We start from the raw sequence: 140,194 nt of genomic DNA on the forward strand, positions 1-140,194 counted from the left end.
GCTTAAGGAACAGCTGTGTGCAATTGCTCAGAGTACAGCAGATTGTGTCCTTTTTTTGACTCAGTGGCTGGGGAAGGCAGAAATGTTAGCAGTGGCCAAGAGCACTTCTGGCTGGGGGGCTACAAGACCCATCATATAGCAAACACCTGGTTTCTCTGCCCTGCATCCCCTCAGTCACACACAAAACAGATAAGTACTGCCTTTGATCCCTAACTCTGATAGGTACAACCGTGCTGCCCCTCTTGCAAGAAGGTCCCTCGCTCCTGAAGTTAATGTGATGTGCCCTGGTACCTCCAGTCCCAGCAGACAAAGGCTTCTCCTCAGAGTCTTAGACCCTGTAATTAACCCTTGGCCTGTCAGACCAAAAGGAGCTGGGACACATTGACCTTTGGAACCTGTTGGAAAGTTCAATTAACTTCAAGGGCCTTTTCTGGGAGCTTTAGTTGAGGAAACAAAGAGCTCAGAGAAGTGCTGGAACACTGTCATCAAATTGTTCTGAACATCTCTATTTTTAGAAGGGTGAAGGAGAGAAGGAGCTGAAGACAATGCCTCAGAGCCCCAGCGCATGGGATGGCAGCAGTAGTCATGGGCCTCTCTCAACCCCAAGCCTGAGCCAGAGGAAGAAAGGGGGTGGTGATGATGGTGGTGGTAGCAACTTTCTTTCCCTTTTTTTTTTTAATTTTATTTTTTTTAAGAGATGAAGTTCCATTTTCACCACCCCACCCCCATGGTCAGAAAATGAGACCCACAGATAGAGCTGAAGATAATGGCAGGTTGCCATGGAAATGTGCATTTAGTCTCACTGTTTCCATGGCAACTGAAAGACATACCATTCTGTTCCTCTGAAGGATGCCAAAGGTAAATGAGCACTGATTAAAACAGGGGCACAAACTTGGGCTCTAATCAACCACAAAGACTAGGGCCATAAACTCTTATTGCTCAAGCAGGAAATATTAAGAGCCACACAAGTGCTGGGAAGGCCAGAGGCAGGAAGCACTGTGCACAAACTGCTCCCCACAGGGTGAGGAATCACAGCCTTGGAGTAATAGCCCATCTCACTGTCATGAACAGCTTCAGCTGCCTCACCACGGTGTTTCTGTCCATGGCTGGATGCTAAGCGCACCCCAAGTCCATGATCTACTGAGCTCTTTCCTGGGCAGGTATCTGCACAGATCAAAGCCAGTTGCAGCCTAATCCTGGAAACCATGCAGAGCAACATATTTCTCAGAACCCAGCAAGATTCAAACTGCACTATTAATCCTATAGCTAGCCCCTAACAGCGTTTGGTTCAAGAATTCATCCTCTTTAAAAAAGGCAATAAAAAGATTACCCAAATGAAAGAGTTTGATACAATACAGGTGGCTGCAGTTTATTCTCACCAATCCTTGAATTATGGTTCTTTTTCCAGGCTGGCTGACAGTTGTGTCAAACACACTGTTACACAAGGTTATCCCCTTTCTCTGCTGCTAGTCTCCCCAGCAGCTACAGCCCATTCCAGAGAAGCATGGCGAACACTGGGCAAGAGCTTCAGCTGGTATACGTGAAAACAGGCAAAGAGAACAAAGCATCAAAATGGTGCACATCCAATCACACCCTCTGTCAATGAATCCAACTGCTGTGTTTTCTAGTGGAGATAGCGTGCAGTCTGGTCCTCAAGCATGTTATAGCGCTCACCCTGCAAATACAGCACGCTTGCTCTGATTTCAGTGAACTCCACTGGCCAGCCCCAGCTAATGGTATGAATAGTGGGGTTTATATCACTGTTTTTTTACTTCCAACTGCCGGTGCACGTTTGAAACACTTGCAAGGCTGAAGACAATCTTGATACAAAAGCATTTGCCTTCACAGTGTAGGACACAGATGAGTGAAGCCTTCTTTCATGTACTTCTGCCTTCCTATTATTGCCTCCTCCACCGTTCAGCGATTCCTCCCCCAAGTGCTGGATTCAGGCAAATCCTAAGGGAGCAGGAAATTACACTACTGTGTGGGGGAAGCAGAAGCCCCAGTGGGTGTCATCTGGGGGGTACTGGCTCCTCACCCCTTAGCTGTCTTCCTGACTCACCCAACAGCCATGTACAGGCTGAACTTAAGTGAAATTTCAATTAAAATTTGAGGGTGAGAGGGCCAGTTGTTCCCCCAACATCCACCCTAGGTGCTGGCCCTTGGTCTTATAGGAACCACTCATCCCCAAGTGAGTCTTTGTAGCAAGTAATACCACACAGAAGCTCACCAAGGTGAGCACAGCATTCTCATGCATATCCCTAAACCACGAGAACAGGGACATGACAAAAAGTTGCCATTTCTCTACCACTGCCTGGCTTGAAGCCTGGAAGAGGGACCCACAGTTAATAGGCAATGGTAGATACCTAATTTGAAGAACAGTGCCAGAGTCACAGGCTGAGGATGCACTGGTTGTCTACTAACAAGTCCCTGCAGGGCTCCAAACCTGCAACAAAGTGAAGATTTCTATTCCATCCTCTTCTACCCGCCTGTCAGTGACACTGATGATTGTGCCCTTTTCCCTTGAAGCTTCATGTTAACGTAGCTTTCCATAAATATCTTTCTTGATCATTCATTCCTTGTCAGGTGGGTGAACTGAGAGAATCCTCCTTCTTCATGTGGGAGCAGAGAAAGATTTTCCACTGCAGTTTCTCATTTGCCGTGAAGCGAAGGCGGCACCTCCAGCTCCGTACTTCTTTTTTCTCCACAGTTCAGCACAAGGGCTCCCACCTATCCCCATACTACAGACCCCTCACAACCCAGACAGAGCCAAATCCCCTGTCTAATCCTTTGCACCCTTCTCTTGGCACTACTGCTCTTGCCCCACAGCCTACAGTGTGATGCCATCTTTGCCTCTAAGGCTATTCAGTGTATAAACCTTAACAGTTGGGTTGGTTTTTTTTTTTCCCTTCCATAGGAGTCACAATCTTTTCTGCCTACACAGCCAAAATCTACCAAGGTCACCTTCACATCCCTCTGCTAACATGACCCCCTTTGCTGACTTCCTAACATGGACAGAAGTTCTCAGTTTCTGATGTACTGACAGACTTCAAGAGTCAGGAGGACTCTGGAGGTGACAAAGCGCCCTTTGCACCCATTCCCTACTGGAAGACTAGTGGCTTTGGCCAGCAGATTATAGCTGAGCCCAGGAAGCAGGACTAGGAGGCCAAGAGCAATGTGTAGTACAGCTGGAACCTCTCCAGCTCCTAGCAGTTTCTCTGATCTAGAGACCACACTGCTGCAATACCACATGAACTCAGCTCCAGCCTGCCTCCAAACCAGGCAGCTGCAAAGAAACTTTTGCTCTTGCCTAGGTCCTGCAGGGAGCAGATCCAAGCTCACCCCAGATAGAAGTTGAAATGCCTATATACGCCCAGCGCAGCAACTGCCAAGGAGTAAGGGGTCCACCTAGTGCAGTTAGAGCAGTACTGCCAGAACCACAGGCAGAGCAAGTCACACATGCAAGCTTCCCCATCAGCCCAGCCACGCTGCCGGTGACACTGGTGACCAGAAGCCTCATCCTCTGTATAGTCCCTGGGAGGAAGAGGCCGATTCTCTGAAAGGGGTGGCACTCCACATGGACAGCACTTGCTTGATATACTTCATCACTGTAGAGTGAGTGAAGGCAGGTGGAACCCAGCTAGGTCAGACAGACAGAGCATATTTACATTTATTAAGAACAGTAATCCAAGATGAAGGCTGTATGCTTACAGGGGCTGACGACAGGCTTTAGTTTAGGGAAAAAAGCCTTGGTAGCTGCTGGTTTGCTACCTCCCCAGAACTAGTGCTGCACTTTTTATTTCCCATAAAAGATCCTAAAAGAGACTTGACCAAAGTCAGACTGTGTGAAATGGATCAAGAACAGATGTGTACTTCCTGGTTCAGAAAGCAATGCCTCCTGCCAACTATCATTGCTCACTTATCCCAGCCGAAAGAAATTGAGGTTATTTAATGTCTTCCATCCACACAAGCTTTTAGGTCTTACACTTTTCAAAGTCAGCTCTGGCTGACATCACATTCGAGACCTGGGAGTGTAAGGGTAGGTCCAAAACATCCTGCAGGGGTTTAGACAAGTCTTTTAATCATATCCTTTTAGTCTCTTTTACAAAATGGGACAGTACAACATCCATTTCCCTCTGATAGAAACATAACTAGGTAGAACTTGGAAATGGAAAGGGCTAAACCAAAAGAGCTACTGCTCCAAATTCCGTCCATATTCCCCACATGACAAAGTCAGAGCAGATCACGTATGAACTCCTGTAATATCTGCAGATGAAACAAACTAGCTGGCTATCAAGTCTCTGAGCACTAGAAATCTATGTATGCACTACTGATTAGTTTAGAAAGGCATTTTGAAAACTTAACAACAAAAATGCCTGTGGCACAGAGTCTTAAAAGCTCATGGTTTGCCGTAAGCAGTTTCCTTGAGACGAAAGTCATACAGTGCTCCCACACTCACATGAAAGACTCGAGTCTTAGACAATTTGGTTATGATCAGATAAAACACAAGAGCTGGAACAAAAATAGCTTCCCCATCTCTCCTTTCACCCAGAAGCAGATGAATCACTTTGATTTAAAAGACATCTAGTGGCAGATAAAAAACTACAGAAAACAACTAATCAAAAGGATGTTATTCTGGAAACTTCTAGATTTCCCACTCCATGGGAGTTTCAGAGAGAAAAGGAGCTATCTCATTCTTTCATCAAACCAGGCACAAGTTAGAGATTAAGCAGTGAAGCAAGTTATGGAAAAGATTCCCAGACAACCAAGTCAAAAGGACTTGAGGACCCTTAAGTAGTACTCCAGATCCGCCTCTGCCTGCGTCACCTGAACTTCCCTTCCTGCTGGCAAGGGAAGGCAGCAGACACACTATGAAACCCGAGAGTTTGTATGACCTAAAATTCCAAGTCAGGTTTAGGAATAGCCTAAAATAGCACTGGGGGATGGAAGGCTATGTTTTTTTTATATCTAGACAGGCTTTTTCTTTTTTTAAAAATAAAAAAAACCTATTAATTCTTCCTACCTCAACTTTTAGCTTCACTTACTCTGAACAAGTAAAAACTTTCATCCCAGGGACTGACAGCAAAACTACTGTAGGTTCCTGGGACTGAGAGAAGCCTGCTGGGTAAGAGAACAGCAAAGTACCTGGAAAAGCCCACTGTGAGCTGGGGAGCGGAGAGCCAGCAACACTGGGAGGTGTACAGGAGAGATACTCCAAGTCCCATTCAGCTGGAAGACAAGGGATATGCAACAGTAGCCTGAAAGAATCCAGATTCCACCCACATGGGACTGCACATGCAGTATCAATTCATCTCAAAGACTTTTTTTTTTGTGTAAGAATTTTCAGTAAACACACACACACATATATACAGCCATCTCTTGCAGAAACAAGCAGTTAAGTGATTCCACATTCAGAACAGGGTAGGCAAGTCAGCACCACCTGGCTGGTGGTTCACGAGGTGCTGAAGATGCTCCCATGCGCATGCTCATGGCTACTTCATGTTTCTGAAGAGAAGGCCAACAAGTCTTGGAGATAGGCTCAGTGCAGACACACACACAGCTAGAGTCATGTGTAACAGCTGTGTTACAGGGTAAGGGAGATGAGAAAAGATCAAGCAAAACCACTCTGAAGACTGCCAGGAAGTGCCTGAAGACAGTGTCCATCCAGGGGAAGTCCAGTCAGAATCTGACAGAGAAGGAAGTCCCACATGAGCAACCCTTCTCTGCCTGGGGGTTGCTCACCACCTGGAAAGAGCTGCGAATCAGCTCCTGGCTGAAGTCCACCATGGAACCTTTCACGAAGGCCAGGCTGTCCACATCCACGACAACACGGGCACCACCTTGTTCAAACACCCTGCAGAAAAGCAGCATATTTAACCATTATCTGTGCTGCAGACCTGACAGAGAAGCACAGCCTGAGCACCGTCCTTCTCACAGGCTTCTTCCCTTCAATATAAGATACTATCTTGTCACACATCCCCTTCTTGTCACCTTTGCAAAGAGCACCTGACCACCACTAACTACACCCCTTTGCCCTTGCCTGTCATCTGGATTGATAACTGTGTCCAATGAAAACTTGTACTGGAATCCAGAGCAGCCACCTCCTTCCACCTGCAGCCTGAGAAACTCCGCACCTTCTGTGATCTCCAGCAGCCTCTGCAAAGAGGAAGAGGATTAAAAGACCCGCTGAACAAACTGGTCTCCTCTATATGCCCAGGGCAGGCCAGGCATTTTGGAAATCCCTCCCAGTGGCACCCGAGCTGCCTCCCCGGGTCCCTACCTTCACGCAGCTCTCGCTGAGGAAGACCTGCCCCTCGCTGGGGTCGCTCTCCGTCGGGCCCGGCTGGGAGAAGGACGATGCCCACCGCAGCGGGCGGCCAACTGCACGGGCAGGACCCGGCGGGGGCCTCGGCAGCGCTCGTCCTCGATACAGCGGAGCGGGACACCAGCTGCCTCGGGGAGAGGGGAGAAAATGGGGACCCTCAGAGGAGTCCCCGCCGCGAGCAGCCGGCCCGACCCCGCGCTGGGCGGCGCGCCCGGCCTCCACCCCCTCCACCCCCTGCCGCACAGCGCAGACACTTAGTGCTCCCCAAGGGGACCGAGCAGGGCCACTGCGGAGTGGTACCTCGTCCAGCCGCCCAACGCCAACCTCCACCAGCGGCTCAACACCCCCGGCGCCGCCATACTGCCCCCCTGAACCCCGCCCCCGCCCGCCCATTGGCTGGCCGCCGCCGCCGCTTCCGGCGAGGGCCGCCATGGCGCCCGCCGAGGCGGAAGTGCTGAGCCTGGAGGTTGCTAGGCAACGCGCTGCCCGCCCCACCGGGCCGGCGGCGGTGGTGGTGGCCTCTCCACCGTGCGGGCCGACCCGACCCGGCCAGGCGGCGCGATGCGTCCCCAGAGGCATCGTCCCCCCGCGGGCAGAGCTTGGCTGCTGGCTCCGTAAAGCCACCAAAGCCACTGTATCTTTGCACAAAGGCACGAAACCACCGTTCATCCTTGGGGGCGTTTGCTATCGCAAGTAGCGATGCTCACAGAGATAAATAAACAGCAATAAAACGATAAAGAGTAATAAATAACGCAGCGCTCTCCAGCAGAGCATGTTTGTCCTGGAATTAGCTGTGAGGGTTGTTTTATCCTGAGCAGAACCCAGAGACCCCGCGAGGGATCAGGGTGCTGTCGCGGGGGGGTGTTAGGCAAGCCAGGGAGCAAACACAGGGCCGTGCTGAAGGGTTTTTAGGGTTCTCTCTGATCCTGCCTTTTCTGGTTTGCTCTCCTTTATCAGGTGAGGGCTCAGCTCAGAAATCCCTGCAGAGGCCGGTTTTCCTTCAGGTGGGTGTTTATGGCCCTGGTGCCGTGGATGTGTGCTCAGCCTCCCTCACACCCCACCAGCCCCCCCCACACCCCCACCGTCCCTCCCCTCTACTCCTCGCTTCCCTCCTGCTGGAGCGGCCCCACGGCACCGGGCAGGCCCGGTAGCCTCCCCTATAGCTGCCTGAGGCAGGTTTCCCTTGGTGGTTTCACCTCCTCCAGATCATCTGACATGACAGCGATCTGGCCGGTCACTCACAGATGGCACCTGCAGTTAAGAAAGTCTTTATCTCTTTCTTCCTCATGTGCTTCTGGGGGAGGAATCCTGTTCCTCACCCCCGGCCAGGCCTGTGGAGAGTCACACAGTGGTATGGTGGAGAAAAACCAGTCATCCCAGCAGGAGGGGGTGATTTAACGTCAGGGGATCTCGGGACCCTGTGACGGTTTGCTTTCTCACCACCTCGTTCCAAGCAAGGCGATGCTTTTGCAACCACGTGCTTATGCTTATTTGTCCCACCCTGAGCATGTAAATAAAGACTGGTTTGGGCTGTTTACTTTTCCTTGCTCTTGGGTTAACTCTAACAATGTTAGGATAAAGCCAGGAAAGTATCACAGGCAGCGTCCCAGGGGGACTGATATTAATGCAGGTACCTGCAATGGTTGATGAATCCTCATCAGGCATACTGGAACATTTAATGTTTTAAAAAAATATATTGGGGTGTTTCTCCAGTTATTATCAATGTGGCATCCCAAAAGCAGATGACTTTGAAGTAGCAAATCAAGAACTCCTGGGACAAAAGGCAGGGGATCATGCCTGCTTTCCATATCGCACTAGCTTTCCTTCTTTCTCCTGCAGGGTGTATTACACTGATCCCACTGCATTTCCCCATGTTGTGACAGCATTCACTGTGAACACCTTTTGGAGAATGGATATAGCCCCCCAAATTAGACATTCTTACTTTCTAATTGCCTTCATTTTTACCAGTGTTAAGTGTCAAAAGTATGACAAGTACCTTCAAGGCACTTTGGGATGTTGCTCAGATGGTTACTGCAGTCTGAAAGAACGAGAAAGAGGCCATCTGGCCTCACTCAGAGTTAATTTAATCTAATTAATAATCCACTAGGCTGAGGAGTAACTCAGGTGCTGGGGGCAAATTTTTGAGGGGCTAGGAGAGGTGGGTGTAACTAAGAACAGCTACTTCTTTGCACTTTTTTCTTAGCATGGGCTGTTTTTTCCTCCTGCTAGCTATGTGGTATGCAGGTGTTTTTCTCTCACTTAGAATTACAGTCTAGGTTTTCTTCTTTCCTTCTGAGGTTGTGATTTTGTTGGTCATCTTGTTCCCAACAGCTTGATGTAATCTGTGTTTTGGTTTTGCCTTATTCTAGTCTGTGGGTTTGGGGAGTTCCTTTAGCTCTCTAAGCACACTGTGTTATAGAGATTTGTCTGTGAGTTCAATTATCTAGACATTTTGCTCTATTCTCCTCTGCAATGTGTATGCTTAAATCATCTTGTATCTGTTTTGGTGGAAAACTGAACTTGTTTCAGTGCTTCAGAAACTGGTGATAATAAAACCTCTGGTGTGGTATTGAACATCAGAGTAGCTTGTGATGCATTTCAATGTGAATTCTGATCTGTAGCAAAAGGAGCATGTTCTGGCTGAAAGAACAGTAAAATTGATTAGTCTCTGTATGTGGATTTTCTTGAGAACCTGACTTCTGTATTCACTGCTGCTGTAGTGCCTGTAGGTGGATATGTTTACTGAGCTGCAAGTACAGTGCTGTTGTTAGAGAGATTTGGATTCACTAGGTGTAGCTAGCTTATAAAATGGAACCTCAGACTTTTTTCTCATGTAATAGAGTTGGTTGGATTACAGAAATTAAAAACTTGAGTATCAGTCTTGCTGGAAAGAATTTATCTGTTAGCTTTCTTAGCCTTTTCTCCTGGTGTTTCTATACCTTAGCACAAGCTTCTTGTGATGTTGGTAATCTGCAAGGAGCCCTGTCTGCAAAATAATGAAACCAGCCTACAGTTGAATTGAGTCTTTCACAGAATCACAGTATCGTCTGGGTTGGAAAAGACCTTGAAGATCATCTAGTCCAACCATTCTGAAGTACTTTGGTGTAATGTTGGGCTCCAAGGCGACCTGGAGGCCCACATCTTGTATCCAATCTCAAAAGGGGCATGTGCCTAAAAGCAAGGTCTGTTTGGCCTATCATGCTTATGCTGCCCTGGGGAATCTGCACTTTAATGCTGTCACTGCAAAACTGGCATGATGGTAATGTGTGATACCAGCTAAAAACCTTGGGCAGAAGGTTTTTGCTTGTTTCCTGTGTAAGGGCCTTGGCTGTAGTTTTACAAACTTATTAGGCTTTTTATTAATCCAGTTCGGGGGGGGGGGGGGGGGGAATACACATGTGTTAATTCTGATCCTAGATTCAATGATTTTTTAATTCAAAGCCTTTGAAATATGTGTAGACTTCAATGTATGTAGTCACTGCCGCTATGTAAGAGCGTCTGTGAAGCAGATACCTGGTGAGCCATTTCACGGGGAGGCATCCAGATTTAATGCATTGTGGAATCTTCTCCCAAGCATGACGCTGCTTATCCTGTGAATGTGTGATGGCAGTTTATGGTGTTGCTCTGACCTGACCGCACTTCTGTTCCCAGCAGTCAGATAGGCGGCTTTGTTTACCATCTGCAGGACTTGAAGGATGGGGAGAAGGAAAGCCTTTCTGAGGGCACAAGTTCCCATGCACAACGAAAATACCGAGTTGGTTATGAAGTGTGCTGGAGGGGCTTAAATATATGGCTTAATCTCAGCAGGGTCTTCTGGTTTTGTTTTTTTGGTAGGGCTGCTATAAGCACCCTAATCTGCTTGCTTGAGGCCTCTGCAAACCGCATGCTTATTCAGAATCTTAAAAATAAAAAAAGCCCTGCTCCCCTTTCAGAAGGAAGGGATCCCTCTTCTGAAGAACAAGTCCCACTCCATCCTGCTAAGGCCTCTGGGGTTGCTGGTGTGTCACCCTTCATGGGGAGCCTGAGCAGAGCGTGGGGGTTTCACCTCTGAGTCACTTGGCAGGGCAGCTGAAGCTGAGCAGGCAGACACCTCCCTGGGACAGAGCTCTGAAGGGGGAAAGCTGCGTCAGCTCTGCCGCCTTCCTACCAAATAAGCGCTCACGTGCCTTTCTATTGTGTTCCTGACATGGCCCCACTAAGGGTAACACTTGCTACCATGTGAAACTGGTGAAAAGCTGTAAACTTTAGCGTGGGTCAAACACTTTCTGAAGCGTCTTAATCATCCTCTCGTTTGCCTCGGCATCCAGAGCGCAAAGCTGGGAGTCTCTGGCATTTCACAAGTTTGTGAAGCAGGACTAAATGTACGTGCTCCGTGAAGGGCAGCAACCATGCTGATTGCTTAGCAAATGTAACTCTCGGCACTCGGGTTACACAGACAGCTTTCGACATGCCGAACATGGGGTATGGAATAAGTAATGAACAAGGCCACGGGCTGGCCTACTACACTAGCTTCTTGATTTTTATTTCTATTCCCCTTTCCGTAGAGGCAGCGGACGAGCTTCTCAGCCCACTGTCCGTGACCGTGTCCTCCAGCAGCCGCCCTTTAGCGCTGAACGCACCGTTACAGGCCAGGAGCGCGGGTTTCCGCGCTCTGTCTGTCCAAGCGCCAGTTCCAGCACAGCCCCCCCCGGCCTGTCCTCTCCTGTCCCGGCCGTGAATCCGCTGCCCTCTTCCAGGCTGCAGCCTGGCCCTCGGCCACCGCACCGCGGCCGGCAGGTTAGCGCGGTCCGGCGGCCCCTGGCTCCAGGGATCCCCCCGGGGGTGCGTGGCGGCCCCCGCCCCGGGGAGGGGGCAGCCCCCGGCCGAGCCCCCGCCCCCGGCCCGGCCCCGCGGGCGGGGCCGCCGCGCTCATGTGACGCCGCGGGGGAGCTGCGGCCGCCGTTCGTGCTCTCGCTGCCGTCATGGCGCCGTCCCCGCTCGCCCTGCTCCTGGCACTGGGCGCCGCCGCTACCGCCCTGGCCGAGCCCCTCCGCTTTGTCGACTGTGGTGAGTGGCCCCGTCCGGCCTCGGGGCGGCGGGAGGCAGCGGTCGGGGAAGGGTCTGCGGAGGGGGGTCGGTAGGCGGAAAGGCCCGGTAAGCCCGGCTCTTCCTTGCAGGTTCCAAAGACGGCAGCATCCAAGAGGTGAACGTGAGCCCCTGCCCCACGCAGCCCTGCCTGCTCCATAAGGGGACATCCTACAGCATCAACGTCACCTTCGACAGCAGTAAGTATCGCTTCCCTAGCTGGGGTGCCAGGGGGGTGGGCAGGGGGGAAGCTATCCCCTCTGTCCCCCACTGCTTGGAGAGAAGTGGGGAAGGGTGGCTGGAGAGCCGTCCGGGTGGGAAGAAGTGGCCGGGGAGGAAGAGCGTCCCTTAGTTGTGGTCTTGCAGCTTCCAGCATATGTTGAAGGGAAGGGTGTGATGAAGAGATGTGTTCCCTGCTCTGGTGCTGTGCTTACACTTCTCCGTGTTCTGCAGAGATCGAGAGCCAGGGCAGCAAAGCGAGGGTGTATGGCGAGATGCTGCATGTGGACATACCCTTTCCAATTCCTGAGCCTGATGGATGCAAGTCTGGGATCCAGTGCCCCATTCAGAAGGGCCATTCCTACAGCTACCTGAATAAACTCCCTGTGAAGAGCGAGTACCCAAGTGTAAGTAAGCAGGCAGCTGGTCTGCTCCTCAGAGCTACTGTCCTTCCTGGGACAGTGCCACCACCTGCCTTTCAGGAAGGGCATCTTGTCCTGGGGTAATGGGGAAGAGGTTAGAAGACTCCTCAGACTATCTGGTAGCACTTCTGTTGTGAAAATGGCTCTGTCTCAAGTTCCCACTTTGGGACAGACCCAGCAGAAGCAGCAGCCTGGCTCCAGCTGCTGAGAAGTGGCTTCAGCTGCCCAAGTCTCCTCCTGTACTACGCCTCCCTGCAGAGCCTGCTGTGTTCAGCCAAATGCTCTCAAGTTGGGGGTGCTCGGTCCCAGGCTGTAGTTCAGCTGGGAGGCTGCAGGGTGTTTCCACTCTCTGCTTACTCAGAGAGTGGGGATCTAAGTGTGGTGTGTGGAGGTCTCCTGTGTCATGCAACAGAACCCTGCTTTCATGTAAGATACTCCAGGAGTCACTGCATGAGCATGGCCCACCTACTGCAGTGAGGGCAGTGCCCCAGCTCTGTCCTCTTTGCACAGAGCTCCCAGGACCTCCTTAATCCACACAAGTGATAACTTCCCTCCCCGTGACCTTGCCTTAGGGTTTCCTGAAGACTCTCGTTTCCCTCTGCTCTTCTCTCTCTTTCAGATTAAATTGATTGTGAAGTGGGAGCTGGTGGATGACCAGGACCAGATGTTGTTTTGCTGGAAGATACCAGTGCAAATCACCAGCTGAGGAGCCCTGTCATTAGTAGGGCTTGGGGAGGGGAAAAACAGGAGACAACACAGGCCAAATTCTTTTATATAATAAGCGTTTCTTACTGCTTCCTTCAGAGCTCTGCAGCCTCTGAGCAGCCAGTGCTGTGTTCCTGCAAGCATGGGCAGAGGGTTCTTAGCCCGTGTGGAGCTCCCTGGGGTGTTCTCACAGCGGCTCAAGTGAGAGCAGCATTCTCCAGCTACTCTGCAGAGGTGATTTAGTTGTTTGAAATGGAGCTGTCTGTCCTCACAAATGACTTTCTCTGTGATGAACCTGGCTAGTGTCTGAGCTGCTACCTGGTAATCCTTCAGTGCCTCTTCTAGAATGCCAGCTGCATCCACCCTCCTGTGCTTCTCCTGCTCTTGTTGCAACCGGGATGCTCCTGGGACCTGTGTTTGCCACCCATGCAGCTGGAGGAGAGGAGAGGAGGTTTTCCCTGAGCTGGCAGCCTGCTGTGTCGTGGGCCCCTGTTTGAGGTGGCAGGACTGCAGCTGGGAAAGCTTCCTTTTTGTGGATGCAAAGCCAAGTGGCGTTCGATGTCTCTGCAGGGATGATTCTTTTTCTAACCAATGGTTTGCACTACTACTAACTCAGAGCTGCTAGGAGCTCCTGAACCTCTTTTTATAACTTTCCTTTTAATAAAGGCTAGACAAAATCTGCTTGTGTTGTCTTCTGTGAGTGGAAAGGAGCAGGAGGAAAACTGGAGTGGCTGGGCATCTTCTGGTTGGGATGGTCTTACTTCTCTGCTGAAGGCATGGATGGAGGTGGTATGCTGGTCTGAGTGTGTGTGACCTGTGAGCAGCCAGGCATCTCTGCTGCTGGCTGCCAGGCTGTCCAGCTGGCAATGTCTGGCTGTTCTGCCTTGCTGGTCCTGGGCTGGCCTGAAATGGTGCAGAGGCTCCCTGAGGAGGTGGGGTAGAACACGGCCTTGCTTGCTGAAGCATGGGTAAAGGCTTTTCTAGTGAGGGCTCTGGGGCTGGAAAAGCAGCTGCAAGACCTGCCCAAGGGCTCTTGCCAACTGCAGAAACCTACGTGCTCTCACACTTCAACTGCACCCCCCTTGTGTGTGAACAAGGCAGGGTGTAAGCAGCCACGGCTGCTGTGGGGGCTGGAGTTGGCTCCTATGGCTGGCCCTGGGCTGGGGAGATAAGCAAATATTTGGCCTGGCAAGGGTCTCTGCTCAGGAGCAGGAGGTGGCTGGGTGCCAGTGTGAGAGGGGTAAGAATTGACTTACGAGATGGGGGGGGGGGGGGCTTGCCAGGCTGGACCCACAGGGAGCCTGTGGCTCTGGTACCCCTTGGCAGAGGCAAGACAAGCACAGTTCTGACCAACCCCAGTGTCTTGAGCCGCAGGGGCCCAAAATAAATGTTTTATTTAACAACATGAGAGAAGTTTCCAGCAGACTTGGTTAAAAAAAAAATCACCAACAACTTTACAGAAAGGAAGCTGGACCTACCCCTGCTCCCCCTGCCCAGCCAGTAGAGGGCTAAGGGATGCACCTGGGCTGGCTGCAGGGAGAGCTGGCCCTGGGGCCCCTCCGGCCTCTCCCCCACACCCCAAGGTTAGGCAGCAGCTTTAGAAAGCTGGGGTTGACCCTCCCCTCAAAGCTCTGGCCTGGGGGCTGGATGCTTCATGAGGAGTGGGGACAGCACCCGCAGTGTGGGTGAGGCTTGTCACTAGGTCAGTGCAGCAGTGGCAGGGAGATGAACCCCCTTTCTTGGCAGGGCAAGGTGGGGAGGCTGGGGCTGTGTAGCAGGGGAAGGCACCCCGTGAGCCTCCATGGTGCAAGGCAATGTGATGGGTGCTGGGGGCCAGGGTGGGCTCTGCTGCAGAAGGAGCAGGGGCTGGCAGGGCAGAGGGGGGTGCAGAGGCTTGGAGCTCAGCCCTGGCCTGTGGAGAGAGGTGGCGGGGAAGTTGTGCACTTCGGAGGGGAAGGAGCAAAGAGCCCAAAGCACCCGCAGCCCCAGGGGGCCCTTTCTCCATGCTCCCAGGTCCCGGGTGCCAGAGCCACGTGCTGGAGGGGAGCACCCTCACCCCTACTCCCCTAGAGCTACGCTGCCGCTGGGCTCTGGGCTGTCTGGGGCACACAGCGGTGGGGCCGAGCCAGGGCCACGTAGCCTGGCGAGCAGTGGCAGCGATAGGAGCCCTCCGTGTTCTCGCAAGTGCCACCCCGGCACAGGGGCTCAGGGCCGTCCACCTCCTCACACTCGTTGATGTCTGCAAGGAGGAGAAGGATGAGGGTGAGCCAGTGGCGCAGTAAGCGGTCCCAGCCTGCAGCCAACATCTCTTGTGCCCCTGCCATCCCCCAGCCCTCCCCCACAGGTGCCCCATGCCCCCCACAAGCACCTCCAGGATGCCCACTGTGACCCCACCAGCCTCCCACACTGCTCAGCACATCTGCAGAGCACCCTCAGACCCCAAGGGTGACATCCCCAGCATTTAGCATTCCCCAGCACAGGAGGGAGCCCTGCTCCCCCCAGCAATGCATACAAGATAGGGCCCCCGCCACGCTCTGGTCACACCTTGGATTAGCAGCTTCCTGTTAATAAATTGTGCTAGCATAAGATCTGTGAGAAAGGTCGCCTCCAGCCTTGGAAAATGTCCTTTCCTGATCTGACAAGGCTGAGAAGGCAGATGATGGTGGCCCTGAGAGGCCGATTATCATCTCCAGGACCAGAACACAGAGGGATCTCATGCTGTGCAAACAAGGGCTTGTTTTATTAACCTGCAAACTGTGCCAAAGGGCTCACTTGGACAGCTTGCTGCTGGGCTAGAGCTTGCACATGAGCCCTACAGCTGCTGCCCCACTGTAACAGGTCTGCTCTGCTAAATGTACTTCCCTGGATGCCCTGCTTGAGCTACCCCAACTTGTGGTGGGGTCACCAGCTGGGCAGAGCATCCCTGTGCACCCCAGAGACCTTGTTTGTACCCACAGGACCTCCCAAATCCTCACCTGCCAAGGCAGGTCCAAGCCCTCTGACCACGAACTCCAGCCTCACCCCCCACAGATCAGCTGGAAGCAGGTGTGGGGAGCAGCTGATGGGTTCAGCCAGCCACCCAAGGGAGAGTGAAGGCCCCAGCAGTGACTGATGGACCCCAGAAGGACTGAATTGCTCAGTCACTCCAGGGACCTGGGGTTATTCCTAGTACGGGTGGAGGGGGCCATCTGGCAAAGAAAGGGAAGTGCAATCCCAGGGAGGGAGGCTGGAAGCAAAACAGGAGGAAGCACTGCAGTCACATGGAGAGGAGAAATGTGAGATGAGAGAGCTTGAGGAACAAGGCAGCGTTCGTATGCAGCCAAAGCAATGGTTGACCGGACACTGCGGACTCGGGCTAAACCTCAGGACGAGAACATCACCGTGGTCAGGATGGGCTTGCTCAGAAGCCCAAGGACGAGATGTTAGGCAGCACGTCAAGGGAGATGTGCTGCACAACCTGGGAAGCGGCTGGCAGGCAGCCTTGCTGGGGGCTCCAGGGAAAGATAAAAGGGGGAAGAGCAGGCAGGCTGGTCTGGCCTTGGACCACCAGATTGAGAGGAGAGCCCAGAGGCACCCGAAAGCCAGAAGCAGTAGAGTAGTGCTAGCAGTGTGCACCAAGCCCTGGAACCTGCCCACTCAGGCAGGGGTGGGGGCAGGCAGCCCAATTTGCAGGATGAGGGCAGGCTACCCCCACAGGGAGGCGAGAAGGGAAGCACTGCAGCAGCTGCAGGAGTACTCTAAAGGCCTGAAGTCAGCAAGGTAAAAACACGGGGATGACTAAGCACAAAGCAGGAGAAGTGAAGGGAAAAAAACTGAGACAGGCTCCAGTGTAAAATGAGTGCGAGTTAGTCCAGGACATGAAAGACAACAGGCTAAGGCTCCATAAATATGTTAGCAGGAAATAATGGGGAATGTCGGTCTGGTCCTTATCGGTGGAGAAAACAAAAGCCAGCCAAGCTGACTGAAGCAGCTAATGTGGGATTTGTTCCAGCCATCATAAAAATGCTCGTGGTGACCAGACAGGGTGCAGACCGTGTTTGAAGTGTTTAAATGAGGGTGCAGGAGCACAGGGAGGGAAAGGCTATGCTGTGATGGAGAGGTTCGACAATCATAAAGATAAAGCATTTACATCCATATTGCTAAAGGCTTGCTGCAATTCATCTTCACATGCTTAATGCTCCTGCAGTCCTGGAAAAGTTGGAAGTTCTCTCTGAGAGGGACAAGGTCTCAGAGACCCAAGGAAGAGTAAATCTGGTAACTATCTTGAAAAACAGAAGGGAGAATCCAGAATTACAGACTGCTCACCCCCATTCCCTTAAGTAGACCAGGTTTGTGAGTGATTAGGTCATAACCCTCCAAAGGATATCATCAGGGTCATTAAATAGCTGGTGCAGATCTGTTAAGGCCTGATTACATTAAGCCAATCTGGTTCCCTTTGCTGACCTGATAACTGGTCTGTCAGATAAGGGAGAAGCAGTGGATATGATGTGCCTTGGCCACAGTGAGGATTTCAACACACTCTCACATGACATACTCAAACAAACTGAGAAAATACAGTCTAGATGAAACTGTGGCAATTGCACAATGGTCTGCAAAGCTGCACTCCAAAGATAATTAGCAATACCTGGCTGTTACAATAAAAGCCATTTAAAACATAGTCTGCAGGGGTCTGTCCAGACCCCTGCTCCAGCCAAATGTTGTCATTAAGGTGGATGAAGGAAGAATCCCCATGCTTATAAAATGTATGTGTGTGATGCCACACTGCAAGCACTTTGCGGGATTCAGACTCATTCTCATCAAGCAGAGAAGCGGTCCAAAATCAACCAGACAAAATTCACTGAAGGCAAATGCAAAGCACTATGGCCAAGGAAAAGCAAACAGAGCACACAAATGCAGAAGGGGGAATAACAGCTCAGGCAGCCGTTCTGCCTGGCAGCATTTGGGGAGGCAGACACCATGGGTTCTGTATGAAGAAGCTGCACCATCATGTCGTGCAATAAGGGTGCTGGGAGAGGGTGAATGCCATGCCTAAGGAAAAAGAGGGTCTTCATCTGCTCTGTTCAGTGCCTGCAGTCTCAGCTGGCTTGGGGAGCTACACTGCTAAAAGGATGGAGACATGACATAGGGTTGTAGAGGAAATGCAGAGAGAAGCTTTAGAGATTGTGTCTCATAGGGCAGGGTAAGTGAGGAATTTCACCAGGGCAGTGGTGAATGTAGAGGAAATTTATCAGGGCTAGGCTAACAGTGGCTGGTGATGTACCAGAGTGTTATGTGAAGAAGGGAGTGATCAGCTGCTCCCCATGATGCCCAGAGGTGCCCTGATCCAGGTGCCAGCAGAAAGTGGCCAGCTGAACCTCCAGGAAGGTCCTCCCAGTTCCATGGGAAGGAAGCACCAGGGAGAGCAGGGGCTCCTCCGGCAGCTCTCCCGGCCAGCACCGCCAGAGAGCGGCAGCCGCCAAGGGACGCGGGGGCCAGGCTGCCCGCACAGCCCCAGCTGCAGCGCCGAGCAGCCCGGCTGGCCCCGGCAGGCACTCACCCACGCAGGCCATGCGGGTCATGTCCAGCTGGAAGCCGTCAAAGCAGTCGCAGGTGTAGCCCTCCCGGACACGCACACAGCGCCCGTTCTCACAGCCGTTGAGGATCCCACACTCCTCAGCCTGCAGCCCTTCAAAACCCTCGTAGAGGCCTGGAGGGTGGCAAAGTGGTGTCAGAGCAGGGTGACCCTCCACCCAGCCACGGAGGGGACATTGGGCACAAGGCAAGACGGTGCTGGTGGGGCCAGGACCGACTCAGAGCAGGCAGGTGCCAAGACTGCTCCAAGCTTGGAGCGCCCTGGCTGGGGTGGGACCTGCCAGGCAGTCCCCGTAGACACAGGCCGGGTGAGAAGGCACCTCTCTGTGTCTCCCAGTACTCACCAGTTTGGCTGGGCAGGTAGCGGGGTGGGGACCGCCCTGGGCCATGGTGGAGAGGGCTGCCACGGAACTCACTGTTGGGTTCCCTCCGAGGGAAACCAGCATCGGGGTTTCCATACTCAGACTCCAGGTAGTTGTAGTAGGGGCCCATATCAGGGCTGGGAAGGCCATAGTGGGGGTCTTCCAAGCCTGGTGCGTACTCATACCTAGGTCTTTCTCGGAGCTCAGCCCCTCTCTCACTGTCTTCGCTGGCCCCATTACACAGGAAAGCAAAATCAGCTGCAAGTGGTAAGAGAAAAGGAAGGGTCAGCAGCCTGGCTCAGGAGAGGACAGAGTCTGCTATGGCTGGAGAAGGTGCATCCACACCAGGTCAGCAGTCAGGCCTGTGTTCAATGGGCTCCAAAGCTGCAGCTCTGTAGTTTGCTGACAAGATCCTGTCTTTGAGAAGACCAGCTCCTGTCTGGGGCCAGCAAGTCCTTGAGCAGCAAGAACCCCAATTCCCAGTGTGCTCTCATCCTGGGCTGCCACTGCCTCACCTCTCCTAAGCCAAGCAGGTGCAGTGGAATGCACAGAGCAACTCTCCCCTCACCTCAAACACCTTGAACTCATTGCAAACCAGTTTCAGGTACATCTTACCCACCAGTGCAGCTCAACCCTGGTGAAGTGGGGGGTTTCACCCACTCCTTGGGCTGGCTTTGGCAACAAGAGGAGCCCTTGCTGCAGTCGTATGTGACCGACCCTGCACGACATGCCGGCAGCAGCCCAGCCCATCCCCACCTCGGCCGGGGGATGCTTGCCCATGCTGTCCCACTCACCGGAGGACCTGTGCGGGCAGAGTGCACAGTTCTGGCCCCAGGCTTCACCGAGCCGGCAGCAGCACTCGGTGTACGTAGTCTGCTCGCCATGCAGCAGGTCTTGGCAGATGTAGTCGGCAACGGTCTGCCAGCAGACGTCCAGGTGGATTTCGTACTCCTCCAAGGCATCTATGAGTGACACAAGCAAAGGATGCCATGAAAATCATCCAGAAGAGTGCCACCCCACCTTGTCCTGAGAGGGACAACCGTGTGCCCCAGCTCCTGCCCCCACCGCCCTGGCTGCACACTGTGCTGGTGCTGGCACACCTCAGCCTGGCACCAAGCCCCCACCCGCTGCGCCCTCCTGGGAGACCCAGCCGTGGGGTGAGATGTGCGGGGCAAGGGTGTGCTGCAGCGGGGACTCGGGCTCACCTGCCCTGCTGGAGAGGTTCACACACCGGTTACCGGTTGCATCCAGCACAAGAGGAAGGCTGCAGAAGCAGTGGTAGGATCCGTCTGTGTTCAGACACTCGCCGTTGATGCAGTACACTTCGTTCTGACACTCATCCTGGTCTGCCCACGCACAAGGACAGAGCAACATTTCAGGCTGGCAGACATGAGTAATGTGACCCTTTCCCTGCCCAAGTGGGGACCTTGGGGGCTCTTGCCACCTCCTCTCTTGTTCCCCAGGGGGGTTTCAGGAAGCCTGTCACCCAGACCTGGCCCTGTAGCGTGGGCAGCAGGGACAACGCTGGGTGCAGCAGCACAGCTGTCCCTCCGTGTGCAGTGGGGTGCCCGCTGCTCCTTGAGGCCATCTTACCAACACACTCAAGCCTGCTGGAGTCATAGAAGTAGCCTGTACGGCAGAAGCACTTGTAGCCTGGCACCGTGTTCAAACACTGTCCATTGCGGCAGAACTCGGATCCAAATATCTCACACTCATCCATGTCTGAGAGAGGGATGGAGGGAGGGAGAAAGTGTCTCAGGGAGAAGAGCCATGGAAGCAAGGAGGATTGGATGCTGTACCTGCAGAAAGCTGGCACAGCACCTTGGCCTGGATCAATGGCAGGTCCCCGAGAGTGCCCCCCACCTCTCCCGCTGGCCCCATGCCTGGGAGCAGAGGGGAATGCACCCACAGGCAGAGTAGGAGGAGGGATGATGGGGAACAGGATACTTTCACAAATAGAAAATTCATGTGCATTTCTGAAAGGTCAAGAACACAACCCCCTGGAGGTGAAGTGCCAAAGATTGAGTCAGCTGGCCACTGGGAGATCTGATCAGTAACTGGAAGGGTTATGTCTTACTGAAACGTATCCCTGGTTTGAAATGGGCATGGGAGATTTGCACCAAGAAAGAATCACTGCCAGCAGTGAGGCAGGACTGGAGGAAGGGGCACTTCCAGCTCGGTGATACAGGCAGTCTGGGATTTCTCTGGATGGAGGAAGGCAGCAGCATGATGTTAGCATCCCCCACTATAATCCCCAGGAGATATTTCTGTGGATGCATCTCCATGCAGGGTTTTGCACAGCACCCTCCCTCTTTCCCCTGGAAGAAATGAGAGAAAATGGTGATAGTACCTGTGAAAGAGACTTTTCCTGAGAGTGGATCTTCCTGGGGAACATAGCCCTTCCCGAGAGGGCAGATCTCTTGGTACTCCACTGGCCAGGAGGCAGATGCCAAAGGAAGATTGGAGGAAAAGGAACAGCTTGTTAGCATAACCAATGTGGAGCTGGCGGGCAGAGCACTGGCCTTGCCTAGTGTGGTGAGGCCACAGTCCTACCTGTGCCCAGGATGGGGCAGGGGTAAGTCTCACAGTTGTCACCCCAGGCTGCCCCCACAGTACAGCAGCACTCCTCCTTGGTGATGTTCTTGGCCAGGACGCTGTCACACAGGCGAACGTCGCTGATGTGGTAGTAGCACTGCTTGCGCTCTGCGCTGTCAGAGAGGTGGGCCGCGTGTGTCTCAGGGCCCTCTAGAAGACAGCAGAGCAGGGACAGGATGGGGTCCTTGGTGCCCCAACGCAGCATCCCACACCTAGGAGGTCCCAGAGCACACCCATCACCAGCAGCGTGGCCTTTCCAGGTCCCCACTTTCAGGCTCCTCAGCTCTCCCCAGACAAAAGCTTGCCCGTGCCTGTGTGGGCTTGTACAGCCCTGTCAGCCCCTCAGCTTTACCTCACCCCAGCCAGAGCTACCACGCTCCTGGCTCTAGTTGCCACCCATGCTTCTGTCCTAGCTGCCTACTCACCCATGGCTGCTCGGGGCTGGCACTGCCCTGCCTCTGTGTTGTACTCCTCATGGTCACTGGGGCAGAGGCACAGGAAGGATCCCTCCACGTTCTCGCAAAGTGCGGTCCCGCACACGGCAACCATCAGCTCACACTCATTCACATCTGCAAAGCAAGGGGCAGCGGTGGGCAGCGGGAGCCCTGACTCTGCATGGGCAGCCTGTGCGTGGTCTGCAGCATGGGGTCACCCTTCAGCAGGGAGATGGAAGATGCTAGGGAAGAAAGTTCTGTTCACACTGTGGCTCAACATAAGTCTGGCAAGAGCTTCCTGCCCTGCTCTTAGCAGATTCAGGGAACCTGAACTCTAGCTTGCGGTGTGTCACTGGATCACAGAATCATCCAGGTTTGAAGGGACCGCTGGAGGTGTCTAGTCTAACTCTCTGCTCAAAGCAGGGTCAGTTATGGGATCCCACCAGGCTGTACAGGGCTTTGTCTTGTTGTGTCTTTAAAATCTCCAAGGATGGCAACTGCACAGTCATCTTGGGCATTTGTTCCACTGCCTGCCTGTCTTCATTGTGAAAACCTTTTTCCTTATATTACACCCTGACTGTTCTCTCCAGGCATGCATTAAAGTAGCTCTCTAGCACCTTCAGTGCCTCCAGCCCCCAAGCACCTCTTTCTACCTGCACGGAGAAGGGCTCCATGTTCACTGGGAATGGCTCGCTTTTTCATGGAGCCCCGGTCCTTTGCAGTCCCAAGGATCTGCTGTGCTAAGGGGAGGGTTTTTGCCCCATCAGCCGCCCACTCCATGTCTGGGATTCTCCCTGCGCAGATGCAGTCCCTGTCTATGCTCTGGGAGCCGTCACACAGCAGGGACACCAGCCTGGCATCTGCTGATGGCTCTCCCTCACTGACTGGCAGAGTGACCATGGGAGACTCACCAATGCAGTAGTGCCCGGAGGGTGAGCTCTCATAGCCACGGTCACAGAGGCAGCGGAAGGAGCCGTCTGAGTTCTCACAGAAGCCGTGGCTCCCGCACAGCGTCTCGTTGGCACATTCATCTATGTCTGCAGGAGAGTGTAGAGCAGGAGTTGCCTCAGACCCCACCTCTCTCAATGAACACCCCCTGTCCAGGCCCTTCTGCTCTGTCCCCAAGACCTGGGGATGCAGCAGGCATTCCCTTGATGTGAGGGACTGGGTCTGGCTGCCCCACTCACTCCCCTGCTACGACTGTGTGTGTTAGAAGCTTCCTGCAACATCCAGAGCGGCAAAGAGGCCACATGGATAGAGTGACAGGAGAAGGGTGGGAATGGGAAATGCATGGGAAGTGTGGGAGGTGGCTGGCAGGGCCACTGAGGGTAGCACAGGTCCCTGCAGAGGCCTAAAGGGACACAGAGCCTACAGGCTCACATCAGCAGGAGATACAAGGGTGCAACTGAAGTGTGTGGGGCAAGTGCAGAAAGATCTAGGATGATACCTTCCTGCTCTGTTCTTCTTGACCTAGTCCTTCTCCAACTGCTATAGTGCCAGGGAGTAGTCTCTGCCTTGCCCCAGCCTGCTGGGGTTGGACAGTTACAACTGGGTCCTTTGCCTACAGAGGGAGGTTTACAGCCCTGCTGGCTGCATCCCACTCCCCTCCTACTGCTGCACAGGAGAGATTTCCTTGGAGCAGCTAGAGCAGATGTGTGCCCACAGCCCACTGCTCCCAGGGCCAGGAACAGCTCCACATGCTAAGTCTGAGTCCTGGTGCAGCCCAGAGCCCAGCGGCTGGCAGCAGCTCCTCCTTGCTGCAGCCTTCTCTGAGCTGGGGGGAGCCTCAAAAACTGCAGAAACCCCTTTGCTCTTTCCTTTTTGCTGGAGCCTGAACTCCAAACTCAGACTCCCCAGCCTAGCACACAGTTGTACCAGCAGCCTTTCCCCTCACCTGGCCCTGCCAGGCAGGTGACTGGCACAGGCAGCAGCCCCAGCAAGCACAGCAAGCCCCCACAAGCACAGGGAGCTGCGGTCCAACCCTAAGCTTGGAATGGCTGTAACCTGCCCAGGACTCTCCCCAAGCGGAAAGCAGCACAATGTGGTGTCTGTTCCAGATGCCAGGAAGAGAGAAGTCTAGACACAAGCAGGCAGTTCAGCCAAGAAAACAAACTCTCAGTATTATCTGCCTCTCCACCAACCATACATTTCCTCCTCCTCCTCCTTCTCCCCCACGGCCCTGGCAGAGATGTCCCACAGCCACCCTGTCCCTGCCAGAAGTGGGGATGGGAACACCCGGGGCTGTACTCACCAATGCAGTCACCCAAGGGGGTCCAGTGGAAGCCAGGCTGGCAGCCCATGATACACCGGTAGGAGCCCAGGCTGTTCTGGCACCGCCACGTGCCGCAGATGGCATCCCCATATTCTTTACACTCATCCACATCTGCAGAGAGGAGGGCAAGGGGATGAGGATGGTCAGATGGGGACCCTGCTTGCTCACTGCAGCACCTGGGTCAAGTTCAGTTGGCCAGAGGCCCTGAGCCATTGCTAGTCCTCCTTACAAGTCGCCAGCAACTTTGGGTGCTGGGAGGAGAACTGCCCTCCCCCCCTGCACTGGCTGCATCCATCCCCCCAAATCCCAGGGGGCTGATCCTCCCAACAATGAGCTCTCACCCACGCAGTCATCAGTCTCCTGGGAGTGTTTGAACCCATTTTCACACAGACACCTGTAGGAACCTTCTGTATTCAGGCACTGGCCTTGTGAGCACCGGGACTTGTCTGCACATTCATCCACATCTGCAAAAACAGGCCAAAATCATCAACCTGGATCTCACAGCTGGGGAGGGAGCAGAGGGCAGGACCTGAGGTATGTGCCTGCCATCCTCCAGCTCACCTTGGCAGCTGGGTCCACCAGCCACGTTTGAGAAGCCAGGAGCACAAATGCAGAAGTAGGATCCGTGACTGTTGAGACACTCGCCATTGGGGCTGCAGATCTCACTGTTTAGGCACTCGTTCACATCTGCAAAGGGAGCAGAGTCAGGGCCACACACCTGAGGGACATCCTTCACCAAAGCCACATGGATTTCCTCTCCCCAGCCTCTTACAGGGAGCCCTCACAGGGCTGCTGGCCCCTGGTTTTCTCGCCATGGAGACAGAGATCTCTCTCCATGGTAATCCTGCATTTGGCTACAACCTTATGGATGTGCCATGCATGGTGGCATCACCTGCCTTGGCACTGGCATCCTCCCTGCTGAGAAAGAACGGGGATCCATAGGGAGGCTGTATGTCCTGGACCCAGAAGGCTGCAGGGATAGGGTTCATACCTTGGCACACAGTGCTGTTGATGAGCTCAAAGCCAGCCTGGCAGCGGCACTCATAGGAGCCCGGGGTGTTCCTGCACTCTCCCCCCAGGCACTGAACAGCAGGGTGCTCACACTCATCCATATCTGCCAAGCAGAAAGGCACAGCACAGAGTGAGGCCCCAGCTCTTGCTGCCACTGGAGAAGATCCCCACCCAGAGAAGCCATCACCCAGCTGTTGGCCTGCAAGGTGGGTTTAAGCCGCCCTACCAGACCGTCCCATCACAGTGAGATGAGAGGAGAGTTAATCCCTGTTACTGGGGTGTGAGGAGTCAGATCAGACCCTTCACTCCTCTCCATCATAGGAACCTGGATAAATTGGATCCCAGCACCAAGTCAGTGGTGCCCAGTGACAGGACCAGAGGCAATGGACACAAACTGAAACACCAGAGGTCCCATCTGAACATCAGGAAACACTTTTTTGCTGTGAGGATTACTGAGCACTGGCACAGGTTGCCTGAAGGGGTTGTGGAGTCTCCCTCCTTGGAAATATTCAAAAGCCACCTGGACATGGTCCTGGACAATCAGCTCTAGGTGGCCCTGCTTGAGCAGGGGGGTTGGACAAGATGATCTCCAGAGGTCCCTTCCAGCTTCAGCCACTTGGTGATTCTGTGAGCACAGGGATACTGCTAACCCCAGTGCACACCTCCAGCAGAGCTCTGCACTGGGTACAGCAACCACCAAGAGGCCAGTGCAGAGCCACAGTTGCTGACGAACCCTCTCTTCAGCCAACTGCCCAAGAGCAAACATCAGGAAAGCAACCCAGCAGCAGCCATACCTTCTGTGGCTCTGCTCTCCTACCTGCCAGACTTGTCTACAATGTCCTTTCCCTAGTAAAGCTGGCCAGGGGTCTACATCAGTTCTGACTGAGCTGCAAAGCTCCACACAAACCCTCTTCCACCCAACAACCCCAGGCCTTGCCCAGAGCCTGCTGGCACTCTGAGGATTTTGCTCACAGCAGAGGAGAGAGGGGTACCTTCCCTCTAACAGAAGACTGAGAGATGCCAGCAGACTGCTGTTGCCCCCAGGCCCATGAGGTAGGGGGAAGCACTGAAGGATGCTGCTAATCAGAAGGATGGGCTGGTGTGCAGCAGCAGAAGACATGCTCTACTCTTCTCCCCTGTCAGGAGCTAAAGCCCTCAGACTGGCAGCTCCTAAAGGCATGGCAGGGACCTTCTCTTCCCCTTCGAAGAGCACTGGGCAGCCACAGGCATAAACAAGCATCACTCCCTACTGCCTCAAGTCATTCCCAGCTGTTCAGTCTCATAGGGTTGCAAGTAGCAATATTCTTGAATCCTTCTGGAGGTGAACCATAGCCTAGTTTATTTATCACAAAACTATCATAAAACCCTTATCATTTTTCAAATATGAAACCTAGATCCACAGACAAGGCCACCAGCCAAGGCAGGGAAGAACGTGCCATCCTGCCATCAGGTCATTGTGACCCAAACAGTATCAAACCCTGATAAGGTGCCCTCGTGACATGGCTGGGGCAAGGTGGCTGAGAAGGGGCTCACGTGGAGTTTTGGGAAAGGGGGAGGGCAGATGGAAGGGATCAAACCATGAACCCAAAAATCAGATGGAAAATAAACTCATTTCACACTGGCTTTTTCATACACCAAAACAGAGGAGAATAGAGGGAGGAAAGCCTCCCTCTCCTCCCCCATTGGAGGCCCCCATGAAGGGGGGGGTGTCTTCTGAGAGTCACATCAAAGGCAAGATTTTCTGTTTGCCAGCTATGTGCAGGCTGCAGAGCTCTGCAGTGCTCCAGAGAGAAATTCACAGCACATGGCCAATCTTTAAACAAATACCTTTGCCAGCTCTGCCTTCTCCCTTCCCTTGCCCCAAACAGGGAATTTGCATCAAGCCATCTCAAGCCCAGACATTCCCTGGGGGCAGCCACCAGGGAGGAAGTTTCCCTGCCTGTGCTGGGGCAGTCAGGCTGTAAGGCTGGGATGGAATGCTCTCATGTCTTAGCAATGCAACCAACATAGATCGACGCTAGTATTAACCCTCTGCCATGCATACCAGGGACAGCAGAGCCCTTGAACTAAGCCTTCCCTTTTAAACGTCCATGTTACATTAGGGGCTGGGCAAAAGTGATGAAACCTGGGCGCCCACAGTCTCTCCACTGGCTGTGGACCCAAGGTTTCTCCCTCTGTTGAGAATGTACATTTTGGTCACGTGCTCCCAGGCATACAGTTCTGAATTGAACAACTGTATGTGGTTCTCTGCCCATGTTTCCAGGCCTCCTGTACTCTTCTGGCCTTTGTCAGCATCCCCCAGGTCATCATTAGTCCAAGAGTCTCATCAATGAGTCCTTCCCCCCCATCCCTTTCCTGCGTGAGGAAGATCACTTTCCTGCTGCTCTAGGTGACATCTGCTTGCAGCCCTTCACACTCTCTGCTGATCAGACAGCTAAAGAGTTGGAGAGAGATCTTGAGGCTAAAGAAGCCCTCAGGCACCACTTATAACCCAGCTATGGCAATGTCTCTTCCCTCATTCCCTCCAGCACCTGCTCTTCTGTCCCTGGGAAAGGGATACCTTCACATGTGCTGCCATCTCTGGAAACAGTGTAGCCAGCGTCACAAGCCATGCAGGAGTAGGAGCCCTCCGTGTTGAGGCAGAGTCCAGAGGGACAGGGAGCCTGGGCTGTGCACTCATTGATGTCTGCATAAGCACACGAGAGAGAGCGGGATGAGTGGGAAGGATGTGATATAACTATGACCAGGGGCAGATGTGTTGAGAGAACCAGACAACGTGTTGGCCAGGACTCAGGTAGAGCCAAGTGCTCAGGAAGAGCCTAGGGAAACCTCTGGACTGGGTGCATGAGACTTCAGAGGGTCTGGACCCACGGCACCCTGGTACCTTGGCAGCTCTTCCCATCTGGTGCCACCTCATAGCCCCGGTAGCAGGAACAGCGGAAGGAGCCATCCAGGTTGACACACCGTCCGTGAGCACAAGTCCCCTCCACAAGGCACTCGTCCACATCTGCATGACACAACAGAGGACAATATTGCATGGGAGGGTGCTCAGAGCTGTCCCCACCACCCAAGCCATGAGGGTGCTGTGCCCTGGCCACACAGGCTGGCTGCCTATGGAAAAAGGGTGATGCCTGTGCCCCTGCTCCTTTTGAGGCTTGCAGGGAGAATTTCCACAGGGGGGCGAAGGTGCTGCCCAGAGACGAGCTCCTCACCAATACATCTCCCGTTTCTGGGCCGGTAGCCATCCCCACAGCTGACACACTTGTAGGATCCCAGGGTATTGACACACTTCCCGCTGCGGCAAGGGCTGGGTTCCACACACTCGTTGACATCTGCCAAGAAACACACTCCCTTCAGGCTCCCAAAGGCAAACAGCGTAGCCTTCTCCAGGATGTCCTGCTGGATCCTCAGAGTCCCCCTCGGGGGGACAGTGATGTCCAAGAGGAGATAAAACAAGATTGCAAGGCTTGGGCAACACTTCTTATAGTCCCACTTATCACTCAGGATCCTACACCCATACCTGAGGGCTGACATAATCCAGCAATGAAACTCACTGCCACAGGATGTTGCCAAGGTCGGGAATGTGCATGGGCAGAGAAAGGGATCAGAGAACATCTGTGCAGGGCTGTTTCATCAGGGACTTTCATAACTATGATTAGGATGTAGCCTCCAGCTGAGGAAGTCCTTAAGGCAAGTGCTTTCTGGAGGCTGTGTGGGGAGGAGCAGCATTCTGTGCATGGCCTGTTGCCCGTACGGCCTCCTAAAATAGTCTCCCACTCTCTGTTGGAGATGAGCTACCGAGAAAGGGGGATCTTTGATCAGGCACATCATATGTTCACAAAGTCAAATGCTCTGAAGGGCCCAGGTCATGCCATGTGAGTGGGATGCTGTGGGGACAGGTGGCCTGAGTCTCTGCAGCCTGCTCTCCCTGCAGTCCACTTGCCAGCACAAGGGTCTGGTGACAGAGTCAAGGTGGCATGAAAATGGATGAGCATCTCCTCCCAGAATGGGAAGCTGGCATGGGGGATCTCCCTGGGGAGGTAGAAGAGGATCATGGAAGAAGTCCCCTCCCTCTGCCCAGGAAAGCTTGTCCCTCCTGCAGGCAGTCTCCCTGGGGAGGGCACAGGGCAGACAAACATTGTGGGGTCCTTTCTCCCTTCCAGGAGGAGACACGAAGCGGTGAGGAAAGAAGGTGTTCAGTCCTGCACAGGGTGGGTTGGAGGCACAAGGGAACAGGGAGCAGCAAGCTTCACCTTCACACTGTCCTCTGGGGCCCATGGCAAAGCCCTCCTTGCACTCGCAGAGGTAGGAGCCAGGAGTGTTGATGCATCGCTGTCCTCGGCAGGTAGAGGGCTGCTCACATTCATCTTGATCTGGCAACAGACAGGGAGACAGCCTGAAGTCTTCTCCCTCCAGCTTGGAGAAAGCTGGGTGCAGGCAATGACCTGCTGCACCTGCAGCAGGCTCTGCCCAGGGGACCGGTGCCGGGGCTCTCCTCCATCCCCATCTGTCCTAGCACCCCTCTTGCCATGAGGCAGTGATCAGGGCTGGCATCACAGGTGCCTGCCCAGACCATCATGAGCAAAGTCCGGTCCCTGACCGAGCAGGAGAGGGTGATCCCTGTGGATCAGGCTGTCTGTGGGCAGGACTGTGGGGAGGGAGGGTGTGCAAGTGTGCATGTGTGTGTGCAGGTGTGTGCAGGTGTGTGGGCACATGCATGAGACCGTGTGAGGGCAGGAGACTGGGGAGATCCTGGGGAGGTGGCAGCCCTGTGCCAGGAGAACACCACTTACCCTCACAGCTCTGCTTGCCCTCCGAGACAGCCAGGGTGTACCCAGAGTAGCAGAGGCACAAATAGGAGCCCACGCTGTTGATGCAGTGACCTTTTGCAGCACAAGGATCTTTCAGGCACTCATCTTCATCTGTGCTCAGGCAAGGAAGGAAGACAGGCAGTCACCACCCGCAGCTGCCTGCCAGTCCCCTGCCAGCCCTGCAGTGCGGCGGGTGGGCAGGGGCTCAGCAGAGTTGCCAGAAAACCTTCCTCCAGGAGCCTGAAGGACCAAACGGTCTGTCATAGCCCAGCAGGCAGAGGAGGTGCCAACCTACCGATGCAGCGCAGGCGGCTGGGGTCCAATGTGTAGCCGGGGTGGCACAAGCAGCTGTATCCCTCTGGGGTGAGCACACAAGCGCCAGCTCCGCAGGAGAGAGGTGAAGAGGCACAGCTGCCAATCCCTGGGAGGAGAGAGCACAGGACTGCAGGCAGCACTGAAAGGGTGCATGGAGTCCAGTGTCTGCCTTGTGCCCCCAGCACCATACCCGCACACTGGGAGGCTGCTTTTTCCCTTCTTAGAGAGTGATACTGAGCCTGCTCCTCCACATCTTCAGGCAGCCTGAACCCGTAGAGCTGCAGAGAGGACACGGCACAACCCACCACCTCCTCTGGCCCAACCCCAGCTGGGATGGGGTCCCCTGACCTGCTCACCTGTGCCCCAGCCCCACAAAAAGGTGGTGAGGAAACCTGCCAGCCCCATGCCTTGGAGGAGGGCTGGAAACAGAGCCTGGCACTTGTCAGTGGGCTCCTTTGGGGGTGACAGCAGGGCTCCCCACCCTGACCACACAGCCCTGCTAAGTGGGGTGAAGGCAGCAGTGGCGGGGCAGGGGGGCATGGCACACCCCTGGGCACTGAGCCATCCGGGAGGGGGCCAGCCCAACCCCAAACAAAAGTCTATTGAAGGAAGACACATTCCTCAGCAAGGTGCCTCCGCCAGGCCTGCTCCCCAAGGTGCTCCAGCCCCCGGCGGAGGGCAGGGGCTGCGCTCCAAGACACTTAAGCAACCCTGGAACAACAGCGCCCTTGTTTCCGGTGCAGTAAACAAGCCGCCCCAGGAGCCACATGCCTCCCCTTGCGCTCCCCCTTCCCGATGAGTCAGCTCACACCACGGGGGGAACAGGGCCAAAGCCACTGGCGCGGGCGCGTGATCCCCTTCACCCGGCAGCCACTGCTGCACCGGGCAAGTGAGCTGCAGGCGGGGAAGGATGCAGAAAGCCAAACAGTTTGCTCCCTGTATGGGATTGCTCTCGTGCCTTCCCATGGCCAGGCAGCTTTCCCTGGCTGGTAGCAGACCAAAGTGGTAGGGAAGGGACTTTTCTTTGGGAAGTCAAGGGGGGCATGTGGGAAGACAAGCAGGCTAGGGAAGGGAGAGAGCCCCTGGGCATAATTTCCCCATAGTGCCAGGCAGTGAGAGGAGAGAAATCTCTGAGAGTGATGGACACGCACCCAAGCCCTGTGCTGGCATCTGTGTTGGAGCAACAGCATCCCAGGTGGTGGTGGGGCCAGGCTGGGGAGGACTGTGCCAGGACTCCTTTTCCTCTGCTGCGGAAGAAGAAGAGATGTGAGGTCCAGCCACCGATCCCAGGCAGAGGTGCCCACCCAAGGTTTACCCATGCTGGGTGTCCCTGCATCCACAGCCCCGAGAGAGCCCTTGGGAAGGGGCCACAGGGTGGCTGCAGCAACCCTATCAACTTGTTCTTTAACACAGCCTCCTCCACCTTGCTGGAGATCCACCACCTCCTTGCATCTCTACAGCCTCACATCAGCCACCCCGGTATGGTGGGGGTCCCCTGAGCCGCCCCACAGCCAGCCCAGCCAGGAGCCTGTCCTGTCCAGCGCTGGGGGCTGCTGTGCAGAGGAGGCAGCTCCCAGCATCCCCGCTCTCCTCCCTCCTCGCTGCCCCGTCCTCTTCCTCACAACTGCCCTGCCCTCCTGCCAGCCAGGCACTCACCTCTGTGTGTGGGGAGCTCTGCGGTGGCATCAGCAGTGCCCTGAGGGACAGAAACATAGGACTGCCTCTATCCATGAGCATGTAGCTGGGATGCAGCATTCCTAAGACATTTTCCCACCCACCTCCTGGCTCCTCTTGCTCCCCAAGACACTGTCCTGGGAGGAGAAGCTGACATGGATGGATGCAGCTGGCAGGGCCTCTCTGTCCTGAGCATATCGTCCTGAGCAAAGCACAGCTCCTGGCCATGCCCAGGGGGCTGCCCACAGAGAAGCCATGCCAGCACGCCGTGCAGGTGAGACCCAGGGCACTGGTATCGGGCATCCGGACACGGTAAATACTGACACTGTCACCGGTAGCTCTGAAAGGCTGAGGACAGCCACTTCTTTGACCTGCCTCAAGAATGCTACCTACTAGAAGGGTGCTTGGTGCTAGACGCTCTTTCTCAGCATCCCCTCCTGGCAAACCCATGGCTGAAAAGGAGATGTTGGAGCACAACCTGAGTCTGCTCCGAAGACCTTTGTGCAATGGATGAAGAAAACAGGTGGCTGAGAAACATAAGACCCAGACTAGCTCTGCTTCAAATTTGGAAGCTTTGGTTCAAATTTCTTCCCTGTCTTGAGATTTCTCATGTGTCCTTGAGCAAGACACTTCACATCTATAAAGCAGTGATGATGGCAGCGCTGTCCCCTCTCTCAGAGGGGCTGCAAGTACATTCTGCGGGCTGGGCTACTATAGCAAGGGGACACAGAGATGCTCATGAGAGATACAGCCCAAACTCTATTCACAGCAGGGGTCAAGAGACACACATTTTTCAAGTGAGACTCATAATAAAGAAACCCAACCCCAGGAGAGTCGGGCAGAGAATCAGTCCCCAGGCTGCTCCCATCAGAAAGGGTGAATTCACACAGCAGTGTGGAAGACCACCACCCCAGCTGCTCCAGTGGAGTTTCTGCTGCACCCACACCAGCATGTGGAGACCTGCCTATGAGCTGGGCTTGAACATGACACTGGGCTCTGTGCTGCCCTTCAGTCCTACAGTCAGGCCAGGCTGACAGCAGGGAGTGAGTGCCCACACCTCAGTCAGCTCTGGCCTCAGCCTGGGCTGCTACGCCAGCCCCAGCAAATGCCAGCTGGAGTCAATGCTGACCATGAACTAGTGCATCAGAGCCCTCAGCTCCTGTTGATTTGAGCTAATGGCCTCTTTCTTAGCAAGGGCTGAGCGGGCACATGGCACAGTGCCTTCAGCCATGACAACTCACTCAGGGTGATAGGGTTTGCAGTTCGTATGCTGTTCCCTCTGGCAGCAGCTACTTGCTCTCTTTAGTGCTCTCCCTGACCACATTTCACACCTCCCTGTCATCTACTTGTTATACAAATTGATTTACAAATATTTGCTGCCACAGATGCACCCAGAGGTAGCAAGACAAACCTTACTCACCTGAACAGCAGGAGAAACTTCACCTGGAAAGTGAAATAATGCATGGTGAATAGAGACAAAGCAGGCAGGCATCCTCCTCAAACCCTGGCTGCCCTAACTTCACTCCAGCTCTAAGACACTGCCACTCAGTTCCTCACACTTCTCCACAAGAGCTTGTTCTCAAAGCCAACACACCCGGACTTCTCTCCTGGCACTGTGCAGACCCCAGGAGCTTCCTCTCCAGCAGGTGCTGGCACAAGGAATTGGTCATACTTCCCTCCAGCTGGGCTGGACAAAAGTCCAGGGAGTGCCAGGGCTGCCACGCAGACCTGAGGTCCCAGCGGAGGCAGCCTGGCCAGCCAGCACCAGCTGCAAAGATGTGGTCGCAGGAGCCTGAAACACTCAACCTCCTCTCCAAAGGCTTGAAGATGTGGTGTCTCATGCCCCAGGAACATTACTAGGGCTGAAGAACACCTTGCATATTCATACAGATGTAGAAAACCCTTATCAGCTATAAGTCCATTCATGGAGGCATGGCAGGACCTGGGAATTTGCCCACCCTTGCTAGGGGCCCAGATGGCGCAACTTTAAACAGTAGACACCACACTACCCTCTCCTGCTGAGGTGCCAGGGTGGGGGAATGCCTCCAGTGCGCTCCCACGGAGGCTGTCCTGCAGTTGCTGTCTCCTCGCTGCCCAGTCCAACGTCCAGTTGCTGCTCTCTCCTTGCTCTTCCAAGCTGAGGGGCAGCTCTTCTGCCTCTGCCTTCCTCATTGACAGGCGGATATCAGAGCTGGAGTAGGTGTAGCCATGTCCTGCTGGGCAAATCTCCTTGAAGGCTTCTGCAAGGGAAAATCAAATCAAAGCTTTAGAGGACAGAGGTTGGAAGGAAGAGGCTGGTGCAGGGATCACCTGGCTTACTGCACCCAGATGTGATGGTGGGACAAGTGGAAGAAAGAAGTGAAGACGGACAGGCATGTATGTGAATGCAGGTAGCAGTTTCTCCTATCCTATAATTTTCTGGAGATTTCTAAGGGTTAAATCCTTATAGATTTAACATCTGGGCTGCAGTGGGTGGATGCCTTGCACAGAAGGGCAGGGTGGGTTTCTAACAGACTCTGGCTGGTACTCCCAGACACTAAAAGCTAAATCCCTCCACTGGGTCAGTACTGCTAGGAAGGGATCATGCCATAGGAAGGTCCAGCCTGAGCAAGGGAGCAGATAAAAGTGAACCCCTGGTACCTTCACACTGAGTGCTTTGCACATCTCTCAAGATGCTCTGCACAAATCACCTGAAGACTTTTTCCAGCCCTGAGAATTTTGGTGCTTTCCCTTCCACCCTACCCCATGCTGAGATATGCCAAACTCATCCTCACCTGACTTTCATCCCAGCAGAAGACGTACAAGAGACAAAAGGGCTGTCAAGCAAAGACAGACACAGGCATGGCTGTGCTCTCCCTCCGGTACAGAGTGGTTTCCCATCAGGGACTTCTGTGTCTCCCTAGTATTATCCAGGTCTGCTTTCTGGGCTGCTGTACCCATCTCATAGGCCAGCATTTGCACGTCTCACCTGAGCCAGGCACAGGGCACTCCTCGCAGTTCTTCCCCCAGCCCTTGCCGACGCGGCTGCAGCAGCAGATCTGCTGGGTGATGCGGTGGGAGAGGGGGAAGGAGCATACGCCTCCAGCTGCTGAGCGGTAACACAGTCCCTGCTCCATCGACACCGCTTTGTCCGCTGAAACACAGTGGAAGGGTCAGTGCCAGAGGTCAAGCTCTACACTCTCCAAAGAGAGAATGGGGGACACTCAGTCTCTCCCCTTCGGGCCTTTCTCTGCCCGTGACTCCCAGCATTTCCTAAGGGCTGTCCCAGAACACCCACCGGCTTTCAGCCATCGGGCCATCCCCCCAGCAGCACCAGCCCCAAGGAAATCCAGCTCCTGTGGGAGCGCTGTGTCCTCTGCTGCCGCACCGCAGGCACATCCCCTCCAGGCTCCACAGGGGCCATGCGATGTCCATGGAGAAGAACAGTGCATGAAGGGGACCCGAGGCATGGGGACCCATCCTGCACACAAGTGCAGGACAGTGTAACTCAACCGCACTTGCAAGAGACACAAAGCATGCTGCAGCCTCCACTCAGTTGTGGGGTCCTGCTCAGGCCCCTTCCCAAGCTGAGGGGTTCCCTGGAGCACTTACAGATGCAATGGCTACGGGATGGGTCCAGCATGGTGCCAGGCTTGCAGGTGCAGCGGAAGCTGCCGCGGGTGTTCACACACTCGGCATCTTTGCACAGGCCCTTCATCAAGCACTCATTGATATCTGTGGATAGGAGAGAGCCTGGTGAGATGTGAGAAAGCTGAGGGTGAATTGAACCCCTTACCTAGTGTCTCCCATTCAGGTGCTGTGGACCAAGGGGTTCTCAGTCAGGCTGGCGTCCGAGGCAGCCTCTGCACCGAGCAGCATGGTGAGGACCAACGTGGAGACAGCAGTCCCACATCTGCGGCACAGAGCTTGCTCGCTGCAGCTGCAGGGATGGTTCATGAGTGACTGCTCTGCTTTGTGGTCCCCGTGAAAAACAGATGTGTCCCCTACAGTGAGCCACTCCAGTAGGGTAACTCTTATGGTCATCACGCTTGTTGCTTGCAAGTCTGGACTGGTGAGTCCTGTCGTTTCACCTGATCCCTGGTCCTGCTCATATGGACCCATCATCCACAGAGAATCCTTGCTGAGAAACTCTGCCAGCATGCAGGGAGGGCAGTGACTGATCCCCTCCAGAGGCAGAGAGATGGTGGGACAGGCTGTGGTTCACTGCTGTAGTGTCTTCTATGATCAGGTTGCGCAAGCGGGAAGGCGCCAAGCTTGAGTCCTGCTTCAAGCTCTTCCTCTGCCCCTGCCTCAGCACGCATCAAATGCAGTCTTTGGGAAGGGAGCTGGGCTTATCCTAGGGAAACACTGACAGGCTCACCCATTTGGCCTGCAGTAAAGCCTTTCCTACAGCACCACATAGGAATGTATGAGCTAAGCTGGAGAAGTCAGGGATTGGTAAAAGGTGCATAAGGGGGAGCTGAAGACAGCTTTCATGGTGGAGAGTGAGGAGGAAGCCCTCCTCATGGACTGATGTAGCTTTATATCTTCACAAAAGCGCTTGTCCCAGAAAAGTCAGCATGCTGATGAAATGTGCTGTGTCAGGAGGCACAAGCAGTGCAGGAAGAGCTGGATGTGAGCACAGAGCGGCAGGAGTGGAATGAACCTCAGCACCACCCTGGGACAAATCACAGGAACATATACTACAAGCTAATAGGTGGGAGCAGGCAGTGAGAGGGACCTGGGCACACTTGCTGCTCACAGGACAGCTGCAAGCTGCCAAGACCAAGATATGTCAACGTGATGCTAGGCAGCATCATGCCAAACACTTTCCAAAGACAGAGGGGAGTCCCAATGCCAGTGTACAAGGTCCTGGTGAGACTTCAGGTGCTCTGAGAACATCCAGTGGTCCTCTAGAGACTGTCTCAATGTGGAAGGGGTGCAGAGACGGGCTGCGAGGACACTTGGAAGAATGGAGATAGTGGAAGAACCTGACTGAGAGCAGCCAGGCTCAGGAACAGTTTTCCCAGCACTACCTTATTCCTCAGAGCTGAAGCATCACTGCTTGGTGGAAATGGGGGTGTCACACAGCTGGCTATGACAGCAGCAGTTCAGATGTAATGACCTGAGAGGTCCTCCCCGGTCCTGTGCTCTTAAACTCCCCCGTTCACCCCACTGGCTGTCCCATACATGGTTGAGACACACAGTGGCCATCAAGACCAGGCCATGATGTTCAGTCAATTGGAGATACAAACGCTTACAGGGATGTGCAGCATGCCAGGGAAGAGTAGGATTTCGCTGCACAATGTAATGGTTTCCTGCTCTGTACCAAGCACAGGCCAGAGTTTATGAGACCAACCAGTGGCCAGACCCCAAACGTGCTGGGAACCCTACTCAGAGAAGAGGCTTGGTCTCTCCGGAGGAGCCTCGGGGCTCATCCCTGTCACTCTCCGGCACAGTCAGAGCACTGTGTCATTCCAACACACCAACTGGATGAAGTGTTTGGCCTCCACATAAGCAAAGGGATTGAAGGAATTAGAGTAATGAGAGCACAAAACAAACAAGCACCAAGGGCTGAGCTTTACGAGCTTAATTTAAAACAGGGCCTCATCCGGGCCTCAGTCCAACCCCCTCTATTCCACTGGCAGCAGAGGACCCACCCGCACTGGAAATCCCCACAGGGAACAGAAGCAGGCAGGCGCGCTCGGGGCCATGCACTCCTACCCCCTGCAGCATGTCAGGGATGGGGCTAGCCCACAAGAATAGGCCTCAGGGACCACAAACCAATATCCTTATGCTGTCTCAGCTGCTTCTTTCCAACCCACACAAGCTTGCTGGTGCTCCTCAGAAACAGCCACGCTGGGTCAGGCAGCTTGTGGTGGAAAGGTACAGGCTGGTTTATCCTGGTGGTTGGTGAGCAGAAAGGACCCGAGTCGGCAACAGACACCAAGCATATATGGACACCATGGATATACAGACACCAAGGTGCCAGTGTGTGTCCTGTGCAGTGACTGCTGCACACACACACACCTCCCTACCACCAAGCCTCCAAGACAATCTTTGCCTCATGTCTAGCAACCACATTATCCCTTTCAGTGCAATTCTTCCTCATGGTCCAGCAGCACCAAGAGGTTCCCTGGCTGGGTCTGCCAGGCCCTCTCAACTCAAGACTCACTGCAGCCTTGTTCCTGCTCAATGGGATGCAGCAAGGAAAGGAAATGAGATCTTGCAGAGATGAGCCATTTGTTCATCTGCTGGAATGCACCAGAGACAACCCTTTCTGTCTATACAGAACAGACGAAAGTGGGCTTCTGCTGGGGCCCTCCTCCAGTCACTCATCTGTTTTGACAACAGCCTGCAAAGCCAGAGCTCAGCTCCTTCCCAGGTCAGCTTCTCTCCTACAGCCAATGGTCTCAGGAACCACCAGCCCTCACCCAGCCCCTTGGTAACCCTGCTCCCTGGGCCAGCAAGAGAAGGCCCCATGTAGTCTCTCCCACAGTCTATCAGCCAAATTGCTCACTCTGGACCCTCAAGTGAGGTGCTGGGCTTCCTGATACATGTCCCACTGCAACAGCAGAGATGGGAAAAGCACCTCAAGGCAACAAGAGTGTCTGCAGAACAGTACTTCTCTGGCCCAGCTTACGAAGGAGCACACAGAGGCAGAAATCTCTGGTTCAGGGTTTTTGATGTGCAAAACATCTTCCTAGCCAACTCCACATTGCCATCTCCCTCTGCTCCTCTGAAACTCTCCCTGCTCCAGAGGGAATGCAAATCCAGAGCAGGCGCTGCAGGTCTCTGCTCACTGACATGAGTCCCTCCAGCTGCTCTGCTCCTCTGACTCCTACTCAGTGTCTCCTGGTAGCTCCTCATACCCATAGCACTGTCTGTGGCCACATAAGGGATGAGATCTGAGCACCAAAGAGAATAGAAGCCCTTGCGTTGTTGAAAGTTTTCCCCCAGGACAATGTGGGGAGGCTGAATCATTAATTAAGTAAGCATGGTGGAAAGTCCCAGCTAAAAGAGATGAGTCATTTGATTGCCAGCCCTGGGTTTGCATGGCCAGGGCCCAGGCTCCCTGCTGCATCTTCGAGAAGACACCTCTCAGCTTATCATGAATCATGAGAAGGGAACCATAAAATTCAGAGCACGGAAAAACACAAGCAACTGTGGGTCCAAGAGATGCCAAATAAACATGAACTGGAGAGAAAAGAGGAGAGATGGCGCCTTCCTCATATGGAGCTGAGGGACCGCGGGAGTGAGAAATGGATAGACCCCAGCAGCGTGGGGTAGGCAGGACAGCCTGGCAGCAGGGACAAGTGACACGCTCAGAACAGAAGGATTTGCTTCTATGGCACTCTCCTACTTGTAAATGAACAACTGAACAAGCTGGCAACCTTCCCATATGTTTTCAGGCAACACAATTTCTGTTGCTTCAGACTATGGGAGAAGTGTTTTTACACTCACACTTAGCAGAGCAGCAACATAGGTCCTTGCTGGGCCAGTAGGACTTAACAGGTGTGTTCTCTTGTGCTGGCCCAACTATGCACTGACCATGCGTACCAGCTGAGTCATGTAGTCCAGTGTTACCCAGTTTTCTTTCATTCTTGATGAAAGCACAGAGATTTTTATAAGTCACAGTCTTTGCAGATCTGTACCAGGGAGTTAGATAATTGTATTTTACTTGTGTAGGTAATTACAACTCTGACAGTGGATGTGGGAAGGAGAGAGACATATGAAAGCAGCATCCTTACCTTGGCAGTGACTTCGGTTCAGCATCTTGTATCCCTGGGGACACTCCACCTGCCCATTCTCAATCACAGGGTGTGCTGGGAAGAAAACAAACAGTGTGGGACATCAGCAGTAAAGCCAGCTGCCAGTGTCCTACCTTCTCTCTGTCCTCCTTGCAGAGGGGAAAGAATCCCTAGGTCCGCCTTGGATGGGCCTCTGGTGACTCCCAGGGCAGAGGAAAAGGAGGGAACAGCCACATTTCCCAAGCAGCGTCTTCTGCTGCTTGGCAGGTGCCAACCTGGTGACCCAGAGGTGCTGCCTGTGCTTCATATGTACCACTGTGTCACCTCAACTCCTCCCAGGCCAGCTTGGATAGCCAGGTGGCACATGACAAGGGAAATGAGAGTGAAAGGAATAACAGAGTCCTTGACAAGATGATGAAATAACAGCCCAGGGCCTGTTTATTACATTTTCCCCTTTTACTGCATGCGACTTCCTGCCCCGATCACTCTCATCAAAGAAAATTTCAAATTGCTGCTTAAAATGGTTTTGTGGGTTTCAAAATGGCCTATAACCTGCACAATTAAATCTCTCCAAATATTTTAAGGGCAAGTAAAATACGGCCCATAAATTCCAAGGAGGTCAAATTTAGGCACCGTATTTTGGAACAAGGGAAAGGGAATCCAGGAGGTGACGGGTTGGGAAGTGAGTAAGCACAGGGTGGGGTAGGAAGAAGGATGCGTTGGTTAAGGATGGGATTTTCCTAGGGTGGGGTTTCTTTTTAATTTTCTGGACTGTATGCTTGGAAACAAGAAGTGCTTGTAACAGCTAAGTGACTGTCCAGCCGTATTCCCACCACTTGAATTCCTCCTGCCTGGCATCAGTAGCTTACACCCTGGTGTCATATGTGGAAAGCCCTCCACGGCAATAGCCATATCAAGGATCTGGCAGATTTCTAACACATTGCAGCTTTTGAGAACTAGGGACAAATTGACCATTGTTGTGGCAGGAGATGGTCGGAAAGAGCCTGCAAAGGTTAAGAACACACACAAACAACATGCTGGGAGCAGAGAACAGGTGTGTTCTTAACTCTGTACTGGACACTTTGACCCTACAATGCAGTTTAAAACCATTCTAGGACACTTCTTGAGTCAGGATATTCCTAGGATAAAGGTGCTTGGGAAATAAAAGATGGGAGAACAAGTCATTCAGTAGCATGTATGAGGAAGGGGAATAGAAAGCCTGGTTTCCCCAGGTATATTAAATGAAGCTACAAGGTTTTTTGGGTGCAGAGAGATCCTCAGGGGCTGGACGAATGACTAAGACAAAAATCTATTCACCACCTTCAACAGGTCAGTCACGAATTGCAAGCAGGAAGTGCTTACAAATCCCTCTCTGTTAGGGGTGAGGGGGTTGCTAGTGATACGGGGAATCAATGGATACATTTCCAATCTTCTGGGAAGGGAAAAACAAACTCTGGCTCATGGACTCCAGGCTCAGCACCCCAGTGGGACTCCAGTTCCTCCTACACCGCAGCCTGTGGGCTTGGGGCTGCTGTCAGGCATTAACTGTGCTTGGAAGCATCTGTCAGCCTCAGCATGATGTGATAACAGATGCTCAAATGAAGCAGCATCGTTATGTGCGAGCCCTCCAACGGGGAGCCAAGCATGCCGGAGATCAAACAGCGATGACATGTGTCAGAGCCCCACTCCCTCTGAAAAGCCTTTTCAGGGAAACAGATCCTCCAGCATCCCTCTGCCAGATGCTGCTGGGGAGAGGGCAAGGCAGAAAATACCAGTGACGGGGAGTGAGCATGCAGGTCTTGTGCCACCTCAGCAGTTGTATGACTCCAGTCTGCAGAAGCCTGTAGTTCATTACTGCAGCAAATCACTTGTGAGGCTGCAGACAAACATCTTAATTTTGCAAAGAAACCTGTGTTCCCTGGAAAGAATAACTGTAATGTAATGTGAGCAGATCTCTCTGTACCAAGGGGAACCAAGACAGTTTCTGAAGTACTGGATGGAGGCTGCTCTCTTTCTGCCAGGACCTGGCCACAAGGGAAGACAACATGTGTCTGCAGGAGGATGTAAGCTATTAATTCCCAGCTTTGTACTTGGTTACTCGAGCAGAGGACCATTTCCTTCCATGAGCTCTGATGTTGCCAAACTACAGCAGAGATGGCCAAAAACCCCTGAAAAACCAGCCTCGGACACCTGAATTTCCTTCAAAGGCAATCAGCATCCACCCCTCTCCCATGCAGCTGGTAGCAGTGGGAGACTGGCTTTGGAGGCTACTCTGGAACCCAGCAAAGGGAAAAAGCTGATCTGATGATCAGAGAGGGCAGAAATCTGTCAGCATCCACAGCTGGAGGGGTCCCAGCCTCCTGTGTCTGTCTGTCTGTCTGTCTACACTCTCTCCAGGAAAGGGGTTCTCCCAGAGCCTGAGGCTGGAGATGGAGCAGCTGAGCTGCATCTGTCAGGCAGAGGGATTTCAGGCTTGCTGAGGGCAGGAGCTCTGACTCCTGAATCAAGGGTGTGATTTCAGAGCCTCACCTCCTCAGCCTCGTGGGCACTGTGCCAAAGCAATGTGCTCACCAGGTACCTGTACACCAGGACTCCCTCTCGGCTCTCGTCATTGCTCCCTCCAGCCCTGCTTCATCCCACTGCCTGGCGCTGCTTTCTGCAAGCTCTGCAGGCACCAGGCATCTCCAGAGGGGCCAGGCTCACACAAGGGAGCATACATGCAATAAGCTCACAGACCCAAAAAGGAGGTGAGTGCAAAGCAGCCAACAGCCCAGGACTCCCACCGGCACCTTTGTCCCCAGCTAGAATAATACTCGAGCAGAGTAGGATAAGAAGGGAAATGAACGCATGGAAATCAGGCAGAGGGATTTTGCAGCCTAGCAAGGTGATCTTTAAGCAGCTAGGCTAGTTTCCCATCACTTCCCAGGAGAAGAAGCTTTATCCAAGGGCCTTGGCTCCCCAAACACTGTCTGAAGATGGGATGAAGAAGCTCAGGCTGATGGTGAAGTGGAAAGAAACCACTTCTAGTGGTGGTAGCCACAAGGGCCTGAGTGAGATGAGGTTTGTAGGGTGAGATAATACATTGCATTAGGCCAGCTGATATCACTCTGTTAAAAGGGGAAGAGGCAAGCCTGAGGTCAGATGAGAAGTGAGGAAATACTTGGCTGCTGAAAGCTAGCCCATTTCTTTCAACTCTTTCCATTTATCATACAAAAGGCATTATCTCTCTGAGAAACCTTGCCTTGCTGAACTCCTTTGCCACCTTCAGGACTCACAGACATTTCTGGAGACCCTGGATCAGCTCCACAGAAGAACCCCTGCCCTGGATGGGCCCCAGGCATCTCCCCATGCCCACAGTAGGCACAGAGCATGCAGTCGGGGCGGGTGGCTGTGGTGCCTCTGCTTGCCCTGGGTCTTCCAGCATGTGGGAGATGAAGAGAGCCAGAGTGCATGGTCTTGTGGCATCTGGAGTGTTGGAGGTGGTGGACCCAGTCAAATCTCAGCCTGGTTTAGTGTGAAGCAGAGAAGATCAGCCTCCACTGCAGAGAGGACCTCAGCTGCTGAACTCATTGGCAGGAGAGCAGAGCAGCTCAGACCCCACAGCAGCCTCCAGAGAGACGATGTGTTGGAGATGCCAGACCAAGAAGTAGGCAGGGCTGTGGCTGTGGGGATAAGCTGAGTTCCCAGGCAGAATGGACAAGAGGGAAAGGACACAAATCCTTCAGTCCAGATCTGTCATGACTGCTCTTCTCTACTCTGGGTGGTCTGTGGTAGGCAGGCTCCAGCAAGACTTTCTATAATGCCTCAACAAAGGCTACAGTAAGCAGGGATGGGGAGGGCATGCACCAGTGTTGATGTGCGATACAAAACTAAGCCCTCTGCTCTACTCATGGTCAATAAAGATCTTTAAGGTGAAAAAGATGCTTGAATGAAAAAGACTCTGGTAATTACTGTTGGCCTTTGAAGTTGTTTCAACAGAGAGAACCTCATTCTGCTCCCACAGTGGCTTCCAGCTGGGACAAGATACCTCCATACCTAAAAAACCCCACTATTGCAACACTGTGCTGCTGTGTGCCAAGACCATGATGCTGCATATGAATGATGGGCAAAGCAAGCACTCTGCAGAACACAGCAGTCCTGAAAATGCTGCACTTCCCCAGGTTAAGAATTGCTCTCTGTGGTACTGCCACAACCTTGCAGAGGTTTCAGCTTCTTTCCCCACATGCAGGCCTTCTTTACTGTCCTGGACAGACTCCCTGTGGCACATGGTGTAGCAGTGGCAGAACCAGCCCCCTCTGTAGCCTCCTTCCCATATTTTCAGGGTTTTTTTCCTGTATACTCCCCAATCTAACTGCAACATGAGCAGACCAGGGGGTTGATTTTCAAGGGGCTTCCTATGGCTGTTTCAATGCCTGCAGGCACAGCACAGAGTAGAGCGTGGCTTGCGGAGCTGCTCGGCGTTTCTGATGACGACGGCTTCATGGGTGAGCTGCCACCCCTCTCACAGTGGGAGGTCTGTTTGGGGAGTGCTGCGGACGCCAAGCCAGACATTACAAGATCCAACTTTCCAGTGAAATTCAGACTTTTCTCTAGGACAAAAAACTTGAAAAAACATGGGGAGTGGGAATAAAAACAAAACAATAGCCTTCAAAGACTTGTTTCTTAATGCAGTTAAAACCCATAGGCAGGAGGAGAAAAAGCAGCCCAGGAACATCTGCAGGGAGCACAAGCAGTGGGTGCGCAGCCCAGCCTACGCTCTGGCTGACTGCAGCCTGAAATAAGAGACAGAGGGCACTGAAAAAACCAGGACCTGTAAGACACAGGTTTACTGCTGCACCCAGGAAGTCCCTCAAACAAACAGCAAGGTGAGACTTGTAGCTCCTGGGCAGTACCATACACAGTATAGGTTTCTCCTGGAGCACTGCTGGTCGCAAAGGTGTGTGGTCTCAGGGACAGGAAGGAGGTGGAAGAGGAGGGCTATGACCCCCTCTGGGCAGAACTCTCTACTACCAGTCTCCTTTATCCGCATGTGCCTGAGGGGGGCCAAGGCTTCAGGGAAACCGGTGTTCAAACCCACACCCATCCTGAGGTCTGTGTCAACATGCAACTTGGGTCTTGTTCGTTTTAGTTTCCACAGACCATCACTTGACCTTGTTCCAGCATGTTCTTCTCCAGAGATCACTGTATACCCCAAAACAGAATATGGTCTGGCAGGTAAGCAGGAGTAGCTTGCCCAGCAGTGTGCCTACTACCAGCTCCACATTCTGAGCTTACCAGGGGACAGGACATTGCTTCAGAGCAGCTTCCTCACCAGCACTGCTCAAATACCCTGTCGGTCCTTGGGCTTCCTCCCAGCTGCATCCAAGAATCTGTGCTTCAGCTGCTTCCTCAGCCTCCAATTCCCTTTTCCCACTATCAGTCTTCTCCAGGTTTTACCTTCCAGCTCCCATATGCTCCTACCTCTCTGTTCTAGCCTCTCAATGTGTGCTCCACTGCCTCCTCCAAGTACTAAAAATGCAGGAGGGTCATTGGATGTCTCCATCTGATTTATCCTATCTTGCAGGGCAGCACATTTCATCCAGTCATCTCCAGCTGGAGCTGAAGGACCACAGCTGCACGACAGCATGCAGGTGTCCTGCCACTCTCCAGGGCCCTGTGTCTGGCTCATGTCTTTCTTTCATGGGCCAGGTGAAAGCCTGTGACCCAACAGCACACAGAGCAAGCTCTTGGCTCTCCCCCTTATCCCAGGGCTGACTCTGACATATCCTGGGGGTCCCATCTTCAGCTCTCACTTACATGAGCAACAGCAAACTCCCAGCAACTTCTACTATAGCCTGCTTGAATCCCCATCACTGTGTCCACTTCTCTGAAGGGGCCTAATAATATACACCAACCCAGGAGCAAACCAGACAGCCAAAAGCCTGAGCAGAGCCTAAGGAAACCTCTGAGACTAATGTAACCACCCCTACCTTAATTCTGAACTCAGCTTTTAACATGGTCTCCTTAGGAGGCAGACAAAGCATTGAAGTGCCTTGGCTTTTCTGATGCTGGGCAAAACACAAAAAATAGCAAGTATTGGTCATGGCAGGTTCACTCAGTCAGTTGCCTGCCTCCAATTCTTCTTCTTCTCTGATGTCTTTCCGCACACAAACACGTACCAAACATGAAAGCTGCAGTCGAGGGAGACATCCGGACGTATCCAGACTCTACTAACAATCAGTGTCTCGGGCAGACAGTCAATCCAAACAAGTTCTCCATTTGTCTAGCTCTTGCCTGGCTGCATTTCTGTACATTTGTAAGTGTTTACACTGAACTAGCTTCTGCCATTTCTGTCTCTGGTTGCTGGAATTAAATTCCCAGAGCTGTCAAGTCTGCTCTCGTGCACGCGTCCCTGGGACACACAAGTGCAAGGAGAAGTTCTCTCCGAAGACCACAGTGCCAAGAAGAAAGTTGGAAACATCCACGGGACATGTTATCACTGTGCACGAGACACCAGGTCACTGAACTACAGCCCAGTGATTTTGAGTGAGCACAACGTTGGCCAGCAAGGCCAGGAGACAGAAGGAATGTGAGTGTGGGATGTGGTCTACAAGCAGGAACGATGCAGAGCGATGCCTTCGCACTGGACAGGCATGGACCTGGGAGCCTTGGCAGAGGAGGCACAGAGCAATGAGAGGTCACAGTGCTTGGTGGCTCCATTAGAGCAGTAAGATCATGGAGAAAGGTCTGCTTCTCTGGCTCCATCCTCAGGTGAGATCTCTCATATGTGAAGAAAAGCATGCCAGCCACCTGGGCTTCTCACTCCAGAACAGCCAGGGTCTCTTAGGCTGCCTCCATTGAGTCACCTTACAGCTCCCTTCACTTGAACTGTGTGGCCTCCTGCATGTGGGGCTGGTTATAGGACAGTCAAAGGTAGCCAAAGGAGGAAGATACTTGCACATAATTAAAGAGGATGAAAACAGCCCCTTCAACTAGCCCGAATTCCTTGTGGCAGAGGAAGAAGGAAAACCCACGGGGATCATTTTTCTTATCTCCATGGAATTAATCTGAAAAAAAGCCAGACAAGCATCTGTCCACTCAATGAAGACCAGAAGTGACAACCTCCCTTGAGTTTCAGCTGCTGCTGGGATACAGGGCACGTGCTGAGCTGGCAGCTAGGAGGCATTTTGTAAGTGCATGTGCTCTACTGGCTGGCTGACTGCAAGGAGCACATGGAGGTATTTCGTGCCTGTTTTCATGTCTTGGAAGCCTGTGATTAGAGACACATTTTGAAGCCTGAAGATTTAAGTCCAGCAGAGCAAATCACTGCTGCAGCTCTGTCCGCTGAGCGATACCCAGCATCCTGGCACAGAGAAAGAGAAAGGAGGTGCAGAGTTTTTGCAGCCATCTGCATCCTAACCAAAGTGTTAAGTGGTCCCCCTGCTTCCTAATGGGGGGATCTGGGGGGATCACAGAGAGACAGGGTGAGAAATGGGGAGACTGCTGTGGGATAGGGAGGAGAAAGCCCTGACTGGGGATGCAAAGGACTGGCACAAAGAGGAGGGGGTTGAGGCTTGTGGGGGGCATTTCCTTCTTTGTGCTGAACCTGGAGACCCTATGGTCACCCCCATACCGCATGTGCCCAGAGCTCCCTTGGGGCTGGCACATAGAGGAGGGCAGGCAAGCAGCAGCATGGCCTCGGCCACAGCAGAGCCATGCCGAGTGGGAGGATGACAGCAGTCAGAGCTCCCCAGATCTGCACTGGGTTCCAGCATGCTGACAACCTTGTCTGTGATTGCGAGGAATTTGGCTCCAGCCAGCCCTACCCCTGGCTAAGGAGAAACCAAATTGAAGGAAGACAACGAGACACAAACAGCTCTTGGGAGCATGCGTGCAAGCCAAGCGGGACATTCTGTGGGCAGAGCTAGAAGGCACCAACACCACACTTGCTTGCACAAAACCTGCCACCTTGGACACCTCCACTCTCCTCAGGGATCAGCCTCCTGGAGCATGGAATCTGTTTACTTTAGTCCTTCAATCCAGTGAAGGCATGTGAATGAGCAGCCAGGCAGTGATGAGAGGGGGCAGGCAGGCAGGCAGGGGAGATGTGAGCAGCTCCCTGCCTGCATTGCATTGGACGTGCACCTTGCCCTGCACCAGACCTGGTCAGCACCGGCTGCTGGAGCCACTGTGCCTGTGGGGCTGCCTTCCCCCCAGCCAGGAGTCCTTCAGCATGGCCTCTCCACCACCACACGGGATGGGGCCACAGCACGAGGGGCCGTGCCCATCATGGAGCACCCCGAGCGAAGCAGCAGAGGAATCCCCATCTCTCACTGGATCAGTCCATCCGGCTCCCAAGCACAGCAGAAATGGAGCTGGACGTCCGTGCCCCTGGAACGGACCCCGGGTGCACTCCTGCCAATTGTTTGATGTAGTGTTATTTCCAGAGCCCCTGCCAAGCCCGTGTCGGGCCCAGAGCAAGCCCGTAACTCTATAGGGCCGAGTCTGCAGCCTCCTCCACTGATCTAGGACTACACCTCCTAAAACCACGGCTGTTCTTTTCCCATTTCTTCCTCTGATTGAGGCTAGCACAGCAGGAACTGCCAGCCACACCGGGATTTTGCAGGGGCGGTTTAAGGAGAAAGTGCTGAGCCTGGGGCCAGCACCCAAACCAGTGTGCTGCTCCCTGGTCTGCGGGCTGGGGCAGCAGCTGGCATGGCTCTGCACCCTGCCTCGGACATGCTGCCCATCCCCAAGTGCCTTGGGCAAAGGAAAGCAACACAGCAGGGGACCTGTGGCTCTGCTCCGTGCCTCCTTGGCTGCATGAGACAGCCTGATCATTTTTGTTTGCCAAGGGTGCAGGTTGTCCGTCGTGCCGTCTGGGCAGCCGCAATACTCACCTGGCCGGGGAGGGCAGGCCAGGCACCGGTCCGTACCCCAGAAGAGCCCCACGCTGCCGCAGCAGTCCTCCAGCTTGGTCAGCCCTGGCAGGGGGTTGGTGCACTGCAGAGAGAGGACCAGAGGATCAGGCACCTGTGGGACAGGGAGGGGACACACACCCATCCACTGCGGCTGCCTGGTGTGGCAGTGGCAGAGCCAGCATGAGGGACAATGGTTTGGGGTCAGAGGTTGGCACGGCCCTCCCGGCACAGCTCCCCACCAGGACACAGTAGGACTAGGGATGCGGTTTAAGACAGTAAACAGTTGTGTAGACAGAAAAACATGAGACTCCCTTGACTGCACCCCTCAGAGGGGAAGGGGACACCAAAGAGAACAGGAGATGAACCAGAGATGATATCACCCAGCAAAGCCCTGGGATCAGCCCGTGCCTGGCTGATTAGCCAGCGAAATGGGTGCACCACTCCAGCCCAGCGGGGAGCTTGCGGTCAGGCACTTTCCTCTGCTTAATGAGTCTCTCCTTCCCCCCCCCTCGCCCCACCGGCAAGGCCCTCTGGATTACAGGCTTCCCCATTAGAGCGGAGCCGCCACGGCCCACAGGCCGGAGCTGGCCCCCATCCAGGCGCGCATGGCCGCCTGCCCAGCACACTCGCATACCGATCGGCTCGGCTGCAGCCGAGTGGGGAGAGGCAAGCACTCCTCGCCAGGCTCCTTGCCCTCTCCCGGGCACGGCATCACCCCAGCCGAGTGGGTGAGGTGCAAGCACAAGGGTACCCCCTGCCACCCCCTTGCCCCACCCAGAGGATTTCCCGCAGCCTCTCTGGGCATCCATGAGCATCTCCATGCATCATCATCTGCTCCCAGGGTCAGAAAGCTGTTGCTTCCCCACAGAGGAGCCAGGCTTTTCCAACCCCATGGTCTGATCTCATTTATTTTTGCCCTAGGAATGGCTGAGAATGTACCCCACTAGAAATCACTTGGATGGGAGTGACTGAAGGACAGGATGGGAACTAGAAGCAGTGCCCCATAAAGGGCTGGGGAGCAGTGAGGTGTGGGCTGAGTCCCTGGCTGCCCAGCCGGGGGGTCTTGCTGAGCGCGAGTTGCTCTGGGGGGGCTCACAGGTGCTCCTGTGGGTGCCAAAAACCTCCAATGCTTTTCCAGTGACGCAAGAGAAACATACGGGGAAAGACAAAATAAGAAATTACAGTGACTGTGGGACAGGGGTGAGAAAGCCCCTCACGTGCATTTGCTTCCCAAGCCCCGACTGAGCTGCCCAGGAAGGCGTCGTTCCATGGAAATCAGACTTTCATTTATCGTCTGAGAGGGAAAGGAATTTTCCTATGTTTTATACGTTTCCTACAATAATCGCAGAGCGTGGCTGTAAATGTTGCTATAAATAGGGCACCCTTTTTAAACGAGACTGTATGTGAAAGCCATCAAGTCTGGGCTGTGCTGCCCCAGGGCACAGCCTGGTCAGAGCAAGGCAGTGAGGTCTCCCTGTTGGGCCAAAGTGAGGAATTTTCTTCCCAAGTACTAACACAGTGCTGCCTCTGCCCACAGCACCTGGGTGATGCCCACGCTGATGCTGAACAGGTTTACACAATGAAAGGCCACCCTCTCTGCCCCATAAGCCAACATACCCATACCCTAGAGCAAGAAACATATCTACACATGCTCCAATGCTTGACCCCTTACCTGCCCATGGAGAGCCTCCCGAAAGCACCTCCCCAGCAGCCCCACGGCTCTCTGTTGCTGCTGGCTGCTCTCTGTGGCAATGCTGTTACCGTTCCCGTGGGCATAGGTGTACCAGGGCACAGCGGCCAGCTGAGGCACCAGGACCGCTTCCACGCTGTTCTCCTCCGACACCTCTGCATCACCCCGCACCCTGGCCACCTGGTGAATCTGCACGGTGGCTTCTGGAGGGTGGTTGATGTGGACATTCACCAGGGAAGGGTTTAGGGAAGCTAGAAGATGAGTTTATACCACAGTTGTGAAAATCTGGCAACAATTTGACACCTGAAGAGCATCTTGTCATCAACAAAGTCACAAGGGAGGAGAGGTAGATTGACCCCACCAGAAAATCTAGAGGAAGATTGCATCTAAGAGAAAATACTTCTCTGACCCACAACCAGCACAAACCTACCAAAAAGTTTCCCCAGCAACCTGAGCCCTTCAGAAACTACGGGATCCACTTTTATAACAACCTGGCTTGAAAAGGCAAGCATAGGGAGGTTAGTGGCCTCCTCAGGCCTGTTAATGAAGATCTGAGGAGCACCCAAGCAGGAGGAAAATGCAGGGTCTGGAGCCATCAGCCACGCTCACCAAGCTGGTTGGACAAGGGCAGGGTGTAGGTGGAGTGCTTCATGGAGCTGCCGGCCAGGCTCTTTGGGGCTCTCCCTCCTTGCTTCTTTTCCAGAGAGGGAGCTGGAAGGTGGCAAAACTTCCCCGTGGAGTTGGAGGGACACCAGCACTCGTCCCGACCCACACAGCGCCCTCCATTCAGGCAGGGGATCTGGCAGAAGTCTGCAAAGCAAAGAGATGTGTGCTTAGCAGAGAAACTGAGACACTGCCTCTAGCCAAGGGGTGTCTGGGGAAGGACAGGCAGTTGGATCTGGGCCAGCAATAGCCCCATGGAGCCCAAGACCCAGGACTAGCACCAAGCTGGGGACAGCACTTGCAGCCTGGAGGCAGCACCATCTTCTCCAAGCTCTGCTCAGGACTGGAGTCATGGGTTGAAGATGATGAGCCCTCCCTTGGGCTCTGGGGCCATGGCCAGCCTGGGACACCCATGCCCTGCAGGGAAGCCCCCCAGGGCCAAGGTGGTGCCACTGGCACAGCAGGATCCCTTGGAGTGGGGCAGGAGCTATGGCAGCTGCATGCAGCCGAGTCAGCACAATTGCTTCTCTTCTGCATTGCCCCCTCCCCATTTGGCACGGTCTTTACTCTCAGCCCAGAAGGGAACTCAGTGGGATGGGAGAGGCAGAAGGAGAGAACGGGCAGAGAGCCACATCCTCAGAGCCTGCCTCCCGGCCAGCCTTGGCCCTGCCAACAGCTCAAGCAGGAGAAGTGTGGAGTGGGACAAAAGAATCAGGAGCAATTCATCTGCACAGGCTCAGAAAAAGCATCCACAGATGAAACAGAAGTCACATATTTTCTGGCCTTATCAGCTGCTTGGAGTAACCCAGAGCATCTCTCAGTGTAAGCAACACTTGGGCAAGGCATGGGATTCCCTGACAGATCATCCTGACTCATCTCAGTGTGAGATAAGATGATGCTGCTGCACATCCCTGGATGACTTGTCAGGTTTATCCCAGGGGATGAGCTCCCACCCTGCTCCAAGTTAATCTGCTCAAGCCCAGCAACCAGTTTTGCGGGGAGGAGACACATCTTTGGACTGGGATCTAGGCAGAAATTCCCATGAACCCTGTATCAGTTGGTGTCCACAACAGCCAGACTTTGCACTCTCTCAGTGTTAGAGAAATTTGAGAGTCACAGAGGCTTTCAGAGGACGAGTCCCACCAGGTCCTGAGGGCTGCTTCCACCAACTGGCTCCAAGAGGATGTGCCCAACCCACAGCTGGGTATCCCAGTGACCTGATGAGCAATTCCAGCAGCTCTGAAAGGCGAGCAGAGGTTTCAGCAGCCCCATTTATAGGAACAGCTTGCAACCTGCAGCCAGCTCTCCTGGCTGCCACGTGAGTGAAAGGAGAGAACAGGAGGAAATTAGGTGATGAAAGTCAGCCCCAAGACTGGATGCCAATGAAAGCAGTGAGCTGGCTCTGAGAAGGAGGGGGTGGCGAGGCTTGGCTGCACGCCTGACTCAAACACACGCGTCCCCTCTACCTGGGGTGGGATGGAAACAGAAGTTGCTTGCCCAGGAAAGAGAGCAATGAGGCAAGTTCTGTCCTCCTTCCCCAGAGACAGTGACGGAGTAAGCCCCAAAGACCCCAGGAGACATCTTCCAAGGCACTGAGAGAGGTCATCTCCTCCCATCCCTATAGCAGCCCAAGGCTTCAGCCTGTAGAGGCAGGAAAGGCAGAAGGAGGAGAGTGGGGATCAGGCAAGAAGGTGGGCTGGGGGCCTCAGGGTGCTCACAGATGCGGAAGCCAGACTTGGGGTCGTGGTCGTGTCCCCCTTGGCTATAGAGAGTGGTGGTGTCTCCTTTCTCGCAGCTGTTGTAGCAGCGTCCGCTCTGGCACGTCTGTTTGCAGATGGTGGGTGTGAAGACAATTTTTATCTTCCTAATCTTCTCTGTCAGGTTGGCCCCTATGAAAGAAAAGGATAGTGCTAAATGGAAACAGCATCTCCGGGCCAGGGGCCAGTAATTTGCCGCCAAAGCATTCCCAGAGCAAGGAGGGGTCTGTGGCCCTCCCTGGGGCAGTGTCTCTCCATGCTCACTTCAGCCTGTCCTCTGCTCCAACATCATTAAGGGTTTGTCAACACATGAAAAATGGTGAGCAGTATGCTCTGCCTGCCCAGTTAGAGTGGCATAACTGCCTGTGAAGTGACATACATGCACTAACTCCAGTATAAAGGGTATTCTTCTCCTTTAGACAATATTCCTTCTCCAGCCATGTCAGTAGCCAGGAGACTGGCTGCCCTTAAACCACTGGAAGGCTTCCCACACAAACACTGGTATCCATCAAAGAGATCATCAGAAAACCGGTGTCTCCCTACACAAGTGCCTCCTGACCTCCTGCAGTTACCTGAAGTCCCCTCCTGGTCCTTCACCATTCTCACATTAGATACAGGGAGAAATCGCACTCAGAGCTCTTAGGGTCTTGTGGAAAATGGATAACAGGCAGAACTATTGTTTAACCATGAACCAGCTGGCTCAAAACCAGAGCCCTCCATCCCTGCCCACCAAGACAGTCATTTCTGTGGGTGCCCCCCCTTGCTGTGCTCAACCCCACCTCTCCTCATTTCAATCCCCACTTTCAGATCACAGATTCAATCAGGTTCATGTGCCTACTCATAAGGGCTGAGATGCCACATTGTGCCTCCTTGGGGAATCACGGCTTCAGGGAGAGCCAAGCTGCAGAAGACAATTTGCATCTGTCCTAGCTGCGGAGGCGCTGAGGCTCAGCAACTGCACGTCCTAGCAGCCTGGATCCTTGCTCCTGTCAGAAGGCACCAAGGGGGCAGCCAAAGGGAAGAACTAGTCGCTGGTTGCACAATCTGACCTCAAGGGCTGCTCAGACCGAGGAGAAAGCTGGGAGACACCGTTCCTACAGACTGAGGCAATCCGCCTTCAGGGCAGCATGCTGGGGTGATGTTCAGTACCTCTGGGAGGCATCTGTCACATCCCACTGGCTTCTCTCCTCTGCTGTCAGCACTTTGCTCCCCTAATCTGTCCTCCTTCACTAGGGTCTCTTCTTTGCCAAGCCCAGCAATGCCCATGCTGACCTTCTCTTTCAATCCCACCCAGTAGTACAGTCCGGGGAGTCCAGGGTTTCTTGGGGATCCCCAGTCACACCATTGCCCTTCCCCATGATACCCTAAAAGAGTGGCAGCCCTGGAAGCCTTACCCCTTGCAGACAAGGTGTGCTCCTGGGAAACTGCATGTGGCCCAGAGCTGCTCTGCTCATGTCCATTCCCATTGGGGAGTGCATTAGAGGTGAGATGGCCATTGCTGGCTGGGTAGCGCCGGACAGTCCGTGATGGCCCTGTGTGCTGGGAGGAGACAGGAGAGCCAATTCTGCTCTGAGTCCTGTGGAAGAGAAAAAATGAACCAATACTCCTCACGAGTAACTGTGCTGACCCACAGTGCCTGTCCACCAGGATACCTTGCGGCAACCTTCACTGCTGAGCTGCCTGAGCCACCACCCAGACACAGAGCTCTGCCTACCTGAGCAGAGTCCCACTCCTCACCTGCTTTCAGTCATTATGATGGCACCATTTCACTCTAAGGACCATGCCCTATGCCTTGAGCCTGGAAGGGCATAGTACTCACCAAGATACCCTCCCCATACCATCACAGCAGGCTGCCCCACCACAGGGACACCCCAGCTGAATTTAAGAACTTCTGCCTGCCCATCATACTCAAGGGCTGCTTTTTGCCCCATCACATCTCTCCCCCAGCAAACACAAGCAGCTCCAAATACACTTGTTCTTATGGTGGGAGCTTTCCCAGCACCTGCCTTCCCAGCGCCAAATGAGCACTGAAAAACCAGTGAGACAGTCAGAAGAGAAGCCAGACCAAGCAAATAAACAAAACTTTGCCCGTGAGAGTCTCAAACAAGAGATAATGACCGAGAACTCAAGCTTGTAAGTGCAGTTACCACTTTCTGCAGTAACTGTATTTATGGCTTTTGGTGTTTTCTAGGGACTAAGCATGAAGAAGCCATCCAGCTCACAAGATCACACTTACATTCTTTTATAAAGCCATATAGACTGCTAGTCAGAGCTCTTTGCATTAAACCAGGAAATCAGCACATCTTGCTCTACTGCACTTGCTCCCATTCCCTTTTACTGACTGACGGCACTAAACCTGCAAGAGTGTTTACCAGCAAATGTCTCCCTCACTCTCACCTGCACCACCTGTGAGGACACCAGGGGCCAAAACAGGTTGGCTGCCCATATGCCCCTTGAGTTTCTTTGAAAGTTCCTGCCTTGGGTTCCTCTGCAACCAAACTTAAGCATTGACAGATCTTCTGCATACCCTATCCAACACCTCCATCTCTGACTGAATGGCTGGGGCAGAGAGGCTAGCTCTGTCCCACCAAAGTGCCCAAATAGGTCCATCCCATTTTATGGTTTTTACCATCTTCCCTGTCACAGTTGGCACAGGGGAGGTGTTACAGTGTCTACACAGAACACAGATTTCTAAACCCAACAGGACTGAATGATCCAACGAGAGTTGGCTGACAGCAGTTCTGGCTCACTGACATTCCTGGCTTGGATAGCTTGGAATAATGGTAAGAGTTGGGGAGATGGAAAGGGAGCTAATGCTGTGCTGGTATTCAAACAGGTCAAGCGCAATACACAAGGTAGTAACTGTCAGCCAAAAAGCCTGAAATCAGCCCTGAACAACAGAATGGAAAAGATGACGCACAGGTCAATTAATTGGGAACTAAAGGAAAGGAATATAGAAGTGTGGTGAAGTCAATGGGGTCTATGGAGAAAGACTCTTGTCAAAGGAGTCCATTTTCATAATTTGATAGAATTACATACATGCACACCAAGAGGCTGAGAGCCCAAGTTATTCTGATAAAAAAATAAACAGGGCAGTACGATGTCAATCAGACACATGTGAAATGAATAACAAACTGGCTGTGTGACAGAACACAAGAAGCAGTTGTCACTGGAGAGGGAATTAGATGGGTTCCAGGGTGATCAGTACGAGGCCTGGCACGATTCAAGGATTTCATCTGGAAATAAATATTTTTATTTTGAAATAAACATATGATCGACATTGATAATGTGTGCTGCTGACACAAAAATTTGCAATGTGGTGTATCGTGATGAGAACAGAGCAATCACACAGAACAGTTTGGATCACTGCGGAGGGCAAATCCATCCAAGCAATATGGGATTTTAATAGAGCCAAATGCAGAATTACACTTCTAGGAAGAAGGAATGCAGGCAGCAGCTGCAGATAGAAGGAGATGATCCTGTAAAACAGCAATTCTGAAAAGATTTCAGGGGTAATGACAAGCAATTAAAGATGAACTGTCAGTTCAATGCCCTGACATCAGGGCAGTGAAACACTGCAGGAACAAGGAGGTATTTTTGCCTCCCTACACATCCTCATCACAGCAGGGTGTATATATGCTAAAATATCACATCTAGCTCTGATGTGAAGCATGTCACATCTTCTAAGGGATGTTGAAAAACTGGAGAGGATATGGGAAAAACATGAAAAAAGTAATTTGAGGGCTAGCGAAAATGCCTTTCTGTAAGAAACCTAAAGTATTCAATCTCTTCAATTTAGCAAAAAGAAGATGAAGAGGTGCTCTGATTATAGGGCATAGGTTTCTCCACAGGAACAAAACGCCAGGTGTAAAGAGCCTTGTAATCTAACAAAGAAAGGCAAACCATGAAACAACAACATCTGCAAACCAAAGCCAAATTATTCTCTACTAGAAATCACGCCCACATACAGCAGCATAGCTGTTTTCCTTCTGCAAAAAATACCCCTGTAGTGGATTTCCCAACTCCCAATACCATTGCGTCAGGAGAGGAAAGTGTGCTGCTGGGAAATGAGATATCACTGGAACAGTGCAAATATAACTGAATAAAGATGCATAATCTGTGCTGTCCTGGAGGCAATTTTAGCTTATCTATTATCTATTGATCACTTCTGGCCTTGAGCAGTAGGAATCCAAGAATGGATGGTTTTATCCCAGAGACAGAAGTCCCTGGTCCAGATACTCATTACCTAATTGCTTTTAGTGCAGGAAAACCTTGAAAATGAGGGCTGAGCTGCTGGGAGGAGGCATGAACAGGAGTCCCAAGAAGAAGCAGCACAGGTAACCCGTGCTGCTGGGCAGACACCCAGCTTTGCAGGCTGAAGGTTTTTGCAGTGTTTGGAGTGGAGTCTGGCTACAGGTCACTCAGGGATGGAGACAAAGCAAGTCTGATAAAAATATTTGTTGTCTTGTTAAAATCAAGATCTAAACTGAGATAAGGACAGCAAACAGTGTTTGTTTTTCAGTAATCATCAAGGCTAACCAGAATAACTGCAGATAAGTGAACTTTATTTCAGTCCTACCTCAGTCCCTAGCAGCCTTTTTCAGAAAGCTCTCCTGAGATTCTGCAGAGTACCACCTACCCCTGACAGCCATAAGAGCCAGGCATGACCTGCCCACACATTTATGAGCCTCTAATTCAGCCCTGCTGCCAGTGAAGGAACTTCTGGTGCTTACTTATCTACTGCTTTGTTACCTGGTGTGCTACTGCTGGTTTTGTTAGTGTCAAAGGAAAAGCCGTATGGAGCTCTAGGGAGGCTAGGTGAGAGCTACTAAGCCCTGGAAGATCAGGCACATTTATCCTCTGATCTTTGGTGAAAGACCCCAAGCATAGTCCTATGGGTGAACGTGGCTGGGGTTCCAAGGTCTTGCACTGCATAGATGGAAGCACCCCAAGGAAAAGAAGAGAGAGTTCCCCAGCCCAGCAGCACTCACTGTCCTAGTGCTGGTCACTTGAGGGCAGCTTCAGCCCTGAGTTCTGAAGACTCACTGGGTGAAGGTGACTGGTGGAGTAAGACAGGGAAACATCAGCTCTAGTGCTTGAAAATACTCACATCATATCTATCCTTGAGGAAGGGAGCATGCTACATGCAAGTAGCAGGGCTTGGCTGGGTGCTGCTCTTTGCCTGCCTGAAGGAATTCCACCCCTTGGCTTTAGGGACAACTCATGTCATTCCCAGGATCATCATATTTTGTAAAAATATAAAAAAACCAAAACCTAACATGTGAGGGGCTTTAAATAAAACCATCACTAGCATTTCAGTTACAAAGAAAAGTGGATTATATGTGCTTACTGCAAGGGGCAGTGCCAACTTCACAAAGGAAAACGGAGGAGAAACATTACTCCATGGCTTGCAACACTTGAGGAAAAGCCATCCTACTGAGATCCTGTTGGCAAAGCATTCCAGTGTGTGTCACAGTGCAGGGAGGCAGATTTGCTTTGAATTAATTTGTTTATTTGGTTCTATTCTAGGCAGATGAGCTCTGGGATTTGTGGACTGAGTTGAGTAACACCATCCTACCCCAGGCCACAGAAATCAATGGCAAAAGGCATCTTTCCATCTCAGTTTGTCAGTCCCAATCCATCCCCAAGTCACGCCAAACAGCTGGCTCATAGTCAGGGAACACAAAACAGAGCTTTTCCCCTCCAAACCTTCAGAGTCAGTCTACACTGGGCAGATGGGGACTGACTTGCTTGAAGGGTCTCAGGAAATGAACCTGAGCTCACCACATCAGTACAGACCTGGCCAGAAGGCATTAGCAACCCCTAACCATTTGGTGGATCTTAATATATGGCTGGAGCTTGTCCAGTTCCCAGGGATCTGCATTGCCACAAGTTTTCTAGCTGGTGTGGCTGTCCTAGGGGTAAGAGCAAGGATGGAAAACAAATGGGGCGGCTCCAAATCAGCAGAGTGGGGAACTTGTGTTACCACTCTCCATGCCTCCACCTGCTCAGGGAAGAGGCACTGAAGAGGCAGAGGAGGTTGACACCTCAAGCACTATGTTCCAGGATACTTTAAGTCCCAGGGCTTCACATTCATTCAGTCTTACAGCCTCCCTCAGCATGGTATTACTCACTTCCACTCTTCCAGCCAGGCACATGGCCAGCACAGATCTCTGCAAAGAGGCAGTGGTCTCTTTCTTTATAGGCGACCGCCTGCCAAGCAGCTGGTTTCCCTGCTCTTCATCCGTCAGAGCTGCTGACAGCTTTCTCCATGTCAGGCACAGCCTGTGGGGCAGAAACAGCATGCAGACTCCTAGGACACCTCTCCTTCTGGGCTGTCCTGGGGTGCCCGCCTCTGTGGTGTCTGGCTAACAGCACCAGCAGTCCAGGGGAAAACACAGGTCAAGGAGGGAAGGTAGATGGAGCAGTGTTCTCCTTCCAGGAGCATGGATGTGTGTGCTCCTGCTGATCTCTGCCAGCCAGATGGCTGAGAGGCCTCAGTCACTGGCATGTGGAAAGTTTCACTCCTATAGATATTAGGTGCTAATTAAAGTGTAAAGAGATTGGGGATGGGAGAGAGCTGTGCAGACAGACTGACCCACATCTTCAGCAGTTCAAAACTACCCACCATGCACTTGTAGCTGCCCTCTTCTGAGATGCAGGTCAAGGACCTGGGCTCCCATTAAGCCCCCAAGGACACATGCGAGAAGTCAGGGGAACTGAGGGAGACCTGACCCCTTACGTTCTAGTGCTACACATCCCTGCAGGATCCAAATGACACCTGTATGACATCCAGCAAGGGAGCTGCACACCTGCCACTGCACCTTTGTCTGTGTATAAACGCTTTATTTTAAATAGGTTTTATTACCAGTTACACTCTGCTCTATATTTACTTTAGAGACAGGAGCCTAGAGAAGGTACAAAAATCTTGTATTCCCCGAATACAATGGCTCTCCTGCCTAGTCTCAGATGAACCTGCAAGGTGCCTGTTCCCTGCCCAGAGGAGGTGAGTGGTATCTCTCACCCTGCTGAGGACAGCAAGTAGAAGACTGAGCTGGCAGGCTCCCAGCAACCACACAGATGAACATGAGGACTGCTGTTTTCTGAATCAACCACGGGGTTTTTTTAAAGCCTACAATTTCAAGACTAAGTACACAGAATCACAATAACCAAGTCTAAATCACCAAGACCACGGGGTCCAGAAAACAATACTGTTTTTCTAACCCACTATATCTAGAAATAATTTTTCAAATCTCTGATCACTTTTGATGATCATGGTTCTCTGGGTAAGCAAAAGCCACAGGGAATCCAGGTGGGCATACAGCTATGGCTTCTCTTAGTGACCCAAGGCCAGGCATTTTCCCTGGGACTGGAGGCAAAGGTGGCAAACTCTTCAAAGCACTTCCCTCTCCCCAGCAGCAACACCTCAGTCTTTCCTGGATTTAGCTTCTATCAGCCACTCTGCATCCAACTGTTGACTTTGGCCAGATAGCTAGCGAGCTAGGAAATGGTGTTTTTGTGTTTGCATAGAAGAGCCAAGTGCCACAGGAGTATTTCTGGTTTTTCATCCAACCTGCCTCGCCCTCTTCCCAGCCAAAGCCTGACTGACCATAGCAGGGTGGATGGCCCGAGGCATTGTGGAAAGCGTGAACCCTGGACAGTGCAGTCAGTGGAGAGGGGTGCTAACCCCAGACAAGGCAAGGGCTGGTCAGATGAAAATTGGAAAGTCACTCTTCCAGCTGGAAACAAATCTGCACCCTGCTGAGCATCAGGGAGAGAGGATAGAGACCATAGAGGGAAACAACAGAGTGGGACAGCACTGGCCAAAACAAAGATGAAAATAAGTGGCCCTCAGTGAAAGAACCGTCTTCCTAGGCTCCAGAAACCCCCATCCCAGGGCCTGAGCTCGACAAGCTCCATCTCTCCAAATATAACCAGCCTGCTGTCTCCAGCCACCCAGAGAGGGCCCACGGGGCTGGCAGCAGGGTCCCACGGAGGGGAGCCACTGCAGCACTGGTAAGTCTGCCCCAGCTCCTCCAGTCCGCAGCCTGCGCTCGCAGCTCCAAGGCGAGAGGGCTCAGCCAGGACGGGGGCTGAGTCATGCTCAGCCCCTGATAACCTGCCAGGACAACAGGCGGGTTCTCCCCTGGTTTTTAAATGCCGAACAATATACTCGGTGTCTGTCTTGTCCGTTTGCCTGTCCCTTTGGCTAGATGCCCTCTCCGCTTGGGGCCACAGGGACCAAAATCAGTGATTCACTTCCCCCTTTGTAATGCTCAGCAGTTGCTGATTTTCCACTAAAGCATTGCAGAAGAATGGGCAGCCTCAACACCAGCGTCTGTGTCTACAGGGGAAGAGAGAAGCAGCCAGCCTTGGAAAGCAGCAAATTGACCGCAGACCAGAAACTTCCCCTTTCTTGGACTCCGAACAGGTTCCTCAGCAGGCAGACGAGATTCATGGCTCAGTCTGCAGGCCCCAGAGCACAGGAGAGGCATTGCTTAGAGAGCACTCAAGTTTATTATCAATTAGCTCACAAACATGTTGACAAGGAAGACAGCTCTGTTAGGACTCAGGGAGGAAGGGGGAAACCACACCATACAAGGCACCTGACTTCAAGCCCACCCACATTACGTCCATAAATCCTGGCTCAGTTTATTATCCCTATGAGCAGCAGAGTTAGCTCTGAAACCTGCCCACTTCAGGCTTCCCACTGTCCCTCCTGTGGCTGCCTTCAGCCCTGGTACTCCCTGTGCAAGTGAGGAAGACACCTAAGTTCAAAGACCTCAGCTTCCCAAGGTTTGGTGGAAGGCAAGGGAAGTTCTCCTCCCCAGGAGAAGCAGCCACCAGCCTCCCCCAGGCAGGAGACCTTCCCGGCTGAGGACCTGCGTAGCATGAAGGCCACAGGAACGACCATCCAGGTGCCTTTGTGTCCAATTCAGTCACCTGCAGCCAGATCTCATGCCAGATGGGACTCCAGATACAGGCCCGGACCGTCATGTGGACATCAAGGCGAGTGGCGACCCTACTGCTTACCACAACAGTTCTCAGCTGCCAAGGTGTCCCCTCACATGTTCACCTGACACCTCGTAGTGCCACAGGCACAGCTCACACAGTCAGGTCATAAGGCAAGCAGGAAGGGAGTCATCCAAATTCTCCCTACCCTGCAAGACCTTGAGAGCCCCTGTGGGCCTTGCCCTGGGCACAAAGAGCACTGCCAAAGTGGGGCTGCAAGGGCAAGGGCTGTGCCAAGCTCCCTGCCCCACATGCACAGTCAATGTCACTGGTATGTGCCCAGGAGCCACATCAGTCCAGCACTCAGATGCCACCACTATCCCTCACTCACCCCCCTATCAAGGGGCTGTCACAGAGCCCACCCACATGGTTCTCACTTTGGGCTCTCTCCTGTGCCACCTTGCAGTGGTAACTCCAGCTCCCTACTCTGACCGACATATGTGCCAGTGGCTGGCTGAGGTTTCTCTGGATCTCTCACTATAAACCACAGCAACAAATGTGCAACCGTGGGACAGTAAAGTCACCAGGTGTCTGCCCCATGCCACCAAGCTCAGTCCCTCCACCACTACCATGACACCCCTGACATCTTCCTTCCTCTGGCCCCCAAAGCAGTGCCAGTGCTGTAGGGTCACCGGAGCTGGCTTCCAGCCTGCAGTGTAGTGCATGAGAACAAAGAGGGAGAAGGAGATGGACTGTGAACTCTATTTTTATCTGCTCAGGAGTTGCCAGACACTGTATAAGTGAACCTCTCTAAGCACATAGACAGCTAACAGGTTCTTTTGAACCAGTCTCTGGGGGTCTAATTTGCTCCTTAGTCAAAGTGGCTGCGCACACGTCTCTGCACAGCTCTCTGCTAACATTAAATGCCCTTCCATTGCCACACGTGCCGCACATGCCACCCACCCCTCTGCAAGTGCTCTTCTTTGCTCTCATATATTAGGGAGTGAGCAACTGACTCCCTGGAAGAAGTCCAGCTCTCCAAGCATGGGAACAGCACCTGCCTGGCCCAGCAAGGCTGCAGAAACATGCCCTGAGCAAGGGCATGGCACCAGGCTGTCACCAGAAGCAGATTGTGCCCCTTGGGGGATCCATCAGACCTTAGTGCTGACCCACAAAATGGCCAGAACCGTGATTTCCAGATGTCAAGTGTGATGAGGAGCTGTTTGCAATCTGCCTGTCTCCGGAGCCTAAGTGCAGGTCAATGCCTCCTAGAAAAATCAAAATGCAGCCTGCAACCACTCTGAGCTTCAAATGGAGCCAGCAGAGGAACCAAGCCAGGTTACTCGATTACAGATGCCACATCTGGGCCAAACCTTGCACACTCCATAGACTAAAACAGGGATTTAGAGGGAGAGGGAGGCCAGGCGAGCTACCACCCCTCTGGCAGAACTGCCCAGGCTGGCCTGTGGCATGTGTGGTGAGTGGCAGGCGAGACAGGCGGCTGTGCAGCCCTCCTCTCCCCAGCTCAGCAGCACGCTCCATCAGGCTGAAGCAGTGAAAGAGCTGCTCCAGTTGGCTCCCCTGCCTACATGCAGGGGCTGGCATTCAGCAGCACGATCAATGGCATGGCACTACTGCCAAATGCAGTCACAAAGCCACTCTCACACCTTGGTGAGAAGAGAGCCATTCAGAAGTGTCCTAATGGCTGCCATCACATGAAGATCTCCATCAGTGTCACCATCTTACTGCAGACATCACCCCATGGCCACAGCTTTTGCACCATTACAAGCACCATTACAAAACCAGGCATAAGATGTTGGCACAGTTGGAGCGCTGTGTTGTCCACTGTGCAACGTGACCATCCCACAAAGGGTTCAGCCACCACCACCAGCCATGGCAATGCTGCCCCTCTCCTACCTGCTGTGCTCCCCAGTACAGTGAGGAACAGGGTTCTGCCTGGCAGGGGAAGGACCTGTATTTAGGGCAGAGGCACGCAAGAGGAGAGGAAAACATATCAACCTGCCCTTGTGCCCACAAGCACACTGAGATCTCCAGCCCACAGGGCCCCCTGTGTCCACAAGTCACAACAACTGCTAGCTGAGGACCTGGTCCCCATCTAATGAAACCTGCTGCAGAGGCGTCAGTCAGAAAAGTTCACCACCAGCTGTGGGGAGGTCACTTGTCTCCCCCGTACAGCAGGGAGAAAACAAGCAGTCTTGAGTTTCATTTCCATCTTGTTGACTAGCAACACTCACCCCCTTCACCAGGCTGCCAACTTCAAAGCCCTGAAAAAACACTTTAGCCTATTCATCCTCACTCCCACATGCACCCCGGGGAGTGGGGGGAGCCAGCTGCCTGCCCCCAGCTTTACACGGGACATAGAGAGGGCAGGCAAAGCCTCTCTCATCCCAGGCATGTGAGTTGGGTGAAGAGCTTGAGGCTGCACAGACATACACACAGAGGGCGTGAGAGCAACAGGGTGGAGAGATGTGTGTAGTCCTCTCATCTGGAGAAGAGGAGGCTTTTCATCTACAGCAGGAGATGCTGGGAGGTCTCCCACTCACCCTGGGAACACTGTAGATCTAAGACATATTTTAAGCTAAAATAATGGTTGAACACCCAGCAGGACACCCTGGCCTTTGGGTCTATTAGCTCGATGTAGTTAGGTCTCCTCACATCTCTCCATCCCCAGCCACACATAGGATTCCCTCACCTGCAGCACTCAAGCCATGGGAGCTATGTTGGGATGTGACACTTTGCTGCCCACTCTTGAAGTCTCAGCCCTGCCAGGGACTGGAGAACGAGTATCCCAATGATTTTTATTCTGTACAGTACTTCACTGGCTCCATCTCTCCAGTTGCTCACTAGCCAGAAGACTAGAACCTGGCTAGGGACCAGGAGCAGTCCCAACCATGTATGCATGATGCCTTGTGGCAAAGCCAGTGCTTCCAGGGGTACCATGACCATGAATCTGCTCCCACACCTCTCCCACGTGGCCTTCAGTATCCACACCAAGGACCAGCAGGGAGGAGCAGGTTTCATGGCAACCCTGGTGGGAAGGGATCCGGAGCAGGCAGAAAGACTGCGCCTGCCTTGGCAGCGCCTGGGCTCCAGCTCATAAGCAGTACAGCTCCAAAGTGATGGAGAAGGCAGAGCTCCAGTGTCATTATCAACCTGTCATTACATCTCTGGAAGAGTTTGGCACTTTGCTGTTGTAGAAAGCCTCGTAGCTGAAAAATTAGCATGGCCATCCTGCCAAGGCTACAGGCAACCTAATACACCCTGTCTGCCCCCTCCAGATAGCCTCAGCCTCCAAGTATGCTCCCCATCCTCCAAGGCCAGTGTTTGGCTCAGTTTTGCAGATGTGGGTCTGTTAACCATTCCCCTCAGCTCCCTCCCTCCCTCCCTCCCTCCCTCCTTTTGTAGTTCTCAGAATTCCTTCCAATTTGTCAAAATCTTTTCTGGCAATAAAGAATACCTTGACTCAGTGTAGGACCCTGGGGTGCACAGGAAAAAAACCCATGCGACTCGGGTCTTTTGCCTCCAAAGTCCTAAGCACTGCTGGTCTCTCATATGCAGCCACACCACATTACTCTTTGCTGCCTAATTTGCTGTTCACTCCTATTCTGCAAAATCTCAGCCTCTCCTTCTTCCAGATTTCTTTCTCCCATGGAGAATTTTTTCCCTTCAGTTGTAACAGATAATATTTTTCCAGCCTGAATCTCTTCTTAATTCCTGCCTATATGTTCAGTTTCTGCATGTTCCTGAAGAGACTCTCCACGGAAGTGTGTGCAGAGAGCTGGGTACCAATCCCATCCAGCACCAAGTACTCAGGGCAACATTTCTTGGTATGTTTCTGAAGAAAGCAGAGGAGAATGTGCATATTTTATACGGAGCTTCTACATCTCCATTTCAACTGCTCCTTGTACCAAATCAGCTCCAATTCATCCCTCGTGTCCTGCCAGCACTTGGTGATTTATGGAAAACACTTGAAACCACAGAGAACAGCTTTGATTTTGCTTAAGTACCAGCTTAAACCAAATAAGGTAGCATACGGTCAGGTATGAGAAACTGCAGTGTAATCCATATGCACAAGGGAGCTGAAAGCAAGCTGGATGACAATCCTAATTCAGGCATTAGGGAAAAACTCTCCAGCATTTGATCATGTGGCCTTAGTGCTCTTCTAACATCTTTTTTTATACAACTGCTATATAAATTGTATTGTCATAAATGTCCCAAATGATATATGTATAGTATATAAAATAGGCTATAAATTGGATTTTCTGTACTACCTCACCTACCACATGTACAATGCATTTGCCCTGCACCCTGCTCTCCCGCATGTAGTCTCAGACTAAGCTGACAGTAGCAGCATTTTTCTTTCAGTTAGAAGGAAAAATGCATTTGAATGTTTTCTTCCAAAGCCTAGAGGCTGAATTAAGCTATAGGAATGGCTCCTAAGGAGGTGCAGAAGAACAAGGCCTAATGTAAAGACCATATTTGGAGTTTAAAAGGAGCCTGAAAAGCCAGTTATCCTCCTGCTGCTCTGAAGCGTATGCAACCCCTAGAAAGTAAATACATAAAACACATAAACCAGAATGGTGCTGACAGCTTTAAAACACTAGAAAGTAGAGCAACTGTATCTGGTGCCAGGCTAGAGAAGGTATATCAGGTAATTTAAAAATAGAAGTATTTTTATATAAGAAAAATGACATTTATGCTCCTCTTGGGTACCTTGAGTTTTTCCTTTAGGCTTCCCAGTCAGCTTGCCAAGGGTTGAAACTATGTCAAAGCAGGAGAGGGGTCGAGATTTGGAGCTTATGGAGATCTCATTGCCTTGAGTGGAATCTCCTTTCACATATTCTCACACAGACTGGCACTGGCTTTTTAGTTTCAATTTTTTAACAAGGTCTCAGATATCTACTCAAAGTTGGCTCTGGATCTAGGAATGTAAATGTTTGGCCACCTTGTGAAAACTATATTGCCAAATGGAAGCACCTTAGAAAGCTGCAATTAGGGCTTATCTGTATTGGGAAAATATGCCATTCAAGTAACGAGCACAAGGACGCAGAAGTGGCAGAAGGCAAGGCTGGCACCAGTGTTTTACCTCAGGAATTCAATGTCATGCACTATGGATCTCCTGGTCTGGTCCCATCCCAAGCAAAGTAGAAAAACTGCCACAGCCCATGCCATGGGAATGCGCTTATACTTTATTTTCTCTACTATTTGGGTATTAACAAATTGTAACCCTCATACATGTAAAGTGAGTGAGAGTCATAAGTGAGCAGAAGAGCAGGAGGTGTGTTCAGTAGGTATGTGGCTAGTATAGACCTCCTGGACACCCAGCAGCAACCCAAGTAAGGCAGTAAGAAAGCTCCCCTTTTTCTCACAGATGTGGAAAGCTGGCAAGACAGGAGGGTCCAGATCCTGCTTCAACAATTAAGACAAATCTGTCTCTATTTGGAGCAGCATCTTTAAAAAGCAAGTGATCTTGCAATGAATTTTTATTTTATCTGCTATTTCTCACTGACAACAAGCTAATCAAGCTCATTTTGTCAAGTCACAGTTCTCAATGTTATATTTTGAGGGACCGCCCCAGGGTGGAAAGCTTTACATCCACCCATGGGCTCCACTTTCCTTTGCAATGGACCATGTTAGACATTTGACTGCAACCAGAATGGGAGCTGGTTTCAGCCAATTTTCAAATGGGGGGAAATGTTACTTTCTACATCCAGCAACCTCTGCCACACACCCAAGATCCTGCCTCCTGCTTGCTCCCTGCTGTTCTCATTCTTTGCTTCCAGAAGAGAGAATAGAGATTTTTGGCAGAGTCTCCTTGCTGGCATGAGGCTCCCAGTGTCCCTAGGCCAGGACCACTTGCCACAACTCCTCAAGGGCTGTCAGGAAGGGAGGAGATGTCTCCTCCAGGCTGCTGGAGAGGAGGCTCTGAGATCAGGAGTCAGTGGGGCGGGCAAGTTGCAACTTAGCCTTCTTCCTTTTCCACCCTGAAAACACCAGGCAACTCCCAGCAACTGCCTTGCTGTAACAGAGCCCTCTCAGAGGAAGCTCCCTGCCCTCAAGAGCTTAGCTGCATTAAGCTGTCTGCACAGTGTCTCAGCACCTTCTACCACAGCTATGTCCTCTTCCCTTGCCTGGGTTGCTGGGAAATGCTTTGCAGGTCCCAGTCATCTCTTCTTTTCTGTGAAGAGGAAGGATGTCTTGCTTCCTAGGCAGCCCTCGTCCAGCACACACATCCCATCTGGGCAGCACAGCTCCCTTGCATAGATGCTGGTTACAGATTTATGCCCAGCGCTCCTGCAGGAGGGACCTTCTTGGGTGGCAGCGGCAGGACCCTCCTTGCACGCTGCCCAGAGTCAGAGGCAGCTGGCCATCCATCCCAACAGTGAGGCACAGGGGTGCAAGACCTTTCCACTCCCTGCTAAATAAAGAGGAATTCTGCTGATACTCCAGCCTTAGGAAAACAAAGCTGTTTCCATTTAGCTAGGCTTCTGGGCTGAGGTGCAGCTCCACCCGCAGAATCATCTGTCGGGGCTATGCTTCCCTGGGCAGAGATTCAGGCTGAGATCAAGAAGATGGAGGATTTGCAGCTAGTCCATGCTGGGAGGGCCTCTAACACCCCCAGGATTTTGCTCTCAGGAGCACTCCCTGTTCCAAGCAGCACAGCGTGGGGGCCTCCCAGCTTCTGCAGCAGCTAACAAGTGCCCACAGGCTCCCTCAGACACCCAACTCTAAACCTCCACTGAGCCACGGCCTGCTGAAGGGACTTGGGAAGTGGTAGTCATTGCTCAGACTGTATTTTAAGGGATGAAAGCTTGAGCATTATCAGCTTTGGTGTCAGCAAAGTAAACCCAGAGCTGCCCTTCTCCTAGCCATGTCTTCCCCTGAGCAAGTGCTGAGCTCAGATAAGGCTGGGTATGTCATCATCTTTTAGTCCCAGGAAGAAGAGATAATGTGCACTGTATGAGCGAGCCAAGGATGAAGTGATTCTTCCCTGGTACGTCCCCAAACAGAGGCACCGATGGCTATGTGTAACAGTGCAGCACCCTGACACCCATGTCCATGTCTTCCCAGGACTGCCAGCATGCCCACAAATGGATCTATGACAGCTACACTGGGAATGCCCACAGATCCATTTGCTAACCTTCACATCTGCCAGGTGCAAATACAAACCACCAGTACAAATACAAACCACCAGTTGTGTATGACCCTGTTGTTCAAGGAGCTGCTACTTCTCACCAAGGCTGAGGCAGAAGACTGACGCTAATTTATCTTGTGCTGTCACAGTTGTGCTTCCTGGGCTCCCCTGACAGAGAAGCCACAGAAGGCATTGCTGATTCTGCTTCCAGCCATGAGCTCTGGAGAGCCTGAGCATATGTGCCAGAAACAGGGCCATGAAAACAGGCAGCTGCCTGGTCATGCTCTTCACCAAGGCTTTATGGGCTTCTGCAGGCTCCCAAAGACTTCCTACTTCCAGACCAGGATACTCTCCACAATGAAGGGGCATTCATCATAAGCAGCAAGTCCAACTAGCTGAGGATGAGAAATCATTTTAAAGCTGACCCACCATTCAGGCAAGTGGTGAATATTTTGGTCCACGCAGTTCCTGAATAACCCAGGAGGCTGCTCTCCTAACTCTCTCTGAACACTTGCTTTAGAACACACTGAAACCAAAAGCAACCCCACCTCTGCTTAGAGAACAGATCTCTGGGGAGGATTCATGGTTTTTCTTGCATATTTATATGTCATCTAATACAGCACTGTTCTAGTGCATGACTTCAGAGCTTCTGATTGCTACCTCCATACAAACAAACACAAACAAAGCCAACATACACACAAATAAACAAAAGAAGAAAGCAAATTCACGTATGTGAGGATTGGTTTCCTGTCTTGGCACAGCAAGATGAGGCTTAGAGTTCTATAAGCTCCCACTCTTGCACAACTCTTCCTTGTTAGCAGTGCGAATGTGCAGGGAGGTTGGGGACTAGTTGTTTGTCTTCTCACAATCACTGACCTGGAACCACTAGTGTTCTCCATCCACTGAGCTACCTGAGAGCTTCTTCCACCTCTTCCTTACTGACAAGCAAGCCAGCTGCTGTGGGATCATGGCAGGCTGACTAGAAGAAGTCAGGGTCCCAGTAGCACAACCCATCCTTATCCAGGAGGAGACCAAGGACTGGAAAACCCAAGCTGCTCCTCTCAGACTTGACAGTGAACTGAACTCCAGTGAAGGTGACCCCAAGTTTGCAGTGCCTAAGAACCGATCCTCATACTTGCAAATATGAGCAAGATCTACCTAGTTCTGGGAAGGCAAATATGCTTCTTGCTTTTGCTGCTACAGCCCAACTGTATGGAGAAAGCTTGATGCAGAAGCATAGAAAGTACCTTAGCAGTAGCACAGAACTAGATGATGTTGTAACTGCAGGAAGCAGGCTCTGAGTTCAGACAAGTCTAAGAGCATGGTTTCATGAGACAAATGACCAACCCAGTAAGTGGCTTCCCCCAGAAGGGGAGTCCACTCCCTTCCTTCCCTCCACTGCGTGCCTTGCAATTCTGTCCAATTCTTCTGGTCCTCATGATCTTTCAATAAGTCAATTTAGCCGACTGAAGCACCAGAAAACTATCCTTAATTTTGCTGTGTTAATTTTTTGTTTGTTTATTGAACTCAGCCAACTCACCCAGGGACCAGATGAGGACTAACGCTGGTGCAAGAGAAGCAGTGGGAGGGCACAGCCAGGTGCAATGGCAGCAACAGTGTCTTCAGCTGCAGATGCTCACTCTTGCAGGCTCCACAGCTAACCCAGAAGTTGGCAGGCTAAAAGGGACATTCAAATGTATTTGGGAAACAATCCATCTAGCAGCAGCAAGACTTTTAGGTCATGTCAGTTGCACACCATATGTTATATGGTCCACGGACGAAACCCAAGTGACTGAATTGTACGGGAAAATGCCCAGGGGCTGAAGTGAGGCATTTTGAAGCAGACCAGTGCCAGGTTGCAGGCAGCCTCATACCTGCCTGCAAAGCAGGGCTGCTACACACTGCCCGGGCAGGAAAGGCAGCAGCCTGCGGCACTGCACCCAGCGAGGCAGTGAGAGCTCCCTCTCAGAAACATGCACAGCAGCCTCAGCAAACCCTTGAGGATAGCTCCAGAAGGCAGTCAGTGGTGGAGATGTCCCAGGGTCCTGCCTGCGATCATTGCAAAGGACAAACATCAAATGTTCCTGCTGAAGCGCGGGATAAGGTGACGTCTTATGGCCTCTATGGGGAGGGAAGGAGGAAAGGCATGGCATGGTCCTTAACGGAGTTCTATTTCCTTGGGACAGTGCCAAAGGATTTAAGGTACAGCAGGCAGCTGGGCATTCAGCAATCCCAGCCGAGCGATCGCTAGACGCTGTGCCTGACTGTCTGGACAGGAATGCTCTGCCAGTGCCTGCACAGCCCCCTGTCTGTGCAGAGCCTGAGGTCATGTTCCTTACTGGGAAAGCCTTCAACAGGTGCTGTATCTCCAAGGGCACTGCTCTCCCTCCCCTCCAGTCCCTCCACGCAGAGCGGTGGCACGGAGGGGTAGGAGGAGGTCATTGCTGCAGGGAAACTCGTCAGCAATGACCAGGATTACAGGCACATGCAAGGACTCCGTGCTCGCTTGGGCACCGAGCCTCTCTCGGGGCAGCGATGACAGGGGCTTGGCCACCTCTCCCTGCCAGTATCACCTCTGCCTTGTCTGAATTTGGTTCCCATCAGAGTCTTTCATATGGGCACCAAGATATGCTAGATTCAGTGAACTACTTGCTGTCAGTCAATTCCTCATCAGTCATTTGAGCCCCTCCAAAATTGTAGATGGCCAAGAGTAAGTGTCTAGAAATGTCTCCAGCCCATGCACTGCCTCTGCTTCAGAAGAGACAGAAAGGCAACAGCTACTTTAGGTGCAACAGGCATGTTAAAAACAACCTTCAGGAATACAGAAAAACAAAGGCTGAATTGCCCTCTCCTCGGGCAGCACTAAGTGACGGCTCAGAGAAGAAAAGGAGAAACTAACGTTACCTCTGGTTAGGCACCTGCAATTTGCTGTAATGTCTTCTTGACTATGACTGAGGGACTTCTGCAGGAAGCCACGTGCAAATTCTCTGCTGTGGTGGCTACCAACAAAACCAGTCTTTCTGGCCCAGCAAATGAGCGAGTAGCAGCAAGAAAGGCACGGGCGTTTAGGGGTGGTGCAGCTAAACACTGCTCCCGTGTCCATGGACTCTTACAAAAAAGCAGTGGTAATTTTTTTAAAAAAAACCACAACACGTGTGGGTTTTTGTATAGCAGCAGGCACCATTCCAACCTCTCTATCCCCAATGAGCTGTCAGCATAGTAGCCGTGCTTGTTAGGGAAAGGCACCTTTCCCGACTTTACTGCCTCCTTCAGCAGAAAACCCACAGCTCCAGCTGGACTTCACAACACAAAGTGTGGAGGAGTTTCAGCTTGGGTACAAGAGCACCTCAACACCAACCTGAGGCAGGTGGGCTGAAGCCGTAAACCCCTCCTCACCCAAAAGGACCGGATGATGCCACAGTTGTCATCTTGAGCTTAACATGCTACTTGCAGAGTCTCTCTGGCATGGACCTCTGTGAGCCCCAACAGCTGCAGCTTTGCTTCCATACCCAATATGCAGGCACCTGCCTGGGTACAAAAATGACCCACACCACAGCAAGGTGACACAGAAATATGGAACAAATGGCTGAATAATGGCTAGAGTCTGCCAGGAGACATCTCTGAGTATCATCACTTGGCTCATGCCAGCACTTACCAGCACACCTCAGGCCTATGCACTCTTCTATGGGTACTACCTGGACATACTGCTCTAAACACAACCTCTTGGGAAAAAGATTTAACCCCCACTCTTCTGTCCACCCTGCTGCTACCATGAAGGCTGTTCACGAACTGGACAAGGACAAACTGCTGAGCTTCACAGTCCTCCTTCCCCATGGGACCATCACTAGCCTGTCCCATTCCAGCATGTGCCTGGGGACAAACACAGTGTTGGGGACAAACTAAATCACACGGAGGGCCAGCAGGACCCAATCCCCTTATGTCGGCTCCCACAGGAGCCTCCACCAGGAGCCGGTCTCATGAAGCAGACAGAGGCTGTGGCCCCACTGAGCATGGCATTAGCTGCCTGTGGGTTTTGGCGAGTATCCTGCCAGAAACCGGGTTTGACTTACACAGCCGGGACGTGCCGCGGGACAGGTGCCTGAGCCCCTTGCAGGGAGGCATCCCACCCTGCCATGCTGGTCCTCCTCCGGAGGGAGCTTGCGGGGGGCTGGAAGGCAGCAGCAGCACCAGGCGGGTGGTACTCCTGCTCAGGAACGACTTCTTCGCATCGGGAGCCCTGGAAGCCCGAGCGACAGGTACAGACCTGGGGGCGACTGCAGGAGCCCTTGTTCTGGCAGGGTGGGTCGCAGACAGCTGAGGAGACACAGAAAGGCAGTTAGTGGACATGGGCTCAGCCCCACGGTGGTGGCACCCAGCTGGGGCAGCACAACTGGGGTGGTCCCATCTCTTCTCTGCAGGCAGGTGACCTTCAAAGTCTCAGTATTACTGCTGCCATGGGCACCTAATGCAAGGTCACCTCCATCAGAGACTTGTTTCTGTTCCCACTTCTCCCCATGGGTCTCTGCAGAGCTCTTCTCCAACAATACTCATTTCAGAAAGCTCAGAAATGAGCAGCATGGTCTGCAGAGAGCAGACAGCCTCCAGCATAGCCCATAGCACTCTGGACAGGAATAAGACCTCAGTCCCAAAGCAAGGAATTGCATGTTACCTTTAGTCCATTTTGGGGTCTGATTTGCACAGTCCCCCCAGCCTGTCCCCTCCAGAGCTTTTCAGCTCTCCCTCCACAGCTGATTTTGGAGTCACTGTGCTCAAATTCCTCCACAGCTACAGGGACTTACAGTTCATTAACTTCATGCCCAAATCACCCTCTGAGCCTGTGTGTGTTCCTAATTACAGCACATCAACTTCAGTTTGCACCCCAGGAGGAAAGTGCTATTAATTATACGCCAGACCCTAACACTTCCCAAGTCAAGAGATGCCAAACTGGGTTTACAGCCCAGTCATCAAGAGCCAGGAAACCACAACTCACTCAGGTAGGACCGGGCTCGTTGTCCTGAGCAAGAGTAATTGAAAAGACACTGGAAAACAGTGTCGTCCTTCAAAGAAAGAAAGGGCCAGCTGGCTGAAGGGTAATGAAACCTTGTTGGACAACACAAGGAGGACATTAACCTCCAGCCGCGTGGGAACGCTGTGGATGGGCTGAAACATGCAGCCACTGCTTCTGCTGAGGACCCCTTCCCCAGGACTGCCCCAGGGAGGCTGCAGAAGCATCCAACATCCCACCACCTTTGCATGTAGCTGATGGGATTTTATGAGCACATCCCTCCCTCTCAGGTTGTGCCCGTCATCCCTGTGATATCCAAGCACGCCTGTGAGAAACACTGCTTCTGGGCAACAAACATACAGAGAGCTCTAGCCTCGTGTGCCATCCACACATCATCCTGCTGTCACCAAGTGATGGAAGTCCTTGTGCAGACTCTGAGGTCCTTTCACAGAGGTATAGCTCCCACAACCATTCCCTCATCCCAAAACTGGACTGCCATCAGCTTTTCCTAACTAAATCAGGGATATGTTGGCTGGAATGCTTCATTTGACATTTATTACCATGTTAACACTCAGGAAGAGAGGGAGATCTCAAGGAAAGGGAGAACCCAAGTCACATAGGGCTATATAGGTTAAAGCCAGAGGCTTTGATGAAATCCCCCAGTAAAATAAATCAGCCACCACTGCAGATTCTGGAACAGAGACAGGGTCCTAGTCAGGCAGGAATTAACCGTCTCTGGGAAGTCTGGCACTCCAGAAGTTGATGTAATTTATAATATAAAACTCAGCTGTGATTTAAATAGGCTGCCAGTCCCTACTGTTATCTCCCAATAAATGCCTATTTTAACAAATGCCACCAGACCAGGAAGCCTGCCATTGAAAACAACCGCTTCATGTGCTGAAATACTGCAAAGCCATGATGCCAGGATCTAGGATCACAGCAGTTCTCACAACCTCTCCCACTAACAATATTCACAGTCACATTAGACTGCCTTTCAGCAGGAAAGCAGTGATAAGTGACCAGGCACTCTTAAAAGCCCCTAAGGCAGTTGATACAGAGAAGAGGAAGAAGGGAATGGGATTAGTCTTCTGGTCCCTTCAGGCAGGATGGGTGGAAAGCTGCTCTAGCTGAAATATTCCAGCTCTAGGATTAATCCCCTTCCTGGTTGTCTTTGCAGACTCAGGAAGAACTTGAAAGAGCTTTATAAAGTCACTGGCTTTCACTCAGTCCAGCTACGCAATGTAGGGAGAGCAGATCATTCAGTGGAAGTATTGCCAATGCCAAGTGTGAGAAATCATGAGTCAGGCCCCCAAAACCATAACACTGACAGAAGAAACAAGATGGTTAAAAAAAAAAAATATATATTTGGAACCTTTCTCTTTGCTTTCTGGTTTCTGAGCCCAGTGGTTACTCTGAGATGCCTTTCCCCAGCTGTGGAGGCTATAAACAGTTTCTGTTAAGATGACGACACTCATTTCTTCTCACTGTACTCTCATGTAATCACCTGCTCCAGGAGCTGGGGCTTCAGGGAAGGCAAAAGGAGTCATCTCAAAACTCTTAATAAAAGGATGAGATTTGGAATACTGCTGAAGTGTCATTAGTAGCGGTGCTAGGTTGTTCAAGAGCATCTAGTAGTGCCCTCACAGATGAAGTCTGGTGCCATTTAGTCTTCAATGCATGAGATAGATCCTCCCTGCAAGGTCACACTGCAAGGATGACTGTGGCATGACTCTGACCACCCACCTGGGCCAGGCAGGCAGGACTGTCAGAGGAGAAGGCCACCAAGTCCAACCTCCCATCGCTTTGCAGGCACACCCAGCGCAGGATTGAGCAGTGACATTGCAAGCTGGCATTCAATTACTGTGTTCCTGCTGCTCTGCATGTGCTCTAGGTCTGCGAGAGTGGTGTAGATCTTCACTGTAAGCAGCTCCAGCTCAGTCCCATTTAAATGTGGGGAAACCTGTCCATCCAGCTAGGCATCCACAGGAAAACTGGGACGATGCTGAAGGAATTGTACCACTGGGGTGATTTAGTCCACTTTCTCTTGGAAAAATTTACTTATTGATGCAGAGAGATATGCAATCTCAGTTCTAATTTAAAGGTTTGACTGTGTTAGCACACCCAGAAGGAATGGACAATTTAACACAAGTGAGAGATCTGTGCAGGCTGACAGTCAGGGAGGAATAACAGAGAGGGAAAACAGAACTTCAATGGAAAACAGTCTGGGCTCAAAAAACCCTACAGTCACTGTACAGAAGAAAGACAAAAGGAGAGAGCATGTGAATGTCATCTCCATCTTGCAGATGTGGAAAAGCCCCAGGTGCTAGTGTGACTGTCTGAAGACACACTGTGAGACCCAGCACGGCCAGCAACTCATCCTGGAATTCCTGTGCCTTCATCCAGTATCTTAACTGCAAGACCATCTGTATGAGATTACGAAGTTCATTAATTTATTTAGTCCTTCCCAACATGCTGGTTAAAAATGTTTCTTTTAAACATTAAAATATCCATGTCAGAAAAAAAGCTCACACTGCATTACCAGCCCAGACCTGGCTGCTATCTTGAGAAAGAGCAAAGAACCATAGTGAATAAAGCTGATGAAAGTGGAGGTTGATGAACTAATGTTGGAAGGCTGAGGATTCCCTTGCTCTTAAGCAGAGGGGAAGGATGATTAACTAATAGGCAGCAGCTAAGTTATCAACAAGTGCACACTGCAACCCCTGCAGCCCCTGAAATATGGGCAGTGTAAGGGGGCTTCTGGCCAGCTTGAGTGTACAGGTTTCTTCTCCAGCAAAGCCAGGACATAAAGGCCTGAGACTCACCCTAGGATGAAGTTAAACAGGCAGGAGATTGGATGAACTTCTCAGGCCCAAGTTCAATCTAGCTCATTATCCCTAATGTCCCCTCCTGCAGGAAGACCTCCGGAGTCCCACAGGATGCCCTGTATGCAGTTTGGTGTGATGACCTGGTAGTGTGTGGGTAGAAACCAAGCCCATTGCAAGCAGGTAGGATCTTCCTCCTAAACCCCCTTAGCTCACTTCCACTTTCCCAGGAAACGTTGGTGTCCCAAAGAAAGAGATTTCTCTTTTTCATCTTTCCAGTCATTGACTCTCTGAAAATTCCCTGAGTCCTCACTGCACTTTGGTCCTCGAAGCTGGAACAAACCAAAAGGCTGGAGACACCTGCCCATGGCTTGAGTTCAGTCATATGCAGAGATATTGCAAGAGGAAAGTCTTTGGAAAAGCATGGGTGGAGGAGGAAGAAATCACCATGCTCAGTAGGTGATAGCAAGTACATTATGGCAACAACTTGGCCTATCCTCTCTCCTGTACCCAGGCTCAAATCCATGAAAATCAAGGTCCTGCCCAAGACCCGAATGCCAGCTTCTTCCCTGCTTCATCCTGCTAAGAGGTTCCCTCTGGCTGTATTTCTACCCTGTTAACTTCCTTGATATGCCCCATATCAAAGATATTAGACAGCATCACAGTGCAGAAACTAACTGGGATGGGCTGTCCAGCTTGCCTTGGCAGCTTTAAAAACAGCCTAACGTCACCAGCAGCTTGAACTCCAGCAGAAAAGCCCAGTGAGGGAGGTAGCTGGGAACGAAATTATGTTTACACATCATGAGTCTCCACCTAAGTCCTGCCTGAGATTTACCATCCCCTGTTGGGGGGACACTGTCAGGCCCGATCATGTTGACAGTGTCCTTTTAATGAATCCTTGGAAACAAGGTGCCCAGCACCTGAGCAATCACTAGACAGCCTGTGTGGCTACAAGCCCAGATCTACTACTCCTACAAAAATCCCTAATGAGGGAAAGATGCTGCCATCGCTGGCCCCGCGCTCTGTTTACAGACGCTGTCTGGCAGCACAGCACGGTCTCTACCGTTTGGCTTCTGTCAGTGGTGGGGAGAGGGAGAAGGGAGGTGAGTCAGCCCTTGGCCCCTTGCTCCTGAACAGCAATCGCTAATGCAATTATCCCGGCACAGCCAAAGCGCTGTGAGATCCCGCGGCAAACAAAGCTGAGCCTCTTTCCCTGCTAAACATCTGGGCAGCTGCTGCCACTCGAGTGAAGGCAGATGCTCTCAGCTACTCTGGGCAAGGCGTTCCCATCCAGAAAGCCTGCCTGGTGCCTGTGTGCTCCCTGCCCTCTGAGCTGCCCAGGCGCTGCAAGCAGCCCCTCACCCCTCTGGGACCGGGCAGGTGCACGGGGCAGCAGATCCCTGGGAAGGCCCACGGGTGGGCTGGGTGGTGTAACCCTGTTGTTTAGGGACAGGGATTGTGGCAGGGGCGGAGCTGTGGTTACAGAGCTATTGGGGATGGAGATGACAGTGCAGCTGCCTCTGGCGTGCATCGCACTGGTGCCTGCCCAAACCCCTTATCTTCCAGTGCTGAGTCCTGAAGTACAAAATGATCTCAGCCCCCAGGGTTGTGACAGGGCCATCTGGAGGAGCAGAGCCCTTATTAACCCCTCTGTGGGGAGGCAGGAGGGCCCTGGCCAGGCAGTTTCCGCGCTGCAGGAGTGCCCTGCAGCCCCCCGCCATTTTACACATCCCACATGCTGCACCTTGCTCCAGCCCCACCTGTCCTAACCGTTGTGCCAACTCCATTAATTGCTTTCCTTAATAGCACTCTGATAATTTGCAGCTCTGATTTCCCCCTCAGCATCAGCAACGCTCACCCACGGGAGCACAGCCCCACTCTGCTGGTCCCAGCACCTGCTGGGACTTTCACAGACCTGCCTTTTGCTCCAAGCAGGACGATGAGAGCCCAGGGCTCGAAACTCACCCATAAATGTGCCATTACAATGCCCTGCCCCGACAAGACCCTGCCTGGGATGGACACTAATAACCATAATAAAGTAAAGCCATAATTATTCAGCATGCTCAGACTTTGCCAGCAGGCAGGGAGAGCTGACCCACAGCCCAGTAGACCCACGGGGAGGCTGCAGCACCGCCTCTGGGGACTCCACGGACCATTTCCTGCCCCGGCACAGAGCAGAAGACGTGTGGGGTGTCACAGTAGTATTTAAATGTTTTATAGGGGTGCATCACGAGACCTGCACTGGCTGAGACTGTCATACTCACGTTTGATGCAGCGGTTTGTGCCAGGAGCCGTGGTCCATCCTGGGCAGCACTGTCTGCCGCAGACATTTGGCCTAGGCAGAGAGACAAAGCAGCGTGGTTAGGAGAAGGGGAAGCAGAGGTCTCTCTGCAGCCAGCACCTCTGAGTCACCCGTAAAATTATTTCCTGCAGCATGTGATATTTCCTTCCAGATGGACCAGCAGCTGAGATCAAAACCAATGGGACAAGGGCTGAGTTGTTTAAGTGCTTGGAAAAGAAACCCCCAAGGACAATGTGAATGCTGCAGTGTGAGCGATCCCTCAGGGAGTATCTCCCTTTTGAACTGGCATTATGCTGGGTTCCTGGCACAGCGCTCAGAGGAACCATTTTCCTCCTGAGAGCAATTGGAGGCCAGCAGCCTGCGATCATTAAAAATCTCACAGCACTTCATGGCATTGGGGTGTAAATCAGGCCTGATTCCAACTTTGGTCATAGCATCTCGCCTCCGCAAATGTCCCAGGCTGCTTCGGCCGAAGACAACACTTCATTCTCCACCCAACTGCTGCCGCCTGTTGCTGTTCATTGCTCAACCCTACCCCGAGAGGGACGGCATGCCAGCAGCCGCACCAGCCGCTCCCTAGCTTGCTCTCCCTTTGCGAGCACCCCAGTCCCACATTTGTTATGTGCCTCTGGTGCAGCAGCCCTGGGGGCTGGGGACTCTCCAGGGCTATAAAATTTGTGTCTACCCAACATGCACAGTGCTACACTAATTCCAGGACGCTCAAATAATTTCCACAGTTGCTAATTCCAGCACTTTGCTGCAGCAAATTTTTGACCACCTTTACATAAATGACGTCTTCCCCACCTCTCCCTTACTATGTGTTTTCAGGTAGTGACCACTGCTAACATACAACTATCGGAGATAGTGCTATGCCTCCAAGAGGTGCTTTGCAATGCCCAAGCAGGCAGCTAATCCTGCTTGCTCTGGTCACATCTCATATTTACATGTCTATAATGAGAAGGAATAACAAGTTGCAGGTTGCTCTCCAGGTGTATTTACTCATCATGGAGGGAAGGTTTTAGGAATGACTTTTGCATGTCTAGGTAGATGGGAGAGCACAGTCATCAAAAGATAAAAAGTTAGAAATAGGCAGCCTGAAAGCTCTGGAAAGCCTCTGGAAATGAAATGGGGAGTATGGTTTATTTCTAACGCTGGACAAGGCAGTCAGAGCTGCTGACAGAATTTTCAGGAACCACGGAAACATGCGCATTTGTCTTCTCGATTGACTTTAACATGAACACAGCAGGGTCAGATGATGATCCTGCTCCGAACCGGCACCCTCGTGACTCCTGCATCCACATGACATATATGATGAGACTCCAGAAGTGCCAGAGCTCAAGCTGTGGGGCTCACGTTTTAGGAGAGACAAAGACGGGGGGTATCAGGTGTGCCAAGGATTGTCCTGGTGTTCATGAATGAAGCTGCCTGTAGAGATACAATCATTCCACGTGGGAAGGGGAAGTGGTCTGAGAAGTCATATCATTTGTAAAGTGTTATCCAGCCCTTCAGGATCAACAGTTTATTAACCTGGGTAGATTTTTGTAGGGAGAAAGCACTGAAATTCCCTTGGTGTGACTTCCTGCAAACAGAACAAGCCGAAGTAATTCCTGCATCCACTCACATCTGCTCTGGCTGAGCTACAGCACCAATTTCCAGCTTTGTGTCTGTCGACCCAAAGAGATCTATGGGTCTCTTCTTTAAGACATCTCCAGAAAATATCCTATGAAAGCAAACTTTCCTTTACCTACTGCACATGAGCCCATGAAAGGCTTTAAACTTTTTAAAGATGTCCAGATCAGTAAAGCGAGAAACCCACTAGGCTGGAGCAGGTCTTTAGGTAATTAAGGACTGCTGAGGGACTTCACTCCAAGCAGCAGCATAAGCATCTTTGCTTAGACTGTCACTGCTCCCATTCTTCCCTCTGCACAGCTGAAACACACCGTGCAAGTCATATTCAGCTGGTCTGTTCAAAGAGCAAAGCCCTTGCCCTTTCCCATCGCAACTTACTGACATAATCAAGAGGTTGCTTCTTGTAGACAAAATAACTACCTTCTCCAGAGAAGCTGTTTTGGCCTTGAATCACACTATTAGTTCTTCATGGGATTAAAGTTCAAGTTTTATCTACATCTCTGACACGCATGCCGGAGGGAGCATGCTGCTAGCTGTTCTCAATGCCAACAGCGAGCCAGAGGTTGTAGGAAGAAAGGTACGAGTCAACAACAGACAGGGGCCCAAGCCTGTCTGCCCAAGCAGACAAGATCACTCTTGAAGGCATGAAACCTCTGTTGAGTTCAGCACAAACCTCTCATTAACAGAGTCACTCTGTGTCAGTGCCAACTCCAGACATGACTTGCCAGCCCCAGGTGAAGGGAGATGCTAGCATCGGGGTGATGCTCCTCAAGGGAGGACAGCCCAGCACGCACATTGGGAAACAACCTGGCAGGGATGCCCTCGGAGGCAGGGGCAGAGGGAGTACCTGGACAGAATTGTCCCTTTCTTCCATAACCTCCTGAATGAGACGACGGGCATAGATGGAGGTAGGGAGGACCTCCAAGAATCACTCCAGGAAGTAAACACTTGAGAGGAGCAACATGTAGGTAGCACTGGAAGGCAGAGAAGGACCACGACTATTTCCTGATGAAAACTCAGAAGGACCTCACAGAGCATGGGGCCCCAAGTAAGCAAGAGCATCAACAGTAGAAAAATAACTATGGGGGCTTTGCCACATGGGACTCAGTCCTGAGCACATCTGGTTCTACTTAAAAGCCTTTAGTTGACATTTGCATGGCTTGAATGCCATGTGATTTTCACTGCCTTACAAAAAATTCAGAATGAATCCCGGGGAGGTTTAAGGAACACGCCATGTTTACAGGGTGGAGGGATGGTGCTCGAGAGAGTGGCAGCCCCTGGCTGCATTTGTCCTGCTGCAGGTACCATTGCCAACATTTTGGGCAAAGACACAGCTCAGGTAGGAGCCACCTGCGGGGCACGTCCAGCCCTTGGCCTCTCCAGCCAGCGCTGCTTCTGGAAAACGAAACAAGTGGCAGGGTCCCTCCAGGTCTGGTGTCACCATGCTAGGGTTGGCTGCTGGGGAGCTACCTGTACACACCAAGCAGCCCCTGATCACCCCCCATCGCACAGGGGACAGGGGCTTCCAAGGCAGCAGGTGGAGCTGCCCGTCAAGGGGACTTGCTGGGTGCCATGATGCACCAAGCCCCTGGCAGACCTAACAACGACGTGAGCCAAAGCCGCGCTTGTAACTTTGAAGCACTCAGCAGCCACACAAGGCTGAGCACCCAGGCTGCCTCTTGCTTACCCACCCCTTGAAACTGGAAGCACGGCAGCAGTGAGAGGGGAACAGGACCCTCATTCTGGGCAGCCTGGGGTGCAGAGGGATCAGATGGGTGGGCATGTGGAGGGTCAGCAGCTCTCCCAGGTGGAAAAAAGTTCAACACAGCCCCAGATCAAAGCAGAACAGAAGACATGTCCTCACACAAGTCTCCCAAGCTGAAGCCCCACTGAACACTCATACTAGGTCACGCTGCACTGCACGGGGATGCCCTATCCCCAGCCCTGCCATTGATGCCAAAACAAGCCTTGGACAAGCCATCTGTCTTTCCTATCTCTGTCTCCTTACCAGTGGAACAGGTTAATTAACCTATTTCCCTTCCCAAGGGACAGGTCAGCTAGCACACATCTTTCCTAGGAAATGAAACATTGCTGGGGACATTCCCAGGCACTTGATGGCCTGTAACACTGGACTGCTACAGGGCTCATGGACCACTTAGCACCTTCCAAAATAGTTCCCACCCCAGCTCAGGCTGGAGCTGACAGAGACCACTTCCAATAGCCAGTTTCCCCTTTTCGGAGAGAAAGGGTGTTGAATAGCTCAGACAGCTGAACAGCCACAGTGCCAGAGAAAGACGTAAGGCATAGCTCACTAGTGCAGACATGGACTTTGAGGTTTGCCTTTCTGGCAAAACGCAGGGTGAGGCACTGGGTCCACATCTCAGCCCCTGCTTCAAGTGCCAGGTACTCCCTGAGGTCTCCAATCAGCACAGGCAGCAGTAAGCAACTGCAAACCAAGCCTGCTCTTCACTCTGCAGCTAGTACACACCATCTGGGTCCAGGTATAGTCCCCAGCGGGTTGTGAGAGCTTGGTGCACAGGAGGTGTCAGGCACTACTCACTGGCCTGCTCCTTTTCTGGGACACACATCTCCCTGACACCCCTCACAGAGCTGAAGTCAGTGCCATGAAGCCTCCGTACATCCAGAAGTACCATTCACAGCACTGATTGGATGCACCAGCACAACCTGCAACTTAGGCAAAGGAGCTGCAGCAAGCCAGTCCTTTATCACCTGCTTCGCTGCAACAGCCAGAGGCCACCATCAGGATCAGACCTCCACTGTGCAAAGTGGTACCCAGGATGAGAAAAGCCTGCAAGATCTTGTAGTGTTATCTGAAATCAGAGCCAAGCAACTGTAACAAGCACTAGGGGGAAGGAAAACAAGAAAACAGTAGTAAGATCATGGCTTCACATAGTTTCAGCATGTGCACAGCCTCCATGATGATCGCATACTGTTTCTGAAGCATTCAGTAGAACCATTTTTTCACCATTTATTTTAACAGCAACTATGCATCATCTTTCAACTTCATGCAGTACTCTTGTGCTGCCAGATATGCTGACTCCATTCAGGTCATTTACAGCATCCTTACAGAAGGCCAGGGGGACCATTAGATCATCAGGTCTGCCTTTCTACTGCAGGACAGTGAACTTCATCCAACTGCATATGAAATATTTGCAGTCAGACCCAATGAAGAACATTAGCAAAAGGCTGCTGGCATCGATGAACCACTGAAAATCCTCTGCCAAGTCCACATCAGCATTAACTGCCTCCGCTCCTGAGCAGTCCTATACATACACTGCAGCAAGAACCTATATCCCACGAAGCCTGGGTAAAGCACAACTATGTAGCCACAGACGGTGTCTACAGCAGCAATTAAACAGGTACTGGGGTGCAGAATGCACAAAAAGAAAGTGTGAGGGAGAAGGAGAGAGTGTGGAACTCCCCACCTGTTACCCAGGGAGCCTCACACGCCCCTGAAAATTGCCCAGGAAGGTACCAGAAGTAGAGGCTTCCCCAGACTACTCCCCCGTTACCCACCTTCCTCTGATTTTGTGTACATCACCTGAGGATCACCACTGGGACCCACCCTCCCAGCCAGGGGACAGGGGAACGAGGTGGGTCACATCCCAGGGGACACAGAGGTGGAGGGAGATGCCTACAGTGTCTTCCCAGCAGGAGTGACCAGCCCAAATTAGGGATGCCTCCTGCACACGAGTACAGTCATAGCTGGCATGCATCAGGGCTTGGGAGCTCCCTACCCCACAACACTTGCGGGAAAATCTTTCCAGTTGGAGGGGGCTGCGGGAACAGGCAGTTTAAGCAGAGCACAGCAAAGCAGAGATGCTTTCAGGGCTGGATTGTTTTCCTCACTCTGTGTTAGAAGACAGTAATTTTCTGCTGTATTTGCTGTGGTGTCAAAAGTCACCTCACAATGAGCCTCCAGGAGAAAACACTAAAACCCAGGTCTTGCAAGACTTGTGGTTGGATGCACTCATGGAAGGGTGTGAGCAGGTCTCACCTGCAACAAGGTCAGACATGAGCAGAGTGGCAGACACATCCAAACAGTCCCCAGGAAAGAAACTCAATTTTGGGTATGCCGCTACCAAATAAAGTGAGAAAATAATTATCCAGAAAAAGATACAGTGCTAATAAATGGGTTTTTCAACCACGGGACCATGTGGGCCCCCGGGGATACCAGCAGAGAATTGTGACTGGGGAACCGGTAAAGGCAACCCACACAGGAGTTGCGATTTTAAGCCAAAGTAACTGTATAAATAAATAGCGACAGGGTTTAGTGCAGCCTGCAAAGCTACCTGAGTAAGAGAAAATGAAGGTTGTCATACTAGAGAGTAGTACGAGTTCAGTGTAAATAGAACAGAAAATATCCCACCTGGCAAAAAAATGAAACATCATGAAATGAAGTTTTTTTGGGGCCCTGAATTTCCTGGATGGAAATGTGTCCAGTGCAGCAAGGGGCGTAAGAAGATGGATGAGGTGGAAGGACGGAGTCTCACTGAATGGTTGGAGGCAGCAGCAGCTAGCTTTCCATGAGGAGTAACGCCATGTGGTTACTCACGGACAATTATTTCATATTATTTCTCATAAGCTCCAAAGACAGTAGGTCATAGAGAAGTTTAAAAAGTGCCGATTTGGACTCCAGAAGAGATGGAAAGCTACTGATGAGAAGCCATTACATGTACTTGCCAGAGTTCAAGTTCTTGGGGATCGGAGCAAGCCCTGTATCCCCAGCCCTCATCTTCCAGGGCAGAGCAGAGGCAGAGAACACAGCACAACCTGCGTGGGGAACACAGCACCAAGGCACAGCTCTTCCTTCCTCTAAGCCTGGAGGCAACAGCACTCTCCAATACCCCAGGAAGTCAAATCTAGCTGGTAACAGGTCAACAGCATGTAAGTGCTGGACTAACCATCCCTGTTTGCACCCTTGATTAAGGGATGAAAGCGAGCTACTTGCAGAGGTTCAGCACTCTGCTGAACACCACGTGAACCTTGGGGTGGCCGCCTGCTCCTAAGACAGTGTGGGACGGCTGTCGTCACTGGAGGCAGCTGCAGCCAGAAAACCTGGTGGAGGGTATTCAGGGTAGTCATTGAAAAGAAACGGGATACATCTCAGATGACTCAAATCCAACTGAACCGCCATGTGATCCCAAAGCAATGCTGACAACACTCTGACTGCAGAAAGGGTAAAACCCTCTGAGCCCAAAAAAGCCCAAACCTGACTGAGCAGGACTGGATCTTCCCGAGACTCTCACTCTGGGTGGCTGACAAACCAAGGCTAATGGACTGGGTAAGCCAAAACCTGCTCAGGACCTACCTGCCATTGATTAGTTGTTAGTGATAAACACTTTACATATCAAACATAACGGAAGAAGAGCAAGTTTGGTGCTTCTGTGGATTTGTTGAAGGAAAGTACACAGAGTGGCCCAGGGAACATCTCTGTCTTGAAATTTTGCAAGGAGGTAAGTATGGGAGGGAGAAACCTCAGAGACTGAGCTGTCTTTTGTACTCTAGTGAATGTACTCCCCATCCAATGTTAGCAGAGGACATTTCTGCCCATGTCAGAGGGCAGTAAGCCCAGAGCCTGCCCTCAGTGTCCCCCTGGCAGGGCTCACATAGAGAGTGGACGCATGCTGCCACATGGGTCAGCCAAACTGCCTGCATGGTGGCTTCGGTAGCCCTTCCCAGCTGACAAAGGAGCTCATCTCAAGGGGCATCAGCCACGGGGGGGCAAAGAGGGAAACACAGAGGAGGGGGCCCAGGGCTGAAGGGTACATCAGCGCTGCGCCAGACGTCCCGCTCACAGGCTCCCCTCGCAGAGGAGCAGCTGGCCTTGCCATATGATCTCCTCTCCACCTCCACAGGGCTGTAGCCAGAGAGTGGAGCTGGAAGCGGCCCTGCCAGGCAAGTCATAGGAAGCCTCCCCCGGCTGAGCCAGCTGAAGCCATGGGAAGCTGCCGCGGAGTGCTTACAAGGGGCCCGTTACGGGAGGAAGGAGCCAAGAGGTACCTGCAGCAAGAGCGGCAGCGGCCAGGCTCCGTCCTGCGGAGCCAAGCGAGCCCCTCCAGCCTCTCCCGCCACCCACACACCATGGCCACGCTCCCTCCCCCCGGCAGCCCCCCACCCCGCACGCTTTTCACAACGGCCGTAGGCAGCCCCGGAGAGCGGCAAAGTAACAGCCGCCGCCTGCCGCCCCGCGCAGCTGTCTGACCTGCCGAAGCCCTGATGTGTCAGCAGAAGGGCACCGCAGCCTGTGTGCCCCTAAACCGCACGTCCCCCTGCGACAGGCAGCCGGCAACGCGGCGTCCCACCGCCCGCCTCACACCCGCACGCGTGCAGACGGACGCACAGACACGTGCGTGCAGACGGACACACGCACACACGCGTGCAGACGGACGCACACACGCCGACGGACCGTGAGGGCCAGAGCAGCGCCATCGGCCGACACACGTGCGGGACAGATGCGCGGCACGAGAGCGAGCACCGAGCGGGCTCCCGCTCCGCTCCGGGGCCCGGTGCCGGGGCCCGGTGCCAGGGCCCGCCGCGGGGCAGCGCGGCCCAGCCCCCCCGCACACCACCCCCGTCCCGCTGCGCCCGCGGGGACGGAAGGGGCGATGCACCGGGATGCAGCGCGGGGCTCAGGACGGGACGCGGCCCCTCCGTCCGGGGCTCCCTGGCGCCGGGACCACCGGGGCTCACGCCCCGCGCCCCCAGCAGAGCCACCCCCCGCCCCGCCCCGCCCCGGCGCAGCACTTACCCCGCCATCCTCCCTCTGCCGCTCGGCTCCTTCGCCCGCGGCACGACTCGGGCTTTCAGCCCGCTGCCCTGCCGCTGGCGGGCGGGGTCCGGCCGGTTCCTCGGCGCCGGGCCGGGACCGAGCCCGGCGTCGCCCGTCTGGCCCCGGGGCGCGGGCAGCGCGCGGTCGGGACGCTGCCTCCGGCCGTCGCCGTCGCTCGGGCTCCCCGCGGCGGCTGCGGGGCCGCGGTCCACGTGGAGGGCGGCGGGGAGGGGCCGTGCCGGCGGGGGGGCTCTGGGCGCCGGGGACAGGCTGCGTGCCGTGCCCGCCGCCCCCAGGGCAGCCCCCCGGCCCCGCGGCCGCGCCGCCCCCCCCCTCCCCGGCTCCAGCCTGGCCGCGGGGTCCGGCCGGCAGTGGGGGAAGCCCAGGAGGACGGCCAAGGTGAGCGGGAGGAGGCTGGCGGCGGCGCCCCGCATGGTGTCCGCCGGCGGCGGCGGGGGCAGGCGGGCGGCGCGGAGCGCTCAGCGCCCGGCTGGCATCCTCCGGCCGGCGCGGGGCAGCGGGGACCGCCGGCTCTCCGCCCCACGCTCACCGCCCCATCCCGCTCCGGGGCTCCGCCGGGACGTGCCACCCACCGGGGCCGGAGGCGCAGACAGCAGGGGTGAGGCAGGGGCGCGGGCTGCCGAGCGGCCCCGCAGGAGGAGGAGGAAGGCGGCCGGCCCCGCTCGCCGGGCTGCCAGCGAGCTCCCGCGCTCCGCAGGCAGCTCCGAGCACCTTCGCGCCTGCCTCTGGCACTGGCAGAGCCTGGAGGGGATGGAGGGTTTTATTTTTGGAAACCTCCCCCTTTTGTGTCTTTTTGATGCTGACATCCCCCCCTCTCCAGAGGACACGGCTCGGCCCCCCTCCTTAGGAGAGGAGACATTCCAGCAACACCCACTTTGGCAGAGGGAAACAAACTACAACAGAGAAGCCTTAACCCCTGCCTGGCCGGGGAGACCCGTCCGCCGCCTGCCCGGCAGCCGGCGCGCAGTCCCCGGAGCCCTCCCCGCCGCCTGGCCCGCAGCGAGCCGCCGGCTCCCGCCGCAGCTGGAAGCGCTCGGGGAGGGCGGAGCAGCCCCGGGCGTGGGGTGCACGGAGCAGGAGACACGGAGCAGGAGCCATACACCGCCGGCCCCCGACGTCTAGGGACTTTGGAGCTGCGTCTGCACCGCTAGCCCTCTTGCTGCTCTTGATCGCATCTCGTCGGAGAAAGGCACGGCAATGGGAAGAGCCTTACTTGCCATTTCACCCTGGGGCTACAGAGCTCCCAAATCCCCTCAAACCCGGCTCAGGGCTTCATACTCTTCCTTGTATAGGTCCAGGCTAGAAAAGGAGCCACCTAAAAGCTCCAGGTCCTTCAGCTAAGAGAGATCTTTCAGGAGACACATCCCACCAACTTAAGAGTAGATGTCCATCCCTCCCCCCCATCTGTCTCTGTGTGGGCACCTGGAGGTCGAGGGATGACTTGAAATGCCTGCTTTGTATGCACTGAGAAAGACTGAGGGAAGGGTAGGAGGAGGAAGAGGGGGCAGAAATCCCATTTCAGCCACACGCATCAGCTTGGCCGTGTCCTGTGCCACATTTCTGCTTCTCTCGGCTGCCCTTAGCCTTCTTGGGCAGGGAGCGACTCCTCCCAGAGGAGCACAGCCTCTGTCCCAGTCCAGCAACACAGTATATTTGGAGTGGGCTCATTCTGGCTCACAGCAGCATCTGTGAGCTTGGTGGGTGGCTAAAGACCTCTCACTGCATCTCTGCATGCAAGGAGGCAAAAAAGGGCACTGCAGCTGCTCAGGGGACAGAGATGGTCACTGGCGTGTGTCCCTGCAGTTGGTCCTGTGGCCAGTAACACAAACACGTTTTCAGTCTTATGAACACCAAGCTCAGGCAGTTGAAAGGTGTACCTCACTCGACCTCCCGACCCCGAGGACTGCATCTGGATGCCTGCAGGAGAACAGGAGGACCTCTGCGTGTGCACAGAGCGATCCTTCAGGTGTACCCTCGGGGCTTTCAGCAGCCCACAGGGTAGGGGCTCCTTCAGCCAGATGCTGCAGCTCAGCTGCTGGGTTTAAAAGACAAATTGTCATATTAGGCCATGAATTTATGTAATCTCTTTTGTCCTTTTTGATGTGTGGGGTGGCTGCAAAATAGAGCAGGGCTGCTCCCCCAGCCTCTTACAGCACCCTGTCCCACTGTTGCTCCTTTCCCTCCAGCCTCTTCCACTGCAGGTGACGCCTCTCCTAGCCCTCACCAAGCCATCTGCTTCCCAAAAGCTTTGTGGCAGAGAGGTCCAGCTCCCCCAGTGCCTCCTCTCCAAGCTCCAGCAGTTGCACTGCTAAAGCCTCTCCCATTTGAAACCAGTGGCTCCAGCTCCCTTCTTCCCACTGTCCTTGAATTTTAGGCTCTCAAACCACAGCCATCCCCTCCTTGGGATGGGAACACTATTGCCTGCCCTCTGAGGTGCAGACCAGCTGGGAAAGGAGCAGAAGCACAGGGAATGAATCCCCCAAAAGCACACTGAGTCTGGAGCACAGTGGGACCCCAGCACATCCCCTCCAGCTGGGGTCCTCCAAGTGAGGGAGAGGGGACGTAACTTGGCAGGTGAGCAAGTGCAACAGGAGGGTTTGGGCTTTGACCTTGGTGCTGGCAGATGGCTTACAGGGCAGCAGCGTCAGAGGAAATATCAGCAGGTGCTTTGGCACTTCCTCAGATGCCACCAGTTTGCCTGCCTGCCCACCCTGCTGGGGCAGAGCCACTGCTCGGGCAGGAGCTTGCACAGCCCTGGATGCCATGAGCAGTGCCCGATAACAGCCATGGCTCATTTCTTTGTTCTGAGGAGGAGGAATGTCCTTTCCATCCTCACCTAATTACTTTCTTATGCAGCAGTGGAAAGAATGCTTGTGCCTAAACCTGACACGAGAAAATTATCAACGCCATAAACAAAACCATAAACAAGGCAACCGAGAGCCTGGGCAGTGCTCAAAGCTAGAGCAGGCAACCCCAGAGCAGGCTCACTTGGGGTGCAAGTGGGTTCCTCCTCCCTGGAGGTGTTGGGACATCCCAGGGGCAAAAGGAGACTCGCAGCATCCCCAGGGGACTGCACCTCCACAGGAGCCTGCACTTGGGGCCTGACAGCCGTGGGGCTGCAGGAGCCTGTGCCTCCCTAACAGGGATGGGGAATGAGATGTGCGAACCCAGCAAAGCCATCGAGGGCCCTCTGTTACCTCTTGCAGCCTCCCCTGGCTGCAGTGGAGCCTGGCCCAGGGAGCTGGCATCCCTTCTCAAATCAGCTTCACTCCGTGTTTACAGTAACCCCCGCTGGAGCTGGACACCAACCTCCTTCCAGCCTCACACATGCAAACACTCCTTTGCTTTTACAGGGATCCCACCTGAGCCCCGGCGCCACTGCCCCAGGGCTGCCTGGCACAAGGGGGTGCAGGCACAGGCTCAGGTGCCTGGGGAGGGGAATGACTGCAGCCCCAGTGCAGGTAAGTGGTGCACAGGTGCTCGGGTATGGGCTCGCTGCCTCCCAGTCCCATGGCTCATTTCATTTAGCCATCCCTGAAAACAAATCCATCGGAAATGGGGAAGCACAGGGTGCGTAGGGAGTCACAGTGCAGGTTGGGCTTCAGCGTGCCGCTCCATGGGGGTCAGCAGGCAAACATGAAATACCTCATTTCTCAGGAACTCACAGAGGCAGAGCGTGGATGTTCAGGCTGCTCACTGCCAAGATTAAACCTGCACCCAGAAAGAGAGATCAGCAGTGAAGAGAGGATAGGGGGGCAAGTGGGGTTTGACAGCCCGATCCCCATCAGCAGGGGCCACAGGGCTCCTCCAGGGGGGCAAGCTGCAGGTGGGCAGCTCAAAGTGCTCTTTGCTGCCTTCACTTCCCCTTAATTCACCACATGAACTTCTAGGCAGCAGAGATGGCACCAGAGGAGAGGCTGAGGGCAGACATAGCTGCAGCACCTCTCCAAGTCCACACTTTCCAGGGCCAGGGTGCCGAAGTCAATGAGACTGACCTGGGAGCCAGCACAGAAAGCAAGGGGCTCATCAGGCCCCCTAGAGAAGAGGAGCAAGGGTGGACTGTGCTGATAGCATGGCCCTTCTCGCCTGCCACCACTACAGCAGAGAAGGAGGGGTGCTTGGGCAGCTGAGGTTCAAAGCCATGGGGCCAGATTCAGAGGGATCAAGGTGGGCTGTGCCGTGGAGAGATGAGCATGAGTCACATCTCCTTGAGCCCTCCAGAGGATAGGGAGAAGGGGCTCTTCAGGACTGCACTGATGCGGATCCTTCTCCGCCAGGACCCCTCACGCCCTCATTCCCCTGCCTGTTGGGTCCACACCAGCTCTGCACAACCCCCTCAGGGGAGTAGCACCTGGAAGCCACACTTCCAGGGCCAGTTGGCCCCCAGATGTGGCTCCTGGCACTGTATCCCTTAGATTAATTAGCCCGTTCTCTTCCTCTTCAGAAGGGTTCACAACCCACATGTGCTTCTTCCTCCGCTGTGAGCAGACCCCTAACGCGCTGCAGATGGGACACATTCCACGGATTCAGGAGCTGCCTGCAGCTCCCGCAGAGGAAGAAGGAGCGCTTCCCCCACTTGGGACTGAAGGGCAGGGGAAGGTTGGACAGCCCCACCAGCTTAAAAATCAGGGTGTGGAGCCAGTGTTTTAGAGATACAAGTCACACCTTCTCTGAAAAGAGCCATGTCACTCCAGGAGGGAGGACATGGCAGCCCTGGGGATCTGGATGGAGAAACAACTTCAAGGCAGCAGTGCAGAGAGGACCTCTGTAACCACGGGCATCAGAGAGGCAGGAAAAGCAGCTTCTGAATTTCACAGAATCACAGAATCACCTAGGTTGGAAAAGACCTTGAAGATCACCTAGTCCAACCCTTAACCTAACATTGACAGTTCTCAGCTACACCATATCCCTCAGCGCTAAGTCGACCCTACTCTTAAACACCTCCAGGGATGGGGACTCCACCACTTCCCTGGGCAGCCCATTCCAACGCCTAACAACCCATTCTGTAAAGAAATGCTTCCTAATATCCAGTCTAAACCTTCCCTGGCGCAACTTGAGGCCATTCCCTCTTGTCCTGTCACTTGTTACTTCATTAAAGAGACTCATCCCCAGCTCTCTGCAACCTCCTTTCAGGCAGTTGTAGAGGGCGATGAGGTCTCCCCTCAGCCTCCTCTTCTCCAGACTAAACAACCCCAGTTCCCTCAGCCGCTCCTCGTACGACATGTGCTCCAGACCCTTCACCAGCTTCGTTGCCCTTCTTTGGACACGCTCGAGTAATTCAATGTCCTTTTTGTAGTGAGGGGCCCAAAACTGAACACAGTAATCGAGGTGCGGCCTCACCAGTGCCGAGTACAGGGGTAAGATCACTTCCCTGTCCCTGCTGGCCACGCTATTTCTGATACAAGCCAGGATACCATTGGCCTTCTTGGCCACCTGGGCACACTGCTGGCTCATGTTCAGCCGGCTGTCAATCAACACCCCCAGGTCCCTCTCTGACTGGCAGCTCTCCAGCCACTCCTCCCCCAGCCTGTAGCGCTGCTGGGGGTTGTTGTGGCCGAAGTGCAGAACTCAGCATTTGGCCTTACTGAAACTCCTACAGGTGGCCTTAGCCCATCGCTCCAGCCTGTCCAAATTTGAGAACACAGCCAGGAAATCTTCCACAGACAGCATTCCCACCACTCGCCTTTGCCTTGAGATACACACAGCTCAGCCTGACACCCAGGGAAGGAGACATTCCCACTGGACAGACAAGCCACTCCAGCCAGACACACAGCCTGGCCCTTCAGCCATCTCCACCCACTCTTGGTGCGTCCCTCAGAGCCTTAGGGTACATCCCAGCCTCTCCCTGTGAGGAGACTGCCAGCAGGCAGCCAAGAGCCATGTAAGCGACAGTTTGTTGTCAAAAAACAGAAGAGAAACTGTCCAGCAGCTCCTAGTCAAAAGCCAAGGTTTGCTGGGTTTATTGTTCCTTCTGCTTTCTTAACCAGAACCATTTCTGAGATGGAGGAGGGAGGCACAGACCAGCCAAGTGGGTGTCCCACAACTGGACTCCTTGGTTGTGCTGTTGTCTAAACACATGTCCATGCATTACCAAGTGCTGAGACCACATTCTGGAAAAGAGGTTACAACAGGAGACAAAAACATGCCGCTAGGAAGAAGAAACCTGGAGAGCAGGACCAGATGGCAGAACCCAAGGGATGGGAGTGCAGAGTGAGGCAAAGAGGAGGTTGCTGCAGGCTACTACTGCAGAAAGGCTCTGGTGGGGCTGGTTGCAGAGCACAGCTGGTTCCTTATTTATCCATGACACTATTTCAAGCCCCTTCAGCAACCCTTCAGGAGAAGAAAAAAAAAAACCACCTCAGATAGAATGTGACTCATGCAGAGCTACAGCAGCTCAGGGGAACCTGTCCATTTATAATTAATGAAGTCCTGTTTGCAGTGATCTGACTGCAATCTCCCCTCTCCCCAGGAGGTGATCTGGCCTCTCTGCTTCTTCGATACCTGTGGCTAGAACCGCACGTGGCGGGGAGAGGGGCCTGGAAACCAGGAAAGCCTGAGCATCCCCAAGGAGCACAGAGGCTGCCCTGACCAGGAAACCTATTCCATCATGCATTCCCTGCAACAGTGAGCCTGCTCAGGACATCAACCTGATGGGGGTCTTCAACCAGAGTGCTCATTAGTCAGCTGTCCTCACTAAGGGAGGAAAGGAAAGGAAAGACGGAAGCAGAACCTCTTGCCATTTTCAAGGGCTGTGACCCGTGAAGAGGGAACACTCCCCACATGGTCAGGGCACTGTTGAGAGGAGTGTGGAAAGGGCCCCAATAGTGTGAATTTCCATAACCTTCTCTTCCCCTTTTCACAGGGCTCTTAATGCCCAGAGGCTTTTCCTGAGGCAGCCATTGAACATCAGCTTGTCACAGACTGGAAGGGAATAGGGAAGAGGGAGCAACAGCTTGAGGATACACCGGGAACACAGGGTGCTCTCCTCAGTGGAAAGTCTCCCTTCCTGGTGTCTGGTACCACTTCAGAGGCAGCACTTCTCAAGGAGCCCACAACCTGGAGGAAAGTTAGAGATCCAAGCAAGATGATGCAACAGTGAGGACAGAAGAAACCAGGCAATCCCCAGACTGCGCTGAAGAAGTTCTTCCTGAGAAATTCCTCCCACACTGAACTTCTCTCAAAAGCACCACATTTCCTTTGCATTACCTTAAACAAAAAAAGATAGGAAAAACAAGCCTGAATCAAACTTTGAATTCTACTGAGTGTTTGAGATTAAAGTTGTTTCATTCCTGCTTCTGATTCCAAAGCAATCTTCCTAAAAAGCATCGACTCTCATTTCATTCAAGTTGCTGTTTCTTCCTTAAGACCTTCACCTTGGCTGCTCAGGGCATGGGGAACTTGGACTGGAAGTCCTTCAGCCCATCAGCTTTGCTTATCAGAGGAAAACTGATGATGACCACATAGATCCCGAAATGGGAATGATTGGTGGGGCTGACACTATATCTGTATTTTAGTTTGGTTACTCTGTCATCCTGAAATTGCAGGCCTGCTCCCCATCACAGGATTTTAGGTGCTTTCCTACCGATTTGGGCACTGGAATAGCTGCGTGAGCAGTGATCTCAGCTCATTACAATGCAGTGATTTCAAGTGGATGTTTAATAGCTTGTTAATAAGTGAATCTTAGGGAACTGCAAAAAGTGGCAATTATTAGGTGGTGTGTGTTAGAGCTAAAGAGTCATCAAGCAATAGACTAGTTCATTGACACTTTACAGTCCCACTGGGTAATTATTGGGATTAGGCTGAGTACCCAATTTCCCAGTTATGACTTCATAGGCTGGGAATCCAGCTCTCCGGTGACATCACAGCTCCAGAAGTCTCCCTCACCAATTGCCACGCTGACTCTGCTGTCACCCACTCTACACATAGGTGTGGCACACAGGCTTAAGAAAGGGCCTGGACTCTTACAGGAAATAAGAATAACGAGGAATGAGAGTTTAACAAGGAAATAAATTCACAGCAACTGCAGAGAAGATGGGCAAAGCCCCTTTCCATGCCACACCACATCAGGTCATCATCTTCTGAGAAATGCAAGGAGCTTGGGATGGGGAAGCATCCACTTGCCACCTGGACAGGGGCCACGGCAAGCATAGAACAAAAATCCATAACAGGATTAGAGAGATGGCACTCATATCTTCCTGCCTCTCCCAGAACCAGGTTTGGAGCTCAGGGCAGAAGCAGGGACAATGTAAGCCTGCCCTCTCTGCAAACAATTACCTCTGCCTCCGTGCAGAGCTCTTTCAGGCCATGCCTCTGCCTTCTCTCCCTCTCCCCTTCCCCTCTCCCAACCCAGCTGAGCAGGCAAGGCAGCCTTGCACAGCTCACGTGCACAGCAGTGCCAACAGCCCAGGTAGCTGCCTGCACTCCCTCGAGGCTGGCAAGCCCCAATGGCAGAGGTGGTAGCCGAGAAGGCAGCTAGCACTGTGGAGATGAGAGAGACCCTCTCCTTCCTCCCTCCCAGAGCCTGGCCCTGTGCATCCCTGAGCCAAGAGAAGCACATCCTGGAGGGTGGCAAGGCTGAAGGAGGTGAGGAGCTCCTGATGTCCCTGGGGAACATCCCCACAGCAGCAGCAGCATCAGGCCAGAACTGCCTGCTCCAAGGCTAGGCTGGTCTACAGGCAGCTTCTGCCACAGATGAGCAGGAGGAAGGCAGGCAGGCAGGGGTACAGAGCAGGAAAGGTACTTGCACAGGCCAGGACTGCAATCTGGGAGCAGATGAAAATGAAGCAACAGCAACCAGTTTGCTTTATACCTACTAGAAGGGACAGGGGGATGCTGAAGACTCCTGGCTGGGCACAGAGCACAGACAGGGCCACCCCAGGTGCAGAAGAAAGTACTGTCTGTGGGGGACCCTCTCAATGTCACTTTGGGCTTTAGTTCCACAAGGGGATGAGACTGATACAGCCCTTGGCTTTCTTCAGCACTGCTCCTGGACTGAGTTACACTTGCCTTGCTGCCCACTTTCAATAAAGGCAACTGCCCCTATGGCACATGCTGCCTACCTTGTTACTCTGTCAGGCTCTGCTTCCCTGCAAGGTTGGCCGGCTCTGTGGGGGCTCCTGAGGGTATGAACATCACTGACAAAGCCTTTAGGCTACACAAATCACCCAGCAGTACCAGTGGAGATAAAATCCTATGTGAGAGCAAGTTCAGGGGTTCGGGGACTGTCAGTGTGGCACTCACCTCTGAGCCTGCAGGCACCATGCATAGCTAAGGTGGTGTGGTATCAGCACCTTGTGCCCTGCCTCATTCCCGCTGTCCACAGGCTTCCTGCCAGCCTGCACCCAGGGCTGGTTGCCCTGTCTACACCAGAGGGCTAGTGCCCCTCTCTCTGGCAGTCTGCTGCTGCTGCCGGTCCTCTCACTGCAACTGTGCTTCTCCCCAGCACAACTTTTAGGAGCCAGATCCAGGCCCAGCAGCAGGACACCTTTGCAGCGCAGGGGGGATGCCTGCTTTTCAGGCCAAAGGCACATGTGAAGTTTGGCCCAAGGAAGCAGCTGCTCCATTTCAGTTCCTCCAGCAATGCTGGTGGGGAGCTGCTGAGACCTGCAGTGCCTCCCAGACCACAGAGCTGCTGGAAAGGTCAGGGCAAACCACAGTAAATACCACAGAGGCTGGTGGCCAGCTCTAGCCCTGTGCTTCCTCACCAGGACAGATCTGACCAAGGCTGATGCACCCCATGGATGCATCCATGTTGCCCATACAACCGGGGTAGCCTCTTCTGAGATGATGTGCTGCTAAGCAGAGGCTGAGGGATATTGTGGCTTGCCTCTTCTTCCCTCATAGTCTGACTCTGGTTTGCTGTGAACTACAGCTGACCTACAGCTCTCTACCTCACCTGTCCCTACCCCAGTATCTGTATCCTATATGGCACCAGCCACTTGGCCCCTGCTCAGCTCAAGCCTCCAGCTGGCTTTGGGGCCACTGCTAGAAACATTATAGCACACCTGTTCTTCAGATGAGGGTTTACAGCCAAGGCTATCACATCTGGATTGTAAAATAGACGTTTGGAAGTTTATCAACATGTTTCCAAACAGTCTGGGTATGGCAGAGACTCTGTCTCGATGCTTTAGTGGAGGAAGCAGCTGGGCTGGAAGGGTGGTTCAGTGCCCTTCTCACGGCCCATGCAGGCTGGGCCAAGCCCCACACACATGCACACACCCTAGAAACCGAACTGCCTCTTCCTGACACCAGTGGTTCAGGAAGCCGTGTCAGCAAGGCTCTAGGAGGGAAACATGGAAGTGAAATCCAGTGCCCTTCCCACCCCAGAACCTGCTGACACAGCTACACTGAGCCTAGACTTCAGGCAAACATCTCCCAGAAACACCGCCTGCTCAGAAAATTGATTGGGAATCTGCACCATATGCACTGGGAGGGGATAACTGACTTCATCAGCTCGATCCTGTGCAAAGCTCAGCTGCCAACAGCCTCCAGGGCTTTTGCTCTCAGCAAAGTCCTGAGCAGCAGCAGCATCAAGCTGCCACTAATGGGTTTGTCAGCACCAAGCAGATCTAAAGGAGGAACATGGCCTGCTGCCCTGAGTTGTTTCACGTGCACAGGCCCTCTCATCGTATTAGTTTCTCAGATGTGCAGCGCTCACACTCGTGCTAACAACAGACCTCCCACACAAGTGTTCAGTAACATACTCTGATTTTGGTCTCATCCCAGCCATCCCTCGCCAACAGAAACACAGCTGATACTTCGGGGTGTGAGTGACACAGAGGCGACAGACACAGAAGACCTGTAAAGCTGATGGAGCAGGAGGTAGCTCTGCCCCCAGTGTGTAGGACAGCTTTGGTAACATGGTGGTGGTTGCTTTCCACAAGATCTTCAGACAGCCTGGGTCTAAGTTCACAGCAATTGACTAACAATCCTTCTCCTGATAGCAAAGCAAAGTGATGCTAGATACAAATGTGCTCTCCAAAACTGCTCCACCTCTCATTCTCACCCCGCAATAGCATGGCTGGCAGGGTCTCCTATCATCTCTTTCCATTTTGATGGTCCACCTGCAGGTGAAGGCAACGTTCCTGTCCTGCAGTACTGACTGCCATGCTATGCTCTCATCACCCCTGAAGGAGAGGCCACTCTGCTGACCCAGTGACCGAGCACTGCACAAATATCTACAGGAATTGGCAAAGGTTGCACAAAAGGAGACACATCTTTCAAACTGGATCAGTCTCTTCACTTCTCTGCAATGCAGTAGACTATAAATGTATTTATACCTATTTTACAGCCCTTTGGAGGCTTGGGCAGACCTGGATTCTTTCGTCAGCTCCCCCTGAGTGAATCTCCTTCCTCTCTAACCAACGTGAGCTCAGTAACATGGAACTACCTCTTTAAAGGCACTAATTCAAAGTCATTCCAAGCTCAGAGTACTTCAGTGGAGGAGGCTGGGGAGTGGCGGGCGTGTGAAGGTGAGGGTTAACACCAAACCTTCAAATACTGTACCTGCATCGATGGAGATGCAAACGCATTTGCACTTGGCCAGATTCCTTGTCCTTATGTATCTGTTTCAAAAGCATGGTGCTGCGTCTGCAGAGCTCCCCAAAAATCTGGAAATAAGGGCAAACTGAACTCATGGAAGCGCATCAGCGCAGGGAGACCCGACAATTTCTAAACAGAGCTCAGAACAGGGGGCTGGGGCACCGCCCCACAGTGCCAATGCTGGGACCTGACTTCGGTCCTGGCTCTGATGGAAACTTCTCTGTGATCTCAGATGAACCATCTAGCTTCAGCTCTCAGAGACTAAGTGGAAAAGAGACCACCCCACATGCCCACTCTATGTTTGCCCGTATCCCTTGCTGGGCCCTCTGACACTAGAGCGAGCCACGTTACATAGAACAAAGGGTATACTGTAGGAGAAACCACTGAATTATTGTGAGAGCTGTATACACACTACTGTTTAGGGAAAACAAGCACGTTTAGCTTCAGCTACCAATGAGCACATACAACATTGTCTGAAGTCCATGCTAGGGCCAAGTCTGCTACCAGACACTTCTTCCATGGGACCTGGAGAACCTGCAAAGATGCTAGCAGGGTGAAAGGCACTGCAAGACATGACAGAGGAGAACAGATTGGAAAATAAGAAAAGGGATTCAAAACAACATTTGGATCTTACCAAGCAAATTCCCCTCTTGCACCAGGATACGCCAGTGGGCCCATCTGCCCAGACCATCCCAGATGGTGTATTTTTACCAACAGAGGAGGAAATGTAACTTTGCATTTCTCAGTAAATTGAGCTGGTCACCTCTAAGCTTCCAGGTCACTGGGTCTGCTGTCTCTTCCTCCCCCCCGTGACCCCCACCCCAGGCCTTCCCTGACCCCCACCCCAGGCCCTCCCTCCCTGAGGCAGGCAGATCCTGCACATGACAGCCAGTGCTTTGTTCAGTGGCTGAGCCAACACTTCCTCCCAGGGGAGAGTGTAACTCCACAGAGGCAAAGGTCAAGTGTGCTCTTCCCAAAGCCGAGGATTTGCCTTTGCCACTTAATCCAGGCTGAGATCTCACAGCCGGCACAGAGCTTCTCCCAAGGCTGGGAACGCAGCCTTTGCAGGCAGAGAAAGGAGCGTGCCTGGGGCACAGGTACAAGGGGAGAGACCAAACATCTGCCCTTCACCACAAGCAGTTGGGGCACCAGCAAGGAGGCAGCTAGAAAAATGAACTCCCACCAGATACTTCATCACTATTTTGTGAAATAACCCTGCCCTTGCCCCCACCAGTTCAGGCCTAATGCCAAAGATGGCCAAATGGCTGTTGGTGCCTAACTTCCATGTTGTTTTACAGCCCTGCCTCCTTTAGGGAGGACTGGAATCAAGTCAGCTTCACCCCCGCAGTGCCTAGAGGCAGCAGCTCAGATGGCTCCCAACAGCACTCTGCTGTGCCCAGAAGCACTCCTACTCTGCAGGGCTCAGCCACAGCCTTGCAAGAAACAATGTGGGCAAGGGAGGGGTGAAGGACCCCATCACTCTGGTTTCACAGTGGAGGTGAGGAGGAAGCAGGCTCCTACAGTTCTCGCCTCAGCCAGCCATGAGCGTCCCAGCCATGGCCAAGCAAACAGGTGGTCTTGGCAGTGGAGAACATCCCCTGGTTCTCTCCTATGCAATCAGACTGGTTGAGGTGGGATGGGACCTCTGGAGATGGTCCTGTCCAGCCCCCTCCTCAGGCCAGGATGCTCAGGGCTGTGTCCAGTTGGGTTTTTGAATCTCTCCAAGCATGGAGGCTCCACAACCTCCCTGGGCAGCCTGCTCCAGTGTCGTTCACTCTGATCTGACCTCTAACACAGGAGGCCATCAGCCACCTTTGCTGCAATGGGTTTGGTCACCACCTGAGGAGCTGGGGCTGCCTCTCTTGGAGACATGACATCCATGGACCCACACAACACTCTTGGCTGCACCTCTTGGCTCCAGTCCCCAAGGGGGTTCCTCAGCCCCCAAGTTACAGGGCTGTGTTCAAGTGGCCAAGCCCAGAGCAAAAGGGGGGTGCCCCCCTCACACTGACCATGCAAACACAGCAATAGCAGATCCACCCTTGCTGTTTCCCTCCATTTCTTGCTTTCTATTCAAGGCAACTGAAGCAGCATGGGGGGGGGATGGTGTGGAGGACATCATTTGGCAGGAAGACTTTCTTCTTTCAGAGTCGATTGCCTCCGAGATTGAGGACAATTAACCCTACAGGCTCTCCATAAACACCTCACTCCCCCACAGCCAACCCCCCTCAGCCCTGCAGTCAGCGCAGATCCACAAGGATCGCAGGCCTACAAGACTGCTTTCACGGATCTGTGCCATTTTACCTCCCAGTGCTTTTCTGGTTCTCATTATCTCTGCAGAACTGATGACACTTAGACATTTCATCTCCCTGGAGGCTTTTCTGGCACTTTAAATCTGATTTATGCAATGCAGCCGTGGCCGTCCTGGTCACCACGCTCACCTCTGGCTTGTTAACACCCTGGCTGGCCAAGGACCCTTCCCATCCTGCCAGCAGATCCAAACCAGGCTGAACCTCTGAACCCACCAGAGTTAAACAAACCAGGCTGAACCTCTGAACCCACCGGAGTTAAAGCTTTGGCAGCTTTCTCCTCCTATCCCTTTCCCTCTCATTCATTGCTGGCCATTAATCACAGCAGCCTCTTTGCACAAGGGACCTGCCTCCACAGACCCAGACCTGCCCCTGCAGCTGCCAGGGGAAATCCCAGGGGCAGGCACTGAACAAGGGCAAACCCAATTAGCAGTCATCAGGTAACACTACCAGTCAGCTTAGCCTGGTCATTGACCCCAGTTGTTTGGAGGGCATCACCAGCTCAGGGGTCCCTCCCCACCCCAGCAGGATGCTTCTGGCAGGGAAAGCAGCCTCTTCCCCAGGCTTCTGTCTTCTGCTCTTGCTAGAAACCAGTTCAGAAACACAATTTGGGATCTAAACAGCTCTTAACAGTTATCACTGCCTGTCCCCAGAGGGAAATCCAAGTCCAAAGTACAGCTACAACACATGTATATCTGTTTGTAACACCTCATTGGAGGAATTAAAGAGTGACAATGATACTGTACTTGGGACACGATGACAACTGCTTCCATCTAGCCAAAAAAGACTGAGGCCAAAGCTGGTCCAGCCTACCAAATGGTGATAGAGCTTCAGGCTGGGCATGGTACCAAACATTACAGAGGAGCCCCTCTACGTGGCCCCTAGACATCTTTGCATTTGTAGGCCTGGCGACCTTTCCAAGCTTCTCTCCACCATCCTATTTCTTTTTAGGCTGTTTCCTGCTCCTTGTCCACACTGCCTGCACAAGCTGTTTTGCAGGAGAAAGGGTCATCTTTCATGAACTGTCTGCATCATACCTAATGCAAGGCAGGGTGAACTGCCTCTGCAAGACAAACCTTGCACCTGTGTTATACTTGGACGTATCTGTCTCGTTTGTTATGGGAAGGGCCTGTCCTCTGTCCAAGTCAACTACTACTGTCACCTGGAGAGGAAGGGTGACAGCACTATAACCTGGATACCCCACACATTCCTTCTAAGACCTTTGCAGTGCTCACATCCAGCCAGGCCTGCTGGGGAGGAGGATCGAATGAGGGTAGCTGGACAGGAGCCCTGCAAGCCGGCCAGGCCTCCACATACCGGCCACAGAATTTGCATTTGAAGCCGTTAACAAATGAGGTGAAGGAAAAGTCTGGAATAGGGACCAAGTCTGGTCGTGGTTTGAGTCCTGACTCCAGAGCAGCTGGTGCAGCCTGGCAGGCGATACACAACTCAGCTGTCCCAAACACCCTTGCTGAGCTGAAACTTCCTCCAGCATGGGCTAAGCATGCTGTTCCACCTCCTTGAACTCCTGCAGTCTGGTAAAATTACAGGTAAGGAAAGGACCCTCTTCCCCCCTCCCAAAGCAGACTTTATGCATTCAGGGTATAAGGGTGGATGGAGTCAAGAGAGCAGCTGCCCGAAGTGGTTTGCAGTATTCACCAGACCTGAACACCACCCCCCTGCCCCAACCCCCCCCAAACTCATAGGCCCCAAGACCCCAACAACATGTCATCTAGAGCACGAGCGTTCCTCAGCTCTCACAGTGCTGTGAGCTCCCCTCATAACACTGGTGCTCCTTTCTACTCTGCTTGCAGAGCTGGGACAGGCTCTCTTCCAACTGGAGGTCACCCAGAGCCTCCACCAAGGTCCAGAGAAGTGAGCAGGAGGTGCTCCGAGCAGTGGGAGAAGGGACATGGAGGTCAAGGCTCAGGTGTTAGGTCGCACTGCAACAACCCAGTACCTGTGGGTGTTGGGGCGAGAGGTAATGTGGGGCCAGACCTTTCTATTGCTACAGCTTCGGAGATTTCCTCCTTTCCATCTGCCTTCCTACCATCTGCTGAGGCGACTGCAAGGGAGAGGAGGTTTGCAAGGGTCACTCTTGGGCCAAAGCAGATGGAAAGGACCTGCTGCAAATGTTTTACTAGAGATGGGCCAGACAGCTGCAACATGCCCTTCAGCCCAGCCGACAGCTCACTGCATCATCCAGCGCAGGGCTGAAGGAGCTGGCTCACAACTGCACACACTGCCCTGGAGACTTGCTTGCAATGACAAAGGGTCTGCAGCTGGACAAGGGAGTGAATTAACAAGCTGTTTAAGTCCTTTATCAGAGGCCTGAACGAACAGATGCTGCCAGGAGCTGGTCTCTCCCCCTCCTGGGGACCATCCTTCTGGTCAGAGATGGTTTTTCACAGTGCTCCCCGAGGGGAAGAACCAACAACACCTTTGTTTGCTACACAGAGCCCCAGGGCCTTCTCCTCCCCCTGTGCCTTTGAACCTGCTCCAGACTTCTCAGCCCTGCAGGCCTCCAAACCTGGCCTGCTGCAGACCTAATTAACTCCCTTGTTTTAGTGACAACAGACCATAAATGAACGAGTAATTGGTTCACAGAGGCAGCAGATCCTCGTGTGTGCTCACATGGACATGACTGCTCCCTTTGGTCTGCTGGGGAAGCCCTCTCCTGCTTGCCAAGGGTGCCTGCAGTCCCTCTCTGCAGCCAGCCACTTCAGGATCATCTAACAGAGAGCACACTGCCTCCCCGTTTCCAGCAAGCTCCCTCAGTACCTTTGCAGCCATCAGAAGACACCAGTCTTCTCAGGGCATGACACCTTTGAATTCAAGCAAGAAAGTTTGCCTGGATTGTGGACCGCACCCTAACCCCCTCCAGCTCAGCGGGCAGGCGCAGACCCCAGGCCTGGCAGTGATACTGCCACACTAGTTTCTCCCCCCATTGGTACTCACTGAGGTTTGCACACAGCTGGATGGATGTAAGAAGACGACCACCCCATGTTCCCTCTTACCCCTTGCATCACAAGGATGGAGAACAGCAGAGAGCAGCAGGGCCCTTTCACAGGGGGATATCTGGGCAGGATTATCCCATGGCTCCTGGACCAAACAGGCAGCTCCTCAGCCTTTGGAAACCTCCCTCGCCTTTGTTCCTTGGCCTTCTAGGGTTGGGGGAAGGGATCCTGATGAACATGTTTGTGCTGTTCTTCTTAATAGGGTGTTGTGTAACACAGAGGGAAGTGACTACACCGGGGACCCCAGCTGAGAACAGAGACTTTAATCCTGCTGCCCAGGGAAAACTTGGAAAAAATACCTACATCTGTTCTGTTGCATTAGGCTCATGGCTCAGAGGCTGACAGCTGACCCTGGCTGCTCATGATGCCAAGATACAGTCCCTGCCAGACAGTGCCAGGGTAAATTACCATGACTGATTAGAAAGGCAAAAGGCAGCCAGAGAAAACTGGGGAGGGAGTTCTCCCTGTACAGGTTTCTGGAGAAGGGAGAAGGCCAAGCCACAGTGCACCAGGGCACTTTGTTTTCTCCACTGCCACATTGGCAAACAGAGCAGAGAAGGTGCAACAGTAGAAGAGAACAGGGCTGGGTATGAGATGCAGGGAGAGGGATGAAGGTGAGGAGGCAGAGAAGAAACCACAGTTGCATCCACTTCTTCATGGGGCTCACCAAGGATGGACTTCTGGAGACAACCCTACTCCTCATCAAACCTGTGATAGGCTGAGGCCAGGGAGGAAAAAAAGGTGCTCTTGTATCTACAAGCAGGGTTCATGGTTTGAGAGGGGCAGATGTTGGCCTTGCAGAGCAGTGCACACTCTTCCTGCCATCAGTCTGCCAGCTCTAGGACATGTAAGAACACAGGTGTGGGACTCCCTGACCCAGCACTGCAACACAGCTCCCTTCCAGGCTCAGACTTTGTCATAACCTCACATCCATCTAACACCTCAGACAGGAGTATAAAGTAACTTAGCTATCCAGGGAACAGAACAACAGTACCAAAATTTGGCTAATAGCAGACAGCTAGATGATCTGGAAACATGTCAAAGACTAGTCACCATATTTGGCAGGGCTCTGCACCGATACACCCATTGGGAACATGGTAGGTGCTGCACTGAGACCACAGGGCATGAGGGAGAGTCCCTTCTCTGTGCAGCCCCTCTTACAGACAGCAGGATGCTGAGGGTGGCCCTCCCCTAGATGGGAGAGGGTTTCTGGAAAGCCGTTAACATCCAGTTCCATGAAGGATCTGCTTTTTCCTTATTCAAGTATTAAATTGGCTCAACCCTAATTAGCATGACATCCATGACAGGATTAAAGCAGATTCTGCCTTCCTCTTCCTTGCCTAGGGCCACCAGCTGCCAAGCACTCCTCCAGGTCATCATCTTGCACAGGACAGTGGCTAGCTTCAAGAGAAGCAGAAAGCAAGCTCCTTTAACTCCTGTCCATCAGAGGCAGGCTTTGACCCTGAAGCAGGGAGGTTTGTTTGCTTTAAATCTTACTTAACCATGGATGTTTTTATTATCCACATCCATGTCACACTCTTTTATCTGCCTTTAGGAAGACAGGGAGGAAAGTCCTTGCTTTCCTCAGTCCATCTGTGGAGTAGACAGCTTTGATTAGCCATGTGCTTGTTGCCTTTCAATCCCTGCTGGCTGTTGCTTTGACCTCATTCTACAAGACAAAGGGATCAGGAGGAGCTGTGTGTTGCCTCAGCACCCTTCAGCATTTTATAACCTTCTACTTCAACACCACAACCTTGTATCAGACTCTGGTCCTCTATCTGTCTCCATAGGCTACCTCTTCACAGAATTCTAAACCTCCAGCACTGAACTGAGCACTTGAGGAGCAGGGATCCTGCTGAGAAATGCAGCCAGAGAGATGCCTCCTGATTTGTGAGCATTTCTGCACTAGAATCTAAAGACGTCTCTTGGGTCCACCACCACCAGTCCCATGACTCTTTACCACCTTCCTCTACTCTTGGTGCCTTTCTCTCTGCTCCTTACACTGCTGGGGAGCAGATCCGTCAAGGTCAGAGCCTCAGGCCTGAGCTGGCCTGGCAGCACCAAGCACATTACACCTCACTGTGTTTGGTATGCAGCTCCTCTGACACCCTGCCACTTTGCACTTAAATTGTAGCTCAGCCCTGCTCAGGAGGAAGACCCAGAGGGGCACAGCAGAGCCAACTCCCGGTAAGACATTCCCAGAGCGCCTTCCAAAGCCACTTCCAACAGGCTACTGACACCGCTAACTGCAAAGTGGGCCAAGACACCTCTACTCAAAAACAACCTGATGCAGAGAGTGTCCAAGGCAGGCACTGCCCATGCAGGGACCACTTCAGTACAGTTGACCCCTGAGGGTGGTAAGAGCATCCTTTTTCCTTTCTGTCCCTGGAGCTGCTGCACTGCTCCAGTCACCTACTGCAACTCATCCAAACTCATGTCAACTTTGAGTCCCCCAGGCTCTCTGGAAAGGCTAGTGGTGCCTGCAGTTAATAAAAAAAGCCCATTTCGTTATATTGAGCCCTAAAAAGAGAACATCAGCTCGCTCTGCATATCAGCTCAATTCTGCTTTCCCAGTCCATGCATTAAAACTCCCTCTCCCCTCACAAACCAATGAGTAATCTGTGTCTCAAAGCCTGAGGGAACACATCTAATCTAGTTAGTGTTACTGCTGCTTGTTCATATTAAGCACATTATTCTTACTAAGCTATTTGTCCTGAGTCTCCTGAGAGAGAGTGCTGCAGGTTAATCATACATATGTAAATCCAATTTCCTTTCATGCATTTTAAATGTGTTGCCTGGTGGAAAACAAAAGGGCAAGGGAGAGCCCTGCAACAGGGACTTGTGCTGAACCGGGGGATGCTTCCTGGATGCTCACTTCTCATACACTCCAGTTTGGGGATTAGAAGCACAAGAAGAGAATATGCCAGCCAACTCGTTTCCTAGACTGAGAGGTCCGCTGAACAAAATACTCCAGTAAACAGTAAACTGCAGGGTTTCAAATGAGCTGAAGTCAGCCGCTCCTAAACCTTACCAGCTCAAGTTGACTATCGGTCCCCCTCTGGTGGCCAACCAGCCGCAGTCACCTTCTGCCGGCGGCACAGGGCTGTCCCATTGCTACCTGTCCCTGCACGGAGGCACCTTGGGCACCCCTGAGCCCGGAGGGCTGTCGGGCAGCACTTCAGAGCACGGAGCCGAGTCAGGGACGTGGCAGACCTGGGCACCACGGCAGATGTCATGAAAGTCTTCTAAAAAGGAAAAGATTCATTATCAGAACAGCCAGCATCTGCCCAGTCCCTCCAACTTGACTGCCTTAGGGCTATCTACAACTAGGCCCTCGATTTTTAATAGCAATACTGTGTAGCACTAGGAGCGCCCATCTCGAAACAGGACCCCATTGTGCAAGGAGCTATACAACATGGGACACAGACTGCCTGCTCTCTGAGATGGGAAATGAGATGGTGAGAAAGGACAGAAGATGAACAGGACAAGAGGGAGCAGAAGTAAACAAGACAACACTGGTCAGCATAAGAGATAGCAGTCAGTGAGATGCTCTCAATGGGTGAGGACATGCAGCACAAAGACAACAGTTCAATGTCTTACTAGAAGACACCAAGGCAACATTTTTGTACTATAACTTTTAGTTTCAACAATGACTACAATTGCTACCAGTGTACTGCATGTTGTTCTCAATATAAAAGGGCCTAGGAGAGGGAAGGCTGTGTACCGTTGCTGACTGCTCTAGTCACAGACAAGGAGAAGGAGCTGCCATTTTCCCTAAGAGTCCGAGTCTATTCCACACCAGCAATAAAAGCCTCTGCAAATCTGAGTTATCCTCTACACAGTAAACCTCCAGACAAATCTGAAACCCCCGGAGCTGGTTTCATCATCCTCCAAGAGGACTGCAGACAATTGTATTTCCTTGCAGCACTATCTCATCCTGAGGCAACCTCACGCTTCAGCTACTGAAGCACAAAAGCCCCAAGTAGCTGTTCTTTCTGGTAAGAGATGAGATTTCTAAGATTGCTCAGAAAATTGCATGAGTTTACAGGCCTTCATAATTATGTTACCATAAATCCCTAAATTAAGGGGTGGGTATGGGCCAACACACTTCTCGCAGCATATCAGAGAATTACCTCAAGAGGGAGAGAATAATTTGGTTTTGGCCACTGCAGAGTCACTCCCCAAAAAAACCACCCAAACTCACTCTGGCCTTCACGTGCCTCAGAGAAAACTCTGGAGCAGCCTTAGGCCAATTCCAGTTTCTCCATCCCTCATATGGTGCAAGAGCTCCGTTTCTTTCATGTGTATTTGTTGCAGATTTATACCAAGGCTGAGAGGCTTGGCTCTCAGCCTCACTCACCACTTCCAACCCCGTGTGCAATTGCCCATGCCTCAACATACTCTGTAGCACGCCATCCCTGCAGAAGGGTAGCTGGAAAAGACTGATCAGGATTTGGGTGAACTTCAGCTACAGCTGTTTCGTTTTACTGCACAAAAAGTTATAGCAAATTATGTCTAAAAATGAACACATTCATGCAGTAACACCTCCCTCCTACAATCAAGTTTCATGCTCTGGAGAGCAGAGATTAGGGTTTCTCACGCATTCAATGATAAAAAACAAACAAGGAAAGAGTTTAAGAGGAAGATTCTAAAAATCTCAGATTCTGCACTGCACAGCTGATGCCAAGACAGGCTGAGGTTCTGGTGGACTTTGCTGTTTCCCATAAGTGTTTTTCTTTTATAGTTCCTATTATCACGTGTTCAAACGCTTTCTGCTGTCATGTGCCAGGTCAGTCAGACACAAGATGGTAGCAGAACAGCCAAAACCATACAAAACATAGTAATTCACTATGGGAACCAGGAGCTGCAGCCTGGTTCAACTGACCAAGTCAGCCATAACACTGTGAAAACAAGAAGATATCTTATTCAAATCAAGCATAATTTCCCCATTTTCTCATTCAGGTATCTGAAGATATTCCTTCTCTGTAGCTCTACAATTGAGGCAAACAGAAAGCTGAGTAGAGGAACTGAATGTTCAAAAATCCAATTTCCCAAGCAGCACATCTTGACACATCTCAGGTCAAGTGGCCATGTATGGAATCACGGATCCTAAGACATCAGGCAACTCCTTGCTATTGCTGGAGACACAAGCTGGGACATGTAGGATTCCAGCTTGAAGTATGTGGGCATGATTTCTCTCCTAGCCCCAAGTCCATGCCAGGTGTCAGGATAAATGGAGGCTGTGGATTCAGCAACAGGTCACTGACACCACTCCCTCTCCAAGACATCACAAGAAACTGGTCATCAGGACAAACAATGTGGGCAGCCAGATGGTATCATGGATCCTGCAAAGAGAGGCAGAAACTTTAGAACTTACTTCAGGCTAAAGTAATCCAGCATGCTGAGCGCTCCTCTTCACACCCAAACAGATAGAGTTTCCCGAAAACTCCAGCCTCAGCTTGGCCCCCTTCCCATGAGTAATACTGGTCATGGCACGTAAAGACATGTCCACATGGTTTGCTGTGTATCATTTTGCTCATGCCAGGTTTGCAAAGTCACCCACCTTTTAATGCCCTGACCCCAACTCCAGCAGCTCTAGACTCACAACCCAGGGGACACTGGAACGTGTTTCCGGATTCTTCATAACACTCACCACTGCTTTATCTGTCTTCTCTGACTACAGCATAACACAACTTTGTTCCCACAAGGAGCTTCTAAACAACCCAGCACAATGCTACAGAGGCAATTCCAGAGACCAACACGCGCTGCTCCCTCTCTTCTTAGGTAGTGCTCATGGCTTGAAAGCCAGAATCGAGGCTAGATGCTGGTTTCATAGTATGTAAGAACATCTGCCTAGTCATGTGGTAGAACACACACAGCCAGCCAATGCTATGCTGGCTGACGATGGGCTAAATCTTTGTACAGCTCAGGAAACACTGTTTTCATCGTTTTACAGGCAGCAGTGTTAATGGACACAGAATCATGTTGTAGAATCTTCTCAAGTTTTAGTTATGATTTTAATCCTTAAGCTACAAAAAAAAAGTCTAAGGAAAACCAGTAATAAATCGAATGCTTTTTGTCAGAGCTGGGAACAGCTCAAGCTCAGAGATCATAGAAATTGGATATTGCCCCTGAAGGCAACAAACTGTCAACTTACTAACTACTCCATTGTTAACAGACATTTCCAGGTACATTGTTTCCACCCTGCAATCTGAAAGTATATTTTGTACAATTTAAAAAGGCGCCAAGGACTCAAACGCCCCCTCTTCTCCTGGCTTTATCTAACACTCTTGACAGTACAGTGAGGCACAAGCAGTACAAATACCTGCAGCTCAAAGAGTTGGGTAATACACAGCGAGATGAAAAAGTAATTGCACCAACTGCATTATTAACTTACATAAAAGAGAACTTAAAATAATTTCTGGCATTACCAGCTGCTTCAGCCCATTTTCCAGACTACTGCAGAGAGGCCTCACAGTAGGCTGTGAACCCCAGCCCAGTGTCCTGCCTCTTCCCAGCTCACAGGTCCTGGGTTCAGTCAGGCATCCCAAAAGGCTGCAGGTGGAGAACTGTTTTCTTCCCCTGCAGCAAACCTCAGCAAGACACCAGAAGATCTGGAGAGGCCACTCACCCATGGACAGCACTAATCAGTTTGATTCCCTCTGTTCAGTCTTGAAAGAATACTGAGCTGAGAAGGCAGCATTTTTAAAATATTTTATTTATTATATGAACTATTTACAAAATCAGCTACTACAACCACCGGCTTCCAAATTTTGGCTGAACTCTGCCAGAAATTCACCAGAGGGAACTAGGATTTAACCTGTGTCATCCACAGCTCCTGGTTTTTAAAAACATGCAACATGGCCTGGAGGTGCAGGCTGAAGCCAGGCCCTCTGCACCTCAAAGCAGCTTCAGGAAACACAGAACCTGTCTGAGATGATACCAGGATCCTGAAGATTTCTGCAGAAGGGCCTCTATTAAGTGGGAATAAACAAAAGATGAAAAGTAACGAGCCTCTGCCAGAAGTAACATACAGTATAGGTGACCAAAGCACATCGCCATTGCCATTGTTAAGGGCAGCATAAACAGTGACTGTACTGGAAAATGGTATAAAGCTAGAGGTAAGTTTAGAAACAGTGTGGTGGATCTCAGGAACATGGGACCAGCTAGGGGCCTGTAGAAACAATGGGGATGGGTTTAGTTGGCTAAGAGCACCCATCACAGTTCTGACTGCACTTGCGTTAAGAAGTCCTTGGCATCTGCACAGCTGCTGGGAAGCATGGGGTGCTGGCTGCAATGTCATGAGAAGCAGTTAGGAGCTCTTTCCAGCAGAGGAAGACTGCCCAATGTCCAGCTACCTCACCCTCAGAATAAAAAAAGTCCAGTTCAAGAGAAGAAAGGAGAAGATTCCTGAGGAAGATGTCACTGGCAGCATTGGCCCATAGCTACAAGGTGAGACTGCAAGACAAAGCTGCAATGTGGGAACAGCACCAAGCTACGCCTCCCAACAAAGAGGAGTTAAGCCGAGCACCACCACCTCCTCTCGGTCCCTGGAGGACACAGTGAAGTGGTGGCATGGAGAACACAGGAGCTGTAACTCTATGACCATGGAAGCCATATGCAGTGTAAATAAAATGGTACCATACTCTCCACCCAAAGGAGGTCAGGACCTTGCAGAACAGAGCCTGCACTAAAAAAGGGAGAACAGCCACTACTTAAGTGATCTATCAGAGAGCAACAGTGGCAACTCTCAAGCTGGCAGCCTCCCAGCACCTCGATGCCAGTGAGGGAATGAATTCACAAGGCAAAGAAATCCCCCTGAGTAGTCTCAATCTCAGCTGGCTGCTTTTTGGCACCAAAATGGCTTATTTATTTTTTTCTGTACAGAAGTAACACACCCAGCCCAAGAATGGCTAAGATGCTGCCTTAAAAACATTTTTTAGATGTAGAATGTCTTCCCCCAAATTCCCAGTCAATTCAACTAAGCTACACTGAAAAAACACAGAGTTATCTTAAAATACCCACACTGAACAGAAGTTTGCCCAGATTAGCTTGAGGGCAGCAGAAGGGGACTGAAGAGGATGCTGAGACTTTTTATCTAATACAGTGTTCTAAAATTAGCTCAGGGATGCCAGTCTGAGACTCCATTCTGGAAGAAATCCAGCAATTCCATAATCCAGTGAAAGCTTACATTGCAAGTAGTAGCAATGCAGGTTTCTCACACTTTGACTTCTGCATGTTTTTGACTCCTGACCTGAACTGTTTAAGGGACTTAAAGGGAGAACTTCAAGATCTTGAATTTTGCTTCACTGAAGAACTCATCAAGATTCCCAGATTCCCCTTTCCTTTATTTCTCTGTGAAGGACTGAATGGACTGCCAGTGACACCACACACCAATCATAAGTTTACTTCTCACGCTGGTCTACCCACTCCTCTCCCCACAAGCCAGACAATGGTGAGCGCAGGCTGTTGAGTGATCACTTGAGTGAAGTTCTAGTTAACATTTTGTGCTGGAAAGCCAGCAGCACTGAATGGAACAGGAGGAAAGGAGAGGTGAAGAAAGAAGGTAGGAATATCAGGAGGACAGAAAGCCAGCTGCTCTCCAGGCACCAGCACCCCTCTGGAAACTCTGTCTGAAATGCAGTAGCGAAAGAGAAGCCTCAGGCTGCTGCATGATAGAGGTAGAAGCCAAGACCCTGTGGGATGCTGGGGTGGAGGTACCACGTTCTGCCCAGTACCATCACCCCAACAACAAACACATCCCAGTGCACACTGTAGCTGCTTACTGACCTTTAGCTGTTACTACATAGCATATATACCCTGAAGGTGAATGTGGGATAGGCATTGGTGCTCAGCATTGAGGGATCATACTCATGCCCATACTCTCTCTCCTGAGGAAGGGAAAAGAAGTCAAGGGCATGGGACAGCTTCCTGTGCAACATCAACTGTCAGAAACATTCAGTGGAGGAGAAACTCCTCTTCCAGTTCATTTACAGAGGCTCATTACCAGCCACTGCTGGAGAAGGACGCGTCTGCTGCTGGACCCTGGCGGAGGTAGTACAAGATCACTGTCAGGGCCAGCACTTGTGCCCCGATGAGATTGTTCTCCCCTTCGGGTTACTCCCTCCAGTGGATTCTGCCCACTTTTCTCTGTGGCACGGGTGACAGCAGGATCCAGAGCAAGATGCAGAAGAACCAGAAACCCTCCTGGGTCAGGTGCTGAAAGGATGTGTCCCTATACTCTTCATGAGTCAGAGTTAAATGAGCTATTGGAGAGCATCACTGGGGGAGCTGAGCCAAGACATGGAAAGTTACTAAGGCTTCCCGTGAGCCAGGTTTCCAGCAGAGCTCCATGCTGGTCTTCCCTCTTCCTCCCAGCGTGCTACAATAAAGGCAGCTCAGCAGATCTCCTGCACCTCACTGTAACTTCTGCTTATGAACTTCATCTTTTCAAAGAAGGATGGGTGGGTGTACAGGGTGCACAGAAATCAAGTTCAGTATCTCCTTGATGAATGCACCACAGTCCTTTTGCTGTTCCACACTGAACCAAAGGGAGAATGAGGGAAAGGGAAAAGATGAGTTCTTGATGACATATTTGGGATACAGAAAGGCCACGTGACATCTTCTGGATGACAAATTCCTTTACATGGAGTCTTTGCTTTGCCTCCGTTGCCCCTGTGAAGGGAAGGAGAACAAGCAGAGGATTGAACCTGGGTCTTGCCACAAAGAGCCAGGAGGCTAAGTGATCTCCTAGAAAGGGGCAATCACAGCATGCCAAAGCCCTCACAACCCTCGCTGATAGCTAGCTGCAGCATCCTGTGCATTTCTTCATAGGAGTCATAAGTAGGGAGGCACAGCTGGTTAAAACTGTAAAACAAAAGAAAAATTCCATTCAGACTACATCTGAGAGGGGACCATCCCCACCAGCTGCTTTTAGAAGGGTTGACATGAGCGTCACACACATAACATGTTATGCACTGCTTGCCCACCGCAACTAGCTGGTGTCATTCCCAAAAGCACAATGCAGAAAGCCCTACCACCCCACGATACTTGCCAAGTGTGGGCTGTCGGCAAAGTACTGTGAGTTGGAGCCGCAATGATCTGGAAAGATGGACAGAGTGCAGCAAACCCTCCTGGGGGCAGCTGGGAGGAACCAGTTGTGAATTGCAAGAGCCTGGCCAGCTCTTCCTGTGTGAAACTGGAGACCACAGTCCAAAACCACGTCATGACCTGTTAGGAAACAGGAAAGGTAAAGCCAGATGAGTCAAGCAAATCAAGTAAGCATATAAGCAACTTCCAAGATCAGTCAATTGACCTTGCAAGCAAGTGCTCTACTAATAGCATTTTTTTTGTTTTACCAGGGTGACACACAGAGACAAGTATTACATACTTTCTTCTTATCAGTTAAGAGATGTCCCACACTACTACCTCCCACCAGTCCCTTCCCTTAAAGCAGAAAGGCTTCTGCTCTCCCCACAGAGATTTTATTTTTAGAAATACCTGCATAGGCAATGAAGTAGGTTTACAATGCAGAAGCTCATTTGCTTCTTGCAGTATGCTAATCTCTTGGTTTTTCACATCCTCTGGTACTTTCGTAGGAAGGTGGAACCATCCCAGTGTTTACAGCTAGAAGCCTGTACTCCCAATCTCTTTTCATCTTGAGTGTTTTGACAGTTTCCATTATTTTTCTAAATGAAGCTGCTACCATTCCCATACCCCTCTCACTGGGAAAGGCAGGGAGGGATAGGAACAATTACAGGGTACAAGTTTAGGCTACTACATCAGTAGCCTTTACCACAGAACTGAATTCCTAAAGCTCCATGTGGGTTGCAATCATGATCTTCAAGCATCCCTTAGAGATAGGTATATCACCGTGAATGTCTTCAATAGCAATAATTCCCACCAATTCCTCCCGATTCCCTGCTGAACTGTTCTTAATTAGCGCTTTGTTGGATTTTCTTAAAAGGAACACCTCTGCTGATTTTTACCTGCTGGTAACTGATTAAGCATCATCCCTAGTCAGCTAGGCTGAAGGAGCTCTCTAGGGAGAAACATTATTATATATAATGCATGAAGTCCTACTCCTGACCCCTGAATCTTCCAGTTTGTCCTTCTGGAGGCCTAATTTCCAACAAAGAAATCTGTTTCCAGTTTAAATTGCCTTCTGCTGTAGTTGGGATAGCTGGTTTCAGCAAGCAAGAGGGAGAAACCTGTTCACTTGCCTTCTCACGGAAGTGCCAAGATCCTCCTACCACTACAGCATGTGCCTTGAAGTCACAGACACAGATATCTCCAGTACCACACATCAGCAACTGAAACGCAAGAGACTGCAGTCAGAAAGTCAGGAGCTTGGAAAACAAGGCAACAGCTACTGTGCAAATTACAAATATTTAAAATGCTTAGAGAAGAAACATTTTGGCTTTATTCCAGATCCAGAATGTGCTTCATTTGTCAGAAAGGAGGGGAAGTAAGGGTAGAGATGCTTAGGGAGGCAGCAGTTACCTCAAGCTCATTCTCATCAAAAATAGCCAGGAGGTTCTCAGGAACTAACTCACTAAGACCTGGAAGAGAAGAGGAGAGAAGAGCAGCAAGCGCTATCCCCTGGGACATAAAGGCAGAAAGGAGTAGGGAGCAGACAGCATGTTACCTTTCAGGAAGTGGTCCACCTCCTCTCTAACCTGACTGGCCAGCCTGTACTGTGCAAGCAGATTTAGATACAAGATCTTGTTTTCATTGGTCACTGGTACTTGAGCCCCTCCTGTCACCAGTTCCACCACCTGAAAACAGAAGAACACTTGACGTGACTGTGACCAGCAGCACTCCCCAAACCTGAACTCCCAACCAGAATAAACCCAAGCAAGGACCTACTGCCCAGAGTAAGCTCAGCTTTCTGGGGCACATAGCAAAGTTCTCAGCCTCCTCTGGTACAGGCAGAAGGGGTTAAACTGTCCCACCTTCAGGAACTGCCTCCCTCACCTTCTCCAGCTGTCCTGTTTTGCTATACTTCTCTTCAGCAAAGACCAGATCCATCTCACTCACATCATTGTTCAGTATGAAACAAACTTTGGATTTATAGAATTCTGGGTCATCCGTTTCAAAATACTGTGTGAAAGAAAAAGGCAGCAGGGACATGGAGGGAAGGAAAAAAAAAAACCACAACATACACTGTTAACCAGGACTCTGGATCTGTTTCTACTACACCAATGTTCAACCTTTCCTCAGACCAATACAGGCTTCAGACAAGGCTGGGAAGCTTTACCTTGTAATGCATACGAAGTCCTATGATCTGAGCCAGGAAGGATCGGGTGAAGCGAGCTCGAACCAGTTGTTGGTAAGCACCTCCCAGAGATGATTCATAAAGACACTTTCCTACTAGACGGCCTGCAAATTCATACACTTTGAGTCGTAAATATGTGGGACGCCCTGGATTTGGATGCACCTGCAAAGAGGAAGCAAAATGAAATATCCAAGTGCTAGACAAGACTAGCACAAATAGCAAGTATGAGACCAGTTCAAGTCACGCCATCTCTCAGGCTGCCCAGGAGCTTTAGTGCAATATCCTCAAAGCTAAGCAACAGAAAAAAAAGCCTGAAGCTGCCTAGGAAGAATACAAGATGTTTCATATGCACAGGCCAGAAGCTGTACGAGAGCAGAAATGGATTCTGAAACATTCAGACCCAACAAAACCTCTAGATGCCACCTCGTCTTGCCCAGAAATCCAGCCTTCCCTGCTGACTGGCCACCCTCTGCTGTTCATCCAGCCAGTTCTTAGGCCCTTCAGTGGGTTAAGATCATTAAGAAAAGCTTTGAGAAAGGCATTGGAAGTGACTGTGCAGGCAAGCTAAAGAATGGGTAAGGTTGCACACCACTTAATAGCAACAGCATTATTTAACCATTGGCATATCAATGCACACATTTCTGTGCATTCAGCATAGGAACTGCAGACTCACCAAGGCCTGGTTGTTATCACTAAAGCGGGTAAAGAGTTGACTGGTGGTATCAAATAACGCCTTACAGATGAGCTCAAACCACTCTCTGCGTGGACCTCCCCAGTCCAGAGCTACAAGATAAAACAAGCTTGGTCATCCATGGGTCATCAGATCAAGAGTTTCATGCATGCTGCTCAGTATTACCTGACATGAGAGCTCATCGCAGTGAGCAGCTCCATAGCAAAAAAGCAGAAGACAGGGACTCCAGAACTCTAGGTTTTGCTCCTAAACCTAGTCCTAATATTTTTTCATTTGGGCCTCAGGTCCCTATGTAAAGTAGGGATTAGAATAGCACCAGCAGGATAATTCACTAACATCTGTGAGCAAGTGAAAGGGCTGGAAAGCCACAAAGGATAGACATACTAGAAGAAACCAGAATTTCAGACTAAAACAACATCACTATCATTCCTTTCACTTCTTCCTCGTATATATCACAGGATAACTCACCTTCTTCATCCTGAAAAATCACTTCGAAGTTTTTGCTCCAGTCAGAAACAGAAAAATTTCGTGTTGCTTTAAAAGACTGAAAAAAAAAAAAAAAATAGCAGCAGCCGTTACTGCTTGGCACCCTGCAACCAATAGGCAATCCTCCACATGCGATAGACAATTTAAGCAATACAAAAACCAAGAAACAGTCTAGTACTCTAAAGTATAAAAGTGAGAATTAGGAACTCCTAAGGTCTAATTCTTATTTCTCTAAAGCCACAGAAGCCAATTCCTCATTTTCTATTATGAGACACATTACCCACATAAATGCAGCTCATCTTAAAACCAGTGTGAGATCTTAGCACAGCACAGATGTATCCCTCTCAAGGCTGCAGTGCAGTATTGTTTAAAGCATTAAAATGCCTGTGGGAAGGAGCAATTTCTGCAAAGCACTCTCAGCCCACGAGTTAGATTTAAAAACAGGAACATTTCAGAGAGCAATAGAAAATAGCTTGAAGGGTTCACTGACTTCATACTTAAAGCAAGTCACGATGCAAAAAAGTAACAAAATATTTCAAGTGTCTAGAACTTCCTGTGTCCTGATTCTGGATTCCAATTAACGAAAATTTTAAAAGCTACACAGCAGTCCTCAGTCACACAGGTAGCTTTGGCTTAGCTTATCTTCAAACAGGTTAGAGCATCATGCTCCTCTGGGCTGAACACACTGGTCACATTCATTGTGCCTGTCAACCTTGGACACTAAAGCTTACAATTATTATTATGGCACTTAATTTATTGGAACACCAGTGCTCATGACAGTGCAGGAATTTCCAAAATAGTGGGGAAAAAATTGTCAGGGAAATACTGTTTAGAAGTGAATTCATTTTGTAGCAAGCTATGAACTGAAACATAACCTTGTAAACCTGCAAACTCTTACATGCAGAAAATATTCCGAAACACAGATTTACTGAGTGTAAATCAAGGGAAAGCCCAGCCATTCCTGCTTTCCCCAGAAATGTTCTTTTCCATCTTTATAAGATTACTGTTGAGACTTGTGGAAACAGTAAGTCAAGATAACTGCTTGCCCTGCGTACACAGTATTCAGAATGTCAGTTAAGAGCTGTATTATATGAATGAGTCTTTCTGAAGTTCCATTTTGGAAACACATCAGCTTAGGTCAGCATTGGCGAAGACTTAAGGACTCTATGGAATATTTTATCATCACACTGAACCACTGCTAGAAGTCTGTCAATGCAAGAATTTCATGCACGCAGCTCAGTAACATCTGACTTTACAGCTTATCTTACTGAATGGCTCTGTACCAGAAAAACAATACATAAAGACTCAGAAGCTCTAGGTTCTGCTCCCAAGTCTGGTCCAGGTAGATAGTCTCTCTCTGGGCCTCTGGTTGCAATGTAAAGTGGGAACAGAATAGGACCAGCAGATTTCCTGCTTTTACAAGCTATGTATGTATTTACCCTAGATATCTCCCAGGGCTTGATTTACTCTGCAACGAGTTCCTTAAAAATTTATCAGAGCTGAAGTTTCCTAATTACTTAAGAAATTGATCGCATCTTACCAGCTGTAGAGAAGGAACACAGCATCCCACACAATACCAAACCTGAACACAGAGGAGCTACCTTGAAATAATTTTTTAACATTTCTCCCATCTCAAGCTGCTTACTGGCATCTGCCTTGAAACAGAAGGACTAATCATTTTTAGCATGGTTGCCCTAGTACATGTCAGTTTGGATTTCTTTAGGCACTGAGCAGAAGAAAAAGGATGGAGGAAGCACTGGGCTTAAGCGAAGTGACCTATACACTCACCGACTCCAGCAGACAGTGACGGTTGACCTTTAGCGTGACCTTCAAATGGGGTCTTCTCATATGCACCTGACGTAGCTCTCGCTGAAAGAACGTCACTTTGTCCTGGAAGGTCTCCGAGCCTCCTGAGAACAGTGACAATTTGGGTCAGGCCTGAGCTGTCAACACGTGAACATCTAGAAGGCATTCCTAAGACTAAATGCACAGGTCAGCTTTACAGCCCAAGGATGAGTTTATTACAGCTTCTTGGAGACAGAACTCTAAAGGCAGTTTGCAGTTAGCCTTGCTGACATTCAGATACTCATAGGTGTGCTTTCAAAGAGCCTGACAGAAAAGCCAAACTGAAAAGGAATAGCTGGCACGATGAAATACATTCACTGGAAACACCAACCAGAACAGAACATGAGACACCAGGAATCAGAGTTCTCATCAGAGGTCAGTCAGTGTTGAAAATCTTCATTCCCTGGGGAAACCAGCAGACTCAAGTGCTAACTTCCTGACAACTGTACCCACCTCACCACCTCTTTACCTATGTTTTTATGCAGAGAGCGAATGAAAGTGGCTGCCAAGATGTTCCTCTTCTTGCAGCTGAGCTCCACAGGAGGTTGGATCCCATCATCCACCACCAGTGTCAGTAATTTGTGCACAGGGTCAGGACCAAGGTATGAAAACTAGCAGCAAAAAGATGCAAGAAAGGGTAAACCCATCATGCAAAAGGCACAGTGTGTTCAGCAGACAGAGCAACACCACCTGCGCCCTAAGACCTTCTCTGCTCACCCATGCAGATGCAGTTAACAGGAATACTATTTCAGGCATCCAGACTCCAGTTAGGAGGTTACTTCAAACTTTGCATCCTAGCCTAGGGGTTTCAGTGGACACAGTCACAGCATTTTAGCAAGGTTATGAGAAAAATAAGAGAAATGCAAAAGGATCCAAGATTTTTGCCTAGCATTGGGACAAAAGGCAGGGAGAAGTGATACAACTAGCTCCTATTCATAAATATTATCAGAATTTAGGCACTGAGGGGAAATTCCAGAGTTGAATTTTACGCAACAAAATGTTGCTTCTCTCCAAAAGGAAAAATCAGACTGTCATTCACAAGGTCCACAAGCTAACAATATGGAGGTGCAGTGACAGCTACAGGGAAAGAGGCTCACCTTTGTGCCAGGACATACTCTAAAGGTGAAAAGGCGCCACGGAATGATCTTCAGGTAGAATTCTTTCACTGAGAATTGCTGAGTAATCACAAGGAAAAGAAAATGTTAAAGGTCACATCTGTTAAGGGTTGTTCCTGAAACACATGAGGCACAGAACAGATCCATAAAGCCAGACCTCCCTCCAACCCCAGGGACAGGGTTCTGCAACATTTGGTGACATCTTCTGGCACAATAATAAAAACCTTTAGAACTGTACAGAACCGTAAGCAACTTCTAAGACTTTACTGTGTGCATTCACGACACATGTAGGATCGCAGCATGACACAGATTTTACAGCAGTAAGCCACTGTGTTCAGTAGAACATCACCAGTCTGGTTGGAAGGTAATGTTAAGTACACTTGAGAGGCCGAATTCAGGACAAGTTTGTAATGCATTGACAAAAACGTTTTGGAAAAAGTCACATTAACAGAATCATTGCTACTACTCCCTAATTTTCACAACCATTTCAAACAACTTTTAAAAAGCACTTGCAATTGCTAAATCCAGGAGATTTGCAGTAATTTCTTCTCAGTCTATTTCTGCCAGAACAAATAACTACTAACTGTGGAACTGTCACCTTCTGGAGAACAAGCTAGGATGAAATTTTAGCATCTTTAGACAAAACACAAAACCATTTCCCACACAAGCCTGTTCTAGCTGCAATGACTGGAAAAAATGACTAGCAACATTTCTCCAGAAACAAAGAAAATATGCACAGCAACCCCTTAAAGAAATAACAGCATAGTTATCTACTGTACAGGACAGATACTCTAGGTATATATAGAGATATCTAGGGATACAATTACACAAGCATCAGAATCACATTAACAACTTTGGCAACTGAAGGGAACCTGCAACAGTACCCACTTGTGGTGATCTCCTTTACCAGGTAATGCAACAGAAAATAGTACAAAAGTCCAGAACAAGGATGAAAGGATACTGAGCTCACAAGGACCCAGCACTCATTCCCACAGTCAGTTCTTAGAGCTGCATGCAGCAGAGATTTATAAATCCCTCCATCTTATAACTGTTTCATAGCCCTCTTTCTCTGTCAGGAAAGAAATTCCTGGATTAGTCTTTCTTTTTGATATTTATCACTGCATTTTTCAGAATGTATTCAGATTGGTAGATTAACAAAGTGAATTTAAATTTATTGGAAGATTTAGTGTAATTTTCTTTCTAGGTTCCCTGAATGCTCATAGGCAATAAGTTGTTTCTGTTAACATATTCTTACTGTAAGAGAATCCTCAGTTTCTCTTGACTTGCTTGAATCCTGTTTCTTCTACTTCTACATTTACCCTTTGTACTCTGACCATTTTTTTCCCTTTTCTTTTCCCTGAAACATTCAAGAAACAGGACAAAGACATAAAATCTGGGAATCTCTAAGTTCCAATCTACAGGTATCAGAAACTGAGAAACGGAATTGCAGGTCTGACCTGACCAGAGCAAAGGAAAGGCAAACAGAGTATCTATTGAACCGTCAGGCAGAAAATTCCCAGTAGGCTTTGGATCAGACCTAGAAAGACCCATGGAGTCCTAAAACTTCAAGGAGCATTTTAACATTATTCTCAGTCAGGAGCTCCACATTTGCTGTCTAGCCTTAAGCAAACCTTTTTTAACCAAGTCTGAGGCACCTAAATCTGGAGCTAAGATAAAGGGCACAAGGAAGGTCTTCAGTTGCAGTGTATTTTAAACATGCACTCAAGAGTAGTAACTTTGTGCTATCTACCTTAGGTGACACATAGCAGTACACTTTTTTAGGTTTCTTCACTTTCTCAGGGGTTTGGCTGTCAGAGGGAGAATCTTCATCTTCATCCTCAGTTGCAGTAGAAGGACGACGCTGGGAGGAGGTCAGGTGCATTGGAAGTTGCCACTGAGTGTTGGTATAACTAGGAGCATCGTAAAGGTAGGCTTCAAAGTAAATACCGACACCTGAGGTGGACACATTGTGTTCTACAATGTTCTGTTCATTCTCTGAGGGAAACAGATATAAGGGAGTTGTGTAAATCTTAATGGAGACCAGAATCAAAAAGTAAAGAATCCACAGACCACCACCAAATTAGTTACTATGATTTTAAAGAAAAGGCTACACAACCAAAGGAAAACCTGGTGAAGTAAAACTCTGATAAAGAGAACCTGGGAGTGGGATGCAAAGATTTCAAGACAGCAGTTTGTCTGTCTTGGCTTCAGGCAGTGACTGGTTGAAGAAAAAAGGAAAAAGGCATACAGAACCTCTCTCTCAGAGAACCAGCCTGAAGGCATAGCCACTTGACAGCTACATTGCAGACTGGCTCACTCCTGAAGAAATCAGGTATTATAAAATTGTAAAAAAGCACATAGGTTACATGCAGTGTTCTTCATCCATGTAGCTTAGCATACAATACATGACTGGCTCACTTCCAGTATGGCTCCGATGCCAAGAACTAGCAAGGAATAAAAATTGCCTAATTTCAGAAGTTAACCTCCTGAGACAGGGGGAAAAACACACCTGCTTTTATCTGCTGATGGAACAGAGATTATCAGCCTTCAGAAATTTCCCTTGTCAGCAGCAAATTCATCTACCTTAGCATTTTTAAATGAATAGGCATTGCTTAAACAATTAAGCATGGCTAGTCCAGGGAAGCCACATTTAGCCCTGCTACAAAAGAGCAAAAAAGACTGTGCAAAGCATCTTGTAAGACGACACCTGGAGAATGAATACTGAGTAGTTCTTGACTCACCACTTAGAACAATGATGTCAAAATCACCATTGCTAATGGGCTTGTTCTGGTAGGAGATGCAGGCATGGAAACAACCCCTACAGTGCAAGGTGAATCGGAAGAACACCTTGCAAGTCTGCCGATTGGACACCACAGACTTCTCAAACACAACATCGGAGCTCTCTTCTTCTTGAGGACCCAGCTAAACAGAAAATGAATTAATGAAGGGGACTCATATTATTATATATATTATATTATATATTTTATATATATAATTTTATATATATAATATTATATATATATATTCAGGCTCACCTGAATTCAAGCAAGGGATGAGGTTGCACTCACCTCATAGATGGAGAGGCTGTAATTGTGCTCATCTATCAGGGACACAGAATTGCTGGTGGGATTGTCATACTCATCTCTGGGAACTATCTGCAGAGTGTGCTGCTGCCCACAAGTCAGCACCAGAGTGGAGAAATGGCAGACAATTTTGGTTTTGGAGGGAACCACCATCCCTGAAGCAGACAACAACAGTTTAGAGTCAAACAAATTCCACAGTGAAGCTACAAAAAGCAAATAAAAACTAGGGGCACATTGCCCTCAAAAATTAATCAAATCTAAGCACATTCTATGCCCCTACATTCAAAAAACAAAGTATCTGAGCACTGAAGTACATGCTGTGGTGCACAGGGTTTGCCTTGGGTCAGAAACTTAATACTGATAAAAGCAAACCCAGTTACTAGCCCTCTAAAGAATGATTTTTCCACCATTCTAACCTTCAGCTCAAGAACTTGCTCCCACAGCACATACAAAGTACAACTCAGATGACATGCAAGGAAACCTGCAAAGTCAGTTTACCAAACAAACTTTAGCCTGAAGGGTATGTAAGTTAAGTCTGAGCTTCTTCTTTCTGTAGGGGTATCTTAGCAAGCTTTGTATCTATTCACAATGCAGTGGAATAGAAGTACTTTCCATGAACATGTACATGAAATATAAAAGATGCCAACTGGGGTCAGAAAACAAAAGTAGAAGGAAACAAATTTATAACTGATAAAAAGGAAATGTCTTTAAAGAAGTCTATAATTAAAGGTATCAACTGCTCCAGGACCCTAAAGGAATAGAGTATTTAAAAGAGGAGGAGTCGAATCAGCATTTCCCATTCAATAACTCAATACTTTCAAAAAAGGCATTTTCTTACTACTAGGTGGATCACAAAGAAGTTACTGCAAAATGGAGAACAAGACACAAGTGGTTAGGGAGCTTAAGCAGCACTAACGACTTATTCTGTAAGGCAGTTGCTATTTTGCCACGTACTGGTAGTCACAAGTATGGTTTAGTCATGGGTCTACTGCTGGGATCTACACATGGCAAGAGGAAAATGGTTAAGGGTAACCCTTTCCCTGTCACCTACCTATTTTAGCTGGAAACACATTTACCTAACTGCCTCCAATACCTCCAAAACCTCCAAATCTACTTTGAATCATTAGAGGGCCACTTAGACCTTACCTGGCTGGAACACCTTGTAATAGGGGCTGTAGGCCACATTCAAACCACCAAGTTTTACAGTGATCTCATATCTCCCAGCCCTGCGCACAGTGAAGGCCACTTTCACCACATTGGAATTAGGCTCCTGGAGAACTTCCTGGGTTACAGGAATATCAATTTCTAGCTCCACATGGCAGATGTGAACTCGCAGCTCCACAGGCCGGCGAGCAGGGAAGGGTTGCCCATTTTTATAGAATAACTGCATGGGAAATGGAGAAGTCCAGGTCAGCAAAATTATGCAGTGCACAGAGGAAGAGAAAGCGAGTCGCCTTGGGGAAACAAGGGCAAGAACCCCAGCTCGGCAAAGGAAACAAAATTAACAGCCCGCTCTGTCACATAGGCTGTGTTCTCTGAAGCAAACAGGGCACAAATGGGCATTGAACAGCCTCATTCTCTTTTGTGCTGGGGTTCAAATGAGTGCCCTGGAAAGAACATGCCTCTAGCCATTTCTTCTCTGCACTGTTCGTGCAATACCAGAGCAGAAACCAAGAGAACCCACTAGCAAAAGGAAAAAAGCAAAGCCACATCCTTTCAGAGAAACAAGCAGATCTTGTCCGTTTGTACAGCTAAGCGCTGGAAAAGCTCTCACCAATTTGTTACAGAAAACAGTGTGGAGAAGATGCTGACCTAAGGAGCTGACCCAGTCTGTACCGTTAAGAAGCATCAGCATGAAAACATGTTAGATAAAAATCACAGGCAGCTCAATCACAGAAGTGATCTGCCGGACAATTTCAGAAGGTAACATACCTCAATCAGTACTTCCTTACAAGGAAAGAATTACACTTTGAAACCCTATGTGCATGGCTCTTCAAGAGCTGGTAGCTTGTGGGCCAGATCCTGCCTGCCATCTGCAATCAGCCCGCAGTCAGCAAAAGGTTACTATTATTCCCTGTTTCTAAATGAGGGAGGGCATGGGGCCTGAAGTAGTATGTATTTTGACTGCCAGTGAGAGAAACCACTGCATGCAACAGCTACTGTTAATGAATAAAGGGCTAAACAAATGGGAGACAAGCATGAAGTGGAAAGGCACATTGCTGGAGCTGTCATGAGAGTCAGCAAGGTGAAGGGAATAAATTTAAACAGCAGGAACAGAACAAGCCCCTTTCCCCTCAGATTTTTCACTGCCTGCCCTGGAGCTAGAACTCCTCACTTGCCCTCAAGCACATGGGTTTCCCTCACCTTCCTGAGAGGGATGGGCATGGCAACCTAGCTGAACATTTCTTCTTATTTTGATACTCTTCTGGGTGGGGAAATTGGGGCAGAAAGGTGGGCACGAGCCCAGCAAAACCTGTTCAAACTTTCTCCACGTAGCTCCAAACTCCCAGTGTTCAGGCACCTCACCCATCTTATTTGTATACTTGTCCCATTGCCCTAGACTTGGCCTTTTGGGACTGGACAGAAAAAGAGTCCTTGGCAGGCTTTTCCAGGTCAGACAGAATAACATTCAGTTTTGGAGGAATAGGGAGCCACCATGAAGCTTCACAGCTCTTGCGTTGGTAAAATGCCCACTCCCACACTCCCAACCTCAGCTGCACAACCAAAAGATAGCACCAAGTCTGTTTAAGGCAAGGCCCGGCCCACTCACTTCCCAGTAAAGGAAGCAGTAGATAGGACAAGCCTCATCTCCTCTGGCTCCTCAGAGGATTCTAAAGAGAGGGAGATAAGATTTTAAGGAGTGCAAACCTCAGATATGCACTTACAGAATTCTGCAACAGAGTTGCAGGGGGCAGAAGACATAAACAGATAGCTTTCCTACTCCTAAATTACATCCAGCTTGTCCCCAACAAAAAATATTTGAAGAGCCCATCCCTAACTCAGAACTCTGTTCCTGCCCCCAAAACCGCATGGAAACAGAAATATTCCCTTACATGCACTCGGAAGGCCATGCTATGGCCCACCTCATAGGGGTCCTTCCAATCCCAGGAGATTTTGCAGGACCGGGGATCCAGGTAGTTGCCTCGCACGTAGTCATAAATAGTTCGCTCCCCTCGGCGTTCCCGGTCCTCATGCTGAAGGAAGCTGACTATACGTGCGGCAAGCTCAAAGAGGAACTTAATCGTGAAGAAGAAGGCTACCACAGATATCGTGATCCCACCTGCAGCAAGGAGAGAGCAGAGTGTGGTTGCAGCAGCATGGCTGAGTCAGGTACCAAAATCCCCTCTGCATCAGCCCAAGATACCTTTCATTAATGATATTCTACTCAACCGCAAATTAGGTGTTTAAGGCAGAAGCTATTGTATGAACATTTATGATTATGCTAAAAGGTTAGAGAATAACAAGTCCCTTAAAACTCTGCAAATGACTGCAAACAGAGGAAATAGGTAAAGGTGGTACAGAGTCTTGGGTATGCCTAGCAGATATCCCAACAGAAGCATGGAATACCCCTTCAGTTGTAAATTAGAACTACAGAGATTCCTTTAAGGGAAACAGTCATATAACCACACAACCCCTGCACATCACATTAAGGCTGTCTTAAGAAGCATCACAGAGACAACCCTGCACTAGTTCTCAAAAGAAAAAGTAACAGGATGTCTTAGGAATGAGGTCAATGAAAGAACTTTAGTAACAAGAAGAAAGGTGGAGAGGCAAGACTGCCAGGTGGAGGGCAGAGTGTGGGGTGAACAGTAACTTCATGTTTGTTAGGTAGACTGATTAAGATGAAAGCAGAGGCCTTCAAGAAACCCTTCTAAAGCCTATGGAGAGATCAACAAATACAGTGGCAACCTTTCCTTCACTTACCAATAATGTAAAACATCAGGTCCCTTCGGTGAGACACACAGCCGAGGATCACAGCTGCATCTATAACACAAAATAGGCCAAGTCCAGTCTAATGACTCTTCCTCACACACATTGGCCAAAATTTAATCTATGATTACTCAGACAAATACCTATCGATCATCTATCTTCCTCTCCAAGGACATCCCTAAAGCATTATTCCACGAGACTGTGAAATACGCAAACAGCACAGCATGCTACAAGGAATAGTTCTCCATCACAGATTGCCATTCAGATTCAGGGACCTATAAGAAGGACAACATGTTATCCTCAAAAAACAGTGAGAGCAGGCTCTGGGTACTGCAAGAAGGAGCTAATTTTTGCAGGATCACCAACTTTGACAGCAGAGGCCAAAAGCCACTCATCCAAAAAATCTCACACCTACTTGCTTCTGCAAGTCACAAAGTTAACTTCTAGTCTGCCATGAAAGCACATCACAGAGCCACCATTAAAATGGACAGAAGCTGACCCTCAACCAGCAACCTTAGAAAAAGCTATGGAATAAAAGGGTTGCAAAGAAGACAATCCCCATTTGTTCAGAACAAACAAAATCCTTCTAGGGCAGAACTGAATCAATTTTTTGCATTGTAACTGTACTACGTAAATTATGAATCCAACTGGAAAACAGTCCATCTGTATTTTCCTACTCACTTCTGCAAAGTGAAGTCTCTCCATTGAAACTCTCGGTGATCAACACACAAGCTAAAACCTTGGTTTTATACACTATTAAGATTACAGCAATTTTTAGAGACACCAATCTAGAATCAAGCTCTCACCAAGGGGACTGCTAAACAAACATGTAGTAAAAAGACCACACCCAGAACAACAACATGTTTAGTTGCTAAGACATAGCTGACAGATGGAACAAAAGCAGCAGCAAGGAACATGTGTGACAATCAGACAAACAATTTGGCATACTCTAATGCATACAATATAGCTTGCCATGTCACCATTCAGTTAGTGAGAAGCTACATTGTGCATTCAAGCTGTTTTTTCTTTTTTTTAAACAAACACAAAAGGGGAGTTATTCATCTGTCATCTCAACAGCGGCAGCAATGGACATCAGCACGCAGAAAGTTTAAATGAGGTACTCCCCACCAACAATAGCCATAACTTTCCAGACCAGCAAATCCCCTTTGCTGGCCCCCAGACATTCCATCCCTCCAATCAAATCGCAATCACATACCTTTATACAAGTGCCCACGTTCTAAAAGCCAAAAGGGGGTACCTATTCTTCAGCATCCTTTCTCTTTGTGCCCAACACTGGGTCAGCAAGAAGAGGCCATAGAGAAGCCATTCACAGAAAGAGAAACTTCTAGACCTTGCATCACAGCGTGACTGCTGAAAGGTGAGGACCTGAGCACAGCAATTTCCTCCTCTTTGTGGAAAAGGGTTGTCCTGCAATGCTGCTTCCTGTAGCCTGTCGTTCGTTAGCTTCCCTGGAAAAAGAAAAAAAGGAGAGCAAAAAGTTCGATCTCTCCACTGTTGTGGACAAATCTAGCAAGTAGAAACACGTGAGAGGTGTAAGATGCAAGAGTATCACTATACATCAAATCCATAGGATAGGTGCTATAAAGGTATTGCTGTTGACAAGGTGCTAGGCTTCACCATATCCTCAACCTCCACCTGTCACAATCTCATTTCATTATGCGACCCCTTGAAACTAGCAGGTTCAAGACGGAACAAAACACATCCTGCCTCCATAGGTTTCATCCAGCTCATGGGTTTCATGGAGCAGCTAAGAACCTGGGTGCTATTCATGAGGAGAGCTAAGGATCAGGTACCACTACAAGCCTTCACAACCCACAAAACGTCATGTACTATTCTCAAACTGATTTTGCCCAGATCTAGAGGGCTATTTATAATCAAGTCTAAAACAAACCAAAACAAAAAAAATATTTGAAAGTTCTTGGACCCCAAAGTAAACTAGATAATTTTTTTTTGCTGCTGTTGTTTTAGGTGTTCAGGAAAACAGTATCCTCATAAGGCATTTCAGTTTCAGCAGCACTATCCACCAAATTAGAGTTTAGTGTCAGGATTGAGATAAAAAAATAAACATCTAAGAGCAAGGATTGATGCAGCCCACAAAACCAAGGACGTACGCCAGAAAAAAAGCCACAGAGCCTACACAGTCGCTATCCACTCATTCAGAACACAGATTATATAAAGGAGTGAGAATGAAATGAACAGACCCAGGCTCACCACAGCAGCTGTCTGTAAAGACAGTCACCTCTTCTGCTGATCTAAGTGATGTACTCCTCCTGCCTGCCATACCACCACCTCAGCTGCCACTTCCTCCTTACTCCCCCCTCATCTACCTTCCTCTTCAGATGTCTCTTCTTTTCTTCCATCCCAATAATCACACAGATCTGGCTGCCTTTGCACACTTCCACTAAGCTTTCTAACACATATGAAAACCAACAGGTAACTGCAGAGCTCTTTGACTGCGCTGCAGAAGCAGACAGACTCTCACTGTCTTTTCCTCCTCCACATCTCAAGGAAAATCCCACCCACTCAGCTATTTTCTTCTTTCCTCTGCTTGAGTGAACAGTGTTGCAGTCCCCAGGGCATAAGTTCTCATTTTCCTCCTAGATGAAGCTTCAGGTTTCTAAACTCATATCTCTGTGTATTAAGAATTACAGACCTAGCAATTTCCTTGATGTTTTAGTTCTTTCACAGTACATACCCAAGATGTGCTACAAATGCCTGGTTGAAACTCTGCACCAGCTCGGCCTGGCTGCGGAAGGTATGTGGTGGCTCCTCACACAGCTGAAGAATTTCACAGAAACTTATCAATGTTTGGGAATCTATGAGATCTCCCTCCAGCATCTTACAGAACCAGTCTCTTCATGTCACCAAAAAAACATCAACACAAAACTTGCCCTGTGGGTTCACCTACCCAAGCTATTTCTGCCTCAGTCCATAACTCCTCTCCTTCTGTAAAGCATACCACAAGCCACAGAGCCTCTCTCTTGACAGTACAAAACAGAAAGAGTCATCATTTCAACTATAAGGGTTTTTAAGTCAATTGAAGCCTGAGTCTCTTGATCTGGGTTGCAGAATTTCAGAGCTTGGTGGACACAGGGAATTGGTTATCTTCCTCAATCAGCACAGCAACTTCTCATTTTATTACCTCTACATGAAATGGTAAACAAGACACCAAGTCAGGGGGCCACAAGAGATGAAGTGGCTGTCATAGAATCAACTTCCCTCTAGTATACACGCTGCCAGAAGCTTTAAGGATGCTCTTAGAGCCGGGATACATTGGGGTAAAGAACCTAGTTGCGAGTAGCTGGTATCCAAGATATGTTGCCACTCATCAGAATGCAGATCTAAATTAAAATAGTAACTGTGCTAAGAACTGCCAGCTAACAATCTGGGAAACAAATTCTGAAAATCAGCAATATAATGTGCCATTGTAGATAGGCTGGAAAAAATGCTGAATTGTCCGACAGGTCTTAGTGATCTTGATCCAAGGACAGAGCAAGCAATGGTCTCCTGCCATCTGCAGGGAAAATGGGGATTTGGAAAGCTTCACCTTGGTTTGACTCAAGGAGAATTACTGGCATAATTGGGATAGACAGCATGGAATCATAAAATAAACTATATTATTGCCATTGCTTCTCTCAAGCCAGCAAGGAAAGGAAGGCCAGTAATGGGAATACATTATGTTTATATTACTGCTGCTGTGAAGCCAGAGGAATACAGTGCAAAGCTCCAGAAGGAAGCACAAGTGTAGCTGCACATACAAAACAATCAATAACACAGTAATGGCACATTCATGTAGCTACAGGTACAAAGCAAGCTGGGGGAATGCTATACAGAACTGATTTACTGAGGTCCTAGGAAATCTGTTGTGCCTCTTGTTTTTTTTGATGCACTGATAAATTTAACTTTCTTTCTTCTCTCCCCTGACAAGTTCCAAAATTTAGAAGAAAGATGGGTTTAAAACCTTTCTGCAGATTGGTAGTACCTCATCCAGCCAAGATGAGAGAACCCTTCTTTTCTGTGCAGAACATCCTCTCCATCCATGTGCACAAACGTCCACCATCAATGGCACGTGCATCTCATGCCACACACAAGATGATAATTCTCTTTTGAGTGAAAAGGCACAGTATTTTCTCACACCAAGTAAAGCATGCACAAACTAACAAACAGGAATGCCCATGGGAACCTAACTTTAAAATACACAGAAGACCGAAGAGTCAGCGCAAAAGGCACTGAGCAGGCTCTCAGCTGTCAAGGACAAAAGCCACATCAATGGCCAGTGTCCATACAAAGCAGTCATTCTCTCATCAGGGCTGGAATGTCATATGCATTTACACACAAGCCAAATAAAATAGTGGCAACAGGAAAAAAAAAAATATGGGAGACTTTTGCCAACTGCCTAAGTCTACAGGCTTTTCATCGCAACTGAACCACCAGCAGGGCTGTCAGCTCCTCCCGTCCTCCTCAAACACAGCAAACCAGCCAGATAGCAACTTTCGGGCCAGTCTCATCTTCACACCAGATCTGCTTCCCAAGCCAGAACAACATTCAGACACACTTGCCACCCTACACGCCTGTGGGGACAGTAAATCACCCCCTTTTCCTCAATAATTTCCTTCACTCAAACCACTTGGGTCACTTAAGCAGCGTGAGTGAAGCTCTGCCAATTGTGTTTCCTCAGCCAACAATTAAGTCTGATACAATCACCCAGGTGAAAAGGTCAGTCATGGTTCTCCTAACAAACTCAGTTCTCCTTTCGGTCTAATTTTCTTCCTCATTGTCAGAGCCTCAGTCACAGCTGTACTGAGGCCAGCACTTCAGGAAAAGCCTCCTGCATAGTACCTCATTGGCCACATAGCTGTTTTTTCTGACCAGCACACCAGATAAAACCAGTTGTATTTGGAAGAGCTACAAGTTCTCACTAATCCCATTAGAAAGATAACAGGAAGGTCTCTCTCTCACCCTTCCCTGCACAGGGCACTGGAAACCAAGTGCCCAGGACTAGCGTGAAAACTTGGACAATGTTTCCTTACACGTGCAGAAAAGATATTTTGGATCAGACTATACCATTATGGCTGCAGAAAGCACAACTGAAATTACGCTCCCTTGCTAGGATTTCAGGTCACACTGTTGGCAAGATCTACAGATAATGACATCCCACTGCTTTTCACAAAGAAGTTCACGAGCTAGAGCACAGCAAAGCTAACATCACACTTCAAAACATGTCAGCCCAGCAAGCATAAGAAAGTGGGCTGAAGACCTCAGCGACCTCGTAGCTCCACAAAGCAGAAAAGAAGGGGGAAGGAGGGCGACCGGTGTGTGGGTTCCCCCTCCAGCCCCCACCAGCTGTGGCTCGGCGGGGCCACCAAGCCCCGCGGCCTTTCCACAGGTGCCAGCCCCGCAACCCCCGCGACGTGCCACCCATACAGCGACAGCACCGTGCAAAGGGCACGGCGCAACCAACAGCGAAAGCTAGAGGCCGCCGCGCCTCCCGCCGCGGGCAGGCAGGGCCGGCCCTTCCCGCTCACCGGGAGCACCGGCCCCGCCCGCTCCCGCCACGGCCCTTCCGGGGCAGCCCCCACCGCTGACAGAACGGGGATTCCCACCGCGGTAGCCCTGGGCGTGCCGGGGCAGCGGCGGGGCGGCTGCCAGCACGGGCGCCCCGAGCCGGTGGCGGGGCTGCCCGCGCCCCTCCCGCTGCCACCCGCGGCCGGGCCGAACCACCACCTGGGAGGGGGGACGCCCAAGCACCGCGGGGCGGCCGGGCTGCGGCTCCCTCACCCCGGGAGCCCGCCCTCCCCCTCTCCCAAGGAGCCGTTACCGAGGGCTGCAACAGCCGCAATGTCCGGCCCGCTCCCGCGCGCGAGCAGCGCGGACTCCCGCTGCCCCGTGCCGGCGGCCGGAAGTGACGGCACTCCTGGGCCGTCCCGGAGAGGCGGGGCGCGGTGACGCGCCGTGGCGGCACCGGAAGGAGCAGTAGCAGCAGCAGCAGCATGGTGAGCCGGGCGCGGGCGGGGGGGACCGGGCTGGGCTGGGGTCTCTCCCCAGCTCATCGCGGCTGCGTGTCGGTCTCCTTGCAGGGGAAACAGAAGAAGGTGCGGAAGTACGCGGTCATGAAGCGCATGATCAGCCTCCGGGACCAACGCATGTGAGTGTGGCTGCGGCTGGGCCCGGCCCCAGGAGGGGCCCCGGCGCTGGTCGTCCCCGTGTCACGGTTGGGAGGGGCGGGAGGGGATCCCGGCCCAGGCCGCTCCGCCGCTGCCGTCTCCCACACAGGAGTGCCTGTGTTTCTTTGCAGTAATGAGAAGGACCGGGCGAAAGCTCCCGTGAAGAAGAAAGAGGACCCGAGTGCCATCAAGGAGCGAGAGGTGTAAGTGCTGCCGACGCTTTGGGGAGGGAGGGAGAGAGAACCGGCCGGCTCGGCTGCAGGCTGCAACCAAGGGCGTTTCTGAGCAAAACCGTCAGAGTAGGAAATGGTGCCCCAAACCAAGGGATTGGGCTTGGGAGGTGGCTGGAGGTCTGACAGGTCGCCACCCCACGCTGCTTTGTGTTGTTTCTGCTCATTACTCTTCTTTCTGTGCAAGTTGTAGGATTGGATATATTGTTAATTGCAATTAACTTATTTGAATTATTTGTCTTCCCGGCAGCCCCCAGCATCCCTCTTGCTTATTCTTCCAGTATAACACACAGTTGGGACCCCCTTATCATATCCTGGTTGACACTAACTTCATCAACTTCTCCATCAAGGCCAAGCTGGACCTAGTGCAGTCAATGATGGACTGTCTCTATGCCAAGTGTGAGTGTCTGCATTACTCGCAGCTTCTTCTGGACCACATAGTGCCACAGTGCACTCATGGTGTGCTTTATCAGCCTCACACCACTAGCTGAAGATAACAGAAATCTTGAAAAAAGAATATGTGCTATAATCATCGAGCTTATTGTTCATGGCTATGGTAACTGTAGAAGTGTCTCTGGTTTCAGTCAGACAACGGTCTTTAATTCTAATCTCAACAAAGGTCAAGCATTAGTAACTTAAAAACCTAAAATTACCATGGCATGGTCAAACTCAGTGGGTCTACGTTTCATTACTTTGAAACTGTATCAGTTCTCAGAAGTTTAAAACTGTAATATGTTATAGAGTTCCATGACAGTTCCTGGGCATGTGGGCAATATGTAGGGGTCTGTGAAGAAATACTAAGAAATACTGCTTGGTTTTAATACGGGCTTTTTTTGCATGTAGGTATTCCATGTATCACAGATTGTGTGATGGGTGAAATTGAGAAGTTAGGACAGAAGTACCGTGTGGCATTAAGGTAGGTGCAGGGTGTTCTCTGTTTCTAGAACTTAATGTTTTAATGTAAATAAAAGCACTTTCCCTGAAGGTGGTCTTGCTCTAGAGGATGGTTATGTTGTTGCATAAGACTTGGTTTTATTTCTCTGGCTGTATGAGAGCAGTATGATGGCCCAAGTTTTAGATTATTTTAAAAAAAATAATAAATGCTAAGTATGAATGCACAATATTTATGTGTAAATCTTTTTTCCCCCCTAAGGCTTTCAGAATAACACTTCCTCCTGTTTCTCAAAATATATATAGAATTTTTTTTTAATTATAGAAATTGCTAAAAATAAATAAAGGAGTGACTCAAGCCTTATGGAACCTTTCACTCATGCCTCATGTTATTCCTGTAGGAGTAGGTAGCATGTACTGATAATCTAGAGCCAGGTTATTATTGTGTGATCGTTCAAAACTAGACCAATGTAGTTCCTGCTCTCCAGGTGTACCAGTCAAATGTACTATTCTTTACTTTTTATTTTGGCCTGTTGTGTTGTAAAGTATCCGAGTGCATCTGCTGAACAGCTTTGATGTTCCCTTCAGAGAGGGGGTGAAGTATTCCTATATGCATAGAACGAATGATCAGATACCAAAAGAATTTGTAGCTCTTCCCACAGATAAATTGTTTCAAATGACTTTGTAGGCAAGAGCCTAACATTGCAGAGATCTTGAATCCAGCTAACAAGTACTAAGAAATACTTAACCTATAATAATTAGCCAGCCACACTGCATTCTTTTTTTGTTCCTCATTTCAGTTGACTGTTGTGTACCATTCCCTCCATCCCTTCAGCCGTTGTTTTGAGAATAACATGCTGTATATCACAGAAAGGGGCGTTACTGTTCCTCCATACTGCGTTACTGTACACTCTGGTCTGATTGCTGTCATGCTGCCTTACATGTCCCCACAGAATTGCCAAGGACCCTCGGTTTGAGCGCTTGCCATGTGGGCACAAAGGAACCTATGCAGATGACTGCTTGGTACAGAGGGTCACTCAGGTATTTCTATTTCTGAAATTTTCTATACTGTGCTAACATACTAAAATTCCTGAACCCTCCTAGTTACTGATGATTTAAGTTTCCCACAAAGTAACTGTAAAATCTCCCTAAGGGGCAGTTTCAGTCCCTAGCACAACTTTATTTGAAGCAAGGTGTAGTCTTCCCTGTTGTATGGGACAGCATCAAGAAGCACTTGGATGGGAAAGCTGTCAGCTAGGAAGGCTGGACAGACTTCAGATGTTTTTATGAGTCGGTTTTGATGTTACTAGTGGAATTCTGTACAGGTCCTAGTAATGCCTTGCTAAGGACTCGTAGCTCTCCTGTTTTAAATGAGCTCACTGAATAGAAGTTTTTGCTCAGCTTTGTCTCCTTTCTGCAAGTTCACTGGTGTTGAATCTGACTCGCCTCTTTTTTTGCAGCATAAATGTTATATTGTGGCTACAGTGGATAAAGAGCTCAAGCGGAGAATACGAAAAATCCCAGGAGTGCCTATAATGTATATTTCCAGGCACAGGTAAGGGACCTCTGACAGGGAGGAGCACTGCCTGGTACAATCCTTGCCTGACAGGGAGGGACTCTCACCATGTACTTCTCTTGCATTGTCTGTAGTGCGGGTTGCAGTAAAGGGCCTAGTGTTTGCACAAAAGTAGAAGTGATTGCACAGAAGTAGAAGTACAGCTGCTGCTGGGAAGAGACTGGTCACAGACCCACTTTTATTGCAGTCTACATGTTTCCTTGCTTTTGCCTAGAAAACCAGTTTCCCTGAGGCCAGTGTTTCCATAGATCAGTTTTGCTTACCAGCAGCAGGACTACCAAGCAAATGCATTCTAGAGGTTCTTGAGGAAAAGAACCATTCTTGGTCCATAGTCTGGTAGTTTTGTGTACCCTCGGCTAAGTGATTGAATTTGGTTTTCAGCTAAGAGGCAAACCAACTTGGAAAGGTACTAGTGCAGCAGTTTCAATGCAACAGATTTTTCCAGTACCTGCAAGTACCGGCTCACTTTTTCATTTTTTTTTTTTTTAAATATGCAATAGGACCATTGATCTACTGTAAAAACATTTGCTTAAATTCATTTCCTGTTCCTTCCAAAGCACTTGTAAAGCCTAGACTAAGAAGATTTTACTCACCTTTGTTTGTCATCTTCAATGTTATTTCTTCTACATAATGTACAGCCCAGAAGATTTATCTTGCATTGAACCCATGCCAAATTGTTTCACAGTATGGTGGGTATGTTTGGTAGCATGATAAGGAGAGAAGTCAGGATGTGGAGAGAAAAGGGCTAGTCTTCAGATGGGATGGGAGAGGCAGTTGTGCTGGCAATGGAGACAGTGAGTCTAGTAATATGCAGACAGAGCAGTATGTCAGAAATGAGGAGGTCAATTGCTGTAAATATATAAAGTCTTAACTGATCTGTAATTAGAAGGTGGCTCAGAAGATTTTTTTCTCTCAAAACGTGTTTGCCCCTTTGTTCACTGTGGCCATGAATCATCAGTTGAATGGCCGAAGTTTTGTTCTTCATGTTGGCCTGCTCTTAAATCCTAAGTCAAATCTTACAAAACCACCATCTTTTTCCTTCTCTGGAGATGCTGAGTTTTTGAGATGCCTGATTTCTGAGTTTGAGGTGAAGGATAACAGTAACCTTATGAAAGCTTTTCACTTTTGGAAGTAATATTTTTCTTCCTGGGGATCTGAGCTGCAGATAGAAATGCAACAAAGCTTCTTGCTGTTCAGTCTGCCTGTAAGCCTGTTGCTGCACAGGGAGGGGAGCAATGTGGAGTAGGTTGTCCTCATAGGTTTTCCCTCTTTTTTTCTCTCAGATACAATATTGAGAGGATGCCAGATGATTATGGAGCTCCTCGATTCTAACCTGTCCAGCCAAGACATTGATGCCAGGACCCTGAGCCAGGATAAGGGTCCTTCTGGTTCCAACCCTCCTGCTTTCTTTTTTGCTGGGACTCTGCTCATAGGACTATGGGTGACATTGAACTGACTTCATAGCCTTGACCTTCTAAGAAAAAGCTATTTGGAAGAGTCTGTTTTTAATCATCCTTGTTCTGACTTGGCCTGATCACCTATAGCTGGGAGAAGCATATGGAAAAGAGAGGATGGTAGTGCCCAGAACATGCCTGACTCCCTCTTCATTGGGATCACTGGAAAAAGTTATTTCAGCATTCCAAATTAAATATTGATGGTGCAACTCTGGCTGAGAATGAAACCACAGAAATTTTAAAAGCTTCTTATTGCTGCATCTGCAGCAAGACAAATACTCCTCTCGGAAACTCCTTCACACCTGTCCCATGAGCAAATTGGAAACTGTATTCTGTTGAAGAACTGTCAAATCTGCAGCAGTTGGCGTGCCTTCTCTGGACCAACGGTCTGGAAGATTTCAATTTGGAATTGATGGGCTTCTATTCAACTGTACAATGAATGAAGTTTGGTTAACTGTCCTGCTCAGATTCCCATGTCTGTACTGGGCTAGCTGGCAGCCCTGTCCTTTTGCTTACATGCAGAGTGGTGACAGAGGGCAGGGTTGGGTCAAGACAGATCTCTCCCTTGTTTGCTTGGCACCTATGAACCTCAAACACTTCTCCCTTTTGTTAGGTGTCAGGGAAGAGGAGGAAGATATCAAACTGGGAAAGGTGTTAATGTGGGCTGGGAGCAGAGTCAGTGAGGAGAAATCAGAGCAGTGGCTGTGGACCAAGAGAGCTTCAGAGACCTGCAGTGTTTGCTGCTGGAAAGGAAGTGGTCAGAGGAGGGAAGGAAAAGAGATGGTTAAGCCACATGGAGAGATGCAGGGCAAAAAATATTTCAAGGCTGTAACTCTGCATTCTCATATCTTCTCCATTACTTTTTAATTTTTTAGCAATATAATTTGCTCTTCTGATCTGTGCTTTGCAGTGAGGAGAACTGTCTTAAGACTGAGAGGTGAGAGACAATATGAGGCTTACCAGGGGCCAGCATGCTGACATGTGCTTCCTGGCCAAAATGCTGTAGTTGAGGTATAGTAAAGGGGGAGACCAAAAATTTGTATTGGTATAATTAAGAAAATTTTCAAACTTAATAGAGCTCTTACCCTGTGGTGCCTTACACTGATTTCACTGCAGAGAATAGCTGAACTCAGCTGTTTGTATGCTGGACAGCATACCCTGAAGATAATACCTCTCTTCTGCTAATCATTTCCTGTCCTTGGGAAATGCCCTGGCATGCTAATAACTTTCTTGCTAGCACCCTGCCTCTACAGATACTGCAGGAAACTTTGGAAACACACCAGACTTATCCTTTATACTAGCTTTTTGCTTGTTACAGGCTCACCTACTAAACTCATTGCTGAAATAACAGCGTGCTGATGCTTTCAAAACATAGCCTCTTCCAAGCTATCACAATTGAAGTTTATCTTTTCCACCTCCAGCTAGAAAGAGGGTAGCTAACAACCCTGAGATTTTACACTCAGTGTATAATTGTACATTTCAAAAGTGGTAGTATTAGTTTTCTTTCAATCCCAGTCACATTTCTTTAAGCAAAATGTTTAAGTATTGCCATGAACACTTGAAGACTGTGTTTAGTCAAATGAGGACTGAGAAACAGTTGTAGGATTAATCTGTGTAACTTGGTTTTCAGAATAATTCTACTTTTGAAAGACTTCTTCGAGTACAGAGTTAACTAGAATTGTTCCTGTGCAAATAACTTCACTTGAATTAACCTAAATGGAAGGAGACTGGAGAAGAAAGAAACAGACACTCATTTGATAGAAGTCTTTCTGGCACTGCCAAAGAGGTCAAAGGCAGAACAACACGATGAATTTGGGGAATGCCTGCCAGCAGAATGCCTGTTGGAGGGACTTAATGAAAATACACATATGTAGCATCAACTGTGGGTAGAAATCAAAGCAAATGTGCCCATTTACTAAAGTTTTTTACTCCTTAAATTAACATTCCTTGTAATCTGCCTTGTTTTAGTAACGAGGAGGAACCTGGAATAGGCATAAGGCAATTGCTAAAAAAGTGTTAAGAGGATTGGAGAATGGGCAGCAGGGAGAAAGTATTGGCAATGAGCAAACCCCTCAGGAAATTTTAATTGAATATAATTGGCAAGACAGAAAAAACTTGGGTTTTAGCTCAAAGAGCCTAACCAGAAGAGAAACAGGATAGGAAAGGACCACCTGAGTCATCAGCTGTTTCCCCTGCAGTCCCAGGGAACCTGTGTACCAGACATTGGTTCAAAAGAAAATATTTACTCCATGCACACCATGGTATCCCAGCCTCAGATCCAACTTACAGTATGTCAGAGGAGCAAAGATCATTATAACAGGAAAGAGTTTGGTAAGCAAAAATGCTTTGATGTTCCCACGAATG

General features: G+C 50.9%; 5 protein-coding genes across 10 annotated transcripts; 2 read left to right on the forward strand and 3 right to left on the reverse strand.

Annotated features, from left to right (window-relative positions):
- Positions 1-1,343: 1,343 nt before the first annotated feature.
- On the reverse strand, positions 1,344-6,704 carry ISCA2 (iron-sulfur cluster assembly 2). Its single transcript, XM_074824729.1, has 4 exons — positions 6,626-6,704; positions 6,281-6,449; positions 6,041-6,156; positions 1,344-5,854 (listed from the first exon to the last, which is right to left on the reverse strand). The coding sequence occupies exons 1-4, from the start codon at positions 6,682-6,684 to the stop codon at positions 5,680-5,682; spliced, it is 519 nt and encodes a 172-aa protein (XP_074680830.1). The 5' UTR covers positions 6,685-6,704; the 3' UTR covers positions 1,344-5,679.
- Positions 6,705-11,222: 4,518 nt separating this feature from the next.
- On the forward strand, positions 11,223-13,412 carry NPC2 (NPC intracellular cholesterol transporter 2). Its single transcript, XM_074824730.1, has 4 exons — positions 11,223-11,371; positions 11,482-11,589; positions 11,843-12,015; positions 12,650-13,412. Exons 1-4 carry the CDS (start codon positions 11,287-11,289, stop codon positions 12,734-12,736), a joined length of 453 nt encoding a protein of 150 aa, XP_074680831.1. The 5' UTR covers positions 11,223-11,286; the 3' UTR covers positions 12,737-13,412.
- Positions 13,413-14,089: 677 nt separating this feature from the next.
- LTBP2 (latent transforming growth factor beta binding protein 2) lies at positions 14,090-87,939 on the reverse strand. 3 transcript variants are annotated; one of them, XM_074824732.1, is made up of 35 exons: positions 87,159-87,939; positions 78,720-78,790; positions 72,699-72,942; positions 53,915-54,096; positions 52,482-52,652; positions 50,710-50,910; positions 50,083-50,351; positions 48,390-48,492; positions 39,511-39,585; positions 35,372-35,494; positions 34,749-34,913; positions 33,790-34,020; positions 33,201-33,223; positions 31,763-31,802; positions 31,258-31,350; positions 30,087-30,212; positions 29,774-29,902; positions 29,234-29,353; positions 28,193-28,312; positions 27,865-27,987; positions 27,541-27,666; positions 24,961-25,083; positions 24,531-24,656; positions 24,311-24,433; positions 23,949-24,080; positions 22,609-22,734; positions 21,689-21,832; positions 21,222-21,413; positions 21,019-21,099; positions 20,262-20,390; positions 19,874-20,014; positions 19,463-19,630; positions 18,651-18,926; positions 18,272-18,421; positions 14,090-14,974 (listed from the first exon to the last, which is right to left on the reverse strand). In XM_074824732.1, exons 1-35 carry the CDS (start codon positions 87,611-87,613, stop codon positions 14,808-14,810), a joined length of 5,268 nt encoding a protein of 1,755 aa, XP_074680833.1. In that variant the 5' UTR covers positions 87,614-87,939; the 3' UTR covers positions 14,090-14,807. The 3 variants fall into 3 exon arrangements, with proteins under 3 accessions (XP_074680833.1, XP_074680832.1, XP_074680834.1); XM_074824731.1 differs by having other exon boundaries at positions 31,258-31,353; XM_074824733.1 differs by lacking the exon at positions 24,961-25,083 and having other exon boundaries at positions 31,258-31,353.
- A 22,827-nt stretch (positions 87,940-110,766) lies between these two features.
- Positions 110,767-133,419, reverse strand: AREL1 (apoptosis resistant E3 ubiquitin protein ligase 1). Of its 4 annotated transcripts, XM_074824735.1 has the most exons (21): positions 133,334-133,419; positions 128,711-128,963; positions 127,638-127,769; positions 127,489-127,548; positions 126,618-126,844; positions 124,711-124,948; positions 123,550-123,719; positions 123,223-123,403; positions 122,232-122,476; positions 120,464-120,541; positions 119,836-119,977; positions 119,310-119,431; positions 117,504-117,579; positions 117,018-117,127; positions 116,327-116,506; positions 116,044-116,169; positions 115,715-115,844; positions 115,570-115,628; positions 115,290-115,379; positions 114,122-114,297; positions 110,767-113,934 (listed from the first exon to the last, which is right to left on the reverse strand). In XM_074824735.1, the coding sequence occupies exons 4-21, from the start codon at positions 127,502-127,504 to the stop codon at positions 113,832-113,834; spliced, it is 2,469 nt and encodes an 822-aa protein (XP_074680836.1). In that variant the 5' UTR covers positions 127,505-127,548; positions 127,638-127,769; positions 128,711-128,963; positions 133,334-133,419; the 3' UTR covers positions 110,767-113,831. The 4 variants fall into 4 exon arrangements, 3 of the variants coding, with proteins under 3 accessions (XP_074680836.1, XP_074680837.1, XP_074680838.1); XM_074824736.1 differs by lacking the exon at positions 127,638-127,769; XR_012623303.1 differs by lacking the exons at positions 110,767-113,934; positions 115,570-115,628 and having other exon boundaries at positions 114,160-114,297.
- A 48-nt stretch (positions 133,420-133,467) lies between these two features.
- FCF1 (FCF1 rRNA-processing protein) lies at positions 133,468-138,289 on the forward strand. The gene is made up of 8 exons (XM_074824738.1): positions 133,468-133,508; positions 133,593-133,660; positions 133,811-133,882; positions 134,160-134,308; positions 134,753-134,825; positions 135,754-135,841; positions 136,261-136,355; positions 137,660-138,289. The coding sequence occupies exons 1-8, from the start codon at positions 133,506-133,508 to the stop codon at positions 137,706-137,708; spliced, it is 597 nt and encodes a 198-aa protein (XP_074680839.1). The 5' UTR covers positions 133,468-133,505; the 3' UTR covers positions 137,709-138,289.
- The last annotated feature ends 1,905 nt before the right edge of the window (positions 138,290-140,194 follow it).

Source organism: Strix aluco, chromosome 4, assembly GCF_031877795.1.
Source record: "Strix aluco isolate bStrAlu1 chromosome 4, bStrAlu1.hap1, whole genome shotgun sequence".
Classification (NCBI taxonomy): Eukaryota; Metazoa; Chordata; class Aves; order Strigiformes; family Strigidae; genus Strix; species Strix aluco.

Excerpts from the sequence above, each read along its gene's own strand:
- NPC2 (XM_074824730.1), top strand. The coding sequence starts at position 11,287 with ATGGCGCCGTCCCCGCTCGCCCTGCTCCTGGCACTGGGCGCCGCCGCT. Across the intron at positions 11,372-11,481 it reads CCTCCGCTTTGTCGACTGTG|GTTCCAAAGACGGCAGCATC; the intron begins GTGAGTGGCCCC and ends TCTTCCTTGCAG. Across the intron at positions 12,016-12,649 it reads TGAAGAGCGAGTACCCAAGT|ATTAAATTGATTGTGAAGTG; the intron begins GTAAGTAAGCAG and ends TCTCTCTTTCAG.
- AREL1 (XM_074824736.1), bottom strand. Across the intron at positions 124,949-126,617 it reads GCATGGCCTTCCGAGTGCAT|TTATTCTATAAAAATGGGCA; the intron begins GTAAGGGAATAT and ends TTTCCCATGCAG. Across the intron at positions 113,935-114,121 it reads TTGCCGACAGCCCACACTTG|TTTTAACCAGCTGTGCCTCC; the intron begins GCAAGTATCGTG and ends TTTGTTTTACAG.
- LTBP2 (XM_074824731.1), bottom strand. The coding sequence starts at position 87,613 with ATGCGGGGCGCCGCCGCCAGCCTCCTCCCGCTCACCTTGGCCGTCCTC. Across the intron at positions 30,213-31,257 it reads GATGCCAGCACAGGGCTTGG|GGATTGGCAGCTGTGCCTCT; the intron begins GTGCGTGTCCAT and ends CTCTCCTCCCAG. Across the intron at positions 14,975-18,271 it reads GACCCGCATGGCCTGCGTGG|ACATCAACGAGTGTGAGGAG; the intron begins GTGAGTGCCTGC and ends TCCTCCTTGCAG.
- FCF1 (XM_074824738.1), top strand. Across the intron at positions 133,661-133,810 it reads AGCCTCCGGGACCAACGCAT|TAATGAGAAGGACCGGGCGA; the intron begins GTGAGTGTGGCT and ends GTTTCTTTGCAG. Across the intron at positions 135,842-136,260 it reads TGGTACAGAGGGTCACTCAG|CATAAATGTTATATTGTGGC; the intron begins GTATTTCTATTT and ends CTTTTTTTGCAG.
- ISCA2 (XM_074824729.1), bottom strand. The coding sequence starts at position 6,684 with ATGGCGGCGCCGGGGGTGTTGAGCCGCTGGTGGAGGTTGGCGTTGGGC. Across the intron at positions 6,450-6,625 it reads GCGTTGGGCGGCTGGACGAG|CTGGTGTCCCGCTCCGCTGT; the intron begins GTACCACTCCGC and ends TCCCCGAGGCAG. Across the intron at positions 5,855-6,040 it reads GTTATCAATCCAGATGACAG|GGTGTTTGAACAAGGTGGTG; the intron begins GCAAGGGCAAAG and ends GCTTTTCTGCAG.